The 121,896-nt window shown below is 38.1% G+C and overlaps 1 protein-coding gene across 1 annotated transcript; it reads right to left on the reverse strand.

The window, feature by feature from the left end:
• Positions 1-73,190: 73,190 nt before the first annotated feature.
• On the reverse strand, positions 73,191-120,612 carry ngfra (nerve growth factor receptor a (TNFR superfamily, member 16)). The gene is made up of 6 exons (XM_058412419.1): positions 120,277-120,612; positions 114,670-114,826; positions 103,444-103,812; positions 90,760-90,973; positions 89,914-90,122; positions 73,191-77,484 (listed from the first exon to the last, which is right to left on the reverse strand). Exons 1-6 carry the CDS (start codon positions 120,310-120,312, stop codon positions 77,432-77,434), a joined length of 1,038 nt encoding a protein of 345 aa, XP_058268402.1. The 5' UTR covers positions 120,313-120,612; the 3' UTR covers positions 73,191-77,431.
• Between the last annotated feature and the right edge of the window lie 1,284 nt (positions 120,613-121,896).

The raw sequence follows: 121,896 nt of genomic DNA on the forward strand, positions 1-121,896 counted from the left end.
AAAAGCCATGTCTTTAGTTCACTAATAAGACCAGAGAGAGAAAATCAAATGAAAAATATATACAAGTCTGTAAAATCTCTCCTCGGACTCAGTTTCGGGTCCAGTGAACGGCCTTGGGCTAAATAATTTACATAAATGCATGTGTTGGATAAACTGCAACAAAGGATCTGTTACAGAAGCCAAGATGGTTCATGTTTAGAAAACTAAAGATGCTGAACTATGACCATATTTTGTCAAAAGTTTACTCCTACAGTATTCTTTCATGTCATAGTTCATAGTTCATACAATCCCTTCTTTAGATCTTTTTTTGGTTACTGTAGAACCTTCAGGTCTGCTGTATTTACATTGATTAGACATTGCTTTTCCCCTCCCAGGCTCCTTTGAGTTCTTCAGTTACATTGTTAACTATTCACATATTTATTATTTATTATTTCTTCTAGACTGTCAGAAAAGCCCATGTTTCCGCTTCCCCCTTTAATTCCTTACCGTGTGGCAATCGGTACGAAAAAAAAAAAGTAAATAATGCAAAATTGTATTGAAACTAACCAGACCTTCATGACTGAATAAAAATGAGTGGCATGGGTCAGCTAAAGGAAACCGTATAAAGATTCTGCTGATTGCCCGATTGCAGTGGTGACAGATTTGTGACGGCCGTAAGGGATGTGGAGGCCTGGGCTGCTCAGCTTAATTACAGAAATCTTTATTCATCTTAAACCCATAAACAAGAGTGTCACCTCACTGTTTGGTTTAGTTCTGTTATACAGCCATGCCGCAACATTTATTTCAATTAGTAGTATTTTTGTACTTTTTGGAATTATAAATTACAGCAGGAGGAGCACCAGGGCTTAGAGGTTAGCACAAATGTCTCACACCTCCAAGAGGGTGGTTTGAGTCCTACCTTGGAGGAGATTATGTGTGGAGTTTGCATGTTCTCCCTGCGCTTTAGGGGTTTCCTCTGGGTACTCTGGTTTACTCACCAAGTCCAAGGATTGTACGTTGCTTGGCATATCTACATAGCCTCTAGTGTAGTTTGTGTGTGTGATGGGTTTGCACCCTGTCTCTCACCCGGTCTCTCACCTTGTGCCCCAGGTTCCCCGCAATTCTTTATAGTATAAGCAGTACAAAAATGGATGGATGTATGGATGGTGTTACCACACAGGTGATAAACTAGCCAAGGATGTCAACAATATCTTCATTTATACATGGTGTTTCAAGTAAGCTGACAAGAAACTTTACTGATATGCCAGGGTGCTGAAGGTCTCCTTCCTCACCATGTACAGCAGCTCAGTCTGAGTTTGATGACAATATTAGTCTCTAATCAGTGCAGGTGCTGGAGAACATTCAAACACCAGAACGTTATTTACACAATTTGGGCACCACTTCTCATGTTCCTGATAAAGCGCTGCTGGACAATTCATCTTGCTGAGTGATTCTCATCTTCAGGTTAGACTTTAAGTTCATCCATCTGGACTGTGAACCCAAGCGCTGTCTTTGTGCTTTGACGAGATCCAGCTATTTTCAGCCCATGTCCTGACATTGATGGATGGATGGGGTTGGGTTTATTTTCTTCCCAACTTCCCTATTTAACATTAAATAATGCGGTATATTAACAGAGTCCAAATGTTTCTTGTTGTGGGCCAGATGGAGGAGAAAAATACACAGTCACAGGTCACAGACTTTCTCTAATAATATAATCAACAAATAACAGGCCTAGTGCATTTGTATTCAAGTGACTAGCTTGAATAGGTATGTTTTATGCAATTGCTGTCAAATACTTGGCAGCTTTGTGTAAATAAAGACTTTGCAGATTTCATTCAGCGGTTAATCATTTTAATAGGAACTGTGATGCTGGAGTGAAGAATTGCTATCAAGTGTGATGTGATTCTTGTTGAATACTAACTTTCAGTCAGTTGTTCTGGTGGAGAAAATGGCAGCAGAGCACAAACAGCACTGGCACTAGAAGTAGTTTAGATATCCACTGGCTACTGTTACTGTTTTATGGACCACTATGTAAAAACATTAGCTTCATGTAGGATTTTTTAAGGTCCTTATGTTGTATAACTTCATTGTTGACACAAGCCTATTGTGCAGTTCTAGGCCTTGGACACTTGAGCACCAAATTTGAATAAAATCAAATGATAGGATTGTACTTAAAATGTTGTACTGCGTAAATTTCAATCTCTGCTCTAAGTAAATGATCATTATGGGCCAGAAGATCCATGTGTAATAGCCCTCTTTGATATATGGGTCTGAACAAGTTTTTCCATTATTATGACAAAACTGTAAAGTGGTATAGCACGGATTCAACCACTTTCCATGTAAACAAGTGTTCTGTAAACGTGTATTTTTTGACCATGCTCTTCAAAGGCCCACATATTTCCTTGTCAAAGCTAAAATTACGCAGCTCTTTTCTAGAACGAAACCTAAACCACCCACTGTTTGAGGCAGCAGCTAACTTACACATTTGTTTATTTTCCCGCCTTTTTACAACGCCAACCATCTTGAAGCCTGTTTATTTCTTTAGCACTTGAAATCGAGTGAATAAAAGCCTTCGACTTGAAATGGGTGCCAGCTCACACCAAATGAAACAGGGGTGGAGGGGAAAGTGTTGGTAGAAACGCGGCTGAGGAAGACGGATATGCTGATATTGACGCTGGGTGGCCTATGAGGATTCAGAGGAAGAAGACATCGGTAGGAGTGGTAGGAGTATGTTTAAAAGAAAGAGAGAGAGGTTTGTTTTGCTGGAAAAGTGCTAGCAGCTAATTTGGCTAGTTAATTCCATTATCTGGACTCTGGTGCTGCTGTGTGATCTCACTACCTCTGATGTCCAAGACAAACCACATCTATACATCATCTTATAACCTGTTTACAGAAACCCCAGGAAAGGAAAACAACCTCAAATACTGATGCTAAATTAGGACCAAGCGATAACAAATGTTCAAGCATTTTCCCATTCAGATATATAAACTCTAACACACCACACATGTATTTGTAAACACTTTATGAGATTCACATGTAAAATTCAACTAGATAAAAATTGCAGAATGTACATACAAATATGGACACAGGTTCTAACCCGAGCCAGCTACCTCGGCTCATTCTAGCAAAGTGTTAAAAATCAGCTTGTCAGCACATGATCATGTATCACCGTCTGATTAGGAGTAGGAGGGGAAGAGATTCTCCATGGAGGAGCCAGGCTTAGATGAGTTAATCTCATCCTGGTGTGGGGAAATGTTATTACGGCTCTCTGTTTCAGTTTAAGCCTGGCTCTGGTTAACATCTCCAGGATCATAGTTTGCCAGTCACAACCTCCGTCCGGCAGTCCAGCTAGACACGGCTAATCAAGAACATAAAGAATAACCCTGAACTTGGTCACCCTCGATGAAAAGCCTGAGGTCATACCCTCATGTGTTAAGAGTATAAGGTGATAACGTATTTGTGTTACATACACCGGTTTAATCAGGCTCATGTTCACAGTAAAGATTGCGAGGTCGGTTTGGTTCGTCAAGTTTTCATTTATCTCGGGTGTGCAGTAACGCATGGTTGAAAATGTTTGAGAGAAGGAAGGATTAGTTTTGGATAATGGATTACAGTGAATATGAATTAGGTGTTGTTGTTTTTTTAGGTCTGTCAGGAGTGCTAGATGTACACCTCTAGGGGTATTTTCCTCTAATTCCTGACCTTTATTCCCTGCAAGTGTCCACAAACCAGCTATAGTTACGTTTATCTTACATACTACACTTCTTGCCACTTGAAGCAGGCTTAATAATTAATTAACTAAAAATAACCAACACACACACACCTTGCCTTAATTGTTCAGAAATGGTGAGTTTGCCATATTAAATAAATGAAAGAATAAATAAATAAATGGATTAATGAATGAATGAATGAATGAATGAATGAATAAGTAAGTAAGTAAGTAAATAAATAAATAACCCGTCTTATCAAATGGTAATAAGTTACTTCCCTTGCATTACATTAAATTCGGATCTTCAGACCAGGGAATAACTGATATCTTCTATACCATTTAGTGGCTACAAGCTTCAGAATCTGTAAGGTTGCAATCTGGCTGACATTTCACATTTACATTTAGAGGATGATATAATCACAAGACAGAAAAGTCCCATCCTTAAAAATGTGTTTAAAAATTTAATTTGGGATGTACTTTATCACTGGAAGGTCATGAGTTCAAATCCCCAGCCCACCAAGCCATTAAGCCACTGTTAGGCATCTTAGCAAGGCCCTTAATGGTCAGTTGTATTAAAAAAAATTGATAAACTGCAAGTTGCTTTGGATAAGGGTGACTGCCAAAAGCAATCAATTTCACAGCAGTCAATAAATAAAATAATCTTGCATATTTAATGATGTGGGAAAGGTCTATTAAAGGTGAATGTTCTTCATCAGTGGAACATATTAGACTAGCATTGTTGGGATGTTTAGTAGTTCCAGCTGTCTAAAACCCTTCTCTGAAAGGTAAACACTTTGTTGCAGAGATCCTCATGTTTCCTCCTGAAGGATGTTCTGAAGGAATCTTTAGGATGCGAATCCATTTTAATCAGGAGCAGTTTTTACAGTCATGCTCGCTTGCAATAAAGAGTGCAGGTTGGCAGCAGGTTCATGATAGCAAATAACTAACAAGTCTAATTTTATGCCTGAACTTTTTTAACCTCCGTTCTAAGTTGCTGAACAGTGCCACTATACAGAACTAGAGAACATTTTGTGTGAAAGGGTATCTAATTGTGCTTCGAAAATCTTTAACAAGCTGTTTTTGCACCGCTAATTATATCCAATCTCGATTTTAATTCCAATATGATAACATCCCTTACTGTTTTCTTAATAATATGACTCAGGTATTACAAGTAAACGTAGTAGAATTAAACCTATTACATGAATTCACATTATTATTGTAATGATTTTATGCTTGTTTTCTTGATTGCTGCTTGTTCTCAGATTTCCGGGCTTGACTCCAGCAAATGCTGTGCCAGAATTCAGTCCTGGGTCAACTTCAGAGCAAACTCCTGGGTCGTCTTCAACATTTGACTTGAATAATGAGCTGAATGAAATCGGCCTGACCTGCATGTGGGTGGTGCGGAGGGCAACGGATGATAACTAAGTGTTGGGTTTCACTGAGAGAAACACTGAAGAAACATTGGAATTAGTTTCCATGTGACGTACAGCTGAATTGGAAATGATTTAAATATGTTTGTGACATATCTCCCACTGCTTTCCTTCTTTTCCCTCTTTTCCATCTAGTGTCAAGGAAATGATTTAGTATTTCACACATTCCAGCCTTCCGCTCTTATAGATCTCATATGTACTACCAACTGAGTTATATAATAGCTTTTCCCAGCTGTTCTGAGTTATGCATTCACTTTATCTTTTGCACTAATTTTATAATATCACCTTTTATTTTTTTTCTACCCATCAGTTTATCTACATTTACGTTGTAGTTCTCTGCTCTTGAATTCACTCTACTAGTGATGAGTTCAGTTCAGAAATACTTTCTGGTTCGCTGATCTTTCTATGAAAACTAACCCAAACGCTTTTACCTGTACACAGATAGTGTTGAAAACGCCAATTGGAGAAGCGTGCTCGGGTTTAGGTTTGCGCAACAACTCCAGAAGATTTGATTTCCAGCCAACCTTGACACTTGCAAATGCTGTTCAGCTGTGCTATCAGATTACATCATCATGTGCTTCCAGATGCCAGAACTGTTCTTCTAATCTAATGCATTGCCCTGTATTTATGTCAAGACATTAAATCTGCATTCAGGTTAACAGCTCCAAAGAGCTTTAATCAATTAAACTTAAGGCAATCGCACCAATTTGTTTAAGCGCTTTGTAAACATAGGACTTTGTTAAAAGATGTGTGTGGCATCATGTTGGATGATGTATTACAGATGCACTGAACAATATCTCCCAGAGGTGTGTGTGTGTGTGTGGTATATGTGTACATTGCATAGTGGCAAAAACCGAATATGTAGAACATGTTTCAGATGTAAGCCTTCCGGATATCCCATGGCATTAAGGAAGCTGTTTAAATCCCATAGATCACAGTGAGGACACCAGACATTAAGAAAAGAATAAAACAGAATGAACCGTGCTAAGACAATATGTCACATCTGGATGGTGTGATACGGTGTGAAGCAAAGCGAAGTGAATTATTTTCCTATAACAGCATTGCCTAAGCTGTTTTATTCCTCTTATACATCAGAGATTGGCCAAATTTCTGATTTATTTATAACCTATACAAAACCATAGCCAGTAAAACATGATAGCTCAAATAACTCATGTGCACATTTTTCTTCTCTTTACCTACAGTTGTCATGAATTTTGGTTATGGAACCGAAGTTTGTAATTTTTCTTAAAGTCTTGACTACTTGTGAGTTGAAACAAAGTTCAGGTTAAGCAGAAGGAGAACCTTTGTTTCCACATCTAGCCATCTTGAAATTTCTTGCAGTGTTTACTCTTACATTTAATCTTATGGAACCGGTTAGATCCTGCTAACACTTACGTTCTAGCAGCTATAATGAAACAGCCTTTATTTGTCACATATACATTACAGCACAGTAAAATTCTTTCTTCGCATATCCCATCCTTGGAGGTTGGGGTCAGAGCACAGGGTCAGCCATGATACGGCGCCCCTGGAGCAGAGAGGGTTAAGGGCCTTGCTCAAGGGCCCAACAGTGGCAACTTGGCGGTGCTGGGGCTTGAACCCCTGATCTTCCGGTCAACGACCCAGAGCCTTAACCACTTGAGCCACCACTGCCCACCAAAGGGGAAGAACACGCGTGACGAGGGTGGGACATAAACAGTTGTTCCCTCATCATCATCAGCCTCATCATCCCCCTTACTATTAGCATTAGACTATGTGACACATCATCCAGACAGTTCCAAACAGTTCTGTTATTAGACCTAACGTGTTGACACAGTGTGAACTAATACTATAAATCTATCATTTAATATCATTCATTTGTGTAACTACTGTCAGAGCTGCTATTATACAAAACATATCCTCTTGATTCCGCATTCAACAGCGCTGTGGCCTAATGAGCCTTAGCACACATCTGTCTTAAATAAGAAGATGACACGCGCTTTCAACACTCCACAAAGAGATGTTAATGAAAAGAATTTAACGTGACTATTAGGAAATGTCAGTCAGTCGGTGGACCACAGCTAGCAAACACCCAACAGGAAACCTGCTTAAAGCACATTTTTACCTCGGATGTGGGAACAGAGCTGTTGCAGGAAAGATGTGGTGTTGCTGGTAATGCGCTCTTATAGTATCTAATACAAATAATCCAATAATCATGCTATATTTTGCACACTGGCTTAGAGAATTAATTTGGTACTCTGTGTTAGTCTAGAAACAAAAAATTAAAACTATTGTTTTGCAGGTTAATTGAGGAAAAATGGATTTCTATTAATACAGTAATCTATACACGTTTTTATATCATATATTATTTTTATTTGTCATGTACAGAATCATACACAGTACGACATTTAGTGAACAACTGTTCTATGATGGAAATAAAAATCCTGTCCTGTGATGGAAGTAAAACTAGAATATAAAATATAAGAAATACAATTTAAATAAAAACCTAAAGCTAGAATACAAAAATATAAGATATATTTACTGATACACAATGAAAGTAAAAATCCTGATTGATTTTTTCCCCCAAAATTTATTTTTACAGACTTCAGTTTGGATCCATCCATCCATCCATCCAATCTCTACACCGCTTATCCTACTTGTTCATGGGGAACCTGAATCCTATCCCAAGGGACTTGGGGCACAAGGCAGGGTAAACCCTGGACAGGATGCCAGTCTATCACAAGGCACAATCACACACACTCTTACACACTTCTTTAGAGATGCCAGTGAGCCTAGAATGTCTCAGATTAGGAGAGGAAACCAAAATTCCCAGAGGAAACCCACAAGGCATGGGGAGAACATGAGGTGTGAGGCAAATGTGCTAACCACCAAGCCACCTTACCCCTCTTTCTACATATATTTATTAGATAGATTGTGTCATTTAGTATAGTACAGTACTTAGTCTAAAGGACTAATAGCACTGTTCCATCATGATACAGAAATTAAATACAGCTGAAAACAAACAGTTTGTCCTTCTTACGCATTCCCAGTACAGAACAATGCCATTAAGCCCATGACTAGATCTGTTTATCACTCCAATATTCCCCTGTGTGCTTTCTTCTTTTCTTTCTACAACACTCCCTCATTATCACTCTCTCTAACTCTCTTCATTTACTCTACACCATAGCCGTGTCCTGTATGGATGTGTGCTCTTGCTCTATCTCTCTCTGTCTAATGGCACTCATCAGCTCCCGGTATCAGATTTACACTGCACTCTGTAAGTAATTGAACATTTAACACATTGTTTTGTCTCTACTCCAGCCCTGGATATGAAATCTAACTATGAGGCTAAAGTGCAGGAGGAGGAACTGTTGTTATTCTTAAACTAATATCTCAGGAAAGCAGAAGGGATAGGAAAAAAAAATAAAACAACAAGAAAGATTTTTTTAATAAAACAGTCACAGTTGCACTCCTGTGAAGTATAAATTAAACTCTGATCGCCGTATGTTTGACCTAATACGGCAACAATACCATGAAATTAAATCACCCAAAATTTTAATATGTATTCTTGTAATTAAAGTCTTTCAGGAGAACTAATTAAAGTGGAAAAATTAGTGAAGAAATTCGTAAGTGTTTGATCACATTGGAGTTAGTTCTGACCGAATAACACGTTAATGTTAGTGTTCCAATATGCAAATACAGGGCATGAAAATGTTGCTTGTGTTCTATTATTATTCCTGTTTAAATACAGTGAGAAAACAAAACTGGAAAAAGACATGAAGCTTAAGTTTAGGATTGGAGGCAGGGTATGGACTCCAGTGAAATCTTTATATATATATATATATATATATATATATATATATATATATATATATATATACATATGATATCAGGTTTGGAGTTATGAGAGGAAAATTCAGTTTACATATTCATATAAGAGATTTCTTCAGGGTAAATTTGTGGCTGTGTTTGTGTGTTTTTCGTTTTTGTCGAGCGGCTGTGTCAAGTGATTTATTTATTTATTTATTTTAGGAGGAGAAGAAGAAGAAGACTGGGTTTAGTATTAACTTTTATTAGTAAAAGTAAATACTATTTATTATTTACTATTTACTCTATCTATCTATCTATCTATCTATCTATCTATCTATCTATCTATCTATCTATCTATCTATCTATCTATCTATCTATCTATCTATCTATCTATCTATCTATAATACAGAGAGAGAGAGAGAGAGATTATTTATAATTTTTTAACCTTTCAGGTTCACCAACTTGCACCTGACTTATTTTCCCTCCATTTTTCTCATCTCCCTTTCTTTCTCTCTTTCAGCCTCCCATTTTCTTCATGAGGATTGAAAAATGGCCCCCTTTCACCTGCACTCTGGCTCAGATCATTGTTGTACAAAGCACAAAAATATATTATGATAATCATGATGTTCCCTAATTACCCAGCAATTTGTCTGACCTATTTCTCTCTCTCTCTCTCTCTCTCTCTCTCTCTCTCTCTCTCCCTCCACTCTTATCTGTTTTCTGTCCTTTTTTTTCTCCTTCAGTTATGTTCTATTTACTCTGTCTCCTTAGAATCATTCAAACTTTCATCATGACTTATCCCCTCTCACTTTATCTCACTATCTCTCAGTGCCATCGTTCTTTTTTTCCATTCTTGCTCATTCTTGCAGATTGCTTTCACATGAAGTGACCGTTCTCATTTGTTACTGCTCGCCATGTTTGCTTTGCTGTGAGGAACACTTTGTATATATCTGGTGACAGAAATGGGACTGCTTGTTGATACGAGCCCTCCCGTCAGCACTTATCTGCCCACCAGCCCTGCTGGGGGAGAAGAAATGCCCCAGTGTTTGACCTCTTTAAGGCTTCTTTAGGTAGCTAAAGATATGTGTGGTCCTGTAATGCAAACGATGCTGTTTAATATATATATATATATATATGTGACCTAACATCGATCACTCTTTAAAACCTATTTGGGTTTAAATGTCAGCATGAGACAGTCAGTGTTTTCAGCATATATTTAGTTTTTCTTTACTTGACTGCCCTGTCAAGTGACTCTGTGTCGGTAGCTCAATAAGTTTAGACTGTTTGAAGGACATATTTGTGTGTTTTACAGGGAAAAGTGTGAAGGGTTTCAGCCCTGTTGAAAAAGCTAAAGGCTCAGGAGTTGATCAGGCAGTTAGTTTTAAAAGGTGCTCTTTTTAAAGCTCATTGGAAACTGATTCTGTTGCTTTCTCTCTCCTCTAGCCAACAGCTAATCAAACAAACTTGTCTCAAATGTGTTATTTGACCTTTCATTGGCCTTTACAGTTTGCTGTATTCTGAACAACTCAACACTAACAGTAACACACAAACACACACATGTTTGTCCTGCTATTATAGTGCAGCTCATCTATTGGCATTTTTATTAATAAAGCTAATTCTATCTAGCTAAATCTATCCGTAATCCTAACATTAGCAACCAAAAAATGTGTTGTTTTCTTTTTTTTAAATTTTTTTTATTAAAGCTGCAGGTTTTGCGAAAAAAAAAGCAGGGGAGGGTTGGGGGAAGGAGTTTTCCTCATGGGGACCAGTCAACTTCAAAACTATCAGATATTCCTATCCTTGCAGGTACATTTGATGCTCACACAGATATAAAACCATGACCACCCCCCTTCTCCTTCCTGCACTTCCTAACCATATGGTTTATGCATTTGCACCCTATTGCATCGCTGACATTCACACTCATACACACCGACAGCAATCATCAGGTATTGTGACATATGTGGTGTTGCTGAGGTGGAAGTTGAAGCTCCCACACACTGAGCTTTGATCCTGAGCTTTGAAACTACACCTAGCTCAGGTTTCTGTCATGTGGAGTTTCACATGTACTCCTCGTGTATTTCCTCAGGGTTCTTTGGTGTCCTCCTGCTTCATAGAAACATGCTGCTAGGTGTGTTAGAGTAAGCCAGTCACAATTTATCTGGAGATGCACAGTTAAAGATGACATTCTGCTGTCTCAAATAAACAACAAGAAAAGGAATTTTGGATCTGGAGACTAGCAAAGCTAGCAGTAAATTTACTGTATGTTTGTGTTTCAGATAGGCTGATGTCTCATCTTGGTGTATTGTTGCTTTTGCACCCAGTGTTTCCTGGAATAGTCTCCAGATCCAAACTTCCTTTTCTTGTTGTTTATTCGAGACAGCAGAATGTCATCTTTAACTGTGCATCTCCAGATAAATTATGACTGGCTTTGCGTCTTCCCACACTCTATTCTTTTTTCCAACCATCCCTTTGTTGAAAATAATATGGCTGGAATTGATTTATTTGGAAATGGGTGGAATTTAAAATAAATAAATAAATAAATAAATAAATAAATAAATAAATAAATAAATAAATAAATAAATAAAAAACAAGACCAGAATGTCTTTCTATCTCACAACATCATTTCAGATTTATACAAGTATTGCAATGATAACTATTACTGACACTTTTACTATACTATATGGCCAATTATGTATAGACATCTGACCACTGATCATCACATCCATATGTGGACCTTCCCTAAACTGTTGCCACAAAGTTAACACAATTCTATAATTGTATAGAATGTCTTGGTATGCTGTAGGTTTAAAAATTTCCCTTCACCAGAAGTAAGAGTCTCAGATCTGTTCCAGCATGACAATGCTCCAGTGCACAAAGCGAAGTTCATGAAGGCATGGTTTGCCAAAGTTGCATTGGAATAACTCAAGCGCAAAGACTTGACCTCAATCCCACTGAACTTCTTTGTGTTGGATGAACTGAAACTCAGGCCTCCTTGTCCAACATCGTTGCTTGACTTTACTAATTCTCTTGTGGCTGAACAGGCAAATCCCCACAGCCACAGGAAAGCAGTCTGAAGTGTGAAAGCATGACATGAAAAAGTATTGATATAAGTATTACAGTATATGATTTTCAGGATTTTGTGGTCAACCATATGGTCAGAGTCTAACTCTGTGCAGACGTTTGCTTGAAATTGATGAGGATCCCCATTCCCACAGTGACTCAAGCCTTCATCATCAGGTATCTGGGCAGATGGGAAAGGTCTGTTTGGTCGAAGTGCATTCAGGCGTATCTCTAGAGTAACCCACAGAAAACTTTCTTATATGCACGCACACAGATACAGACACAGACACAAACACACACTTAAACTTCAGTTGCTTCCCATAAACACGGCCATCTGTTACCCTCCAACAGAGTGTTTAGCGTGGGTTCCCAGTAGAACCCCTTTTCAAGGCTATGAACGCTTAAGGGAACCCTTGTTGTGGTGAATTGCAGATTGAAAACATACATTAACTGCATTTTTTCTCATTTAAATTGACCTTTATATTGGTTTTTAAGGTATTATGCTTTAGATTGGGTTTAATCAATTGGACTAAAGACCATAATGACTATATAGTACTAATTAAGGCAACTAAAACAACTTTAGCAGCTGATGGTGATGATGATCATTGTCATTATCACTTACTGGTGTCACCCAGATGAAGATGATTTCTTTTTTAACTCTCATTCCTTCAAGGCTTCTTCCTAATATCGTCTCAGGGAGTTTTTCCTTTTCTCTGTCAGCTCTGACTTGTTCATAAGGGATACATTTATGCAATTAAAATCCTGAATTTGTTTATTTCTGTAAAGTTGTCTTTGGGCCCATTGTTAAAAATGCTGTATATATAAAATTGAATTGAAAATATAAAGTTGAATTGAATTGACGTGATCTTGTCAAAATCCATGGATCCTCTATCCACATAGCTCGGAACCACAGCTCTGTGTGTGAAGTGTGTTAAGGCATGTCATTTATCAGATATTATACATGATCAGGTATTAAAATGTGATCTGCAGAAATTCAGCATCTTTAGGCAATGATAAATTATTGAGTACTTATCAATAATTACTTTTTGTGTCTTTGCCATGAAGTTGATCTCTCTCTAGAGCTAGAGCACATGCAGCATGTCTACCAATGCACCTACTCTACTTTAGTCTACCAGGCTTGCACCTATCCACCACATCATGGCCACAGACTCCTAAACTAATACTGATTACTCCAAAGACAACCAACCCAGACCTAACCAACCCCACTGCGCTTCCAAATGCATGCAGGTTCCAACTATATGCATGGTCAGTGGTGGCTCAAGTGATTAAGGCTCTGGGTCTTTGACCAGAAGATCAGGGGTTCAAGCTCCAGCACTGCCAAGTTGCCACTGATGGGCCCTTGAGCAAGGTCCTTAACCCTCTCTGTTCCAGGGGTGCTGTATCATGGCTGACCCTGTGCTCTGACCCCAACCTCCAAGGATGGGATATGTGGAGAAAGAATTTCACTGTGCTGTAATGTATATGTGACAAATAAAGACCATTTCCAAAATGCTTTACTGATGATGCCTGACCAGATCTTGTACGTGCCTTATCAACAAAGTTGGTGGCAAAGAAGCTTAACAAGGAAGCATCGTAAAACAATGCACTTACTCATACTTGCAGCTCAAATGCAGGCTTGGTGGTTAGCCACAGAAATAAACTATCTAGGAAAATAGCCAGAGCTGGAAAAAAAAAAAAAGCAGTGAAAAACTGCTGGACCGGGAAACACAAACAAACATAAAGCAACATGCCAGTATAACAACTGCTGGCTTGAGCAACCCATAAACCCATTTCACCTATGCTAATAAAACAGAGAAGTGAAATACTAGCTGTGTACGCTCATAAATATGCAAATGTGCGTCTGCTATGCGAAGGCACGGCAATGCTACAATACTTTCATATTAATTTAAATTAAACTACGTACATTCACCTTATAGGCACTGTTAACGCTAATCTAAAGTAACATGACAGGATATTTCAGTGATTTAAGTGTTAATCAAAATCAAAAAAACATTCAGAGACGTTTTGTTAGCTAACATGAACGCAGTAGAACAAAATAAAATGCAACAGAATGCCTGAGAGGATTTTTATGGCATATTCATACATGTTCATAATCTTTATTGCTAACACTTACCAGCTAGCGGAGAGGATTTTTAAGTTCTTAAATATCTATTATGTTTACTGCTTCTGGATACCATAAGTTCCAATAAAAAACAAAACACACACCCACTCTTCTGTGGTATGCAGACGGACACATCTTGTTTGTGTCCATGTGGCTCTGTCATTCAGCGGTTTTGGAGAGCTGTGGCATAATCACAGCTTTAGAACAATAGATGATAATTCATCATTGTGTGTGTTCTGGTGTTCGGAGAATAAAAATGAGTAACTCTAACTCTACAAAAGGGCACCAGAGTTCGATCGTGAAATGTAAAATGAAGAGATTCCTGCACATATTTAATATATTTTAAATGACAACTGAACATTTATACTATATTTCTGATGAGCCTTTGGCGATTACAGTGTCAGACTTGATTCAAGTGTCTAATTCAATTCGTTGTTTTTTATTAAGCTTAACTGAACTGTACTTCAGTTCAATTCAGTAATGGATAAACACCAGAGACTATTTAAACGTTTACAATTATCCTCTTGTTCTTTTATACAAGATGAGGGTGCAGCTTAAAGCAAAACCAACTAAAACACCACAGTGTAATCATTAAAGCCTGTAGCACCCAAGTATTTCCTCTTGTCTCAGACAGCCATGCAGACTGCCTTTAATTGACCTTATTTAGCTTGGTTTATAATTGGAGCATTACACTCACACTGTGCTGTGGTTTGGATAAACTCTGCCAGATTGACAAAGTTTATGTATTCTTGATTCCTGTCATGTCGGATTCCAGTCTGACATCTGGACATGATACAACAGGAGTGGGCAGATAAGTGGAAGAAGTCGGAAGGTTGGTGTTTGTGATAAATACTGGAGAAGGCTTTACTGGTGAAAGTGATTTCTGGTGGCTCACATATTGTGGGTTTTGAATTCATTTCATCAAAGAAAATAAAAGCCTGGTATTTGCGGTGTTTACCATCCAGCTTCAGGAGGTGGCTGCATTGATACCAGCTTTGTACTGCAACAGAATGGCATGTATGACCCGAGCACATAGTGCTGTATTGATCATCGATGGAGCAAAAAATGCACTCAGTGAACAAATCCATTCTGTTTAACTCAATATGTCTGACCACTGAGACTGAAAACTGATCAACTAATTGTGATCAGCAGATATTGAGCTTTTTCAATTGACCCAAATGGCCATCTCCTCATCCTTCCTCCTACCTCCTATGATTATCCCCTTTTAGTTTGTCCATCATGATATGAGAATAAGACTGACTGATTAGGTGCAGAGCTGAAATTCCCTCACAAATGACTCAATTTGGACCTTTATAGGGGGCATGTCAAACCAGGTCCCCTGATTATTAACTTACCCCGACAGGGAGCAGCGAGAGCAGGCTTGCTCTGGAGCAATTCAGACAAGCGGCCATTAGACTCAATTTGTAAGCCAATCTTCATCTATGACATTGGCCTGCCTTTTCTCTCCCCAGAGACCCATGATTCGCTTCCTCTTCGTTTTATCTTAGGGTATTTATTGGACATATTCCTCATGGTGTGCTACAGCACACAGGCTGCCCATTCTGAAACCTTTCTGCAAATGTTGAGCCCCAGGCAGAATCACGAATAGCTGTTACTCTCATTTGTGAGCATGACCTATAAGCAGAACAGATCGGAGATGTAAATGCAGCAAAATGTTACCGCACTCGTTTCGTACCTTGCGCAGGAAGAGCAGACTCAGATAAAGAGATCATGTAACACTGCTTTTTTTTTTCAGCACCATTCTGCAGTATGCTGCAGTAACTATGTCAACACTTACACTGAGAAAGATTTAACTCTAAAATCTAAAAGTATCCTCGCAATTGTGTTGTAGATTATAACACCATATTTTGGTACAAATCAGAGCCTATTTGACATGGATTTATTAGAAAATTCTACAAACTTTTAATAGTTTTCAAGTGAAACTTTAATAATTGTACACCAATGAGCATAACTGCTATACACTTAATTAATAATAATAAAAAACCCTGACAACTAACGAACTAACTAACTGGGAGACTAGTTAGACTAGTGACTAGTTAGACTAGTTGGACTGTGACCATATGGTTGACCACTTGCAATTAAAATCATTTCTTAGTTACCTGTGACACATGTAGACCAGTAAGAGTATCAGTCCATGTAAAAGCAGGGTGCAGTGTTAAGGTGGCTGTACTGGTCTGAAGCTGGAGATCAGTTTGTGGATAAAACTCTCTGTTAAATCATTGTCCCTATCCTCACCTGTGGTCACAAGTTCTGGTGGTGAAAATGAGGTTCAACCTCTGGGTTGCTGAGTTTATTCAACAAGTTCCTTGACCCTCCGAATTGAGAGGAGCCAGTTCAGTTGGCTTGGACACCTTACAAGGCTCCTGGTTGTGCTTTATCAGTCACATTTCCCTGGACAGAGACCAGAGTTCTTAGAGGAAACATCATGGGTGGACATGCAATCTCCACACTTACACAGAATGGAGGAAGGAATCGAACCCCCAACCTCAGAGGTGCTAGCACAAACCCACCATGGATTAGTGCATATATTAATTCATCATTAAGAAAACAGTTAACTACACTTAACCGTTTTAATGTTTCATATGAATTGAGTTGCGTAAATGGTAAAGAACTTGCACGTTAAAGAAAAAGAACGTCCAAGTGTTTATTTTGCCTTATAATTCTATAACTGTGCACATTGTGTTATGCAGTTTGAATCGTAGATGTCTGTAGTTTAATTCATCCCTTTTTCTGATGCACCTGTGCCCACAGCAGACACAGTGGCTATAGTCTGCACCTTATATTCAACATTATCAGCGTGCATTACCGTAACATGCACAGTGAGGAGACTCTGTGTCTGCGGTGTCTCTAGAGTCCTGGGTTCTCTGCTATGGACCATAATGCACCTTGGGGCAGGCAGTGTGCATCTCACTTGTCCATTTAATTTAATCTCCATAAACCCATACATGAGCTGGACTTAAGTGCTGTCCGTCAAACCCTGAACTGTGCCTTCTGAGAGAGAGAGAGCAGAATAGAGCACTGTAAAAGTGAATTATCTGATACGGTATATATGTGGTGTGCAGTTTAAGGAGTTGGTGACTTGGATGCCACGAAGATGTGGAAGCATTAAAGGCATCATCAAGCAAGATTATGACTGACTGTGGACATTTTTATATTCTTGTTTTACTGTATGTGGATATATCAGGAATGGAAAAGAGCAGGGGTTGACTTTAGGATGTCTTAGCCTTCGAGTTTATTCAGTTCAATTCAATATATTTTCAGATTTTATGTAGTGTATCTGTGTTCAATCAATAACTGGCAGAACTGAAAAGCTGGAAAAAAATAAAAGTGATGATCAATGGGGGTCTGGGGACATTTTGACCATTTTTGTATGCTTTTGATGTTGACTACAGAATATAGGTTATCTAAAACCTTTAGAAGATTATCGTGCAAGTGTCTGGTATTTTTTTTCCAGCATAACCAATCCAATAGGATTTGATTGATTTGATTCTTTTTTCACTTAAACCTACTATATACACACACGATCACTCACTCACACAATTAGTGTATTATTGGGTAGCACGTTTGCTTTACATGTCCAGGGTTTGGGAGTTCAATTCCCTTGTCTGTCATGTGTGTGTAGAGTTTGTTCGAATGTTCTGAATTGGCATCCCTAAATTGTCTGTAGTGTGTGAAGTGTAGTGTGTGACCAGCATCCTGTCCAGGATGTACCCTGCCTTGTGCCCAGAGTCTCCTGGGATAGACTCCAGGGTCCAGCGGTGTAGAGAATGGATGTATGGATGTATGGATGTATGGATGGATGGATGGAGGGATGGATGGATGGACGGATGGTTGGATGCTAATAAACAGCTTATATCAACATGCGAAAATAATTGTTGGATCATAATTTAGAGAGTAACAGACAAAAACCTCCCATGGCATTTGCAGGGTGCAAAATATATTGCAATATATTTAAAGAGATAGATTACAGCAATCAAGCTACATATATTACTAAGTAGGAAATATCCATGACCTTGCTGGACCCTAAGAAAAATTGTGATGGTCTGAAGAAAAAAAGCCAGATTCTATAACACAGAAGTATATCTGACCTGGTGAATTGCCCACATGGCAATTTGTGACACCATAACCACATTCATCCCTTCAACTTCAGGAAATACTTCATTCTGGTCAGGGTCTCTGTGGGTCTCCATGGTGGAAATTACTGATTTGTTTATGTTTTGGAAACTAGAACCAATTAATTGCATAATGAAATATCATGGACAGGTACAATGTCACCCTGTCACCCTCCCACCCATATCTTTACTGGAGGTTAAAACGGTTTGAGAGCATCAACGTCAACTCTAATATCAGCATCCATTTTGTTTTTCAAACTGAAGTTATTCAGGTTATAAGAATGCTCTGGAGTGGGAAGGTCATTTTTCATTTCATTTTATTTGCATAAACTCACCTCAACCTTATGCCTTTCCCAAAGGTTTGCCTGAATCCATTGGTGTTAATCATCAACTCGTAAAGAAAATGAATGACTTCTGTCTACTTTCTCAAATTGTGTCAAATGCACACAAATGAGCGATTAAAACAATAACACCGTTTTGAGATTAACAAACACAAGGCCTAGCTGCTGCTTAACGGCCAAGCCTTTACCTTGCATACGCATGTACAAGAGAAATCCACATCATACATAAACACAATAAACCCTCACTCTCAAATTAATCAACCCTATTCAGTGTCATTTAAAAGGCTGTTGGTCTTTAGATGTTCCAGTCTAAGAACCTCACCAGGCAGAGAAGTGATTAAGCTACATAAACACTTTGCAGCCAAAGCACAGAGAAGACTCGTCTGGCTTTCCTCAGCTCCTCGAAGTCGGGTTAAGTGTACAGTGCTGGATTTATTTAAACCAAAGAAATGATACTGGATGAAATGTTTTGGACATTTTTTTCCCTCTTTTTTGACCTCCACACTAATAAAGCTCGTAAAAGTTGTCTTTTATCGGCGTGACCTTGCTTTGAACTGTAGATCGTCTCCATTTTCATTCTTTCATTAAAGGTGCGTTTGAGGCGACTGGCAGCAGGTTGGCCGACTTCAGTCTAATAAAGTGCCTTATGACCAGATGTAGTAAGTTACCTGCATGAACAAGGTGCCGCTTCATTGCCTTCTCTGTCCAAAACTAAAAGCAAGAGGCTTAAGTTTTGAGGCTTAACTTATGATGCTGGGTGAGATTATTATAGTGAGAGAGAGAGAGAGAGAGAGAGAGAGAGAAAATCAGACACAGTTCTCCCATTTGTTTTTTGGAGGGCTTTTTTTTTTTTTAATGCTGATTGGCTCCACATGTTTGGCTCTTGGAACATGAGAGTGAGAAGATTGATCCCAACCTGAATGCTGTTAAATCCTGGCTGCTAAAACTTTTTCGCTGTCCAGACACATACACAGAACAGTCCCTGTTCTTTATTCATACCATACCACCTCTAATGTGTGAAAGATTACTTATCTATAACTTTTTTAAAGCCTTGCAGCTTTGTAGTTCGTCCAGATCCCCCCTGAATTCTGCATCTTGTCTAAGAGACCCCCTGAACGTGGGCTGCTGTGTTATTAATGGAAAAAAGCGCAGTTAGGAATGATGATCTTGTTCTGAGTGCAGAAGTAAAGTTGACCTCTGGCCTGCACAGAACGGCTCATTTATCAGCGTTAGAGCCGGGGCACGCTGGAGACCTGCTCCACTCACTCTTCTGTTATCTAATGGGCTGAGTGCAGGGGCGAGAAGGTGGGCTGCTAATTCCCCATGGCCATGCTAATTCATGCAGAACACTCTCTACCCTAATTCCACTGCTTCCTCTTCTCATTTGGGCTTTCCCTCTCTCTCTCTCTCTCTCTGTTTCTCACAGTCCGTTTCACGTGCTCACTTCTCTTCATCATGCTTATGACTTTGTGAGCTCCAATCTTCTCCAATCATAGATAACAGAACGCTGCCACTGGGCAGTCATCAGACAGACGTTGTTTAAAGTCTCGCCAGCGTCATGGGTAAAAATCTAATGTAAATCATTTCAGATGGCCTTGCATGGCCTCCCTCTGAGTTGAGGTGTGTGTATGTGATAATCAGGAACTTAGAAACTCGAGGCACGTTTACACCAATTTTCCAGAGCCAATTTTAGTTTGTCTGATAATCCGGAAACGTCTGTGGCTGTCCTAAACACTGGTGATTGGTCAAAAACAAGCTGCATAGAATTACATTTTTTATAATTAGGAAATGTTTACTTGGCAAATATTGAATATTAATGGTGCAACAGTGTGTAAGAGTTTAATGGTACAATGGTGATTTAATTCCATTCTCAAAATGTTTTAAATAAAATTTAAATGAAGAGAAAATTATGACAGATTTTTTTATTTCTAAATAATTAAACAGTGCAAATCAGTGTGCATGATTAATATTGCAAACAAAATGTACTACAGGTTCTGATTCATCAAACAAATTCTGTCTGGGAGTGCATATGAGCTATAGATAAATGAGCTCTATAGCATAAACAGAGCTCCTAAGTTGGCTAAAATGCCTGATTTCTGTGGCCTTTGGTGTTGTGTAAAAGCTTATAAAGAGCTCTTTTTAACCATTATAACATGGTTGTGTAACAAGTGTGTGCAGGGAGAGAACAGTGAATGCAAACCAGGATATCCAGAAACTTCTAGTCTAGGAGTTTTTCATTCATATAATAATAACCTCCAATAGATCTGGGCAAAACAAAATCTGGGCAAAACAAATCCTAAAACAAAATAACAAATCAGAAAACACATTGACAATTCAGAAAAATACCCGGACAAGGTAGGTGTAGTTTAGAAAATTGTGTATCTAGTAGAAGTAGAAAATTGAGTATCTCTCTTTACTCACTTCAAACCAATTCAGTTCACTTTTAACCCCCCTTTTTAATAATGCAACTTTAAATCTAAGAAAATAACAAATTAAAATAAACCAAAAATTCCATTGGCAAGCAAGAAGAAAATGGAATTAATTCAACACTACTTTGAGGAAGGACATTCATATGCTGTGAATTTGGATATACTAAAAGCATATGATATCAAAACACACATAAAGAACACTGGTATGTTTCGAAGACAAAACTATTCCATACTCCAGACTATTTATATTATTTTTTATATTGTTTTCGAACTTGTTATTTTGTTTTTGGATTTGTTCTTTTATTTTCTGATTTTTTTTTATATTGTTTTCTAATTTTTGAAATATTGTATTTAGATTTGTTATTTTGTTTTCTGATTTTTTTATATTCTTTTCTGATTTTTTTTATATTGCTTTCTGATTTTTGTATACTGTTTTTGGATTTGTTATTTTGTTTTCTGATTTTTGTATATATATATTTCAGATTTTTTAAATTGTTTTCTGATTTTTTTATATTGTTTTCTGATTTTTTTTATATTGCTTTCTGATTTTTTTATACTGTTTTTGGATTTGTTATTTTGTTTTCTGATTTTTGTATATATATATTTCAGATTTTTTAAATTGTTTTCTGATTTTTTTATATTGTTTTCTGATTTTTTCTATATTGCTTTCTGATTTTTTTATACTGTTTTTGGATTTGTTATTTTGTTTTCTGATTTTTGTATATATATATTTCAGATTTTTTAAATTGTTTTCTGATTTTTGTATATATATATTTCAGATTTTTTAAATTGTTTTCTGATTTTTTTATATTGTTTTCTGATTTTTTTTTATATTGTTTTACACTTTTTGGCAATTCACATAATTCATCAAGAGATTAAGATAAAAAAGATGCATTAAAGGGGAACATTTTTTAATGTAAATTTATTTAGATTAATGCCAGAGAAAAACTTTTTCTGGCCCCTAAAGGTTAACATTATGTCAAGGACTCATGAAGCTTTGTTGTAACACTGAATGATTATTCAGGTCAGTGTGTTAACTTACAACAAGAGATAGTGAAAACTGAGAAGAATCAAATACAAATAATCATGGAGAAGTGTCTGCAGAAAGATAAATGTTTCTACCTTTATTTTGGAGAGTGTCAGAGTTTCAGATTTCAGTGTATATGGAATCAATGATTTCGAGTTTCCAAGATTTTTCCTTCAGGTGAAGGAACTTTGGAAATGTGTTTCATGTTTTATGGGAAATTGCAATGTAACTGATAAAGCAAAGCAGCCCATTCTCTAAAGACACTGCCTCCAAGTTTATGATTTAATCATTCAATCACATCTAAGATACACACACACACACACAACACACAGTTTAGCTAGCATGCTTCATATGAGCCTGATAAGAACTCTAAAGTAAATACAAGATAAAGCAGCTAAGGGAAAAGGGAAGGCTATGCTGTGAAGCTGCTGCACTCTAATTAACACAGTAAATGAGATGAATCCCTAGATACTGTTTGTTTCCACTGGGTGGAACTGAACACACATACACACACAGACACACACACACACACACACACAATATGGGCTGCATTACAAATGTCTTGAACTAGTTAACAGCTGCATCTGTGTGTGTGTGTGTGTGTTGCGATATATGTACTTGTGGTATGGTCAGTTGAGAGAATGTATGTATGTGTGTGGATATTCGGGTGTGTCAGAATCTTTGGACCAAGTTAGTCTTAGCAAACGGATGAGAAGAATTTTGTGAAAGAGCGTGGGTGTTTTGTGCGCTTATCTCTCCTAGGACTCAGTTCTCTGGGAAGCTAAGTGAAAGTACAAAGTGAATAAATGAGAGTAAAACGTGTGTGTGTGTGTGTGTGTGCACATGAAGTCTTACCCCACCTTTAATCATAATTGTGCAAGTATTGCTTGAAGTCACAGGTGGCAGATGTTGTTGAATATGAGACGGCCATTTTTCATCCCACCTTCTTATCACCTTAACACACACACACACACACACACACAAACCATTAAACCTGTCAGTCGCTCAGCACGTTCAAAATGAAAAACACCACACATTCTCGGCATGGAGTATGCACGAGACTGCACGTGTGTTTAAGGGGAAGTGTGGGCACTCTTAATGGAACACTTTCTCCATGGTCCGTGATCAAAGTGTGCAGGTGGAGTCCTTGACCCCTCTGTGTATCTCCACCACAGTGCTATTGTCTTACTCTCTATCATCTTCTAAAGTGCCAAAACATTTGTCTTTTCCCCCTCCTACCTGCCTGTAACAGGAAGTGCTTAATATGATTAGAGCCCAGGTTGGCTGGGGGAAACGCCTGCTAAAAAAAATGACGCAAGACACAAAGAAGGTCCTCATTTCTAAAGAAAGATTAAAACCGCTAAATCAAATCAAGCTCTGGCTCCTGAGGGTGGTTTGGGAGGGCCTGGAGCTTATTAAACTCCTTTCTCTCTCTCTCTCTCTCTCTCTCTCTCTCTCTCTCTCTCTTTCTTTGTCTCTTCCATCTTCCTCTGTCTTTCACCCTCTCTCTGTCGCTCTCTCTGTCTCTCTCTCCTCTCTTTCGTTGTCCACTCCATCTGCTTCTGCTTTTGTCTTTTACCTCTCTCTCTCTCTCTCTCTCTCTCTCTCTCTCTCTCTCTTTCTCTCTCTTCTCTTTCTTTGTCCCTTCCATCTTTCCTCTGTCTTTCACCCTCTCTCTCTCTCTCTCTCTCTCTCTCTCTCCATTCTCCTCCTCTCCATATATTTTTCCTTTATTATGTACCGTTTTCCTCATATCACTGTCCAAGTCACTTTCTTGCTTTTCTCTTCTCCGTTTCCCTTTCAGTCCTTCAGTCTCTCTCCATCACTCATTCCCTCTCACCTGCTCGTTACTTCTCTGTTTTCCACATTTTGTCTGCTGCACCTTTATGACTCATCCCCTCACACTGTGTGTTCCCCCTTGTCTCTCCCCCCATTTGTTCCCCTCCCGGTCCCACTTTCTCCCTTCTCACTTTCTCTGTCTCTCCCCTCCTTCCCTCCCTCTCTCTCTCTCTCTCTCTCTGCCTCTGACTCATCTGTGTAATAAGTGTAAAGAATGCCTGCTGGTAAAGAATTGGCAGTGAGGCAAGGTATTGGCTTGGCGCCGGTCCTGGAGCACAGGTGAATCATGCTTTCATGGCTCCCCACCGTGGGCAGCGCTGGCTCCTGTTCGTCATAACACAGCAGAGACACACAGCTAACCTGTAGCAGTGTCAAGATCACACTCAGTTCCTCATTCATAATTGCTCCATATACCTGCCATACTGCTGTGTGTGTGTGTGTGTTAATGTGGTGGCACACTTTTATTTGATGTTTGAAACAACGTGCCTGTAACAGACTAGAAGAAACAGCTGAAGAGAATTATCCTATCCATACTGATTTTTTTAGTTGTCACTGGATATCGGCATGTTCTACACAGACCATTTCCAGCCTGATTTTTCGGCTCATTAATAAAAATTATAGAGTCACAAGCTGAGATCAGACATCTTAGAACATGTAACGTGACATTCTAAAACATGGAGGATGCCAAAGTGGTACAGTAGTGGCAACTGGCATTAGCGAAATATGCTTAAGGACAGATATTATCATAAATATTCTCATCGCCTCAAGCTGAGGTTAAAGATTGAGGTTTCTGTTCGTGTGAGCTCATCCAGATTAAGCAGAGTGCTGTCATTTTGTTTGATCACAGAATAGAGGATTCCCACTGAATAATCCGACATGGACAACAAATTATCACACTTTCAGGTAATCACAGTGTACAAGTTTTGCTATTTAAGTCTCAAAAACGTAATTTGCGTCTGTTTTGTCACACTGCACAGTTGTGGTTAATGTCTCATATGAAAGTAAAGCCTCAAGGCTTTAAGAATTTGTATTGTTTTATAAGTATTTTTGTTTTTACCTACAGCAATAAGGGCATTATATTCATAGAAAAGTTAAAAAACAGTTTGTTTCTTTCAAAATAATGTTTCTATTTTCAAAGTCAACGAGTCAGTCTCTATGAGATTGGTTATACGCATGTAAAACACGAAGGTGTTTATCTTCAACCACTACAGTTCTGTGTATGATGTAAGAACAGAGGGAAAAACACACATCTCACAGTGAAAGCCAATGAGTCCTGACTCATTTCATATCAGACTTGCGGCGATAAAATAATCCATTTGTTTATACTGATAGAAAATGTCCCATAAGTCGATTTCCATTTCACCGGCAGAGTGGAACACCAGTGTACTGGTAAAATAGGGTTATAATCAGTTTGGACGTGATGTGATTAATTATCTGAGCTGTGATCCGCGGTGATGTGTGTGAGTGTTCATCTATCTGCCTTCCACTGGGATTTGTAAGTCTTTAGACTCACCGCTTAATTCCGTCTCTGTAACAACACCGTTTTCTAATCTTCCAGGTGTATAAATGTCAAAAGGTCACAAAAACAGAGCATCTTAATTAAAACTGAAACGGCTCAAAAACAGCATAAGGTTTTCTTACCATTTCTAATCCCATCTACTGATCCCAGGCTAAATCCGAGGCCGTGAGTCCGTTCATGTTTTCTGTCATTAAAAGTCGGAAATTTGACCTGCAACGTTGCAAAAATCCTCGAAGGCCACTGTTTTTAGAAGTGTCAGATTTTACCCATGTGCAATAGGAAGTGTTTGAAAAAACAAGAGAAAGCAAAGCTGCCAGTCAAAAACAACACCTTACACCGTGAACACACACCATCACACTCACGACACAGGTGCCAAGAAAAATACAAGCTATTTGAGAAAAATAACATTTTTTTTTTTTTTGCCTCACACTCAAATTCTAACACTAATCCAAATATTGTTAATTTGAAGGAAAGGAATATCTGTTGGAAAGCAGAGATGTGAAAACACTCAGATGTTGCTGAAAGCTACCTTAGAACATCAGTCAGCGTTTTTGTTCGTCAGGTTAATTAGTAACACATTATATCAATATCATTTTAAGCCGACTTATTATATACGCATTTTTTAATAAAAATTATTTAATCCTTTTGTCACTCAACAGCAGTAATTTTGTCATCAAAATAACCTTGAATTTTAAATAACTAAAGTATCCCTGAACAAAAATAAATACTTAACAAAAAGTAGAAAATTAATAAAATATTTAATAAATTTTAATACCCAGGAAATTACTAAAATACTCAAATAAAATAAAAAAAAATTCCTGGGAAAATCTTTCCACTTTTATTTTTATTAAAAATGACAGGATATTAATACACATTAAGTCATCTTCAGGATTTTTTCTTCTGCTTTATCCAGAGCTTTTCCAGAGCCTATCAGTGGAGATTAGGCAGAAATACGCCCATGGACAGGATACAAGTCCATTTCACTACACCATTTAAAAAGCCTAGGGAAAGTTTAGCATCTCCATTCCACCTAATGCATGTTTTTAGGAAGCAGGAGGAAACTGGAGAAGCCACTCCAGTGTCATAGGCTTGATCCTGAATCCTGAATCCTGATGTTCTCTAGTTTCATTGTTTAAAACATTTCACTAAAAGGATAGACTACTCTTAATTTGCCTCTAGGTGTGAATAATTGTGCATGTGTGCAGTGTCCCACAACATACTGGGTGTGTCCATGCCTTGTGTCCAGATCCGTACAGACACTGACCAGGATAAAGAAGGGACTGAAAAAGACTGAATGAACAAATAACCTCAGGGGAACTTTAGGGTTAGGGCAAGGGGCAGGTTAATGGACTGCAATTCTATAAAATCCAGTGAATATGCTCTCACTCGTTAGTGTTCCTATGAGAGATCGGATTGCTAATGCCAGCTATCCTTACCTTATGATTGGTAATGTCATTAAATGTCCTCAGCGCAGGTATCAGTGTCTATACCAAACACTATTAGTTAAATGCGTGCTATATTCCACATGTAATCTGAAATAAAATGTGTAGCATAACAACAGGTATTAGTACACAGGCTATCAGGGTAAAGAAAAGAAGCTGTTCATTTTGGTAGTGAGGCCTTCAGTATCAGCGGAGACATGAAGCATCCTCTGAAAGCCCACAAACTGCACCCCGGGTGAGCAGAACAGAGGATCCATTAGCTCTGACTGTGAGTAATGTGGCTAGGTGATGTGATGGAAGCCTTAATGGATCAAACACATATGGGTACACAAGGGAAACAGTGACATGATGATCCATTCAGGTCCCAAACAAAGATGACCCATGAAGACCAGGGTTAATAGAGCTTTCTCCCCACTGCACGCTTTCCTGTGTGCAGCGCGTCCACGTGCCCTGATTCAGCTCACGGCTCTGTAGCTCCTTCACTCATGTTCACCAAGTCCACAAGGTTTAGCCACAATGTTTCACTTTCTGTCTAGATACAATCAGAAGGTTTGTAAACAGTGGGCTAGACTTTATTTTATTATTCTAAATCACTGGTACTCTGACAGAAATTATGAAAAAAAAGTGGTGGGTTGTTGCTTAGTTTTAGGAAGCCGAATATTGTGCATAAGGTTTGGAATAAAACAGGAGGGGCATGCAATTATAAAGAAAAAAGTAATGATTGGTTGTAGCCAGACAGGAAGCCAAATCACTATTACCATCCTGAAGTTGATTCATTTTAGCAGCACGTCCCAAAATGTTTGATTCCTCTTATGCCATATCCATTTTCCAGTGATTTAATGTTTTATATTTTATAACTTTACCAGTAATCTTAACATTTACACTTTTTTTAACATTTACACACAGATTTAACCCTTTTTACAAGTACACTGGTGATTTATCAAACATTTTCAATCAGTCTGTAGACAAAGTCTGATATAAAATGAGTCAGGACTCTGTTGGCTTTCAGTGTGAGATCAGTGTTTTTACCTCTGTTGGATAAAATTACACAGAATTTTATTGGTGGAAGATAAAACCTCAAAATTTAGCGTCATATGAATATGTACTTGGAGCATCTCAGAGAGCAGAAATAAGTTTGATATCACTAATTATTTTAAAGATATAAACTGTTTTTTTTTTTTTACTTTTCAATGAATATTTTGCTCCTAATAGACTAGGAAAAGCTGAAATATTTATAACACGCTTAGTGTCTACTACAGGGATGTCCAATCTTATCCACTATGGCTGGTGTAGATGAAAGTTTTCATTCCAACCGAGCAAAAGCCACATTTGATTCTACTGAAAGCCAAGATCAGTTGATTAAACAGGTGGAATCAGGTGTATCTCCTGCTCGATCGGAATGAAAACCTGCAGCCACACCGGCCCTTTGTGGATAATATTAAACATCCCTGGTCTATTTCATATGAGCTATTAACCACCCCTGTGGAGTCTGACTTGACAATAAAATTCAATGCTGAATATGGAAATGACAAAGCAGGGGGAAATTCCATTTTTTGGCCTCTGGGAAAAAGTTTTAATAGTGTTGTGAGACCCGTTATAGTAGCTATAAACAGTCGGTCTCTCACCAGCATAATGTTTGAAGTCAAAAAAGGCAAAAAAATGCAGGTTGTTGTGTTACAGAGAAATCACGTCATCTTTTGAAGACTTATATACTATATATACTATATATAGGAAATCCTGCTGATTGTTACAGCCTGCCGAAACTGGAGACTCCTTCTATAAATGTTAAATAAATGTCTACTCGGACATTCATTTTATTATACGTTTTTCTCCGTTAAGTACCAAATGTTGTAATAATATGTTTGTTCTGCCTTAGATTATGCGAAGAGTCTGCCATACAATCCCCTGTGACTGTAGAAGCAATGGAATATTACAGTGAAGCACATTTATAGTGTATGAGTCTGTGATTTGATGTATTGACAGAAACACTGTCAGAGCTACTGTTATAGAAAAAAATAGTAGCTGATTTCATAATCTGATCTGGTCCAGACGTGAACTCACTCTTACTCACCTGTCTAGTGAACTCACCCGGTTCCTGTTTACTCTCAGTTACTTTCGTGTATTGACTGTATAACAGTTCATTCATCACCTGACTAGGCAAGGTTGCATAGTCACACTGGAATGTGCATTTCCGCACATTATTATCTTTGTTTTATTGTTTTTTTTTTTACTTTCTTTCACCTTCTAGCCTTCATTTTGATTTTGAAGGCCCTCCCTGCCTACTAATTTAGATAAACATCTGTCTGCCTCTGCCCTATGACACTGTGACAAATAACATAAAAACTGTTCAGTTTAAACTCCTTCAGGATTAAACATCCAACTAAAATTTACATTGTCTGCCATGCATCATAAATACTCCCAGGTCCCAGGTCCCAGGTCCCACCAAGCTGCCACTATTGGGCCCTTTAGCAAGGCCCTTAACCATCTATTGCTCAGCTGCTTAAAATGAGATAAATTGTAAGTCGCTCTGGATAAAGTCATCGGCCATATTGCAGAAATGTAATGTAAATGTAAAAATTTACCAGCAAACTAACCAAGTGTGTTAATTCCTTTTAACCTTTTACATTTCTTATGCGGTATTTCCTTAGTCTTTTTTTTTTTTTCATAAATAAATTGTAAACATGTGCAAAATGTCTTTTAGTGTAATTCTACTGCAACATACAACGGCATCTGAAAATCCGATCACAAACCATTAATATATATATATATATATATATATATATATATATATATATATATATATATATATATATATATATATATATATATATTTTTTTTTTTTATTTAATACCAGCCCTAATGTTAAATATGCACAAATAATCATACATATTTAATACAGGTGAAAAATTCCTTTCATAAGTGTTATCTTTAAATGGCCCTGTTTCTTTTTAAGGGTTGCCATTCCAAATTTCATTGTATTTTATACAATGACAAAAAAAGTATCTCTCATCTCTTATCAAGAGTCAAAAATTAACTTTAATCCATTTATCTTAAAGCAGGCAAATTGTTTAGTTTTTTTTATTCATCAGTAAAAAAATAAACCTCTTGGAAGAAATGTCCCTTGTTTAGTAATGTACACAATGCTATCTGGGTATTTTTTTTTTAGAGCACTGGATCTCATTTGCAGTCAAGTGGACCCTGCACACTTTATTGTATATTACTTACTCTTAAACCACTGCTGCCAATCATCAGGTAATTATTCAGCAATTTTTTGGAGCTGATTAAGATGTCTTGTTGTAGGAAAAATGCTTAAATGTGCAGAGCATGGACTCCCCTGGACGGTGATTGAGACAGAGTATGATGCTGAGCTGTATGTGCCTCCCCATCATCCCAGCCTGGCAGTAATCTAATAAAAGTTGATTTTTCATAAGGGGCTTTTAAGGGAACACCATTCCGTGCCGGTCTATAAGGGCAAGCTTACTGGGAGTGGGGTATCATCTTAAAGAATGATTAATGCTACTGTGGGCAAAAGCAAGGATTTCTCGTAACTCTGCTTCCACATGCTGATGAGCAAAGAGAGAGACGGTGTGTAAGTGAGTGAGTGACCTAGTAAGTGAGTGAGTGTGGGTCTGGTGGTTAAACAAATGATTAATGACATAGAGAGTATATGCTGGTATTTCCTGGAACACCTTCTCCACAAAAAAAAACAAAAAAACATATATGCTAGCATATGCTGATAAACGCTCAGACAGTGTGAATATCTCCATAGTGTTTTAGATGTATCGATCTGTTTCTCTCTATCTGTCTCTATTAGCTAGTGTTGTATTAAGTACCCAACAGTCATACTTGAGTAAAAGGGAAGATACCTTTCTAGGAAATGACTCAAGGAAAAGTTCAACTAACCCTTGAGAAAGCTGATATTTTATATATACTTGGATTAAAAGTACTCAGGTATGAGGCAGACTGTTCTAATAATGTTTTCTTTTTCTTTTTCTTTTTTTAAATCTTCTTTGTAATTGTGCTTGTAATTTTTATTGCATAAAAATATCAATTTAGTTACAGGTCAAGAGCTTTAATTAATTATAAAATCAGTAAAAGAAAATAATGTGATTTCAGCCAGCTCTTTTTGACTATGTCACGGTTGTTGGTGCTAGATTGGCTGGTTTCAGTATTTCAGAACCTCTTGGTCTCTTGGGATTTTGATGAGAAAGGTCAAAGGAGAAATGCAAGACCGGTGACAGGAAGGCTACGGTTACTAAAATAACCGCTTCTTACAGCTGCGGTGAACAGGAAAGCAGCCCAGAATGCACAACCTTGAGGTTGAACCTTAAAGTGGACGGCCTACAACAGCAGAAGACCACATTTGACAGATCACAATTGATCACAGTGTGTACAGAGACACTGAAAAAACAATCCACCTCCCAAAAAACAAAACCAGTAGGTGGATTGGATTTAAGATATATCATCCCTCTAGGTGTGAGCATGTTTTCATGGTGCCCTACAATGGACTGGCATCCCAGCCAGGGTATATCCCCACCTCCCATCCCCAGTGGTTGCCCTGGTTGACTCTAATCAGGATAAAGCAGTTGAAAATGACTTAACTGAAGCCTCTTAACTGAACACATATTTGGAATTAGGCAATCCTAAAAGTGCTGCCTCGTTGTCATGAAGATCCTTTGAATGTACAATAATGTTACCCAAATTAAAAATCCATTAAATTAGATCATTAGAACGTCTGATAATGTCCTGGTGCCATTACCATGGATGTTAGTTAACCAGATTTTTTCAATTTGTAAATTCTCTGATTAAAACCTGTCACTGATTTAACAGCAAATCGTAACCATCTTCAGCACAGATACCGTGTACAACTGAGACTGTTGCCTGATATGCATTAACACATTTTTGTGAGTAGTGGAATAAAGCAATGATGAAAAACAAGTACTAAATGTAATCCCAATCACTGAGTCACTCATGCAATCTGGGTTGAATAGTAAAAGAAATACTTTTTGAGCTTTTCTGTGCTTCCAACAGGATGTTTAGTGTGTGTGTATGTGTGTGTGTGTGTGTGTGTTTTACTTCCGTTCTTAACAAAATTTGCAGTTTATTTTGTTGGCTTTTAAACTCTGCACTGGATTGAATCACTTGGATGGAAGCACACCTTATGCTTTCTCATCACTCTTATTTGCCTGAAATGAAGGATAGCCAGCAACACCATATGCCACTCAAGTCTCTGCCAACTTGTGCCAATCTCCCCGAATCCACTGTTTATCATGCAACGACACAAATAAATATTTTGTCTATTCCAATAGTTCAGCTGTGAGAGAAGAAGCCTGAAGGCATAGACTTGATCTGCGTTCATGTTACTCTGCTTAGGTGTCAGTCTCAGTGCAGGGCTGCTCAGGCTCAAGTTCATGACTTTCTGCTTGGAAACCGGTAAACACAAAGCTTTGGGGTATCAGGCCTCGATTTGATAATAACCAAGAGCAGATGCAAACGGTCACATTCCCTCCCCCTCTACAAAATAATGATGTGTGTGTTTGACAGCTGTTTGGATGCTAAGACTGCGACCACAGGGGTGTTATCTGGGGTTAAGACAAGGGTTTATTTATGGGACTCTCAAATGTAAATGATATAAAAATCACATGAGAAAAATTATTTTTGCAGGAGAAAAAGAAGGCAAATAAACATGCCATGCGCAACCAGATATACAATGCACATTTTTATGAGCTTAAAGTGATGGTGACCAGATGTTGTTGCACTCCCAGTTAGGATAAAATCTTGATGTCAAGGATTTTGAGTCTCAGTCCTGGAGACCCCATGCACCCCAACTTTTCTGCTCTAACACACCTGCCTGAGCGCATCAAGGATTAGTTAAGTATATGACAACTAAGAAAGATACATATGGTTTTCACTTGTGTCCCTGTGTGGTGTGGAGGTTAGATCTGTAAAAATATATAAATGCCATAAATTATAGTGACACAGTGTTTTAGTCTGACATCATCTGACAAAGTCTGCAGGCACCTTATTGCATTGAGGTATATTTTCTGAGAAATGGTATATAAATGTAGTCTCCCTTTTTGGCCTCTCTTTTCCGAGTGTGCTTCATATTGATCATGGTTCTGATCTGTAGTACTAATACAATTTCTACAGATCACATTACACATCAATCCTCCTTCTGGATTAAGGAATAACTGTATAACTGTAAGCTCACAGTAAATGGAAGCAAATGATGTCTCGTGTTAATGATGTTATATGTCATGTAACATTTTAGTTAACCTTACACTCACAAGCCACTTTGTAGGAAACAACTTTACATTCATGCAATTATCCAATCAGCCAATCGTGAGGCAGCAGCGTATTACATACAACCATGCAAATAGCAGTCAATAGCTTCAGTTAATGTTCACATCATATATCAAAATGACGGAAAAGATGTGATCTCAGTCATTTGGTGCTAGACTTTCATAAGCTGCTGAATGAGTTTATACAGAATGGTGAGGAAAAACAAAAAACATCCATTGAGCACCAGTTCTGCAGAAGGAAATGGTTGGTAGATAAAGAAGACCACTTTTCTACAACAGCAGAAGACCCCATCAGATTCCACTCCTTTGAGCCCAGAGCAGGAATCTATCTGAAGATATATTTACATTTCTGGCATCTTAGCAGACACCCTTATCCAGAGCAACTGACATTTTTGTCACACTTTATACAGCCGAGTAATTGAGGGTTAAAGGCTTTGCTCAAGGGCCCAGCAGTGGCAGATTGGTTGACCTGGGATCTGAACTCACAACACATCACCATCACCAGCACAGAATCACAAAAACTGGATAAATAGTTGAAGGTCAGATAAATATCCTCATGCCTTTTTCCAGTCTTGAGACTCCTGAGAAATTTCAGTGAGCATGTGACCATGTAGCCTCAGGTTGGAATACTGTGAAGCTGGAATACTCTGGTGGGGAGGTTTGCCCTGTAAAATATATATAACTGTCATAAAGCATAATCCTGCAGAGTGTTAGTTCGAAATCATAAAAATCTGTAGCCCCTATATTATACTACCTTTCTGTTAAGGGTTGATTTTTAGAGAAATCTATCTATCTATCTATCTATCTATCTATCTATCTATCTATCTATCTATCTATCTATCTATCTATCTATCTATCTATCTAGCTGTCTATTTCTATTTTGTAGAAATTAATTTAAAAATATAAATGGCTGTGCCTGCTCTAGGAAACACTTAGGTACATCTTCCACACAAACACTTGAGCACTGCTCCTATAACCTTACATAACATTACTTTCAGGTCATCCTGCTCATATGGCACTCCCTTAAAGTGCCTTAACCAAATCAAATACACTCCATTTTCTTAATGTGTGGCTAAAAAAATGATCTCACACTTCACACGGTGACACATGAGGTCAAAGCAAGGGTTTTTTTGCAGTGATGCAACAGTCTAACTCATTTAAGTTAATCTAATCAAATTTATGGTCACCGAAGGGGGTGTGAAATTGGTCCGGGGTAGTTTTTTAAAATCAGAAATTTTTGTTTGAAGGATGAGCGTGACAGACTATTTTGCTCAGATGGATGCATATACATTGCAGCCACATCAGTGATATTTCTCCCAAGATTAAAGCCAGTCACATGACATAATGCTGATTTTTAAAAACCACCCCATCATCATTGTTCATTCATTTTGTACAACCGTGTATGAACTCTTGCCAAGAACTCATTCGGTATGCGGAATGCACTCCGCATGCACTCTACTGTACATGTGTAGAACAGCTTGACTATAATGCCATGCATGTGTAGTATGTACCAATGTATAGATCTCTTTTGATGATGATAAACCATTTTCTTCTTCCCTGATCAACATGCGTGCTGTGGAATTATTTATGAGCTATTCAGAGTATGCTGGAATGGAAAAGTGTCTATGCAAATCCATAAAAAAAGAAGCAAACCAATTACAGAGGGTCATTACTCCATGACACTTCCTTTATGGTTGGGTGACCCCTGGCCTGTGACTCGTTGTCTTAATGTGTGTTTAGAAAAAGTCCCCAGTTCTTCAGTTGCACAGATTTCCTGTGTTCTTATGTCATACTTGTTTAAAGGACAGGCATCTCCTCTAAGAGCAAGAACCATCCTAGAGCAGGGCTAGGATGCATAACCATGTGGTCTGTGTTTATTTGTTTTATATATTTTTCATTACAGTGGAGGAACTCAGTGTTTTTATGTTATATTTACACTCACTGATTAATTTATTAGGACGTCATTCATGCAATTATCCAGCTGAAATCAGTCAGATACACATCCAATATATGAATATGTTTGAACTTAGTCTATTTGACCGTGGCATGATTGTTAGTGCCAGATGGACTTGTTTGAGTATTTCAGAAACTGATGATCTCCTGGGACACAACTGTCTTTAGAGTTTGGACAGAATGGTGCAAAGAACAAAAAAATGTCCAGTGAGCATCAGTTCAGCAATGGACAGTTGATGAGATGGGTGAAAGGGTAATGGTGATGACAACTACGGTGAGCAGAAAAACATCTCAGAGCACACACAGCATCAGACCTTGAGGCAGATGGTCTACAACATCAGAGCACCTACCACTCCTGTCAGCAAAGAACTACTGAAGCTACAGTTTTACTGAAACTAAATGATGTTTTTTTCAATCACTTTCCAGTCTTAGTGAACTTGTTCCAGGGCATGGAAATCACAACACTCAGGAAAAAAAAGATGTCTGGCAGCATAAAGGGTTCCCTAGAATCGATAATGTCCCATTCAGTAAATGTTTCACATCTTTATAAAAGCCTTGTGAAAGCCCTTGAGCAACCTTTCTTTTTTTTAAAGCATGAAGAGCAGCAGTAATATGAACAGAGATAAAAACCATCAAATAATGAAATAACTGAAGCTGTCTAACCTAGGTCAAGAATAAAAATACTAATTACTCTTAATGAGCACTTAAAGCTGAACTCAAATGAACTTTACACTATATATATATATATATATATATATTTATATATATATATATATATATATATATATATATATGAAATTGTGGGGAAATTTACACATTTTTAAACACTTCAAATGTATTCCAAATGTATATTTCTCACATGCACTGGACTTTCATGATTCATTTACATTGTTTGTTTCTCGTTCTGCAAATTTCCCACCTATCGTGTTTACCTGAGTTCAATATATTGTATATACATCTGTCACATAATTCCAATAATCACAGGTGAAGGACATACTATCATATGTGAAATGTATGATTTTGTTTATTGATTTTGTTCAAAGAAGGTAAATAACAATAGAGTCTAATGCTGCGTAGTGAGTCATGATGTGCTATATGTATAATTTAAGCTTGAGTAGCTGAAGAGTAGCTCAGATTAGTCTGAAAAGTACAGAAGTACCTATACAATCTTTCTCAAACGAGCCTTTATATTCTTCTCTTTCTATCCTCTCAGCAGATTGCTCGAATCTGGGAGCATGTGAGTGAAAGTGTTAATGTGCACACATGATGGGTCTTATATGCTGCTGAATGAGCAAGTGAATAGCTGTTATGGATGTCCATGTGCCTGTCCCTGTCCAAAAGGGAATAACAATCCAGGGTTAGGCAGAACTACAAGCAGATGGGAGTCGTCTTGTCTACTTTCTTCCACATCCATCACTCTCTTTCCCTCCATCCAGAAAATGAGTGGAAGCGCCTGCAGACACCGGTGTCTGTTTACCTCAAGCTCTCACTCCTATCGCCAAGGTCAGGAGGGTCGATTTCGGCTCATTAGCAAGAAGAGACGTGAAACGCAAAGGCGGAAGAATCAGACCGGAAACGGTAGTAAGAACTTCACCTGTATTTGTTTATGGTCCCTACAGAGGGACGAAAAAAGGGGAAAGTTTGTTTATATTATTTCTCAGAAAACCTGCCCACCTCAATCAGTTAATTGGCTCCTGACTCGCATCAACCCGGTCATCAATCAGCCAACTGGTAAGCTGAGTAACGCTTCATTTAAGCATTCCTTATTTCATGAAGAATGTGACATTTAGACTCAAGACTGATGACATACAAGGAGACATTAAGCTTTTTTGCTAGGTATAAAGGGTGCTGAGTTAAATAAACAAATGATATGCTTCATCACCTGAAGACAGTGAAAACTAGAGATAAGATAAGAATTAGATGTTATGTTGACTTCAATGTAGTGTAGAAGTTGTTCATTCTGAGCATTTAACTTTGCGAGAGCTTGTTAAAAACATCTTTGTGAGCTGTTTTATGGCTGAAAGAAAAAATACAGTGACTGCAGTTAAATAACACCTATCGAGCTCTTTTTAAATGTATTTATTTATCTATTTATCTATAAATCTATCTATTTAAAAACACTTAGTTTACAACATTCTATATAAATATTCTACTACATATATTAAAGAGTTCAAACTACAGGTGAAGAATCTTGCATACTGCATATCCCTGGCTATGTGAGTTTCAGCCAAGTATATAAGGTCCTGTTTTTTAATGCTGTTCTCTCTTATTCTCTCTTTCTCTCTCTCTTTCTCTCTCTCAGAACCTCAGGGGAGTTACGGTATTTTCTTTATCCATAGAAGGAGGAACGATGCCATGCTCCTTGAGTTGCCTGAGGCAGTGTTAGTGCAGTGGTTATGCTTCTGAGCTAGAGATCTGACAGGACCAGCAGAGATCCATGTCATCTTCTTTATGGACGTGATTTGGAGAAAATGGATAGGATTTTTACATTCAAGTCCTGGCGATTTTGCAAAACATTAAAATTTACAAATATTAAAGGAAATGTACTGAGTAAGAGAGAAATAAAATGTTTTTTTTTTTCTTTTTTAAAGCCACGGGAAAAGTAGAGGCTGATATTTGCGGTGAAAAGATTCTTCTGCCATGAAGTGTTTAATATTTATAAGGAGAATGTGATTTTCCTCTTACGTCAGTGAGAAACAGTGTGGTCTCATAGACGGAACAATTTTTTTCATGACTCCAGATTAAAACCAGCCGCATAATGAATTCTTTGCTGCAGAAATGAATGAATTGAATGATATTACAATCCCATGAGTCAGGTTTATTGTGGAGGTCACAGGTTAATCAGTTACTTGAACCCTAGGCCTGGAGCCACTCACTCACACCTACTAATGATTTTTCCATCAGAGACATGCTCACACAGTAAAATACATGCACCCTGTAATGTTTTTATAGATACAGAACTCTATAACTGCTCATTACACACATGCACATGCTGCCAGGAAGTTCACTGGGATTTTTTAAGCCATGCACTATATACTACCTATAACCAGCTTCCCAGCCTAACTAACTTGTGCCTTTATCTAGAGTCCGTTATCAAAAAAAGTAATATTTACTCAAAGATTGTTAACTAAATGTAATAAATATCTGTTCATATAAAATATCCCTATGGTATCAAGGCACTGATTTAGCTAGCAAGGCTCTGTGGTAGCCAGTTCCTCCAGCTAGCTTGATAGAAATTAGCTATCTTGAGTTGTCGATTGTTTGTTACTTAAAGACTGATTGATTTAAGTAGCAAAACAATATTTCATAGCTAAACCTGTGACAGAGAACATATTAGGTATTGATTTTGTTTGTTTTTGTGTCAGAGTTCATACTTCTCACATAAACCAAAGACGCTGGATTTTCTTTTCTTTTCTCCTCAGTTTTCAAAGAATTACCCTCAGCCCAATTAAAATCAAATAATTATACAGTAGCTGTTTGCTAGTTATCTAGAACCAATGTGGCTAGTCTGATTGCTAGCTAGAAACTTAGTACTCGTTTGCTAGCCAATTCTGAAGTATTTTGATTCCATATAAGTATTTTGATTCCATTCATTAAGAGTTGTTAAGATGTTAAGCCGTGGCTGTATAAAGAAAACAGCTGCTAACTATTTGTTAACTCAATAAAAAGAGACTAGCATTTGTGGATCCTTCCCCCAAAACTGATGAGAAAATAATTTGACATCATTTTCATGCAAAACTGACAAGTAGAGGGAACTAAAGATCACATCCCTACTCAACTGTAGTATGTTAAAGACCATAACACAGTAACTGTATATCTAAACGCTTTATTTCAAGCACATTTTTATTTCTAAAGCTTTCATTTAAGATTTCCATTCCACAATATCATCATTAAGGGCTCCAAATAATGCAAAAATTCTATCTTGGCAAGTAAAAAATGAATGGAAATGAATATATCTCTTTTACTATTCGACTAATAAGATCTGAACACATAAGATTTAAAATCATTTTCAATTATTATGCTTAACTGTATGCTTATTAAGTTTGAAGAAGATTTCATTCTTTTAACAGAACATTTTGCTTATTTCTAGCATTTATTTCTTGTAGTAGAATAAAATACTTTTAATTTTGAAATTAGAAAATATATTTAGAAATGGGATAGTGTTATATGTGTTAATCAAATCATAATGAGAAATAATAGATACAATTTTTTTCTAATATTTAATTTTTTTGCTGTGTGTTTCTGTTGCTACACTGTTTGTACAATAAAAAAAGTCACATACACAGTACGACAATGAAATATATTTTACGACCTGTCCTATAAAGGAAACAAAAATGTAAAACTAGAATATAAAATATAAAAAAATACAATTTAAATAAAAAAATTTAAAACTAGAATATAAAATATAAAAATACAATTTACATAAAAATGTAAAACTAGAATATAAAATATAAGAAATCATTTAAATAAAAGTATAAAACTAGAAAATAAAATATAAATAATTTAAATAAAAGTGCAAAACTATAATATAAATACACTTAAATACAATTAGAAACAACAAAAAAAAAGAATCTAAAATAAAAAGAATGCCAAGTATAAAAAGAATATCAGAATACAATACAAAATATAATGTAATATAAAAAAATAATATAAAATATTATTAAACTATTAAACTAATAGTTTAATATTATTATATTATTATAATAATAATAAACTATTAATTATACAATGTATAAAAAATAGAAATGGAATTTAAAAAAAAACAGTAGAATGGAATAGGAATGAAAGATGTTGAATTTGTATATCAGTTTGCTTCAGAATCTGGGTTTTTTTATTGGTCAAAAATTTTCATTATATTGGTCTTAGGGTTTGAGTTGGCTCAATTTATTACAATTAATTAAAAAAAAGGGCACAGTAAAACGGCTTTTATTCTTAAACCGTAATTGAGATTATGAACATCCAAGCTGCAATTCATATACAGTTCTCAGCTTGACTTGCCATGTTATGTTCTGTGCAGTGTAAAGTTTTGCATGCCCTTAGGATAAAAAAATATGACATTTAATTTATGGAAATTGAATTAATAACAGGTCATTTTGACATTTATCTCAGAAATGAAGGCAGTAATCACCTTCATGGTTGTTTCTTTAGCTGTTCTTTGCAAATTAATTCAAACCTTTTACTTACTCTATGTTCCAGATGACCTCCGAACTCTTCAATCTTTATGATTAAAAGGAATTTGTCTGACAATTTTTCCTGTCAGACAGAAAGTAGAAAACACAAGAAACCTCTGCTGAAAGGCTCTACCATTAAAGGCAGAACATGTTCTGACCCTTGAAGCTTTGTGGTCACAAAATGGAGTTATTTAGTTAATAACTTTATAAGTATGATGAGTGGGAAGTATGTACCTTTCTGTAATAGTGGAAAATCTCTCTCTCTCTCTCTCTCTCTCTCTCTCTCTCTCTCTGTCTCTGTCTCTCTCTCTCACTCTCCTGTCACTGGGAACTGAGTGAACTTCTCACCCTGCCAGCAAAAAGGCAAAAGTAAATCTCATTACTAATGATCGACTCCGATCTCTCTCTCTCTCTCTCTCTCTCTCTCTCTCCCTCTCTCTCTCTCTCAATCTTTTCCACACTTCATCTTTCTAACTCTATTCTCCAGTAAAAAAAGAATTATCACAATACTTACAGTGAAAGTTCTATCTTGTTCCTCAGTGTGTAAAAGTTTTCATGCATCACTTTTACACCTTTCAAATGATCAGTAAAGCTACATTTCCTTCACCCCCCCCCACCCGAACCTTCTGCCTAATGCTGCTGCCTTTACCCAATTAGTCATGTTTGCTTTCACAGCAACAAGGGATGAATACTCATGCAATCACCATGTTTTATGTTTATCATCTGTAAATAATTTTGCACAGTACTCTATATTGACTTTTTTTCCCCTTCAATTCAATATTATTGGCTAGATTTTTGTAGATTCAAGATCCCAATTAAGTTCATTTAACATATATATATATATATATATATATATATATATATATATATATATATATATATATATATATATATTTTTTACCAGTACACTGGTGTTCGACTGGTGTTATCAGATGTTTTCATTTTGTAAGTCTGATATAAAATTAAATTGTACAAAGGCATTGTACATTATGACATTTCAGGTGGCTCTCGAATGGCTACCTAATAGCATACGAATAATCGATCTAGTAAAATCTGTAGCAGAAAAGAGTTTAACTTGGCTGTTGCAGATGGTAAGTGAGCACAGCTACATATTCAGTTAATGATGTGACTCTACAAACAAATTATAAACTGAACAAACCTTTACCTATGTAGATAGCAATTTATTTTATGTTAAAATATTTTGATTGAAGAATTCAGATCACAATAGACATGATGCTTTAAACCTCTTATATTTTACAGTGTCTTGATTTCAAACCTGTCTTGCTCCTGCATGGTGCGGTGAACGAGGGACATCTTTCATAACCAAAATGTTTAACATGCCTCTGGGCTTATCTTTCCAACACTTCTCACAGTCTAGTAAATGTAATTTATTGTGAAATCAGCACTTCTGTCTAGGAGTTTAACAGATTTTCAACTTTCACATGACCTAAAATGTAACTTCAAGTAAAAATATTAGTGCTAGGATAAAGAAATGAGTGGATTTATGGGTTTTAAGGGACTTTTTACACAAAGGAAACAAAAATGACCTGACCCATGGTGTTAGGCTTCAGGCTTTTCCAGCTGAGGGTTTTGATGTTTTTTTTTACTCATTTCTTCAAGTAACAGAAGTTTAAAGCAGTAAAAATGAAATAGCATTTTGAAACACTTTTTGATAATAAAAATTATGCCATAAAAATGTGTTTTACCTTTTAAGGTTACAGTCAGTCACTTGGTTGTTATTACAAGCAAGCTAAATGCTTTTATAGTTGAGCCCCTTCTGACAAATCAAATTCAACAGTGCCTTGGTACAAATATTGAGCACATTTCCATGGTGTCACTATTGAGTATCGGAAATAATAGCACACTGTCCGCACTTTTCTTTCGGTAACATTCAAACAGTAAGGTTCCTCCGCTTTCTGAATCCCAGTTTAACTCATGCTTGTTGTGATATTGGACTTTGCAATATGAGTAATGCAGACGGTTGCAATGACCAAATGAACTCTCAAGCAAATCAGTGAATGTTTTATAGTCTGCTGTCAGGATCCTGCCCTTTCCACATGAGTGCTCCTCATTGTGATAAATCACAAAATTCACATCATCCAAAAAGCATAATTCATCCTAGTCAAGATAATACAAGTTATCTCAGACCTCCATGCTCAATACACATGTCCCAATCAGATACATAAATTAACAGTGTGTGCCCTGCGATGGGTTGGCACTCCGTCCAGGGTGTATCCTGTCTTGATGCCCGATGACGCCTGAGATAGGCACAGGCTCCCCGTGACCCGATGATAGATCGGATAAGCGGTACAGACAATGACATGAAATGAAAAATATCTGAAACAAATTTGAATTGGCTCTGTTGTAAAATCAATATCCGTGACAGACCAGTGTTTGGCTATTTTCAAACATGGAATCAAACCAAATTTTTGTTACAAATAACCAACTTTTAGTTTGCCTTTAACTTGCTTAAAGACAAGAATTCTATTTAAATGCTTTTCAGGGAAAGATCACAACCCAGCTGGTTGCTTAATCTGCAAATCTGATTGAGTTAAAAGAAACATGTAGAATCTAATCTGATTTGTGCGCTGCAGCCTGCTGTTTAAATCCAGCCACAGACTGCTGCTCCGATCCATTTTACCATCTCATCAGAAAGAGTACAACGATATGATTGTAATCATCCGAATCTGGAGGGGGCAATCAGGCCTCAGTTTGTAATGTGTGGTATGAATGCGGGGGTCTAGGACAGTTCTATCTGAGTCATGCTCTCCCCAGGCTAAATGCCATTCAGTATTTCATCTGGCCGTGCCCTCTCGCCTTCTAAAGCACATTATCAGACAGTGCAGCACTTGACTGAACTCAAATATAGGGCCTTTTAGTGTAAATATCAAATGGAGGCGGCCGGCGAACGCAGATAGACAAAAGTAAATGATTCATATGATTGGCATTTTGGCCAGAGGGACACTCGTTTAGTAGAGACAGATTAGATTGTGTTGCTTTAATGCTTCTCTTCCGCCTCTCTTGCACTTTCTTTCTGTTCCATTTCTTTTAGGACCTCAGGGCTTGTTGGTCTCAGATCAGAGCCATTACAGAAGTCACTACAATCAATTTCAGAAGTAGATTTTTAAAAAGAATTGACCCCAACCAGTGTCAGAAACGGAAGTGCAGTGATGATACTTGATACTGTGACCTTTCTACAAAAAACTGAGCATAAAAACTTTTGGTTTGACTTGCGGCCAACAGAATGGTTTTGGCTGTTTCAGTGTTTCACAAGATTTGTTGAATGAGATTCTGAATGAGAAACTTCATGTCCTTGCTGAATGGCCTGTTTTGTGCTAATCAGAGGGAATGAGTGATGATCACTATTCTGCACTGCGTGCCCCTTTTTAATGACTTTGTTTTGCTAATTGAGGTCCATCTGCAGCTAGGTTTAAAAAAAAGAAACAAACCCAAAACTATCCACAATGTTTGTTGCTCCCCGAGTGATAGTTAAAGGACATTCCTCATGGAGATAGCTTTATTGAGAAGCATTATAAAATTAAGGGACCAGCAAACTCAATGTGTTCATTTTCTCATTTCCCTTTATCTGCTTATAGATTTTCTCCAAGAACTTTTGTTTTATTCCAGTTCTTTGACAGTGGAAAGTGTGCAGATATTTCTGACTTCTGAAAGCATGCCATACTATTTAATTTGACCTCACATTAGGGCATTTTGCCTTACATTCCTGGACAGATGCTACAGTTGTCCTTCAGGTGTCACAAAATCCTCCTAGGATTTTTTGGTTCTTCTCAGGTACCACTCCTGCTCATGCTTGTCTCTTATTTAGTCTCATCTGTGTTTTTTTAGCCTAATCTATAGATATAAATGTGTAAGTTTGTTTTACTCACTTGTATATACTGCCACCAAGGTGGTGGAATGAACTTCCACAGGCTGTTCGAATGGACAAGAAAGCAACTGAACAACATATAAAAAATAAACAAGTACAGCTAAATGTGTTAAGCCTTGAAGTAAAAGCTGATTCTCAATGGTTTTCAGTGAATATTAACCATGTACTGCAACGCTGAAGAGAGTCATCAAGTTTCTTTAGATGCTCAATGATTGAAGATTTCTAATGATATGAGTTTTCTAATGCTTAGAACTCTATTGTAGGTTTCCACATAAAACTTAAAGTTAATTCAATAGAACAAACCTAAGATTTTTTTCCATATTGTATTTTATTTTATTTTGTTCTAGATCTTTAAATTAGGAATTTCGGCCAAATTGGATCTGCATGAATAAACTGCCTTGCAGACTAGGATGTGTCGATATAATATGCACTTAAGAAAGACCATTAAATGAGTTTTTAATGGTTCATTGAATATCTAATGATCTTTAGCTTTCTAAACATTTCTATGTGGAATCCTTTCTTATAGTAAAAGAGGAAAACTGAGGAAAACTCAGTCATGTCATTCTACATGAAGTAGGCTTATAAATTGGTGTCTATGAAGAGGTCAGAAACCCACCTTTAACAAAATTATTATATTTATTGAATTTTTATGTATTGGACTGCTTGACTGGTCACTTCAATGGAATAGATTTAATTTAAAACCCTAGGACTCACAGATAAACAGGTCTATAAATAGTCAACATAAATCTACTGACAATTAAACAGCACCATGTTTCTAAAAAATATCCAAATATTATTGGGCGCATTTAAATAATGTGCCTAATATATCAATAATTGAATTATGTTCAGAAAATATATACTTTTCTTATACTGTTTTGATTAGAGAGGTCCCTCTCTACGATAAATTTGAGAACCTTTTCTACAGGAGTTTCTCTAGAGAAACAAGCGATGCGCCCTTTAGACTCTTAGATTTAGCTTTGGCTCAGTGAGTGTGACATTATGCCATGAGGCTCTAACCTCATGCTGAGCAAACTACAAAATATCTATCTGTATTCCCTCAGTGTTCCTGACTTCCTGTTTTAACCTGACTGTTTTGTAGATATTGAAAATATATTTGCTTGTTTAGGCTTAACCAGGAGGGCACTTGTCATTTATTTACATTTCTGGCATTTAGCAAATCCCCTTATCCAGAGTAACTTACATCTTATCTCATTTACACTGAGTTTAAGGTTAAGGGCTTTGTTTAGGGGCCTAGCAGGGGCAGTTTGGTGGTGCTGGGATTCAAGCTCACAACCTTCCCATCAGCAGTCCAACACCACAACCACTAAGTTACCACATCCCACTCATCTCTTCCCATCACTTTGCTTCTTGTACAATCCCAAGACTTTGGACGAGTCTTATACCAGGTTCTGTGACTAATGTAGAGGTTGATTATGTTTGTGCAGTACTTTGTCTTTCCCAGCTGTGTCTCGCAGGCTGTGTTTCAAGGGCAGACAGTGCAGTGCTCCTGCTGCTACCGGATTTGCCACACATGGAAACAAAGACATCTGTCAGACTTACTAAACATACAGTATATTTAGTCTTGTTAATGTGCTATGCTCATCACATAAACGCATGCAGTTGTTATTGACCAGCTAGAGACTTGCCTTTGTCTTTTTTTTCCCCTCTCTTGTTCCATTGGCAGCTGGATGTTGTTCAGATTTGCAACCTGATACAGCCTGATATTGAGCTGAAGTGTGCACATCTCATTTCTCTTCTTCTCTCCTCTGCACTGGAGGTTCATCAGCGAGGCAACCTAATCATTTAAGTGTTGCCCTAAATTTACTGAAATGAAAGGGACTCAACTCCAGCCCCCTATCCAGGAAGTAATTTCACAGATGGATGAGGAAATATGCTAACTAAAATCACTTAAATTGGTGCACCATTGTGGGTGGTCGCCTCTAGTGGTGCCGGTATTCAGAATGTTATTTATTTATTAATTAGACCAGCAACCGATCCTGCCATATTAATAGCAATAACAGGCATACAAAATACAACCAGATATATATTAAGTGGGGTTCAAACCCAAATCCCATCTCTTAGCTATAGCTTTACCTCACTACACATCTGAGTTACATGTCCACTCAACAATTTTCCTCTTGACACCCATCCATTATTCCTCTTTTTCCAATTCTTCCCCCTGGTTCCTGGGACCCGCTGCATATGTAGCCAAGAGTGCTTCTGAGTACCTTTAAGAGGTGGATTGAGTTTTCTTTAATGCAGTTATGATCATACCTCCCGCCTGTTCCCCCCCTCTGCCACTGATAATCTTATTAGCAGTGAACTGGGTGCTATTACTCTCTGAGCAATAAAGGAGAGTAGTATGTGTGTGTGTGTGTGTGTGTGTGGCTGTATAGTCAAATGTAGCGAGTCAACAAAGAGGGTCAGATTTGATTATGTTTTGTCTTCTGTTCAAAGAAAATATTTTCCACCTTTTGTGTTGTTTTTGTTTTCCCAGAGCTTTGCTGTGATGCAGACATAATCACTGCCAGCATCTCAAAACACCATCCGTGACTTCCACCGAGTGCTCAGTGGGAAAATTTCTCTATTAGACAAGACAGCAGGTGCTATTCTGTTTGTGTTTGACCTCTAGGATCACAAAGCTGCGGCGTCATCAGAAAAGGAAAAAAGCAGACAAAATATCAATAGACAAAACATCACAATACTTCCCGTGACATTGTTTTGAAATAGAACAGGGCGGAAGAGTGTAAAGACGATCTCATAAAACATTGATGTTGCTTAAATTCACTTACAAAATTGAGTTTTTCCGCCAAAGATTCCACTTTTAGCTTCTCTCTTTTCATCTTTCTCTCTTACTCTGATTGTAAATGGTGTCTTTGTTTTGTCCTTGGCTGATTTGCCCTGGAATTTAATAAAGCATGGCAAAGTTGGACATTTTGGATATTTATGGTTTCAAATCAAGTACGTCTTCTCTGCAGCTTGCCTTCACCACTACAGCCCAGTAGTTACCTGATTAAACACCAAGATATATTTCTTCCCTTTTTCTGGTGGAAAATTGAAAGTGCTCGAGCCGAAACGAACTCCAATATAGAGACCTTGCGGTTTCAGGGGATTATATTTAATTACTCTGCTCTAGATTTATGGCTAAAGCATAATGATAGAAAATTAAAAGACTTGAAGGTGGTGTGCATGGCAGGCTTTGCTGTTAAATGTCACATTGTTTATTTCTAAATGAAGCTACATGTGGAACAGTTTAACTGATGAATAGGTTAATGACCTCACTGGACTAGATTTTTTTGTCGTCTCTGAATTTTAAGAACCCAGATATAAACAAGTAAAATTACGTAAGTCTTGGTTTAACTAGTTTTTTCTAATATATTTGGCTTAACTATATTTCTCATATATTTGTAATATCATAAGGTAGTCTATCTACAGCTATATACTGTGTTGATAAACATATTAAGCATCTGTGACAGCTAGCAATTAGCATCATTAAGCAGCTGTCATTGTTAGCTATTAGCATTAAGCTAGTTTGTATAATCAGAGTTATTATCATGCTAGGTAATGTCTGCCGATTAAGAATAAAGCTAATATACACTACTCACAAAAAGTTAAGGATATTCGGCTTTTGGGTGAAATTTCAGGATGCACCTAAAATGCACTATAACCTTTACAGGTGACCTTCTCTACACTTTTGAATGCACATGTCCAACTGTTCAGTGTTTCAGTACTTTTTTTGCATAACTTGCTGTTCTCTAACAAGGTGCTTAACAGCAAAATTCACAACTGGTGTTTGATCCATGAATCGACCAATAAATTTTCTGGTTCAATTAGAATTGGTATTTAAACAGTCCTCTTCATCATGCTGTTCACATTTTGACATCATGAGACTAAGACCACACCTAACAATTGATCAACAGTACCTCGCCATTGCGAGGCTTCAAACAGGATGTTCTCAGAGGGAAGTGGCCACTGAGCTTAGAGTGTCACAGAGTGTCATTGCGACAGAGATACAGAGAGACTGGAAGAGTCAAAGAAAGGCATAGAAGTGGACGTCCTTTGGCCACATCCCACGTTGATGACCGCTTCATTGTGAACAGTGCCCTGCGGAACCGGATGATGAATGCCACTCAACTCCAGGCATATTTAAGGGAGGTGAGAGGCACCAAAGTCATGTCAGACCATTCGAAAATGTTTACATCAGCGTGGTCTGCGTGCTAGACGACCTGCAAGGGTACCTGACCACACCACCAGGCACAGGCATCGGGCCAGGGAGCATTTACGCTGGACAAGGGACCAGTGGGCCTCAGTGCTGTTCTCTGATGAAAGTTGATTCACGTTGAGCAGAAATGATGGCCGCCAACGATGTTGGAGACGTCTAGGAGACCGCTATGCATCAGCCACTGTTGTGGTGGTGTTACAGTCTGGGCAGGTGTGTCTACTCAATACAGAACTGCCCTACATCTTGTGAATGGTACAGTGACAAGCCAATACTACCTGAATAACATCATTAATCCAGTCATTGTGCCCCTGCATGAACAACACAGGCCTAATTCCATGTTCATGGACGACAATGCTCCAGCTCATCGAGGTCGCATCATTAGGGAACGGCTGCTGGAGGCTGGGGTACCTCAAATGGAGTGGTCTGCACTTTCTCCAGACCTGAATCCTATAGAAAACCTATGGGATCAGCTGAGTTGCCGTGTAGAGGCTCGCAACCCTGCACCCCAGAACCTCAATGACCTGAGGGCCGCCCTTCAAGAAGAGTGGAATGCCATGACTCAGCAGACAATAAGTCGACTCGTGAACAGCATGAGACGTCGTTGTCAAGCTGTAATTGATGGTCAAGGGCACATGACAAATTATTGAGACATTGACATTTTTTGTTGTGGTATACCCCCCACTGTTGTTGGCTTTTGTTTCAATAAATTGTTTGAGATGAGGAAATCACCATTGCATGCTTCTACTTAAATGCCCTACTTTCATGATATAATATCACTGTAGCATGAACTTTTAACAATTTCCATAAATTTCACCCAAAAGCCAAATATCCTTAACTTTTTGTGAGTAGTGTATATTAATATCCATTATTTTTGGTGCCTTGGTTAAAAAATCAGCATGCGATTTGTCTCTTTTTTTGGTACTTTTTTACTGTTACTTGAGAGAAGAATCTGAAACCGTATTTCACCTTTTACCAGAGTATATATTAAGAAGTGTGACTGCCCTTTTACTGAGAAGAATTTGGGCACCACTTCTATCAAAACATCTAGCACCTGAGTCATTTCACCTATCTTTGTCGAATACCTTTAGTTAATTTACTGTTTTATTCCGAATTCACTGCACTAAGCATGTCAGGTGAGTGTGTTGTATTGAGAACATTCACCTGTTGCCTTGTTAGAAATCATTAAAGTGGCACCCACAGACTAAACATGTCTCCTTCACATCTCACAGCATGTGTAACATTCTCATCCCAATGTTCTGGAGTGGGGGTAAATATTTAAACAGCACCCCACGTCTGAGGCATGACAAGAAGACTTGATCTCTATGGTATGGGAACAGCTGCTGTCGTACCCTGAAGTGGTACAAATGACTTTGCTGGATCCTGAAGCATTTCAGCGCTCAGAAATGGATGGATATGTGTGGAGGTGATGCTTAAGCTTGTCAGCGAGCAGCTCTAGATGGAATCTTTCCTCATGAAGAACATTATAGGCTTACAGGTAGTGCAAAATCAGCATAAAGGGGAGGTCTTCTTCTGGCGTCTCATCTTACCACTGTGTGCTGCTGCAGTGGCCGTAATTTTGTTACAGGATTCTTAATAGTGCTGGCCACCTCCTCCATCTGCCCTTTCTCCTCAGCAGCACACTGCTCTGGGCTAGGGGAAATGTCAAAGCTTTTATTCACAAGCTTTTAAGAGCCACTGTGTGTGTGTGTGTGTGTGTGCTCGCTTGTGTGCGCCTGAGGGCATCTTTGTATGTCCATGTGTGTATGTGCGCGTGTGTGTGCATGCGCGTGTGTGTGCATGCTTCCTCCCACTAACAAACTGAGCTGGTCGCTTTTTTTATTTTGGAACAAAACAGCTCAATGTGAGGTTTTTTTTTTTTTTTTTTACCAAATACGGGGGAGTGAAAGAAAAGAGTAGCCATTGTAAATGCTTGGGGATTTTGATGAGCCAGTGTGAAGAATGAGATGAGTGGGGACATGAAATACATACATAGAGAGACACACAGTGCAAGAGAGAGAGAGAGAGAGAGAGAGAGAGATAGCACACACAGTCCTCCCCAGACTCTTGTAAATCTGACTGAAATCTCTACAGCTTCATCTTCTCTGGGTGGCATGGGCCCTTAAAAAGACTTATTAGTCCCTTTAATATCCCTAGAAGGGCAGGCCTATTCAGCGGCAGCATAATAGCTTACATTTCACACCTAATCAATGTGGACAGGACGATATATGGGCTCACCTCTCTCTCTCTCTCTCTCTCTCTCTCTCTCTCTCTGTTGTCATCCTTCAAAGAGAGCCTTTGCTTTCAAACTGATTTAAGTAGCTCCGCTCGGAAGAAAGCAGCGCCTCAGGAGGAAACCAACATCAGCTCTTTCCTGAGCACGTACTTGTGTTCACAATGATATAAATGGCGAGTGGTGATCTCGGACCTTGGTTTATCCTTAGAGAGCTGAACCTTAAACATAAGTACCTGGTTTAACTGACCTTATAAAACTGCACAGGTTTGTTTTTAGGATTTATGTGCTGTGTATTAACTGTCCTTACTTCATACAGACTGTGATTCCTTGCTATGGTACAATGTTTGAATACAGGATTACTGGTTAATAATGATGATTTGTATTCTGTTCATTACGATGTAAACGATTTTGCTGGTTTAACAGGTGATTAGGTCTACACATACTGATTCTAGACAGTTCTGAGGGCTTTCCAGTGAGATCTTGAAGTGTTTAAATGATTAAAGTCATATTCTCATTTGTAATGGACAACAATTTCAGCCTGCATGCAAAAAAAAGGAAAGAATACATATATAAGGGGTAAAATAGTATAACCAGCTTACAGTGGAAACCTGAACATACTCAGTTACCGTGACCTGAGTTCAGGTCTGAACCTGTGAGGACTCACCCCTGTCCCATGCATGCCTATTTATATATTAATACATATTTGATGCTAAAGGTGCAATTAACAACCAAAATTACATATTTTAATGCTTATAAATTCAATTATTTTATTTTTATTTATGAAAAAATATATATTGATAAAGAAAAGTACAAACTTTATGAATAATGCGGAATTCAGATAAGGCTCATTTGTGATATGACATTACTTAACAACAAACTAAACACATCTAAAACACAAACACACTCGTGAGGACCTTCCACTGACCCAAAAAGATGCAGGAAATAGATACCATGAGATACCTCAAATTAATCCCAGCCTTAACCACAGTTACTGAAAGGGAACAATGAAAACTGCAGTTTTTGGTTAAAAGCAAAAGCCAATTGACCAGCTCAAAACGGCCAGACATTTGGTTCCCACCAAGACATAAAACTACACACACACACACACACACACACTCACTTCCTGTCAGCCTTTGTTCATTATCCCTTTGTTTAAAAACGGAAGCTTGAGAACTTAGACCGGCTCGGCTCATGGCAGATGGCAGATGTGTACACCTATACTATCACACCAAATACACCATCACAACACCTGCTACACACAGTGACACACACAAACACACACACACACATACAGTTTGAACTAAAGCTATTTGATCAATGGGCTTAGCTAATCCACAGCAGGTGTGAGTTTTTAACCTCTAACCTTGTCTAACACACACACACACTTTTAGTTTCTAATGAGAGGTCCAGACACATCTATCACACCTCAAAGCAATATAAAATTCTCTGTGATACATCGGCATCGACACAAATTCATTCACTGCTTTGAAATCCTGCTTTGCTTAGAATTCCACTGTGTGTGTGGGGCGTGTGTGTGTGTGAGAAAGAAAATGTTCAAAGGGTATTTCTACAGATCACCAGTGAAATAAATGAAACTTGTAGAATTTTAATAGGTAACATGAGGATGGTTAATATAGGGAAGAGCGACCTACAGTATAACCCTAGCATACACACCATTACCATTCACCTCCCATACTGCGTATAACATATATCACATATAACATGACAAGCTGGCTTGTTGAAGTATCATGTAGATTAAATTACATTTGTTCACTTTTCTGAAGCCTATCCAAATATACAGCTGTTAAAGTATCTTACAGGGACACAAGACTGAGTTGAACAGATTTAAGAGCTAGAGTATAATCACAATTAAATGCTATGGGATTCCATCCATACATCATTGCCTACACAGAGTCACAGGAAGCCTGGAGTCTCTACCAAGGGACTCAAGGCACAAGGCAAGGGACACCCTGGACGGTTCATTGCAGGGCACAAATGCACACACACACTCACAGACCCATTTTCACTATGAACAATTTAGACATGGACATAAACCAACCTCTCATCAGATTGAAGGAAACCTCTGAATCACAGAGAACATGAAATCTCCATTCATGCAGGCTGTAGACTGGAGTCTGTTAGTGCCAAGCAACTAGTGTTACTTGATCATTGGCACTGTGCTGCACTGGTCCTTGTAGTTGCTCAGGCTTGATGTGTAATTATTCATGTTGCCTGTTTAGTTATAATAACGTTTGGTCTCTTATGTTGGAAATAATAGCGGTTGTCAAATAATTTTTTTGCACACAGTATTTTTAATTCTTCAACACTGCATTAGTATAATTTGTCCTTTTGGAGATTGGTTTATTTTTATTTTATTTTTTTTTCAAAGAAAAGCATCTGTGGTTATATATTATCTACACTGTCATCTGATGGCACTTTAGGAAAATGAAAATATTTTACCATTTTTCCCCAAGAAGTAATGGATCAGATAAAACTGCATAAGAACTGCTCTGTGAACATCTCATACCTGTGTCATTCCACGTCCTTTTACTATCAACATGTAATGGCGTGTTTTTTAATTAGCATATTTTGAGTGTTTATTGCCTGCATTTAAGACCTTTCTGAGGTACAGAGGCCAAATCAACTGTAATGTAAAATTGCAAATGGTATTCTTAAATGTTATACTATGCATATTATAATTTTTTTTATTATTATTTATTTTTGTCTATTTATATGCCAGATATGAATAAAATGGTTTATATCTGGTATATTAATATGTTGAGAGTAGAGCATAGGGTGTTTTTTTTGTTTTGATCCATGAATGCAAACAGACACAACATGAGTGCATCAATAAAGCTAAACATTAGCGCCGTCAACGATACAATAATGAAAAACATTTCATTTATCCTCAGGGTAATGCTGTCTCCCTGTTACAGCTATTAATCTACAAGTTTGCCTACCTGTACTTTTCAATAATTTAGTTTAATGTGAGTTTTATGCATGACAGTGCCCTTAGCATGAGGCCTTTGTTAGCAGTAATTGGGTCAGGCACTTAGCTCAATGCCTCTAGCAGCTTTATGGCTGTCTAGTGCATTAGTTTAAGAAAAGAGGCTGAATTTGTTGAGAATAAAAGCCTAAAATGAACAGAAATGTCCCAGTTGAGTACTCAAACCTGCCAAATGCTTAAAGGCTGACAATCCCAAAATGATGCTAAAAGTTATGCTAGTCATTCATCCAAGTGTCCTACATTTGTCTAAGTTTGTCTCACTGCCAGAGAGCGGGTGCACTGGGATCAGATCCGACACTGAAATGTCAATTTGATTATTGTAATACTGAGTATAAATAAACTGACTTTATACATCTTATTTACATCTTAAAGGGTTGTGGATCAGCCCATAAGTCTCAGTTATACTTAACGTTACTTTCTAATGTCTCAACATGAGCTTTGTCCTTGTTACTGTCGCTGTATACAAACATTATGCAAATTACATAATAATTAATTTAATAATTAATTAATTAATTTAACTGAATATTTAGCTGCATCCAACCAGAAAAATCTAAACTGTACAGCCATTAGGTAGCCTAATAATAAATTTGTGAGGCTAATAAATAAGACATAGTATAATTTAATTTAATATTAAGACAACAATTATACAATTTTATACAAAACTTTTTTTTTTAAATTAATTCAGTATGAATTTATCATATTCATTACCACCTCAGTTAATGAGATGTCAATCACTGAGATGTCATTTCTACTCACTAAAATAGGCCCAGCAAAAATGGGAGATGAAAGTTATAGATGTAATACTATCTATAATTTTAATTCTGAAACAGTGTACACTGATTGAAAATCAGTACACCTAATATCTGTAGTTTAATGGGAACTAAAATGCATTAGTCTCAATAAAAGAAGCAACAAATATGAAATGGTTTCTCTTGTGAACTATACCAATGAAAAATGCTAGCTAAGTAGGTAAGGTGTTCTATGAAGACTGGAGAAGTACCATGGGCAGTGAATATCACCTAGATATCTTCTTGTGCATGTGGCAGATTGATGTGTTTATGCATTGTTCTCTCTCACTGTGCCTCAATGAATCTAGCTTAACAGTGATGAATTGTGAGGCTTGCTGTGGTGTTGTGGAGCTCTTTACTGAGTTGGTGATGGTTACTGGAATTTAGACAAAGAAAAAAAAAACAATCATGGTCTCAGTGTTGTGCATTAGTTATGAATTACTTAAATCAAACTAGAGTTCCAAATAGAAGAGGGGGTGAGAAGGAGGATGAGATACCTGTAGGTTCATCACCTGTAGCTACACATCTGGAGCAGTTGTGTAGATTGCATCATATGGTGTACATGAGGTCTGACATAAAATGAAGAATAATAGCTGGGTGACAGCAGTGTTTATTGTGCATACTGCATCATATTTCACCTTGTGACTTTGTTGAAAGGTCTTGGCATGTGTTCTTGATGAGAGTCACCATCGCTGGTGTTTAGAGCCACCATCTCAGCAGCTGTTGGCATATGATCATAACTTGGTTGGTTTAATATGAATAACTGGCTGTCTGCTGTGTAAATAGGAGGGAATGTGTAAAGTGTGTAAAGTGGAGGGAAATTTGACTGTTGTGTCTTCCAGACAAACAGAAAGATGTTAATTTTTCTTAAGCTTTTACCAAGACTGATGCTGAAGTTGAATTCTAAAATGTTCATATGCCAGGGTGATTGTAGCCATCAGGTTTGGGGTACTGGAGACATTACAGTCATGCAATAAATATATCCGCCATCATGCATGCTTATCCAAATTGGCTGGTGGTCTCTACATGCAGATGTAGTCCATTTAGCTTGATTTTAAAAGTTCTCTGCATTGCATACCTTATAAAATTCAATGACCTCGCATAGTTAGTGGAGGCCGCAATGGCACACGCATGCACAATGTAGGTGATGACAGCCTTTAAAATCAATGGCATTTAAAGTAAGTGCAGAACACTACAAAGCGTGTGTGTGTGTGTAAGAGGGAGTAAGAGAGAGGGAAAGAGATGAAAGAGAAAGATCTGGAACAGTAATCTTTGTGTGAGAGGGTTGTGAGCAATGCTGTAAAATTGCAGTATTTGAAACCTGTAGAATCATTATTGAGCTTGGCTGTAGGGCCACTGCTTCTCTCCCCAGGCCATCAACCTCTCTGTAATTTAATAACAGAGCTACGAGCTTACAATGCACCCACACACATATGCACGCACACACACACAAACTTCTCTTAATATCTCTGTGAAATAATGAAATATAATTATATTTATAAATAAACAGTTTGGAGAGTTCTGACCTCATGAGGACATTTAGCTGGTCCCCACATAGTCAGAACTGTCATATTTTCCTGTATATCCATACCATTGTTTCTTTTTAATCTTTGCATATAAACACATGCCCCACTCCACTCCCCACCACCCCAACCCAACCACACACACACACACACATACACACACACACACACACACACACACTTGTCTTAACATCTCTGTGAGGACCTTTCTTTTATGCAGCTAATTGATGTTATGCTCCTCCTATATGTAAGCCAAATCTTAAATTCAGTAACAAAAAGTAACATTTTGAAATAATCGTTGCAAATAATTATATATTTATAATTATATATTTATATTTATAATTATATATATTCCCCTATATCCATACCACTGGTTCTTTTTAATCTTCACCATATAAATACATGCCCCACTCCACTCCCCACCACCCCAACACAACCACACACACACACACACACACAATTTTCCTACCCTTAACCACAGAGCTTACTTAGCTTACTTTACATATAAAATTCTGGCTCATTACAAGTTAACGATAATAAAAGTTTGTCCTGAAGAATGGAATGTTCATATGGCTTTTAAAAAAGGAAAAAAAAAAACACGGCTACAATTTTAGGTCAGCAGAAAATTTCTTGAATTTTGTGGTTCTAAGGAACGCTACGGTTTCTGTCTTAAGGCTTAAGGTTTCTGTCTTAAGGTTTATTTTTCATCTAGTTGTCAAATTTTGTTTTAGTTTTAAACTTTTAAGCTTAACATACTATATAGATACTTCCCTTTATTTAATGCAGTTTGTTGGAACTCAAGAAATATTCCCATGATACTGTCTAACTTTCCAAGAACATTGAAAAATGAACCTGTATTTTATTATTCCTTTCTAGAACCTTAATGGAAAGTTATTTTTGGGTGTATTTGAAAGGAAGTGGTTAGTTTGTTTTCCCAGCACATAACAAGTGGTTAAAGTGAGCATATGGTAGCTAATAACCTATGCTAACAATTTATCCAATGTAAATGTAGATTGACATTTCAGGATATTTCCCAGATGTGTTGATATATTTTTTAAGAAAAGACTCACTATGACTAGTTTACTATGCTTCCACATCAAGCATCAAATGAGCCTACTTTCTGTAGCAGTAAATAAGAGTGAGCTGTTTATGTTAGAACATCTTATAAGCACATGCAGCATTACATGTTTCAAAATAAAAACGAGTCTAAAAACTAAATATATAGTGCTGAATCATCTGATAACTGTGCAAACTAGTGTTCAGGGGGAAGTAGATAAAGATAAAGCACTCTCATAAAGTTGCTAGAATCATCATGATCATGAGATTATTGAAACAGGTTACATGACGGTGAAAGATTTTCTTAAGACACTGGGAAAATAGAATACAACTATATAGGATCGTTTATATTTATTATATAATTAAGTTTTTGGTTATGGCACAAAACATGAACTATTTACAGATGCTTACAAAATGTTGTAGTTTTTATCTAGAATGCAGACAGAAAGAAGCAGTGGCTTGAATAACTCGACATTATTACTTGTAAATCTAACTGATAAGAGAGTTACAATGAAGAAAATAGTGTGCACATTGGAAAGCGATCAGTGATTAATCTTTGGGAATAATTGTGATCAGGAATTGCTTATTAGGAACACTGATGATCAGGGATGGGTCGTTAAGAACACTGATGATTAGTCATTAAGAACAATGATGATCAGGAATTTCTGTTTAGGAACAATGGTGGTCAGGGATTAGTCGTTAAGACCAATGATGGTCAGGGATTAGTCATTAAGAAAAGTGATGATCAGGAATTGCTCATTAGGAACAAGGGTGGTCAGGGATTGGTTGTTAAGAACAATGATGGTCAGGGATTGGTTGTTAAGAACAATGATGGTCAGGGATTGGTTGTTAAGAACAATGATGGTCAGGGATTGGTTGTTAAGAACAATGATGGTCAGGGATTGGTTGTTAAGAACAATGATGGTCAGGGATTAGTCATTAAGAACAATGATGGTCAGGGATTGGTTGTTAAGAACAATGATGGTCAGGGATTTGTTGTTGAAAACAACCATGGTCAGGGATTGGTTGTTAAGAACAATGATGGTCAGGGATTTGTTGTTGAAAACAACCATGGTCAGGGATTGGTTGTTAAGACCAATCATAGTCAGGGATTGCTCATCATTAAGAACAATGATGAGCATGGATTGGTTGTTAAGAACAATGTTGAACATCCCTTTCTTAAGTCATATAATCAGCATTTGTGAAATGTGCTTGAGCGCTGTATCCAGGGCAGGACAGTCACTGAGAAAGTCATTACTAGGCACTTTTTAAAATAAAAAGTCTAAAACACCACCAAATATAGCGAAAAAAGCCTGCAAGTCTGTAACACTGATGTAATTACAACAGGCTAGTTTGGATAATAGTAAAATATCACCCCGAAGGTCTCCGGATGTTAATATTGGATGGTAATATACCTACATTTAAAGGATTTGGGTTGTGTTGCAGTAACTGGAAGCCAGTAAATGAAAGACTACATATGTTAATTGTGTTATTAAAGCACTGGTATGTACTGTATGTAAGTGTGAGCTTCACCATGGGTAATGGCCCGTATTTTACCAGTAATGTTATACTGCATTTTCATAAAATCTGACACGTTTTCTATCACTATGGGGTACTGAGGAAATCCCTCCTTTAAGGCTGCCAGTCATGTCTTGTTAAGCCATTAACAGCTCGTTAGCTCCTACAACTTGTTAGACCTGGCTCTGAAAGTGATCAGTGCCGCTATTGGGTTAACACCTCAGAAGCTGAGGCTGATGTAACATCCACAAAGAAGTCTTCGGTTTCACAGGGCAAAGGGGATTTTTTTCATGATGGCCGTGTAGGAGCATCTGAGAGGGCCCAGAGGCTAGGCTGCTAAGATCCTGTAACATGTTAGCAAAACACCAGCTGGAAATATATGGGAAAAATAACACCCCCAGACAGCTGTGAAGAGGGAAAGAGAGAGAGAGAGAGAGAGAGAGAGAGAGAGAGCTGACAGAATGACAGAAACTAGGCAAAGAAAATCAGAGAGGAGTGAATACCATGAGAGGCATCTTTATCACAATTACTCTTACACACACACACACACACCTTCCATTAACATAATTATTGATGCAGCTACACATGTATCTAACCTTAACATCAGTAACCAAAAGGAAACATTTTGACTCTTAGCCAGCCACACACACACACACACACACACTTTGAACTCAAAAATGATCAAGTACTTGACATCTGTTACTCTGATATTCTGGTATTTGGGTCAAATTTGTTATCACAGTGCTAAATTCACATTTTTGTCATTTAAAAAAGCAAAGTAGTGTCCAGGGTCAGTCATGGGTACAGAACCCCTGGAGCACAAAGGGCAAAGGGTGGCAGCATGGTGGTGTTGGGATTTGAACTCTCCTCCTTCCAATTAGTACCCCAGAGTCCTCCTGACCACTGAGTCATCGTACTACAAGCTAGTTAAGGTTGTTGCTGAACTAAACCAGGGATTGGGATTGTTCTGTAAAGAGATTTGGCTAGTGTTAAATACATGACTCAGAATATAAACTCATAACAATATAATAATATTATATAAATTTTATTAATTGACCCATTGTTTATTATTCTTTTTAAATTTCCATGTGCTTTTTCATGACATCTGGGGGGGTCGGTGGATTCAATGGACCAACATACTCCTAAAGCTCCTTCTGGCATTTCAAGGATAAATCTGATTTGTTAGGTCCTGATTTTTTATTTATTTGTTTATTTATTTATTTATTTATTTGTGCAAATAAAATAGGTCAGTATCCAGGATCGGGTCTTTCACAAGAGCAAAATAGTGGGGTATTTTGCACCGCCCTTAATAAATACACAATTTGTGGCATTTCTACCTTAATGTGCAAAATATAGAACATTGTCAGAGAAAATTGAGTCATTTTTCACATGCAGTGCGATTTATTAAGCCTGAATATAACTGGGGGTGATTGCGATCCCAAATAAGTAAGTGAAAGGCGTGTATTACAATTTTGGAAAATAACGGATACCATTTACTCGGTGCCTCGAAACAATTTAGAAAGCCAAACAGTTTTCTCAGAATTATTTATTATTGCCACAGTTTCATATTAGATATTCACATTTAACTTGAACAAAATGTATGTATTCTTATTTTAATCTATATATGATATTTTTTTAATCGTTAAATTTCATTTTGAGTCTTCCAGGGGTTTCTTTGAGACCTGAGCTTTGCTTGATTTTTCATATCATAAATTAATCATAAAACCCCCCAATTTACATAATTTTCCCCCAACTTGATGTCATTCACATTATTTTTTTATTTATTTAACCTGTAATACACCTAGTAACTACATATAAATTATAACTATATATAAAATGTATCCAATTGAATGCAAAAAATCTGCAGTGATTATTTAGGATCCTTAATAAATCAGATTGCATTTTTTGTTCTCCCCAGGCATGTGCTCCTGTTTCTCTATCCCTATACTAGGTACTGTAGCGTAGAATGGGATTAAGTTAACTAGCTTTCTTCCAACATGTGGTGTGTTTTTTTTCCACATGAAGACAATGTCCAGTCATGGTTTTCAATTGATTCACTCCAGAGAAAATGTTTGAAACCCTAAAAGACTTGTGTGCGTATTTGTTGATGTTATTCTTATGCAATTTTTTAGCTGAAGAAATGCCACACAGTGAGCATGAGAACACATGAAATCTGATTTTGCTGGTCAAACCGAGCTGCATGTCAGTGAGCTTTGACTGTAATCAGATTTGGAATCCTATATGCAGTGGACCTTACTGAAAAACTTTAAATTGCCAAAAATCTTTGTTGCTTAAATTGGATATGGCAACAAATCAGATTTGCGCTGCCTGTTTGAACAAAGTTGTCATCCCTCTCTCTCTCTCTCTCTCTCTCTCTCTCTCTCTCTTTCTCTCTGTCACACACACACACACACTCACACATAAACCCTTATAATAAGTCTTTCTTGTAGCTGTCAGACTCCTTCCCCATGTGGCGCTGATTGATAACTTCATAGGGGAATTAACATGACACCCTGTGTGGACTTTATCCAACTGCTACTTGACTGAAACTCTGTCCTCCCTACAAACCTCCCAGTACCAATATCCGTCTCTCACCTTCCCTCCATTCCTTGCTTCTCTTTTACTTTCCTCTCATCCTTCACACTCCTGCACTGTTTCCATTTAACTTCTCCCATTTTTCCTGTCATGTCTTCTTCACTACTGATTAAGAACTAGTTTAACCTTGTCTTTATCCAGTATACTTGTTCTGGTTGTCTGAAAATCTGCACTTTATCATTCTTTTTTTTTTAGGCCACATTCCATGTATTTCTCTATTTCCAGCTCCATGTGTCTGTAGTTTTCCTATCACACACACAGACACACACACATGGTGAGCAGATTGTGCGTGCAGTGCTCTCTCACAGGAAGTCAGAACAACAGTGCTATAGTCCAGCTTGGAGAGAAGAATAAGTATTGGCACTCAGAGGGTTCTCAGACTTTCACTATCACAGTCAAGATTTCAATTGGTTATTGACTCTAAGCTTTCTGTTTACCTTGGAACCTTTGGGGCTCGGATCTTTTGATGTAGACCACATTTTCAATGGTCACAAACAAAACCAACCCTACCCCACCCCCATCCCTCATCTCCCCATCTCCCCAGTGTTACACTGCCTATCTATGCTTAGACTGTTCACATCAAGGCAAATTATTTCTGAGAAACATCTCAGTGCTCCTTTCAATGATCATACAGTTCAAATGCCTGGAGGAGATGTGGTCTGCTCTGGTCTGCAAATCTGATTTGAAGGTTATTTACTACCAGACTAAATGATCCTAAAGAGCTTTGGGTCGGAGTGCTGGTACATAAACCCAAAGCCTAAAGATATTACTCAACTCTTAGCCCTGTTACTATTAGACTAAATCAAAGGCTAATCTTATGAAATGGCATTTCTTATTTTTGCCACTGTTATTTTTTCTCTCTTTCCCAGATTTCTGTTTGTCAGTAGAGCTGTACAATACTGTTCCAGTTTGCATTTTGAGTTGGCCGCATATCTCTGGTGTGTTCATTAGAAACAGGCCATCTCGTCCAGTCGCTTTGATGTTTTACTCACTGTGTTTGTAGTGTTTAGGTTCACAGATGCACAATCAGCAGAATATTGCCTGTTGGATTTTTTTGATAGCGTGGCAGTACACATCAGGATCGTTTAAGATCGTCGTTGGAGGCCATGTTTCCAAAACATTCGCAGAAGTCAGAGGTTCATAGACACAGAGAGCAGCTGAACATAAAGAGCGCCTTCACTCGCTTTGTGTTCCTGTCCTGACTTAAAGGCATTTCCTTGATTATGTTGGGAACTGGTTTTCCGACACACTTAGAATTGTTCACAATCAGGTCCAGAAATATTAACTTATTGTGGAAAATTACTATTAATTACAGTCAGGTGGGAAGAATTGAAGAAATGTGCTTTCTGACCCTTCTGTACAGTAGTGAGGTGAAGACAGAGCCAATGAAAATCACAGAAACGACCTTTTTAACCCACACCAATTGTTTGATGTGCTACTGATGTAATAAAGAGCATTTCTATTATGAAAATCTCACGGCCATTCGGATAGCTGTGTCGATCAAACTTACAACCTACAAGCCGGCAGACCAGCAGTTACAGGACAACACAGCTATCTTTATCTTGTGGCATGAGACCATGGAACAAAGAAAAAACCGAGTGCTTCTTTCTCACCACCTGTAATTATTATACCATAAAACACCATCAGTGTAGATTCTGATATTAAATAAAGTTCACAGAATTTAAAAGAAATTCACTAGGCTAGTAAAAATAGAGATGGCACCTAAACAGGACGCGTGGGCTCGCATGAGTTGGCTGCAACTTTGGTTCAAGAAAAGGATCTGTTGCGTATGAGAGAAAACACGCTTCAGAACCATGTCCAGACTAAACTGACCTTTAGATGCCATCTCAAAACAAGGCCTGTTTGGGAAGTCTTTCCTGGGAGCAACCCACAAAATCCAGCTTCTGAACTTCGCTAAGCGTTGCTGGAATGATTGAAATTGGGCTTTGTAGTCAGACGAGCCCTGGCAGTGCACACAATCAGCCTGCTTGCAATCACTTGGAGACTGCACATAAGGAAAAGCCCCTAAAATGCTCTGCATGGGGAAGTGGCCATTTACATGTGTTTTTGAGCTTGGAGCTTGAATAATCCAGGAGAAGATTCGAGATGCTGTCTTTCTCATATCAAACCCTTGTCAAAATAAATGCTATCCTAAGGGGGATTTATTTTGAGGGATTCATTTAGGAGATACCATTATAAACCCTGTAGTAGAATACAGCCAATAGTTATTACATCATAAACTGGAAAAGCCAATCATGTTTCAAAATGCAAATGAGTTTTAGATTTGCATATTTCAACATCCCAGCTTTGCTGATAAGGATAATAGTGTGAGATTTTGGCCTTTTTATGTTCATTCCTTCATTTTCAGTAAATGATTTATTCTGGATCCGGTTATTTCAGGAGCACTGTGCAAAAGGCACATCCTGAATGTGAGAATATTCTGCACACTCGTTCACACCTAGCTAATATAATCTACTAGCTCGTTTTTGTGAGGTACAATGAAACCATAGAACCCTGACAAACCAACAAGGAGAAAATGTGCATTACTCAGTACAGACAGAAACCCAAGCTAAGGATTGAAGCGGGGACTTCAGAGCTGTGAGGTGCCACGGCTTACGAAATTGTTTAGAGCAACTGTTGTCTTATTTAAAAATGGGTTCAGGGCAAAGTGGGAGACTTTAGTGACTACCTCATTCCACACTCAATTGATATTCAGTGACTGTTCTCACAGCTAATGTACTTAGGTCTAAATGTAGCCCATTTTGTCCCAGTACATGCTTGTGGATTTTTAATTTGTTTAATGACACTTGTAAATGTCGCTGCCGCTTTTACCCTTGAGGCACACACACACACACACACAGAAAGAAGGAAAGAAAGACAGACAGCAGAGAGAGAGAGAAAAGGAGATGGGGGATGTTTTGTCTGAGAAGGAAGAATATTTCCCGTTTAAATATTTATAAAACAATAAGCACAGAGGCCAGGGCAATTAGAAAACACTTAATAGACTTCAGAGGTACTTAGAGGGTCATGCTCTCCTCTCTCTAAGGACACAAGCAGAGACATGACTTCTCTGTGATTATTGTTTAGGTTTGTTTATTAAAGCCTAAATGCTTTCAGCTTTAAATGTAATTCGCATTTGCCTGACTGTGCTTTGTACCACAAGAGGCACCATTATGGCTTTGATTTGAGGTTTTATAACATTATCTTTTTCACTTATGCGATTGCGCATTAGCACGTGGTGGGATTTAAGCATTCGGTTCCGGTCAGGCTCGACCTCTCGGCAGGAGAGAAACAGGTGCTCGAAGTTCTAAAGTGACATATGGATCAAGAGTTTTAAACAAATAACTGGCACGTGTTTCCTCTCACTCTGCTTTGTTAAATACAGCTTGTGAGCAGATTGGAGATGTTCTAATCTGTTATTTCTTCTGAAGTAACAATTTACACAGGAAGCTGTATGGCAAACATTCCACATAAAAATGGATTTAAAAAGGGTGTAATTGTTGCTGTTGTGAAGCTTTATGTGAGGAGACATTAAGGCTGCCCTTAAATTTCTTCCTAATTTGCTAAATGGCTCACCAGCCAGTTCTCCCTGATGAAGAAGCCTTTCTTATCACATTACGGCACAATGGAATTCTTTTCTTTGCATATCCTAGCTGAGGAAGTTGGGGTCAGAGGGGCAGCTATGATATAGCGACCCTAGAGCAGAGAGGGTTACGGGCCTTGCTCAGCGGGCCCAACAGTAGCAGCTTGAACCCCGATCTTCTGACTCTAAACCACTTGAGCCACCACTGCTCCATGATCATACCACAGCTTCCAACAAAGAAGACTATGGTCAATGAGGATTCTAGCTGCTGTAATGTTATTTGTGACAATATAAACAGTATAAACAGATCATATGTATGATGTGTAACATAAAGCTTTAAACGTTGACAAATTACTATGGTATAAGAAGAATAAAATGCTGCAGGCTTTTGCTAAATAAATTATAAATAAATCAATTTTGTGGTGATAACTGATAACTGATTATTATTTTATAACAGCGTGCCCCGTCGTGTTTCATTCCTCAGATATAATCAATATAAATGTGTGGAAATATAGAATTAAATGTGGAATTATAAATAAATAAATAAATAAATAAATAAATAAATTACTAAACCAAGTGTGGAGATATGTGTCAATAGTCAAAAGTAGAACATGTAAATATTTAAATGATAGGTTGTAAATATTCAAAATATGAATACTTTTGCCGTCAAATGCAATAATGTTACGGGAACTTCAATAATCTTCAAATAGTAATATTTGTCCTAGTGTGCATCAAATAAATTCAGGTTTATGAATGAGACTCCAGCTCGATCAGTTATTCCATTACTCCTGCCACATCTGCCCTTCCAGCACTATTTATCATAATAGGACTGAAGAAAATGCATAAAGAGGTAAACAAACAGAGAACAAATGGATTGAAGGACTTGTTTGAAAGCCTCTCATTTTAATGGGCCTCAGCTCGGAACGCACGCACGGCGATGGGGTGAAATAATGAATGAATGCTTATTATAAATTGTCGCATCTTATTATGCACGAGCGAGGATGCACAGATGAATTGCCGCAGGTCTGTTTATACACGGCGGCTCTGAGCAGCGTGCTCCATGTGGTGCGGAAATACACACCGAGAAAAACACACACATGTACATCTGACACTAGACACTTTTAAATGCAAATACCTACAGCGACCTTCATGCACGATATTGTTATATACAGACCTTTAACGATTTCAAATTTATATGTCAACACTCAAAGTTCCCTTTGTCCTCTAAACCACACACACACACACACACACAAACAGGAAAGAAGTAAGACTCAGACTCTAGCTGATGGTGTTTGGTATTCGTGTGGCACTGAGCCACAGAGAAGCACTGCAGCAAAGCTAACTGACAAACCACACACACACACAATTATAAATACAGTGTGAACAGAATTAATGAAAGAGACTCTACAGCTCAGCAGATCTGATAGAATTACACTTTAAGGCTGCAATGTGAGTCGCTAAAGCATATGGCAGTAAGTGTGTGTGTGTGTGTGTGTGTGAGTGGTGTTTGGATGATGATAGTTACAGATGAACAGATGGCCAGACAGTGTCATGGCAGTCTCTGTTTAACACACCGCCGATGAAATACTGTAACTGAGACAGTGACAGAGTTTAGTGTGTGTGTGTGTGTGTGCGCGAGTGTGTGTGTGTGTGTTCTTTCCCGCTCTCACTCTTTCTTTCTTTGCCTATTCTCTTTCATCATTTGGGTGGTCCTCAGAATTTTGGGGCAGCAGCAGGTGTGTGTGTGTATCCATGTGTTCATGTGTGTGTGTGTGTTCTATGTATGTTGATTTCCACTGTTTCACTTTGCAAAGAGAGTAACTGAGTGTAATTGTTTAGCCCATACACCCACATTATCAGTACCTCTGTGTACACGTGCTGGGTTCAAATGAAGCAAATACTCCACCATTTCTCACACTCATCTCCATCTGCTGCACCTGTAGCATATGTGCAATTACCACTCACAAGAAACAGTTCTTCCTCCACTGAGTTAAAAAGAAAAAAGTAAACTCAAAAGTTATATAACATAAGGCAAGTTGCAGTTGTTCAATAATAATAAAAGAAAAGATTGTTCTATAAAACACATTTTATATTCGTAAATGAAGTTCTAAAGCTATGACTTTCATACTTTTAGAGCATTTCAGAGGTAAGAATTTGTGGTTAATTTGTGGGTTACCAATGTAGTGAACATAGCTACAGATAAATAAAAACATAGCACTTGCTCTAGAATTTTTTTTTTACAGTATCATCTCTTGGAAATACATACAAACAGCTCTGCTCATAATTTCTCTCTTGTCTATCTTCTCTCTTTATCCAACTAATATAATGGTTGTATCTTTTAAATTAATCTAATCTTGACAATGTCACAGCTAAACCTGGCTTGGAGTCGAGAGAGTAAATCTCAGCATGGGAGGGAAGGAATTCTCTCTCCGACCTGTCAATCACAGCAACACAAGCCAATCATTAGCTTCTCTGAGCTCATGTACATGCAGTAGATTAGATAGCAGTGATGCAGCATTAGCAGCAAGAATACCAAACGATGCACTTGGTTGGCTTTACCTGACTCAGAGGAAGTACACATCTGCTTCACACTGTACACTCCACAAATAGTAGCTATCATGTGCAGGGAAGAGTTAACTAGTGAGTAGGGATTAGTAGGGGAAAAAAATAAGGGGAAATATATATAGTATATATGTGAAATTCAACTGTGATTTTGAGTTTATTTACAGATGATGCGAATTTCAATTTGCTAAATGCTAAATATAGAGAGGATTACATAAAGCATGAGAAATTTATGAAGGAATTAAATAATAAGCAGAAATTCACAGTTTTGCCACGGCCTTCTCAATCTCCAGGTCTGATCCGAAGGAGGCAGTGAATGACATCTGGGAGATCCAATAGTTCTGTAATGGACTGGTTTCCCATCCAGGATGTACTCCTGCCTCATACCTAGTGCTCCCAGCATCAGCTCCAGATCCACAGTGACCTTGAGCTGGGATAAAGAGGCTGCCATCTATCTATCTATCTATCTATCTATCTATCTATCTATCTATCTATCTATCTATCTATCTATCTATCTATCTATCTATCTACAACAGATACAGATATATCAGGAAGACGGACGGTGTGTGTGCATGTGTGTGTGTGTGTGTGTGTGATAAGTGCAAAATGTGGACATATAATTATAAGAAATATTTTTAATATCTAGAAAGTTGTTGCGAATACTTAAACTGACACTGTTTAAATTTTCTACTAAAAATATCTTACAAACATTTATATACACAATTGTTCTGTTTTTTGTTATGTGTGATAATGAAGCAATATCTGTGCAGCTTGACACATTAAATCTCATTCCTACGAATTACATTTCATTAATTTTACATTACATGTATTTGTATTTGTTTTGTGTATGCAAGCTTTCGTATTGAAGTTTAAGTGTGTATCAGACTTTCAGCTTTTAAAATGCAGGAGTCCATGTGAGCAATAATCCAGCACAGTTATATTTAAGAGCTTTTGTTCCTCATGAATTTGTGAAGTAAAATGCAGTTCCAGCACTTCATAGTGAAACAATAGCAGTGACGCTGTAGTCATTAATCTGCTAACCTTAATAAAGAATCCTGCACATCCTGCACTACACACTACTCACAAATCTTGCATTTTTTTTCTATCTTAATGAGATTAATATCCTATCATGACGTAATCCATGGTCATAAGGATTTTTCACTTCATTTTGAAAGCACTTTGCATATTTTTTCTTGAGATAAATAATATAGTAGTCGGTGCTTTAATTGCATTGGTACTTCATGCTCTGTCTCTGTATAGTCAGTGAACATTAATAATCAAGAGGTTATAATCCCAGTTCTGAATACAAAGTATATCACACATTTAATGTGTATTCTTCCCAAAAAAATCTTTTGCTAGGTCTTCATTATTCTTCATGTGTGGATTGTCCAGGTTCATGTGTGGATGGTCCAGGTTAATAAACATGGTGGTAAAGTCAAGTCTGCTTAAAGATGTCTAAAATCTTACATTTATGGCAAATGCACTAATCCAGATCAACTTACAATTTATCTTATTATTTATACATCTGAGCAATTGAGGGTTAAGGACCTTGCTCAGGGTCCTAACAGTGGCAGCTTGGTGGACGTGGGATTTGAGCTCACAACCGTTCGATCAGTATCCCAACACCTTAAACACTAAGCTAACTCATCCCCCAAAATCTTGTTAACTAAGTGCGATTTTATCACAGTGAATGTCATCATTGGTGCAACGCTAGAGGCCGTAATGAACCTGACAAAAGGCTAATTAACTCAGTAGTGCAGATTGTAATGCTCCTGCACCATCGCTGCTAAAACATGTTGAAATGACCTAATGGATATATGTAACATTTAGCCAACAGAACAGAAGTCAATAAATGAATCAGTGATAAATTTCCTATCAGTGACTTTTAGAATTGAATTAGAATGAATTTTAGCTTTAGTTTTACTACACTATAGTAGAAATTGTAAGCATATGAATTTTTGTTTCTGGCACTGAGCAAGGAGTTCATCAATGTAAAGCCAAAAACATTTCACTACCTCTCTTAAGGGAATGCGTCAGTATTTTCCAACCTAATCGCTATCTGCTGCATTTGCAGCGTAGATGTGATTACCATAGGAAAAAAAAATAACGCGTTCTCAACACATTTTCCCATACTGAGAAAAGAATGGAAAATCCATTCTCTACCACCTGCAACTTATAATGGAAGTCTAAGTGCAGTTGCTGAACTTTGTCAATTAATGTTACACTCTAACAATAAAGTTCTAGCAGAAAGACTTACCAAAGGTTGTACTGTATTGTTTTAAGATATTTATTTGCATAATTAAACATAGTTGAATCTGAAGCAGTTACTTTGGAATTTGCGTACTATGTTAAAGGGGTCCAATTGCTTAAAAATATGGCCAATCCAGATTCATTCATTCATCAGCACTTGATCCTGGTTGGAGCCAGAATGCATCTGGAGCCAATCCCAGGAACACCAGACATTATACATCCTGGATCCCAGGGCACCTTGCACACACATATTCACACATTCATTAACACGTAGTGGCAATTAGTATAGCCAATGCATCTATTGGCATGAGGAAGCCAGACGTCCCATAGGAAACCCACACAGCCAGCGAGAGCCGAGCTCAGGATTAAACTGGAGATATTAGAGCTGTAAGGCACCAGCACTACCCACTGCTGCAGATTTTAGAGCTTAATTTATTCCTCAATTTATTTATTCCTTGTGAGACTGGAATTACCAGGTTCTTGTATGTGGTAATTACACATACTTTTTCCATGTGGTAGATAAAGTATAGCTCGAAAAACACATGGGTTTCTCCGCTTGTTTGGGGGGTGTTTGTGTGTTTTTCGGTAATCATATGCATGTGCACAGCTTTAGCCGCACCATCATTTAGCCATTAAGGTTTAGTTTCAACACCAGAAATGACCCCTTTGATGACTTCTTGATATCCTTCCCATCTCCCCCACCACCCACTGTTGCACTGTTTCGGCTGATTAAATTGGTGAAGGGCTTATTATTTGATTAGCAACTCCATTTTACCGTGGCGTTTAGTTTGACTGGTTAATTTAATTGAAGGCACAGGCTGTGACAGCTTATCTTTTGTGTGCCACCCGAATGATCCACATCTGGATCTGAGTGTATTTTTCCTAAACTTTCAGGACAGCACTTGCCTTAAGAGAGAGAGAGAGAGAGAGAGAGAGAGAGAGAGAGAGACTGTGTGTGTGTCTAAGCTAGGTCTAAATGAAACACTTATACTTGGGAGATCAGGAGACGGTAATAGTTGCACTGGGCGTGTAGAGGATTCTTTACCTTCTCACAGCCAAGGCACTTATGATTCTCCTTTTTCTTTTTAGAGCTCTTGGTGAAATAGGTGCCTTTCTTTTTAAATGCATATGTAATAAAAGTGCATTTTATTGGGCAGATCTATGAGAAGCTAAGTGGTGCATGGATTGCAGTGGGTCAGGGGCCAAGCTTTAATGAAGCATATGGATGTGTTTTGCTGTGTGGTTTGGCAAATACTTTACCCAGTACTACTATGTGGTCTTCCTCTCTCTACCTACACTGATGTTCCTGAACGAATTGAAAACAGTTCTTATATTCCCTAAGGAGAACCTGAGGTTTGGCAATTAACGGGCTATAAACTTGTTGGCTAGTCATTTTCATAGTGATTTTCACTCAGTCATGACACATCAGTTCAAGACCACCATTCTGTTCTCGTTTTTCTTCTTCTTTAATTGGATTGACACAGGCCGAAATAAATATTAGGTTCCCACTGATCAATTGATGTGCTTTCAAGTCGTTAAAACCATTTCAAACTTGTAAAATCTTTCAGAGGCTTTTCTAAACTTTTCTATGCTTGGTGCTTTTCAGAACGCCCTGGATTTTAAAGTGAGGAATTTGAACCACAGCCCATATTCTTTTAAGCGGGAAAAACTTACACCATATTTGCATTAGCGTACAGTGGCTGAGAATTGAATTTGGAAGGTGATATTACAAGAATATTTTCATGGTAGTGCTCCTTTCTGTTGAAAAGCCCTTAGTCTCAGAGTGGGATGTTGGTCCTCATCCAGTCCCTGTTTCCCACGCTTCTCACACACTACAGCAATACCAAGTAGGAACTGAATTGCCAATAGCTTTCCCTCATGGACAATGTTTATTTACTATAAAAGTTAACGGTTTGTGGATAGTTGGTGTCAGCAATACTGGTTTTCCACATATTGTGTGGGGTTTTATGCTCTGATGATGTCTGAAGAATTTTTACTTCGTGCCTTATCCAGTGTTTAGAGAAAAAAAATCTATCTACTTGTTTAAGCAGCATTTCTACACAGTACTGCATGGTTCCTCAAGGGTTTTGGGGTAGTTAAGGGTTTGTTTGGAATCATAAAGTAAATATCTTCTGTTGAGATTTTTTATTTTATTTTATTTTTTATTTTTTTTAATTCTCATGTTTTACTTGGAACCTTGAATAGCTAAAGATTCTTAGCTGTTGCTCAGAATAGGGATAGTTTCTTTTCAGAGGTTTAAATAGTGAAGAGATCTTAATTAAAATATATTTATTGGGCTAGTTAAGAGTTGTTAACTTCCACCTGGATTAATAAATAGTTAAGAGAAAAAAAAACCCACTGTGCTTAGATTTTAGTTGAAACTTTACATGTGTTAAGTGTAATTAATGTCTACTACTAAGGATTCTTAGCCTCTGCTTGAAACTTTGGACATTTAATGGTTCTAATCTTCTACTTAGTTGAATAAAAATGGTTTTTAATTTCTACTTTTAATTTTGGAAATTTGGATCCTTATATTGTGCTTGCAACATTGAATGCCTAGTTTCTACCTGAATCTTTGGTTAGTTAAGTGTTCATAGCTTCTGCTTGCAACTTTGGTTGGTTAAGGGTTCTTATAATTAGCCTGAAACATTGGATAGATTAGTTTTATTAGTTTTGTATGGAAATGAGGATAGATTAGAGTCCTTAGTTTCTTTTAGAAACTTTGGATAGATAAGAGATCCTGGATTCTACTTGAAAATTTGGATAGATGCAGGTTCCTACTTGTATCATCAGGAAAGTTCTTGGTTTCTACCAGAAGCTTTGGTTAGTTAAGGATTCTTAGCTTCTACTTGAATCATCATATAGCTAAGGGTTCTTAGTTTAGCATACAAACAAGGTATGTTAGATAAGCATGCTTAGGTCTAAGCTTCTAATTGAAATGTTGTATATATTAGTTCGTTTCCCCTGGGACCTTTGGAGTTGCTAAGTTTCATGTAATGTTTCTGCTTTTCATGTTGGACAGGGGTTTTGGCTTATTGAAACTTTTATGGTATTGATTATATTCGAAAGTTCTTTGATAGGGAATCCTCTGTTGCCGGGTTCTGTGTTGAATCTCTTGGGGACATATCATATTGTGCTAATATGCACATTCAAAGGGGCGGTTCACTTGTAGGATGTAAAAAGCTTGACATTAAAAAGACTATATAGTATATATCAGTACTTTTAGAACAAAAATGAATAAATTGTGATAATATTCATGGCTTGGACTGTGTATGTGTGCATAGGAACATAGGAATGTGATGAATGTTTTCTGTATAAACAGTGACTTGTTTTAAATTTAGGGCATTTGTCTCAAAGCAGCTTTAGAGATAGATGAAAGTTTATTATATAAAAATTAATATAAACATTTTGTATAAAACCTCCCTGATACAATATGAGGAAGAAATCTTGAGAGGAACCAGACTCAAAAAGGAACCAATCCTCATCTGGGTGGCACCGGTGTATGATTATAAATAATGTGCTTTCTACAACTGCATTTAGTCAATCAGAACTTTTGAACTACTTATAAATCTGCGTAGTTCCAAAGTTATCATTAAACATTACAGTCTAATGTTGATTGAACATGTAGCAAAATGTTTTTATTCAGCCTAAATGCATGACCAAACATTGTTATAGTTTTACTGAGTAAAAGAAGTAGAAGAAGAAGAAGACTCAGACGAGACAGGAGCAATCATATTTGGTTTTATTCTATTACATAACTAATTTGTTTCATTTGTCATTTACATAAGTGTACTGTCATAACAACTATATGAAATTTGTCACATTTACACAATGCATTGGAGAATATGGGCTAAGTACAATTAACATTCATCCCCACTAGGGAAGCAGGGACTGATAGAGTGAATTCCTGCTTGAGAATCACTCTTGACATCTTCATCTAAGCATATGGCCTCTTATGAGTGTCTCTGTGTCCATCTAAAAGTAAGGGTTTTAAAGGATGTGTCCACAGTTTTGGCTTGCCAAACACAAACTCACACATATGCAGTACCTATGGTCAAGATTTCTTTGTTAAGTTGATGTTGTATTATCCTGTAAATGCATAGAATGGTAACAATAATTATAACAACACATGATGACAGAACATGACAGTAGATGATAGATTCTGCGTTTTACTTTATGATCCGAAGCATATATAGCATGTGTAGCTTGTGAATGTTCAAGCCCACTTCTGTTAAACCATAACCTGGAGGTCATTTGGATAATGATGTAATGTCCTGTAGCCTTCATGACCATCTTTCTCTTGACTAAAGACCCAATAAAATATAGAAAGCATACATAAAACTTACATTTCATACAGACATAAAGAAAAAAAACAGAGCAAAGCGATGCAAAATTGAATTTTATGAATGTAGCTCAAAGACACCTGACGAAGTCCACAGGCACTTTGTGGTGCTGGATACTCTTTGAGTGTACTAATTCAATCAGTTTAAGTGCTACAAAAGTAAACTGTCTTTATAAAATTCTGCTCTGAAAAGGTAATTCTATCAAGAAAAACAAAACCATGTTTTCTATAAAAAAAACAGCACTGGATAAAAATAGAACTGAACACAAGATAAGACAAAGTTAGCTAGCGCAACACATTTTGCATATGAATATTAATCACTAGGCTTTTGTACATTCTCTACTCATCCTTGGGGTGATAAATGGAAGTAAAAGCTGGTTACTGAGTGAAGAAGGTACGCTGAGATGTTGAATATAGAAGTGCTTCGTTGTGCCGTCAAAGCAGCTCACAGAGGAAAATCCACGTTAACGTCTCTTTACTATACTATAATACGAGGAACACTTTCTAATCCACTCGATCACTTTTTAAATGGTATGAAAATATCAGTACTCTGAAAACTAAACCGACAGAACATCATGTCCTGTAAAACTGAGAGCTTCTCTTTCATTTCTCTGGTCACACAAAAGATGACAGCTGTCCTCGGCTGCTGTATGTGTTCACAGAGAAGGCAATGAAGAGAGGAAAAAAAACAAAAAACAATAAAGCAACTTGTCTTCCCTTTTCACCTGTAAGTGCTTTCAGCAAAACGGTGGAGTAGAGCTCCACGAGTGAGGCGATGGAGCCATAAAACGCATTAAACTCCAACACAGCGGCTAGCTGCAGAGGCCAATGATACGCTCCATAGAATGATTTAATGGAAAGCACCCAGCTGAGTGAGGAGGACGGCTCTGAACTATAATGCGCAAGTACAGACTCTCTATTGCTCTGCCAGACAGGAGGTGAATACCGACTTCAGCTTATCACGCTAAGCCGAAGCTAGTATTATTAGCCAAGTGAAGCGAAACAAAGGAGCAAAGCAATAAGGCAATGGTACACACCAGGTTCTGTCAAACTAACATCCGCCTATGAGGGCTTCTTTCGGCTGTTCCAAGCCCAATGCTACAGAAATAAGTAAATGTACAGTTGTTTCAGTATGCAGTACTTTTATTGTCAGCTATTTACATTAGATAAGCCTGAGTAAAATAGAAAAAAGTGTCAATACTGTGCTCGTTAAACAAAGTTTGATCAATACTATAGTGGTTATTTATTGCAGTTTGAATCCCGCCACCATTCCTCAGTTTGTGCCCAGTGACCTGAGAGTGATGCGCTAGATTACAAGCTCCCATTCTGGATTGTGGAGTAAACTACAAAGCCATGCAGCAAACACAGTAAAACTAGATGTGTGTGTGTGTACTCAATGCATTTCTATGCCACTACCGCTCATTAGATTAATGAAGGAAGGATGTAAACCTTGGGAAAAAGAAGCAGATGAAATTGGTTGGTTTTGGTTGCTGTGTTGTGGTGCATGGATGGTATGTGAGTGTTTGCCCACATTCACACTACGCATTCTAGATTGCTGAACTCTTCCTATCTTGTAACTTCTTGGTGCACCACCAGGTCACCTTGAAGTGATTTGATAGTAGACATTTTTAAACGCTCACTCACCCATAGACCGCTAAGCTATCGTTGAAATACACATGAAATTCAGTTAGCTAGTTTGGGACATCCACACATAGGTGGCACTATACTCAAATCCAAAACATGAAGCAACGAGTTGTCAGTACACCTAAAGAAGACAGGGAACTTTGTTGCCATGTTAGTTTTTTTCCCCAGAGGTACTATAACGAATTCCTCGTTTGCACTGTTCTCACTTTCTTTGCTGTGATTAGCTAGTAGATTTTTGCCTAAAACCAATCCGCCAATAAGACAGTTAGTCTGATAGGATAACACTACGGTTTTCTCGAGAGAAACCTTCTGTTATTCAATTTAGAAAATGTTAGTGGCCCCAAAAGGGACAAACTCAAGAACCTTTAAGGATGCTGGTTAGACCCACTGTTTTAACGGCATTACCACTAGCCCAGTGATACAGCACTTACAGCCAGTCATAACCACTCATAGTCCAAAGATGCTGAGTTGGCTCTGAGCGCAACCACATTAGAGCATCTAATGGACCCCAGTTTACCACATGTGGCCCACTCACCAACCACGGCATGAATCATTTACCCATGGTTCTCAAAGCTGGGTTAGTCAGCCTTGGGGTGAAACTGAGAGAGGTAAATGGTGAAAAGTCTGAAGATGAATCATTGAATATTGAGTCTGGGAATTACACTGGTGATCTGTATGTGTATGAAAGGAGAAGGTAATGTATTAAGCTGACTCCCTCTGCTGTGGAGAATTGCAGAATTGCATCCCACTGACCTGCTATAGTTTGCTCTCTGTGAAACGAGAACCATACAACTCAGCACTGTAACATAAATCTGGGTGGAAGTGAGGTAATAGCAGAGGGAATACAATGCACTTAAAGTATGGATGTGTGGAGGAAACGGAGATTGTATGTGGGTATATCAGAAAAACATAGTTGCTTTATAAAGTGTGAGAGAGAGAGAGAGAGAGAGAGAGAGAGGGCGTGCTAAGTATAGATGTGAGTCATTACAAACGTAAAGGTCAGTAAATGTCACCTTTTCAAGATGTCGCCTACACTCGCTGATACAGAATTAGCTTCACTTCACAAACCACCATTAGGGGTGAAAACAGCACCACTAACAGGCCTGGACTTAAAGGGCAACCTTTCAAATCTCTGTACACTACTTTGAAGGAAGGAATCTGACCAACATCTCAAAGACTAATGCTTTAATCCTATTTTTAGGCAGGGGTAGGAATAAAGAATATTAAGAACAAAAACAAAGCGTAGGAGGTTAGTGCGATTGAGGCATTCTTGTGGAGTCCATATACGGCCTATAGGTCCAGAGCTGGATCTCTTATTCATCTGAGAGTTTGGTGGGATCAGATCATCAGGAGCAGGAGGCAACAGGTCAGTCTGAAAAACAGACCGCATTTCTTAGCTCTAAGAGTGTCTTTAAAACATGAAGTGGCTTTGCTTGGGTTGGTGATCTTCATTTGGTGCAAGTGGACTACCTTATGGATTAGTTTGTTAGGGGAACAAATGCATGGTTTACACACATATATTTTGGAGAATACATCAGTTATAATACATTGGAAAATGCTATAAGGCCATTTAGATTTGGTTGGTGATGTTAAATGAGATGTTGTGTTAGATGCCAGTGCTATATGAAGCCCAATTTAGATCAAAGTGTCATTACAGATGACTGCTGCTGGTATGTTCTGAACTGGGTTTCAGCCTGGGTTTTGACCATGGAGCATGTGGATAATATGAGAAAGTTTCTGTAGAAGTGAAGATTATGGCCCAAAACATCTGATTGCTGAAGTTCTTCAAGCCCACAGGACCCAGTGCATCAGGGAAATGTCCAAACTGGGTTTAATAGGAGTTGGTGGCCACAGTTAGCTCATGACCACCAGAACAACCACCATGCCACTTTTCTCCTCGCTCCTCCCACCACTTTTGCTCTCACTGGAACTTCTTCTCCTTCATCTGCTTGATGGTGTCACCTCCTTCAGCTGCTGCCTTCATGCCTGTGATGGCTGAGAATCCGACTGAGCTCCCACATCCATCCTCACCACTGGGAAAAGAGTGAGAAAGAAAGAGTTTGTTTTTGTTTTTGACAAAGATGAAAGGTTCTGTAATCTTGTTATACTTTGTTGTGTTATACAAACATCACTTTTATACCATTATCATAATTCAGAGATTCATGGTTTTGAAGCCTAGCTTCCACATCATACCACATGAAATTACACATCAGACCGTTTTTGTATACATCCATTTTTTTCTTCATAATGTGAAAATAAGTGTTGGTTTATTCACTGGGGTTTGTGTTAAAAAGATGGATTTCCACAAAACATACAGTTAGACTGAATACTACTCTCTAAGGAAAACATAATTATTCTTTACAGAGTTTGTATAATTAATGGTTTCTAACATTCTGTAGAAGTTCTCCTCTGAACTCTCTGATAGGAGATCCCTCTGATCTACAGAGACATTTTAAGGGACCTTTATTAAACTTTCAATATAGCTTACAGCAGAAATGGGTTTAGGGAAGGACTAGGTAACATGAATAGATTTCATTCACATTTTGAATTAAAGCAAAGCAAATGAATTTATTCATATTTTATTTGATTTTAAACAACATTTTGGTGACACAACCAACTTATAATCCAGTCAAAAAAATTGCCACCCACAGCCTTGCTTTTTCCACCCACAAAAAAGTAAAACCCACAATCCTGGCAACCCTGTGTGAAGGACTGGCCTTACAGGTTGATATTGTTTCTTCCACACTCACAAGTACATGGTGATGGTCAAAACTCCGAAGCTGTTTATAGGTGGATATTGTATTTACAGTTCTGTGATCAATCCTGGCAAATACCGATGACATACAATAACAAGTATGATTTCAAGTTGTGTTTAAATGAGAGAGCCTTAGAAGAATACCACATGATTTTAATCTTAACAGTCTATTCAGCTTTCACCTAATGGGGGCTCTGTTGAGCTGGATGCTCACCCTGGCCCCTCCACCCTCCCCCATACTATTTAACTGCAATCATTACTACATTCAGTGCAACACACAAATGCCCCATTTTCCCACTAAACCCTTCAATCTGCTGTCGATTGTGGGGCGCCATGGAAACGATTTCAGAATGCAGAGAGCGCTCTTTGAATTCCTTGGTTCCATTTTTGTGTCTGAATCGCGGACGCGCCATGCCGATGCAATGGTACAACAGCGTTTAGCCCTACAACTCCTGTTTATTTATCCCTTTTCTTTTTTTTTTGGCCTGTCGGTGGGTGACATCATAAGTATCTCTCCACTGCATCTTTTTCCCTAATGTGAGAAGCAAGTGCTCTTTCTCAGTTTGCCTGTGCAGCTCAGAATGTGCATCAACCGCAGTCTGTCCAGCTAGTTTGTTCAATGCAAATGTAGCATATCCTGTTTTGAGGTTTTTCTTGCTTTGTGGCTTCAAATGGCTGATGCATTACAACTGGGAAGGTTGAAATGTCTGGTGCATTAAGACTTGTGTAACTTGTTTGAGTCTCTGGGAAGTTCATAAAGGCATTTTCTCTCTTAGTGTCCTTTTTAGAAAAATCACTAGCCCGGCTAGTATCACTTTTTCATTCACAGTTGCCTGGCAGACAAGCACATTGTGAAGCTATTGGTGTAACTTTTTACTCTTTACTTCACTGATCAAGCTGAAAGAAAAGGGGAAAGAAACTCTACTGCTTATTGGCTTCTGAATTTCTTTTTCATTTGATGCTTGTTTAAACAAAGTACACTTCAATCGGTTCATATTTCTTTCTGTAACACAAAGCACCTCATGATGATGCTGGGTTGTGTACAAATCTTTTCCAAATCGTGCCACTATGCACATAAAGGAAGGATGCAGTCTGTTGTTTGAAGAAGCTTTAGTTTACTAGAAAAGTTAATTAGCTCCAATGAAAGCTAAAATTTCCAGAATCAAAATATAATGCAGTACAAAAGTCCGTCACCTCACATTTATCTATATTTTCACTCTATTACTTGATAGACTGAAAATATAGACACTAGCCAGACTCAAAAACATCGTTCCATGAGAGAAGAGAACACCATGGATCATAGCTTTCAACTTGCCTTTTGTTACGGATGCAAATACTATGCCTCATCACCAAAAGCATTGCCCCCATTACGATCAAGTAGAAACTGAGGATGATGTAAATGCATCACATATTGCCACATGTTCACATTCCATGCAACTTTTATGTGGTAGCCGGCAGGATCCAAGCTCTAATGCATATCTCTAGTCTTAACATGATGTCCTGTGAAGCATTCAGGCAATCTTTCAGGGGTTGGGTGTCTGTGTGTGTGTGGGGGGGGGATTGAGGGAAATATCCCTCAATTTATTTCTGTATTTATATACATGCTAAACACATTATCTATATATTCATTGTGAATAATTAGGATCACTGGATACATATCCAAATACAAAACCAAAATCATCCACAACTCAGGATTTTAATTTTCTAGAATGATAAATGTTGTTGGAACAACAGATAGCAGGCATCTCTGATCTTCTGCTATGTCTTTTGACCAGTTTGTGCAAGACCCCATTAGGAACTAATGCAGTTTATGGGTCTCTTTATGGTAGATTTATCACCCATTGAAGAGAACACAAAACGCTTACATTGTATTACAGCTAAGAGAGCATTTGTCTAATGTCTGTCTATGAAACTTAGTGCTCTATTGTACATCTTTAGTGGTCTGGGGCTGTTTTTATCCCTGTTTACACATTAATGTCCGACTAGAAAGAACAACAAAGCTGTAAATGATTTGGAAAGAGAGCAGAAGAGTAATGGCCACATTAAAGAGGTTGGGGGACTTATTGATGCTGAAAATGGTGCTGCAATTGTCAATAAGAAAAGAAAGGGGGAAAAATGGACATAAAGAGAGATGGAGACAGAAATAAAATGGTTTGTGGGGCATATAAGAGACACAAAGAAGGAGAGCACTAGATGGAACGGTTAAAAATTTAAACAACCCATTCCTCTGTCTGTCATCCATTCATCCATCGCCCCTATTCCCCATGGGTCAGATAGAGCTGCAGAGGATGGAGGGAAGTAGGAGAGAGAGAGAGAGAGAGAGAGAGAGAGAGAGAGAGAGAGAGGGAGAGAGAGAGGGAGGCAGGAAGAGTGATTACTGTTGATCTTGTTGAGCAAGGCTGAAGTGGGATGGTAAAGTTTTCCTGAGGGAAATCTCTCCCAGTCTGAGTCTACATCAGACAGCATGGAGTCTTTCTGCATCTTGATTCTGTCATGGTAGTGCTTCGTGTATATGTGGACAGCCAGAAGGTGTTTAGCAAAATACTATTTGAAACTGATATTGATTTGGAATCCAATGCCCAGTGTTACCTATAATCACTGTTGTCATTATCTGGGCTGAACCATAGATCAGTGGTTCTAACCTCTGACCTGTGACTCATGAAAATTGCAGCCCAAAACGTGCAATCTTTCATTCAGCTGTTGTATTTGTTTTAAAATAGATACAACCTGCACTGCCAGAGTTAAAGGACTACGAATGGGAAAGGACATTTCTGTGTATTTGCTCACAATTTCAGCTATGGTATCCTAGGCAACAGATGTACCGGTTAAAAGGGTATAAAATGAACCATTTTCCCAATTAATTCTAAGGTATGGTAAATAATAATAATAATAATAATAATAATAATAAAGTAGATGCATTGCTCAATACAAGACCTTGCCATGATAATAGCATCATTTTTCTACCTATAGCAATTAGTACTACAGTAACACATTATCTACCATGACACAACACATTAATTATTCTAGTAACGTTTTCATTAAAACAGTAAGTTTCTCATTATTGATTTATTGCTTGTATTAATATAATTTAAAGTTAAGTTTAAGTTTCTAATTACTAGTTTGAATCATGTAGAATAAGTTTGATCAATTTGCATAGTATTAACATGATCCAGTAAATGACTACGGCATTTAACAATCATGATTAAAGCAAATGTGATAGAGTAGTGCAGTGATAAATGTTGCTACCCCAGTGACCCGGCTTAGTATGAAAACAATATTAATCCTAATGTAACACAATTCATTCATATGGAACTGATGTACACCATTGAATTAAGTAAATTCAGCAAGCTCTTTCACCAGACTGCCAAGTGGACCATACTACATGTGGGCATTTTCTCTTGCTGACTGACTGACTGATTGCGTCCCATCATTAAAATGTGTATATGTGAGGTGTCTAGCTGGCCGAATATCAATCTTGCTAGCTTTAACTACCAAGCAGTGGGTGATACCAGGGGTATTTTTCTGTTACACTGAAATATATGAAACAGCCATTTATTCTATATTAATAAAAATTAATATAGCACTGGAGTCTTACTAGATGGATTTGATTTTCTTGGAAAAGCTTTAAGTGTCCCATTAATGTGAATATTGTAATATAATATACCGTATTAGTACTATACGTTTATATCTATATCTATACAGTTAAGACTTGCTTTTGGCTACAGTAGCTACCGGGTTTGTTAAAAATGTAAGAAAGCACTGCATAGCTGATGAGAGAGACTAAAATGGTCTTCAGACTGCCAGGTCTGAGTAACAAATGCAGCCTAATAGCTGTGACTAATCAGAGCCTAAACCAGACTAATAGTCAATAAAACAAAACTAATAAAAAGCCAAAAATTAAAAACATGCAACAATCTGAAGTAGTTCTTTTGCCAAGGTCATAAAATTGCATTGTTTTATTAAAGTAGAAGTGGTCGTATATTAAAAAAATTGCTATGGGAAACAAACAAAAAAAAAAAAATAGACCAATTCTCTGACTCACAGTATAATACATTTATAATTATATAATAATTCATTTATGAAATAATGAACAAAGCTTGCATGTGTGTCCACTATAATTAATAATTAATACATATAAAACAACATTATAAGATTTTTTAGGACATTTGTGGACATGGCAACTTACTTCAGAGTGAGGGATACAAACCAAGCCTTTTTTTTTAATTAGATACAGATACACTTTAGTACTTCAGCTTCCTAAAACCTAATTCATCTAGATCCACGCTGACACCACAGAGTGATGCTGAAATAAAGGAGAGTTAAAAAAAAAAAAAAGATCATGACCTCATTCAAGGGTTAGAAGGAAATGTTATTTTTGCTAATTTATTGGATTTTTTTGACGTCCGTTAATGAGTTGCCCATACACAACATACAATAACAGAACGTGCATTAGAGGCTTCTGATATAGCAGCACAAGCCTTTTTTGGTCATTCTAATTAGCAGCCATTAAACACTGGTGTTGCAGCAAATTTGAAGTCGCCCCCAGGAGAGCGGGCAGGCTGTAGTTAGTACTGCAATCCATCACCACACACCTGCTAATGAGCCAATAAGGCAAACAAACCGCTGGGTAAAAATACTGGCTGAGACAACTGAGGAAATGTCAGGGCAACTTGGGTATACTTACTGACTTCCCCAAGATAAGTAATGATTAGCTCAGAACATGTTTAGACCTGAGAAAATAAGGAAATTGCAGTGGAAGCCAAAAATTATTACTTTTCAGAGGCAATAAAATCTACCATAAATAGAGACATTAATCTCACAATCTCATGTCTCATATCAACTTCAAAGCTGTTATAATGAAATTCTTTATGACGGTTTTATTACTGGAGTGGTTACTTTACATACCACAGTGCTACTTTAGGCTAGTTAAATATTTGATTGGAGTGGAGGCGGTGCTGTGGGCATCTGTGATCAGACTCCATGAACACAAAAGTTCTTTTTGATTTTTTTTTTTTTTTTTTAATTGTCTGAATATTCAGCACATCTGTTCTGCTCTCTTTTAATCATCATGTTTTTTTCTTCTCTCAAGCAAGACATACCAATCAATCAATGATAATTCAATTTCACCATAGATTTAATTTCCATCTCATCTGAAGAGAGTAGATTAGGTACAGAATCGGAGAATCAAAGTTGGAGACTGCCAGGGCTTTTCTTAGCGAACTAGTAGAGTTTTCCCATGAGCTCATATCCTAGCTGTGTAATAATAGCCCTCACCTTGTGTAAATTTCTCTGACTTGTTAGCTTTGAAATGGCTTTATCAGTCAATCCAAGTAGTTTATTGTTATTGTCAACTGTTTATCTTTTTGCATGTACAAGTCCAATTTTGTCCAATCACACACATAGCTTTGTCCTATCACACACCTAGTTTTGTCCTGTCTAGCAGCTAGCTTTGTCCTATCACACACCTAGCTTTGTCCTAGCCAGCACCTAGCTTTGTCCTATCACACACCTAGCTTTGTCCTATCTAGCAGCTAGCCTTGTCCTATCACATGCCTAGCTTTGTCCTATCACACACCTAGTTTTGTCCTATCTAGCAGCTAGCTTTGTCCTATCACACGCCTAACTTTGTCCTAGCCAGCACCTAGCTTTGTCCTATCACACACCTAGCTTTGTCCTATCACACACCTAGCTTTGTCCTATCTAGCAGCTAGCCTTGTCCTATCACACACCTAGTTTTGTCCTATCTAGCAGCTAGCTTTGTCCTATCACACGCCTAACTTTGTCCTAGCCAGCACCTAGCTTTGTCCTATCACACACCTAGCTTTGTCCTATCTAGCAACTAGCTTTGTCCAATCACACACCTAACTTTATCCTATCACACACCTAGCTTTGTCCTATCTAGCAACTAGCTTTGTCCAATCACACACCTAACTTTGTCCTATCACACACCTAGCTTTGTCCTATCTAGCAACTAGCTTTGTCCAATCACACACCTAACTTTGTCCTATCACACACCTAGCTTTTTCCTATCTAGAAGCTAGCTTTGTCCTATCTAGCAGCTAGCTTTTTCCAATCACACACCTAGCTTACACGAACCTTTGTCCAATCACACATCTAGCTTTGTCCTATCCAGCAGCTAGCATTGTCCTACCCAACTAGGAAAGGTCAAGCCTTGCATGTGCTTCCTCCAAGACACATGAATCTTGTCTAACTGTGGCTCATATTACATTACAGGACAGCTACTCACTCAAAGGAAAGCATTATCTGCCCTCTTCTGCATATACAAGCTAACAGAATTGATTGACAGGAGTGAGAGTGTGAGGTTATGCTATCCCAGGCCAATTTTGTTCAACTCTCAAAAACTGGATGCCTGGGGCAGGGTCTAGATTCAAACTTCTGCTGATATCCTAAAGATATTGTCAGTAGAGTTTCTGTTTGTAAACAAAAACAGGTAAGGCAGCAATTATTAAGCAATTTTTCCTTAGCTTATTCTCAAGAAAAACTCCAACAAGCCAAGACATACACTAAGGCAGAATTCTGCTTTTTCTGCCTGACCACCAAACTGTGAATGTTGCAGAGCCTGATTGGCTTGTCCAGGCAGGTCAGAACCATCAAATCTGAGGATTTGAATATACTCCAGTTTAACGTTACTGTCATGATACCTTACAGCACAACAAAAATCTTTTGCTCTTTCCAGTGCAACCAAACATTAAAAACACAACAGGACTGTGTAGGCATAACACTAAAGGTGGCGCAAGACAATTGAACAGTCTACTACAAAACACGTTGCACAAACTATAGAAGACATTATAGCAAGCTTTAACTGTTGCATAATAATAAATATAAATCTACTGCACAATCCATATTGATTGGTAATAAGATTAGAGAATTCTAGTACTTTCCTGACTACAACACAACTGGCGCTGCAATGTACATCTGCGCTTAACCAAAAGGCCATGTGAAGTTTTTGTAGTGTGTGTGTGTGTGCATTTTTAGAGAAAGCTTCTGTTGCAGAGATTCTGTGCTAAAACCTTTACTGCAAAGACGACAGCAAGATATAAAGGAAGATTTAAAAAAAGAACACAAAGGGATGCAGAATTCAAGAAACAACTGTGGACATAAAGATGGACACTGTCTAGACAGCTATTTAAATACTGATATAAAAAGTAGTCCCAGATCCTGAACATTTAAAATTAAACTATGGTTCTTCTCTCTCTCTCTCTCTCTCTCTCTCTCTCTCTCTCTCACTACCCCCATCCCCTTTCTCTGTCTCTTTCTGTCTCTCTCTCCCTAAATTTTTAATAATAAATGTATAGAGCGTTATATATTATATTTACTGTTTGTAATCTCTCTCTCTCTCTCTCTGTCTCTCTCTCTTTCTTTTATGAGCCACTTGAGCCTACTCTCATGGGTCAGAATCCTCCAGCACACTCTCCCATCATGCACTGGACTGCACTGATGTGCCCTCTTGGGAATGGGAAATCTCGATCCCGAAAACTTTCCGTCTTCCCATTCGTTTCCCTCCATAATCACTTGACAGACTGAAAGAACATATTTACATCAGGTTCTTCTTGTTATTCTAAATATTACACTATGGAAAGAACGAACATGATAATAAAGCCACCCACTCTGTCTTACTTTATCAGAGCTTTGTCAGTGCTGTCAGCACCACTCGTCTCTGTCACTGTTAGCCAGAGTAGGCCATTGTGTAGATAAGGGCAAGGGGTAAGGCTGAAAGATGGAAAGCCTGCCAACCAGTCCTCTTGCACATGTGTATTGCGTATATATCCGTGCTGACACGTTGTATACTTTAATGATTTTCTGCCTTTCAAACTCCCAGTGGCCTGGGTAAGCATTTACTTTAAGTAACCGCGTATCAGTGCTTTTTATTTATTCATTAATCAGGTGCTTTTATCCACAGCGACTGGCACACACACACACACACACAATGCCAGGAGAGCAGGAAGGTCAGATCAGGCTCTTTCTTTAAAGAAATATTTCAGCATTTTTGTAACTATATTTATTCACCACATCTGTAGGCTACGTGTGATTAGCACAGAGTAAGATTTCAACACATTTCCCTGTACTGAGAAAAGAACAAAAAGTTATATGGAAGTTGCTAGACTTCCATTATAAGGCACATTTTGCTTTAGCGGGTTTATTAATGGTTAATTCCTGTCCGTGCTTTTCACACCAACAGTACAAGAGTTTCAGCATGTATTCCTCTGCATTAATGTGCATTATAGCTCAGTGCTGCTGAGTTCTCAAATGTGGTCAGAAGCTGTGAATTCATCTTTTATAACAGCACAACTCGGACATTATTTCCCGCAGTAACATAAATGATAGCTTTATGGTGATGCGCTCATTCTAATACATCATTGTTTCTACAGTAACAGCTCGTCTGGGAAATCATTTATGTGGTGAGGCTTTCTGTTTCAGAGACGTTCCTGTGACATTTACGGAAAGAGTTTCGGGTGTCGGATAGTTTCCCGACACGGGAGAATCTTCATGGCAGAGGTGTTGGCGTCTTCCTTATTGTCATTCCCCAGGATTAACATTTAACTAGAAACGTTTAAAAAGTGTAATATCTGTTTGTTAATAAAGACTGAAAACTCTTTATTAACAAACAGAATATTTGAATAGTTGTATTTGGAATAACATATACTTCAACCCATGATGTTATAGGAAAATAATCTTTGCATCTGACCACATCACAGCACCGCGAGAGTGGATTAGTTTTCATTTTCACATTTTTCCGTCCTCTCTGTAAATCAGGGGCAGTGGTGGCTCAGCGGTTAAAGCTCTGGGTTACTGATCGGACAGTTGGGCCTCAAGCCCCAGCGTCTCCAATCTGCCACTGACCCTTGAGCTTGGCCCTTATGCCTTATACCCTATATCTTAGCCAACCCTGTGCTCCGACCCCAACTTCTTAAGAATCCGAGATATGCGTAGAAAAGATGTGTATGTGACAAATAAAGGCTTCTCATCCTCTAGCCCTAAAGTGAACATAACATATCAGTTTTACATAATCTAAATATGTTTATTTGACAATGGTGTAATTAATTGCCAATTATTGATTCACACAAATTTTCAGCAGATCCAGCAAATTAGTTAGTGGATTATAAATAGAAAACGCACTGTTTTACTTGCACATAGGTTTGTTAGCATATCATGATACTGGAAACCAGGTTAAACAAGTATACAAGTATCGTGATAGAACATTTTTGTCATTTCGCCCACTCCTACTCAGGGACTGTGTGACGTTTGTGTCCATGTAATTAACACGCTTGTGGCTGTAGAGACAGGGTTTACACATTATTGCACAGCCTAGAAGGGTGATGCTTGAAATGTTCCTCTCTACTCTGATAGATAGTATCAACATGCTCACTCTGTTTGCATGGCTTTGTCTGTTGCCCATGACCGTGTGTGTGCTGCGTGGGTGCACCTCAAGGCCGCATCATGTCACTGCTGCATTTACTAGTTAAATGTTATTACAGTTCTGCCTGGATTCTTCCGTTCTTCCGAAGTCAGGTGGCTCGTGCCGAGACATATGGGCGTGTGTGTGTGTTCTTGTGACTGTTTCCTAACCTTCCTGTGGTCTCCTTAACCTCCCGTAGACTGACCAAGTACACATGCAGCCTCTCAGGGCCGTGTAATGAAGAGGGAGAGAAACGATTGGGTGATGAAAGACAGAGAGAGGGCTTGGCATACAGAAGTGTTAAATGAGAGGTTAAGAGCAGGATAAAAGATGGCCTAAGAAGGCATTGAAAGATGAAGAAACTGAATAATGAAGGAGTGAAAGAGAGGAGACACAGGAAAGAGTATTGCTGTTTGAAAACATTTTGAAGACGATTCTGCTTCAGTATTTCCACGCAATATCACTTTAGTTCAGCTTCCTCTCTACACAAAGCCAGGAAAAAGGCGTCTGTGCCAGACGTTAATGAGGTGTTTAGATATTGGCATGAAATGTTTTTCTTTTTAACCAGCCGTCACTCTCGTCAGTTTGATTAAACTCTTTTTGTCCTTCAATGTTGCTTAATCCTTTTTTTTCCCCAAATTTGGCCACATGCCTTTTCCCACTCGCTAGCTGTCTTTCCATCACATGACACATCGAGAAAGAGAGACTACACCATCCCTCCCAGCCAGCATGACCACATGTACCCCTGGACACAGCTGATAGAGCAAATGCACAACTTGGGAGCCCAGTGTTGGTAATTCTTAAACTTTTGAGTAAGAGAGATGAAGTTATCAAGCTACTTATAGATATCAGGTAGCTATTCTCAAATTTGTCTGTCAATATTTCTCATATATTTCCTGCTCTGTTTCTATGGTCATGGATTACAGTGCCTTATACATAATACATTTAATATGGACCAAAAAAGAGTATGCACTATATAGCCAAAAGTTTGGACACATGACCATTACACATCTATGTAGTTGGATAGAACACCTTTTTATGTTCTGAGGCAGCTTGCTGGTTAAGGTGTTAGACTTCTGGTTGGAAAGTTGTGAGTTTGAATCACGAATCCACCAAGCTGCCACTGCTGGGCCCTTGAGTAAGGCCCTTAACCCTCAGTTGTATAAAATCTGATAGATTGTAAATTGCTTTAGATAAGGGTGCCTGTCAAATGCTATAAATGTCTTTGTAGGCTGTAGCATTATAAGTTCACTTCCCAGGAACTACGGGGTCCAGTGTAAACATGTTCCAGCATGATAGTGTTCCTGTGCACAAAGCAGGATCTATGAAGGCGTGATTTGTAGAAGTTGTCTACGTAGCCATGACTTATAGAGCCTTGATAAGGCAAAATCAGTGCCTGAGTTTACTAATGCTTACTCCAATAGCTGAATAATCACAAATCCACACAGCTCCAAAATCTAGTGAAAAAGCTTTTCTAGAGGAATGACGGTTTTTAAAACAGCAAAGAGGAATGGGAAGTTCAACAAGCACATCTGATATGTAGGTGGCAATATAGTGTATATTTACAGATGAAGGCAGATTAGGATTGCTTTATATCTGATTAATAACCATGTCTAGTTGCAGGCTGATTGCACTCCAGCTGTGTCGGTCCAATAACAAATGTCAGTTAATGTCTTTGTGGAGCTAATGCACGTAAGTTCATTGGACGGAGTATTCAGATGTTTACTGCAAGTGTTTAAGCAGCCACTTATCTCACCTCCTTTATCAATTCCTCCGTCTTCTTGTCTCCAACCAATTTCCTAACCTAATTTCTCTGAATTTCACTTCACCATATTGTTTAAGATCAAGACAAGTCAGATTATGCAACCAGCATCTGCTGACGGCCTGGCTACGGAAACCACAACTGTTATATCATCCTGTGCTATGCTAATAATAAGATTTAGGGATGGAACAGTATGAAAAATTCATAGATTGATAACCATATAGCCTCATATCATTGTTTCAGTATATCACTGTATCGTCTTTCATTGTCAGGAGAATGACAATAAATGCACTGCAGTGAGTATTGAATTTTTCGGTTATAGACACTACTAGATTTTTATGTTTGGATTGTTAAGACAATCCCTTGTAGTTTTTTTTTGTTTTGTTTTTATTTCGCACTCTCCTGGTTTATTGTAAGGCCCTTATTAGATGCTGGTAAGAACAGAAGTTATGAAACCTGTTTACAAGCTCAGAGTAAAACATCTGTGAGCGTGTTGAGGTGAAATAGCAGCTCTTGGCAGATCTTACCAGTCTGTTCAGGCATGTGGAGCTGAGTTTGGGTCTGTGTGTGAGCCTCGGCCTGTGTCTGCAGCTGCTGCTGCTCCTGAAGGCTCTGGCTGTCCACAGAGATGCCACTGTCGCTGTGGAGCTTCTCTCCTTCCGGAGACGGAGATGTCTGATTGGCCGTGGCCGCTCGGTTGTTGGCCGCTTGTTTGTTCTGCTTGCAGCTGTTCCATCTGGGATACACACACAGTCAGAGGGAGAAAGAAAGGCTTCATGCTCTCAGTTCAGTCTTCAAATGGAATAAGAAAAATTAAAATAAGTAGAATTTATTTAGTAGTGTCACTTCAGCTCCTTATTTAGTTTTCTTACCAGCATTTGGAAACATTTCATTTTCTGTATTTTATATATGCTTTTCATATACCTATTTTTATTATGTGCTTATTTTATTTTACAATTTTTATTTTCGATTTTAACGAATCACTCTTATACATACAGTATTCCACAGAAATTAAATTTATACTTCTTTTGTGACTCTTAATTGTTTGCTCGTTTCATTTGTGATATGGGAATTATATCTTTTTCCTTTATATGTAAATATTCCTGAAGTTTATTTTTTGTGAGGTTATTTATTTGCATTTATCTGTATGTATTTTTTGTGAAACTTTTTTATCTTATTTCTTTATTATTCTTATACTTATGTCACAAAAAAATTAATTTACACATGCATCATAACATCTACAATATATAACATCTATACATTTAAAATTATTTTAAATACATTTTAAATTATTATTATTATTATTATTATTATTATTATTATTATTATTATCCCCCTCTTTTCTCCCATTCAATTCCTTTTCTGTCCCTCACCTCTTGAAGACGATGTATGCGAGCAGGCCGATGAGCACGGCTGCCAGTGTGGAGCAGTAGATGGGGATGAGGTTCTCATTGAGACCACCGCCGATGAAGCGAGGTGAACTTGGCTTAGTTGTGGTGCTCTCCTCATCCGGGCTAAAGCTTCTCAAATCTTCCGATGGCAAATCAGGAGAAGAGCTGGGAAATGTTATAGTGGGAGCCAGAGGATCTGTTGGAGGAAAATCGAGAGAGAGTCAGATTCAAATACAAACTCAGATCTGTATCTAGCTGCAGGCTTGAACTTTATGTGTGTGAATTAATTATACAGCAGTCAGGGTTGGGTTTTTGGAGCTCTACAGTAAGTCCAAAGTCTAAAGCCATTCTTGTCACTGCCATTTTCTGACTTTCTATCATTATTGATTTGATGCATAATTAATACAAGGGCAGACATCATACATCCTGTCTTCTCTCTTATCTTATCTTATCTTATCTTATCTTATCTTATCTTATCTTATCTTATCTTATCTTATCTTATCTTATCTTATCTTATCTTATCTTACACCAACACATGCACTTGTTTTCTGCTGTTTCCCAGGTAAAAGAATTTTCTGGAACATTGCCTTGCAAAGATTGCACAGGATTTGCTCTGCTGTGCCTTCAGTGAGAAGGACATGATGAACATGGTGTAATCGCATACAAGCAGAGATGATTTTACACAGCACAGCGGTTTGGAAAGTTTCATGGCGTACAGTACAATTTGTCACAGATGAGAAAAAGTCTTCCATAGGCAGTAGCTGGAATCTATTTTTGGTCTTTGCTGCTTTATACGCATTTACGTGCACAGACACACACACACACACACACACACACACACACACACCCTTATCTCCCTTTAACTGCTCAACATGCCAACCATCTTAAGTCAAAGTGTATCGACCGCATGCCACCAAAAGCCACCGGTTTGTCAGCAGCACACTGTCTGTCTCTGCTTATCGCTCTTTCTCACTCTGCTTCTTCCTGTTACCTGCCATCAGTCTCTCTTTTTTCTCTTTCTTACCCCTCCTTCTCTGTTCCTCTCTCTCTCTCTCTCTCTCTCTCTCTCTCTTTCTTTTTGCCCCTTTACTAACCTCATTAAACATTTTGCTTTATTTCATCTATAAACTCCACACTGTCCAAATTCTGCTCATAATATGAGGGTAAGGGAGGGTTTTTTTTTTTGTGTGTGTGTTCTTTTTAAGCAGAGCAGTGATAGAATTTGAACTCAACCCAATTACTGTGCTGTATTCCATTATACTGCACTATAATTGCATTTGAATTACATTTCTGAGCAGTATAAATGTTCAAGGAGGTACCTTATTATAGAGCAGAGGGCTTCAAAGGGTTCTTCAACTGAGCTGTTTTATAATAAGCCTTTATAATCCTTTTATAGTAATTTTAAAAGAAAAAAGGAAAAAGGTTTTAAAAGCCCTTTGGAACGGTGGCTTCTGGTTATACAGATTTTTTTTTCATCACTTGTGTAAAAAAAAAAAATGTATTTAAGACACAGCTATTGAAATCCTACTTGTGTAATCCAGGCAGGGTCAAATACTTATCAGCTAAAACCATTTCGTTGCTCTCTTGCTCTCTTTTATTTCCAGGAATTCAGCTGACTAGCGGATCCAGATTCAGATTCAGGTACTTTATTAATCCCATAGAGCAATTCCTTCCTATCCATAGAGTAGAATAAGTAAAGATGAAAATAAATACATGAACAAACAGCAGCAATCAGGCATCAATACATCAACATCGACATGCCAGAGACCAGTGCACAGATCGATGGGCTGACTAAAAAATAATTTTCTGTTATCTTGGTATATTACTGTCAGTATTTAGTAGCTAGATTGCAGAAGGAATAAAGGAATTAGCATATCTTTTCTATCTAGCTATTTTAAAAATGTTAGATGTTTTAAAGTAAGACATTTATCTTGGGTTTCTTGGGTTAGTAAACTGGCTACTCTGATGTCCTGTAATAATTGTGAGCTGGTTTATTTGCACTTAAAGCACTAAAGATAAAGCAGGAAAATATAGCAAAAGCTTTCATGGCTGGAAACACGCCGACTCACTTTAAAAAGTCGCACGTTCCATGAATAATCCATAAATATAATGTAATACACAAATACCATCCAAGCTGCTTGGAAAGCTGCTTTACTATATGATTGAAAATGTGTAGCAAAATCGTGTATGTGGTCGTTGCTGTTTGAGTTTCTCAAATTTATTCATGAGCAAGTTCAAATATATATGCGAATGACTGAGACTTCAGGATTCTATGAGATTCAAGAAACGTAGGCTGTCAGATATGAAGCTGGCAGAACAAAAGGCCACATTGAATGAAATTTCGAGCATAACTGGACACTGTGAGAGTTTATTATATTCATTCATTTATAACATTGTCCTAATTGTGTGTGGGTTGTTGTTTTTTTGTGGTTTCAAAAATTGTAGCAAATACAGACGAATTAAGAAGCTGTTAAGAAATATCACAGATGACTAAAAATGATTACGGCTGCAGGAAATACAGGAATATACAAATATACAGAGGTTTGCAGTGAAGGGAAATTGTAATGCTACAGCATAGAATGATATCCAGTACAATTGTACAATTGTGTAATTCCAACTTTGTGGTAACTGAGAGGCGGGGGAAGGACAATATATGGGTGTGATGGTCATGTGACCAATAATCTTTGGCCATATACACACAAGTGAGCTCGCTTACTGGTAGTTTACTAGGCAGCTCCCAATTTTTTGGTTGCACAAGTGAGCTTTTATAATGCACTTATTTATTAATCCCGGACTGTTTTCGGGCCATTTTTAATTTCTTGGCATTACAAAACAAGCCAATAAACAATTCCACAATCATTTTTTAACTAGTTTATTATTACACATTCATTAAAGATCGTTATACACAAAATGAAACAGTTCATCTATTTTTAAAAGGCCAGGTCGGAGTGCTTTTGGGTGAAAAGCTATTAATTTATTTATTTTTTCCTTTTTTCCTCTTTCATCCTCAACTCGACATTTTCATAGTTCACTGCCAACTTTTTAAGCGCTTGTTAACCGTGAGTCCCTTTTAAATGAGCAGGCTTTATATTCACATCTTTACAGCTCTGCTTACCAGGAGGGGTCTTTGGACCACAACCCTTATAATGCTCTCTTTATCTGCCAGAAAGGATGGTCTGTATGTCTGCATGTCTCTCTCTCTCTCTCTCTCTCTCTCTCTCTCTCACACACACACTCAAATTCACTCACACAGACTCACTGTCCCTCTCACCCTGTGTGTGTGTGTGTGTGTGAATGCGATAAGAGTGTAATGAAGGGGATAGAGCGAGAGGAGAGAGGAAGGGGGAGCGGGTGAAGGAGTAAATGAACAGAGGCGCTGCTGTTAAGTGTTCTGATTAGCTGCAGTAATTACGCTGCAGCAGGCATTTAACTCACACACACACACACACACGTAGACTCTCTCACAAACTCAGTGATTCATGCATCAGCCCCACTGTCTGCTTGGGCTGAAAGAAAGAGTGAAGTGAGGACAGAAAAGACAAAATGAACGAAGCACTCAATGGAAAAGGGGATAGACAGGAAGTGAGAGTGCCTCACCGAATGTTTGAGACAACAGAGCCAGAAAAAAATACGAAATGTCAGTGGACAAATGTAGAATGAAATCAGAGAGAAAACAATGAGGGGTTCAGCCATGAGCACAGCTGAAAGGTACAACACCATGGCTAAAATAACACACAACTCACTACACACTGCACTACAGTGACTGATTTCACACAAACACACACTAATAATAGCATGAGCTCACAAGGCATCTTTTTTTTCTGCGTTAGATCCAGAGGCTCTAGTGAAAGTTTATACGTAAGACGTGTTTGTGTGTGTGTGTGTGTGCAGGCACGTGTGTATGCAGCAGTAATGGCCGCTGATAGAGGTCACAGATTGAAACCTGATGCTAAGAGAGGAACTCCAGCAGCTCTATCGACCCTGCCGAATGAACAACTCAGCACATCTCTCTCTATTTCTATCTATCTATCTATCTATCTATCTATCTATCTATCTATCTATCTATCTATCTATCTATCTATCTATCTATCTATCTATCTATCTATCTATCTATCTATCTATCTATCTTCTTTTAAATCCCTCTTCTGGTTTCCTCTCAGCCACCCTCTCATTCTTTGTCACACCTCGCCAGATTCATAAATCTAATAGTCGATTTAGATCATTTAAATTTCATTTCTGTTGTCATGTTTACTTCATTACTAGAGTGAATAAATCACATGGTAATCGGTCCTGCTGGGAATCTGACAGGAAATATATATGAAAGGAAGTGTCCGTGTGATTTGACAAGAGAATCTGAATGTAAAATGGTTATTTTCCTATTGCTTCAGCACATATGCTTAGCTGTAGGGTTCAAATAAACAGAGGAAATAGAGGTTTGGGTGTGTGAGAAGTCAATAACCGTGTTCAGGAAAGTGGAATTAAACTTTTAAATTAAATAAGAGAATGTAGGAGGAGATAGATGAGAGACTGCCAGTGGGACTAAAGGCAGAGAGCTAATGTATACACGCACACACACACACACACACACACACACACACACACTTACAAGCATGTGAATCCTAGCAGCTGAAAATAAGACCACCTTTGTGGGAAGGGCAATGATTATTCATTGAGGTCCATCACGTGTGTGTGTGTGTGTGTCCATCATCACTAACATGCTTCTAAATAAAGAGCATACAGATGAGATAGGGGAACCCAGACGACAAGACAGAAAGCAAGTTTCCAGAAGACAGTCATGTTAATAGAAAAAAGAAGAGAACAGAGAGAAGTACGAATGAAAGCGACTGTAAATGTCACTTATGAGGTCATCACTGATGTTTCTCACTGTATGGATCATCCAGGGTGGTCTTTTGTCCAAAATCATCAGGGACTCTCCGCATGTGTGTGTACATACGGGTTATACAGCAGGATCACAATACTTCATTGTACTGGTTTATAAAAGTACACACAGATTGTAAATTAGTCAGAGCGGACTAACAGCACACAAATAGTGGTTTTTAGCTGATTCATGCTGGTCTTGTGATCTCTCCTGAATCATAATATCATACTGCCCTATTTGTGTGGTTTTCCTGATTCAGTAGTAATTAAGAAGTTTGAAACTTTTGGGATGTTTATGTTTAAATTTCAGAACCACTGATTCATGCTAATTCTACAGGATTCACTGAACAATGAACTCTTCTCTTCTCTTCTCTTCTCTTCTCTTCTCTTCTCTTCTCTTCTCTTCTCTTCTCTTTTCTTCCTATCTCTTCTCATCTCTTCTCTTTTCTTCCTATCTCATCTCTTCTCTCTCTTCTTTTCTCTTTTCTTCTCATCTCTTTTCTTTCTATCTCTTCTCTTCTCCATACTTCTCCTCTCTTCTCATCTCTTCTCTCTTCTTCCTATCTCTTCCCATCTCTTCTCTTCTCATCTCTTCTCTTTTCTTTCTATCTATTCTCTTCTCCACACTTCTCCTCTCTTCTCTTCTCTTCTCTTCTCTTCTCTTCTCTTCTCTTCTCTTCTCCGCTCTCTTCTCTTCTCCGCTCTCCTCTCCTCTCCTCTCCTCTCCCCTCTTCTCTTCTCTTCTCTTCTCTTCTCTTCTCTTCTCTTCTCTTCTCTTCTCTTCTCTATTTCTCAATGTCTCCTGTTGCAATAATTGTCTCATCTCTCTCAGGACAGAGACATATGGACTAATGTGATCAAAGGCAACCTTTTGCAAATGAACAGCTGCCAATGTGTGTGTGTGTGTGTGTGTGTGTGCGTGTGTGTGTGTGTGTGTGCGTGTGTGTGTGTGTGTGTGTGTGTGTGTGTGTGTGCGCGTGTATGCATGAGCCTGTTTACTGAGCTTCAATAAATTGACTTGCACTTATAGAGCCTCCCTGATTTATGCCCTCCATCTGTACACAGATCACCCTTAACATCTCAACTACAAGCAGGTGGCCAAATGCTCACACACACATGAGCCACGCGGCACAGCTAGCAAATGCAAATCCAATTCAAGTCTTTGCTGGAATGTACCGGAATAGTAGTACTAAACCCAGGAAGTCTCTCCATCCAACACTGAAATTCACAGCCAAGTCTACTATTGAAACCAAACGCTGCCTCTGCTGTCAAAAATGCTGAAACGTCACACAGCAGTGTCGAAGACCACAGCGTAAGCACTCTTTATGGGGAATACGCTGTAAGTTAAATTTAGAAGAGGATGAACAAAATCAGCAAGTTTTTCTACAATTGTTGGCCAGTTCCCAGTGAGAGAACATCCAGGCTCACTGTCACTATCCATACTGTCCAAATTAAAATCGGCTGTTGATTGTAACCCAGTCCAAGCTCTACATCCCAAAACACATATCATGGGCTGCCTAAAAATGGAAGCTCTATGTCTGTCTCCATAAACTTTAAAACAAACATGGTACACAACGTTCAAACACAAAATGCAGTTCTGTCACTTTCCATAAAGCCAACAGACATAAAACCCAAACCAAAATGCTGCTCTATGTCCATTTCATCAGCCCCAAACCAAAAAGCAGCTCTATGTCCCTGTCCATAAACCCCAAACCAAAAGACTACTGTATGTCCCTGTCCATAAACCCCAATCCAAAAGGCTGCTGTATGTCCCTGTCCATAAACCCCAATCCAAAAGACTGCTGTATGTCCCTGTCCATAAACCCCAAACCAAAAGACTACTGTATGTCCCTGTCCATAAACCTCAACCCAAAAGGCTGCTGTATGTCCCTGTCCATTAACCCCAAACCAAAAGACTGCTGTATGTCCCTGTCCATAAACCCCAATCCAAAAAGTAGCTGTATGTCCCTGTCCATAAACCTCAAACTAAAAGGCTGCTGTATGTCCCTGTCCATAAACCCCAAACCAAAAGGCTGCTGTATGTCCCTGTCCATAAACCCCAAACCAAAAGACTACTGTATGTCCCTGTCCATAAACCTCAACCCAAAAGGCTGCTGTATGTCCCTGTCCATTAACCCCAAACCAAAAGACTACTGTATGTCCCTGTCCATAAACCTCAAACTAAAAGGCTGCTGTATGTCCCTGTCCATAAACCCCAAACCAAAAGGCTGCTGTATGTCCCTGTCCATAAACCCCAAACCAAAAGACTGCTGTATGTCCCTGTCCATAAACCCCAAACCAAAAGACTACTGTATGTCCCTGTCCATAAACCCCAAACCAAAAGACTACTGTATGTCCCTGTCCATAAACCCCAAACCAAAAGACTGCTGTATGTCCCTGTCCATTAACCCCAAACCAAAAGACTACTGTATGTCCCTGTCCATAAACCCCAAGCCAAAAAACTACTGTATGTCCCTGTCCATAAACCCCAAACCAAAAGACTACTGTATGTCCCTGTCCATAAACCCCAAACCAAAAGACTACTGTATGTCCCTGTCCATAAACCTCAAACCAAAAGACTGCTGTATGTCCCTGTCCATAAACCCCAAACCAAAAGACTGCTGTATGTCCCTGTCCATTAACCCCAAACCAAAAGACTACTGTATGTCCCTGTCCATAAACCCCAAACCAAAAAACTACTGTATGTCCCTGTCCATAAACCCCAAACCAAAAGACTACTGTATGTCCCTGTCCATAAACCTCAAACCAAAAGACTGCTGTATGTCCCTGTCCATAAACCCCAAACCAAAAGACTGCTGTATGTCCCTGTCCATAAACCCCAAACCAAAAGATTACTGTATGTGGACATAAAACCCAAACCAAAATGCTGCTCTATGTCCATTTTATCAGCCCATAACAAAAGACTGCCATATGTCTCTTTAGAAAACCCATAGCAAAAGTTTGATTTATGTCAAATCTATTAACCCAAAACAAAAGGCTGCACTATGTCCAATTTATTAATCCAAACCAAAAGACTGCTATATGTCCCTGTCCATAAACCTCAAACTAAAAGGCTTCTGTATGTCCCTGTCCATAAACCTCAATCCAAAAGGCTGCTGTATGTCCCTGTCCATAAACCCCAAACCAAAAGACTACTGTATGTCCTTGTCCATAAACCTCAAACCAAAAGACTACTGTATGTCCCTGTCCATAAACCTCAATCCAAAAGGCTGCTGTATGTCCCTGTCCATAAACCCCAAACCAAAAGACTACTGTATGTCCCTGTCCATAAACCTCAATCCAAAAGGCTGCTGTATGTCCCTGTCCATAAACCCCAAACCAAAAGACTACTGTATGTCCCTGTCCATAAACCTCAAACCAAAAGACTACTGTATGTCCCTGTCCATAAACTCCAAACCAAAAGACTACTGTATGTCCCTGTCCATAAACCTCAAACCAAAAGACTACTGTATGTCCCTGTCCATAAACCCCAAACCAAAAGACTACTGTATGTCCCTGTCCATTAACCCCAAAGCAAAAGACTACTGTATGTCCCTGTCCATAAACCCCAAACCAAAAGACTACTGTATGTCCCTGTCCATTAACCCCAAAGCAAAAGACTACTGTATGTCCCTGTCCATAAACCCCAAACCAAAAGACTACTGTATGTCCCTGTCCATTAACACCAAAGCAAAAGACTACTGTATGTCCCTGTCCATAAACCTCAAAGCAAAAGACTACTGTATGTCCCTGTCCATAAACCTCAAACCAAAACACTTCTGTATGTCCCTGTCCATAAACCTCAAACCAAAAAGCAGCTCTATGACCTGTTCTATAAAACCCAAAGAAAAAGCCAGCTTTATCACTCTCCCCATAAAGCCTAAAGGTAAACTGACAGCTCTATATCTCGCCATAAAACCAGTACCAAAGTCAGCTCTACGTCCTGTTTTATAAAACCCAAAGCAAACGTCAGCTCTATGTCTCTCACCACAGAGATTCGAAGAAAAACAGCAACTGAGTCTCCCTTCATATAAAACAAATATATTAAACCAAAACCACAGCTCTATGCTCCTCTTCACATGGTAGAAAGTGAAAACAGAAGCTCTATATCCATCTATAAAAACCTAAGCCAGCCATAAGGCAGTTAGTTGTCCCTTATTATGGAGCTGAATGCGAAAAAAGCAGCTCTTTGTTCATTGTTATGGAGCCCAAACCAAAAATGACAGCTATTTATCCTTCATTATAGAGTCTAAAGCAAAAAAACTGCAACTCGCCTTCCCTTATTATGGAGCCCAGAGCATATAAAGGCAGCTTTTTTATCCCTCCTCTTAGAGGCTAAGGATAAATCAGCAGCTTTCTGTCCATTTTTATCAAAGCCAAAGACAAGACAGCATCTTTGTTTTCCTCTCAATATCAAACAAAAACAAAGACAATGACACCTGCACTGAGAAGGAGACAGTGAGCAGTAATATTAATCCAATTTTGGACCAAAGTGCCCCCCCCCCAAAAAAAAAGGCATGACATCAGCAGATTATGAATGTCACTACCATGTCAGCTCAGCACCGCTCATTTCTGTTGCTGAAAATAGCAGCTAGATGAACGATGAAAAAAATCTGGCTTTTGCCCAAAACAATTAGAAGTATGAACAGAATAAACAATGAATAACTGTACTTGCACCTGCGCGAGAATAAAGCCCCAGTGCAAAAACAGCAGCTCTGATTTACTCTTCATAGAGCTTCGAGGACAGTCAGCTGCAACGACAGCTGAAACATCAGCTGATGCAAACTGGATCCCTGAGCTCAAAGTAGAAATTCAGCCTGGAAGTTAGCAAGAATAATCATCCCACCCACCCAGCCACATACACACACACATACACACCCACACACACTCCTTCCTCACATGCCAGAGTTGCTCAGACATCAGAACGTATCTCCTAAAGAGCAATGTACTAATCCGATAACATGGCCTATTACACACTCTGTCCACCCAAAGAACCTGCTTCCACTGGGTGGCCTTGGATTTATTTCCCAGTGAACACAGGGCAATTTGGAGCACTTCATTTGACTGTTGGTTAAATCCCATAAAGTTTACAATACATATGTGTGTTTAGATTGATCTTGTGTAGATATTTAGGTACGGAAATTGGTGTGTGTGTGTGTGTGTGTGGGTGTGTGAGATGGGTAAGCACATGTGTGCTAAGCCATCACTTCATGGACACAGCATTCTTTACATTCATCCTTTCAGTGTGTGTGTGTGTGTGTGTGTCTGTGTGTGTGTGTGTGTGTGTGTGTGTATGACCGAGCAGAAGAGAGAGCATAAAAAACCAAGCTCAGATGTTTGCCATCCTCTGCATTATTTTATGAAAGAGTAGTAACAGCACTTGGACTTGACCTCTTCAAACCCTCTTGCTTCCCTGACTGCATTTGCATTAACTGCATATCTGAACTTTGACCCTTCACCTGTCACGCCGGAACAGACACATGAGGAAGCAATCCTATTTAACCCCCAAACTTACTGAGTCAAGTAAACAGGAGAGTTTGTCAGGAGGATTTATGGTGGCTGTTTTTTTGTGACTGAGAGGAAGAAGGGGGTGATGTAGAGGAGGAAATCTAATTGGAGCGTCCAAAGAATGCATTAGCTTAATTACGTCTGGAATTAATTATGCTATTTTATTTTGCATCACTAAACATGTTGGTACTGGCACTAACTTTGTACACAGAGTGTTCTTCCATGTTGTTGTTTTTTAATGTTCTAAGTCACATATCTGGAAGATTTGTTAGTTTATTCATTAATGTTTATAAAAAGTTGCCTTTTGAATGAAATGTATGAGTTGTAGCAATGGAATAGAGTTGAATTCAATACAAATTCTTTTATATGAATGATTTATTACGTTTATTTGTAGTCTAGCCTCCCTTCACCCTGATTTCAATGCTCTAATGTCACAATAACGTAGGCAGCTGCTGAGATGAATCAATTTATGGAGGAAAACCGTGGCTCAGTGACTGAAAAAGCTACTAAATCGACCAGGATCAATACAAAAAAATAAGGAATATATAAAAGTTCAGTCAAAAAAATCACTAGCAAAATGGAGATTATGTACAAGTTCATTTGGCTCACCCTTGAGTATCTAAAATCGAAATCTGGATATCATTCTGTCTTTACAGAGCGTAACCTACATTAAAATAATACATATAATGCACATTAATAATTCATCAAGTGGGTAATTTTGTGTTAGTTATTTTACATCGAAGCATTTTGTGTAGTGGTTGCAAAGACAGTGTTTTATAGCATATTTCGTTTTAGGATTTTGACTGCTCTCTACACTGCTGTGTGACGGTGCATGGTTACCACGACAGCGCTGTTTAATTCTGAAATCTGATTGGTCAGAAGGTATCGATTAATTATTCCATAACAGCAGTTCTGTCAATAGCGCTAGCTGCAAGGCACTCCTTCTAATACCTTAGTGTTTCCATAGCAACAGCTAATTCACAGGGACTTGTGCAATCTATAACTAATAAACAGATTAAAAAGGTGTATGGTCATTAAGACAGTGAAGCGTTTATGGAAGGAGTCCCCAGTGTCTGTGGTTTGTTTTTCTATACTTTTTCGAATAAGTCCACAGGATGTATGCACTTAGTGGTTTCAAGCAAAAGTAAGGGAACAACTGTTTATAACTGCTGTAATGTAAGTTTGATGTATCATAGTTTTTTGATCCCATGTTCTGTCTGAATACTCGATTCTGATTGGCTGAAAGGTGTGTGTTCAGCCCGCTGAATGGACTGATGGTTCCAGTTTAATCAGCAGTCTAAATGAATGTGCTGCCAATAGATAATTGTAACCATAGTAACATACAGGTCCAGCTAAGAGAGCTATTGTAATTAATTGTATTTGTATTGTATTTTATTTATTTTAATTAATTTCAATAAATATAATCATGTAATGTCAGGACTTTATCTCTGTGAGGAGAATTGTGATTAGTAGAGACATATTAGAGGCAGAGACACTTACACAGTAGCAATCTCTCTCTCTCTCTCTCTCTCTCTCTGTATGCAAAATCCAACATTTCTTGTGAAATCACTTAAACCTCTAAACCATGGACCCACTATGGTAAACATATTTGTATTTTCTCTGCTCTAACATCCGACTCATCAGGTAATTATCAATCCATTCTTCACCACTCACTGTGTGTGGTCTGCAGAGCTGCAGCTGAGAATCTCAGCTCTACAGCAGATATCGTCACATGAGATGTTCACTGATATTAGATTTAGCCTTTTGGACTGCAGTTGCTATCAACAGGTTTGCAGTCAAGACTCCATCACTGAACAGCTGATTAATAATTCAGAATTGACCCTGATGAAGTTCCTGCTTACCCAACTGCACTGGTATACAGTTTGAAGAAGAGAAATTATTTGGAATCACACTTTCCACTGTTACTTGATGCGGATGAGTTTCCTTTTGAGACTCTCAAGGTTTCTTCCTCATGTCATCTCAGGGAGTTTTTTAGTCGCTATCATCAACTCTGGCTTTCCTAATTAGGAATACATTTATACATTTAAATTTAATCTCCAGGATTTCTATATTTCTGCAAAGCTGTTCAATTTCTATTTTCAAAAGTGCTATACAAACTAAACTGAGTTTAATTTTTGTATGCGTTTCCAAATGCTCTTGAAACTGAAATACTCAGAGGTTGTTGTAGCCCAAACAAACTACATAAAAACCCCAGGTTTTGATTCAAAAACACTGCATAAGAGATATTAGAGTCTGGAAAACACAGCATATGTCTCTCACCATAACACACTGCATCTGTTGTAGGTGTGCATTCCCTCTGTGTTTCTAACTCGTCTGAACCGTCGTCGCAGATGGTGCAAGGCATACACGGATCCAGCGAGCTCTCCTGGTCTGAGAAGGTGTCCTCCTCACATGGCTCACATGTCGTGTCTTCGTTGGGTTTGCAGCTCATGTAAACCCCATGGCCGCGTGGACACACTGTGCACGGCTCACATTCACCCGTCATGTCGCTCATGTAGAAGCCATAATTACACACGCACACGGCATCATTGGAGTCGGTGCATGGCGTTTCCATGCGCATGAGTCCAGTGCACTCCGTACAGGGAAGACACATGTCCGTGCTACTGTACGTGTCTGAGTAAGTCTCACCTACACAGAGACACAGAATTTGATTTATGCATTAATAATAATAATAATAATAATAATAATAATAATAATAATAATAATAATAATAATAATAATACAGTCATTTACTTGGGTGTTCACTGGTTTCCTCCAAGCAGGCTAAATCACTAATAAGTGTAAGTAATAATAAGTGTGTGTGTGTGTGTGTGTGTGTGTGTGTGTGTGTGTGTGAGTGTGTGCATACTGTATATTGACTGCAGATCCACTGCGACCTTGACCGGGATAAAGCAGTTACTGAAGATGGATGGATGAATGAATAGCAATAATGAAGTGCATTTCATGTTGGAAATACAGTGCTTCTAGACGATAAAGCGTTTTTTAAAATGATGTAAAGGTTACAGGACACAATATCTGACAGGTTAAAATGACAGGTTAAGATGAAGAATGATTTACAAAGGAAAATGACAAATTTATAATATATGAGTACAAATTCAGTTTGGAGTGAGATGAGAAAGAAAGAAAGAAAGATGGTTCAAACACTCTGCATGACTATCATTAAGCTTGTCTTGCTGTAGTCCAAACAAACTTAGTAAACACATTCTACATACTGCACTGTGAAAGCGGTGAAATGTGAAGAAGGAAGGAAGGAAGACAGACAGAAAGACAGACAGAAAGAAAAGATGTGGTAGAAAAGGTGGATAAATGATTGAAAAACTATAATAAAGTGCAATTCTAGTGAAAATGCTGCACTTAAAATGACCAGGTCAGAAAAGGCACAAATTACGCATTAAACTGAGAGAAAAAGAGAGAGAGAGAGAGAGAGAGAGAGAGAGAGAGAGACAGAGATAGAGACAGAGGGAGAGAGAGAGTGTGTGTTCTGAAGGATGGCTAGAAGTGGATATGATGGTGTTCTGTTCCATCTGTAAGCAATACTGAAGACTGGGACATATAAACCGTCCTGGTGGGATCACGACTTCCTCAAAAACAACAAATCAAGTGAATGAATAACAATTAATAGCTCTTAAAGACTTCCTGGCAAGAGGTCAGGAAGGAAGGAAGGAAATGGAAAGAGAGACAGATGATGGTGATGGAAAGAAGAGAATATGCTGAAACTGGAGAGGAAAAACAAGAAGATAAATGAACAGCAAAGGGGGGAAAAAACAGAGCAGAAAATGCCCGGAAAAGATAGAAGAGGAGTAATGTGGATAATAGTGTTTACTGGGCGTCGCTGGAAAGGTCGCCCACATTGATCTGATTTTGTGTGTGTGTTTGTGCGGACAGTGCTTTTGTTTATCTCGTTAAAGGATCGATCTTTATGTAGAGACACAAGGACTTGGAGTGAAGTACAGTTGCACTGCATTAAGCAACAGTGCAATCATGAATACAGTGAAACACACTTAATGATAATCAGCAAGTTCCAACACACTTCAGTTACAAATACATGTATAAGTGTTGTGTGGTGTTCCTTTAAATACCCTGATTCTGAGGATTCATTATCGTCTAGGTCAATGTAAAAAGAAGAACCATGTTGCTCTCATTTTTGAGACAAAAATATTACTGTTAAAAAAAACCCAGACTTTTACAAAGTGCAGACCATCTAGAAATCTGTACGAACTTCACCACAACGATGATTAAACAAATTTCTTTCTTACATAAGAACTTTATTTGTTTATTATTAGGCCTAGATTACTATAGAGGGTCCAACATACAATTCCCTCTGAAGTAGCTGTACAATTGTAAATAATAATGTATTAAAGTTGCTAGTGTAAACCTGTAATCTGCCAGGGCTGCTGTCACAGAAAATTATTCAACACCTTTTGAACAACCAGATTCAAGAAATATAAGTGCAGTTAAGTCTATTAAACTAAAAATCAGTGAAACCGCGTGTTACTTCCCTTATCTTTCAGTTCAAATGTGTGTATAAAACATAAAAGTATTAATAAAAAAAAAAAATAATATTAATAATATGAGAATTTTATTCAGTAATATTAATTATTTGAGAATTCATAATTACATAATTTTATTTATTAATATTAATTATTTGAGAATGATCAATTTGGGAATTTCATTTAAGAATAGAAATTATTTGAGAATTAATCATTCGAGAATTTTATTTATTATAAGAAAATTATTCATATCCTGTAATCACAGATCACACCTACAGCTAGCAAACTTGTTTTTTTTGATTAGCTAGCCCATGACAAGTAATTTAGCTATCTGTTAGCTAGCAAAGGATAAATAAATTAGCTAGATAGCTTTCCAGCATGAAACACCTCAGCAACTTATTACCAGCATCAACTTACTCACCAGCTATAACTAACGTCACCAAAAACACTAGCTAAACGGATGGTGAAGTAGCTAACACTAATGTTTTTCAAATGATTGCTAACTTGTAAATTATGCTTCTGTTCAGTCAATCGTGTAATTTCAAAAGTGTAATTTACTTTCCCTACTTTGCAGCTGGATATGACAAAAATATACTACAAGTAAAACACCCCTAAAATGAGGCTAATAATTGTGCAAAGTGGCCACGCAGTAAGTTTATTTTTCACCAACCGGAGGTTTGGGTTGGTCTTCCAAAAATACAGCATTAATATTGCACAATCTTCCAGCATTATTTTCAGATATAATTAGAAAGTCAATAAATTATTCACAAGGGCTATGTCAGTAGCTGGGTCAGTGGGAAAAGAGGATTTTGTAAGGGGGTAACTGTTAAGTTTAAGGGACAAATAGTTTTAAGTATCTCAGATCATTAGAAACTCAGCAGGGTTGCCAGATCCATAGATCACATGTAATTAGGCTTCTTATGACTTGCTCTTTCTATTTTCTTTAGGATTTGCATACCATTAAAATGTTTGTTATCCAAATAAAAGCAAGCTCTGAGTAAAATAGATTTAAATCAAACGGTGAATGAATAGTTTATTATATTTGTGGCTTGTGGTTATGAATTAATTGGTGAAATTGGTGAATAAGTAAAGATAAGCTATTGTAAATACAGTACAGTAAATACAGTTTGTCTCACCTTTGAATTCGGGGATAATCTCATGTGGATTCCTAAGAACTGCTTCAAATACTCTTCAACTAAATCAGTACTGTTTAATGTTCGAGTGTAATGATTTCTAATCCTATTATCCACTATCATCCAGAAGAGGATGAGTTCCTTTTTTTTGTGTCTGGTTCCTCTCAATGTTTCTTCCTCAGGGAGCTTTTCCTTGCCTTGGTCATCTCTGGCTCACTCATTAGGAGTCTAAATCTTCTCAATCGAATTTCTGTAAAGCTGCTTTGGAACAGTGTCTATTGTTGACCCAGCTACACAGAGACAATTGAATTAAATTGAAATTTGGGAGGGTCAGATTGACAATGAGGCTTGTTTGTGGAGTTTTAAAGGGTCACTGGAACCTACACCTGGTACCCGTGGAATTCAGAATCTTCCACAAAAACCCATGTGTGTTTCCAAGTCCTGATGCACTGCAAATGTTTTCCCCACTCTAACACACCCACTCCCTTGTTCATGAGTCAGGTATGTTAGAAAGGAAAAAATGTGCAGTGCAGGTGGACGACGGTGCAGGACTGGTAAACACACACTCATTTTTTTGTTTGCCTGTTTTTTGTCGGTGAGGTTACAAAAGAGGAAGTGTTTATGATTAATGATTATAGCTAAACAGAGTAGTTGTTCATTCCAGGATGGTAGTCACTCTGGCAATTAGCTGGTGAATGTTTCTGATGTGAAAAAGCCTAGAGCAAAATCCCAGAACCACCAAACTTCTCCACCCAAAACACACACATGCCGTACAGCCTTACACGTAATTCATAGATACATTTTTTTCTGCATATCGCTTTGGCTTTGACGTTGAACCTTTCCTCGGTTTTGTTACTCCTGAAAAGCATTTAATCATTGTGACATGAAATGAAACTGTTTTTTTCTGCTCTAAAACTGGCACCCTCAGGACATTTGTATTTCAGCCAAGTAAAAACAGATTTCGTAACTGACTTTGAGGATAAAAGGTCATGACTTCTACAGAACTGAACAATATAATGTAGTGCTATGTTAAACAGACACTTCAGCCAAAATAAATACTTTAACTCTCAGTACATTTGGTGTGAGTAATGCGTGTCTACTCACATCTTGCAGTAAGCATTAGTAGTTTAAATACTGGAAAACAAACCTCATTAGGATAAAGAAGGAGGGTGGAAGTCCATTTTGATGGACTACAATCAAACTGGGAAGGTCAGCCTGGCTCATTATCTAAATGCCATTGAAGTAGAAGATGGACAGCTAGTTCATTTTTGCATCACCTTTACCTGAATTCCTTTAGAAGTTTATAAGACAATCGCTATATCCTCAATGCATCTAAAATGCATCTTCACTCAAAATTGCAATAAACACAACACTACTAGTTAACTGGACTGGACTGGATTGCTCAAGGGATTTCCACACACATTTATGTAATACATGCTGGTTAGTTCAGGTTGGAAGACTGGCACTGTGGTAATCCTGAATTTGAGCTACTGACTGTGTGGAGTTTTGTTAATTTACCCCTAGATGCCCTTCATCAGACTGGCCGTTTAGGGTGTATTCCTGCCTCTGTTACTGATTCCTGATCTACCATGACCCTGACTAGGAGAAAATGCTTCCTGAAGATATAATTATCCTAAGTTATTTTTTTCAGGTGTATTTGAGCTCCCTGTAATGTAATGTTCTGCTATCAGTTTCCTACTTAGTGTTCAGAAACTTTCTGATTTTGAAAGATTTCGAAAGCTTTCTAAAGAACATTTACTTTGAACATTTATTTAATGAATAAATGGATGGACGAATGAATGAATGAATGAATGAATGAATGAATGAATGAATGAATGAATGAATGAATGAAGGATGGATGGATAGTGTTGGCCTTTTTGATACACTAAGCATAAGCACAATTTCAGCCACCAAAACAAATAAATACTCCCCACATCAGACTTTTTATTCATCAGACTCAAAATAAAACTTACTAAAGTAGAAAGTAGAAAATTATCTACTTTTAGTCTGTACTATTTTTGGCTATATAATGAACCACTAGACTTATTATTGCACTTTTAGGCTTGTTCTTGTTTGATGGGTTTCCCCTTGTGGGTTGCTGACTGCATAAACACACTGAATTATAACAGAAATTGAAGGGTAAATGTAGGCATTGTGTAGGCATTCTCAATGCTAATTTAACTAACCAAATGTTTGGGTTTTTTTGTACATATCCTCTACTGTTGCCTCAGTCTGTGGTTATTATACTACCAAGGCAGTGATAAACAACAACACAACAATGATACAAAATTTGAGAGATATGATGCTGTGCAGCAGAATATAACATAACAGCAACTGTTCTAACGTTAATTAACCCATTAGTCAACAGAAATCGCTATGTTTTAATATGCATATCAGGTCCAGGATTGGGACTGATATAAATTCACAGAACTGAATCAATCTTACTGCACCCTGCAAAGCAATAAGCCCTTCCACTGTTGTTGTTTGATTAGCTAGGGGAAAAGAAGCCTGATTCTTATTTGAAACAGTCTGTCCTCAGTTTTCACTTTAATAATGCAAGGTGTCTGAATGACTCCATGGCTTGTGAATGGAGGCTATTATGAAACAACATCACACATGCAAAAAAGTACAAACACATCCGGGCAGTTTGTTAGCAAAACTCTATTTTTACCCCGAGGTTTCAAATGCGTCACATCGACGTGAGAGATCCGGAAGGACCTATTTACACTGAATAACGAGGGCACCACACTGATGGTAGCCATTACATCCAAACATCTGTACATGCCATGAACCAGAAGGCTACAGGCTGCCATACAAGAAGGAGGGGGTGTGTGTGGAATGATACGCACAACAAATACACCCTTTCATCATGTGCCACACATAGCTACAATACCCAAAGTCCTGCTTGTTATGCACATACTGTACAATGCCATCTGCCCTCAAACCATGCTAGCAGCAAAGACATTGCCCACACCCATATAAACAAATTCAGAGTCAGTGCTGTCCAATTAAAGCTGAGACCGAACTGGTATGTCTGCTCACTTGGCATATGGACAAGGAAAACTAGGCTCTAGTGTTCTACAAAATTGTCTAGTCAGCTAACAACACACCCAACCCATCTCTCTCTCACTCCATGTATCGCTCTCTCGTTCATTAATTATGAATGGGTCGCTACAACGTCTTACAGCTTTGGGGTTCTGATAGATCAGCACTCTCAGCTTTACAAACTAGTGTTCACTTTATCACTCTGACCTACATACTGTATGGCATGTACCATGTTTTTATAGTGCAAGTACTCTATGTGTATTCTACTGGTACTCACACTTGTTTTCAAAAGTTCACAAGCTCGAATAGAAATAATAATCAGCTTGCCTTTAAAAATCATTGTTCCACTTCCTATCCAACTGACTATAATGCAAGAATAATATATCCTTAGTTCCTGGCTTGTTTCCCACCACACTGCCAGATCAGTGACAGTAACAGCACATTTATACAAGCCCTGATAATGAGTGTACATTGTAAAATGGTGCGTTAATTGCCTTGATTATTCTGATTGCACTAGATTGCTCTCATGAGTAGAGTTAATGGACTGACTTATGGCCTATGACCCAGCGCAACATGAACCAGAAGGATCTAGATGACCAAAGGCAATTTTAACCAAAAACATTTAATCGCTTGCATTTGCAATTGCAATTACGTGCACTTGGGCAAGTTTACTTGCAATCACAAGCATCACTGCTAAATAAAAAATGAGTAAAGGCTGAAAGTCCAATTAGTACAAAAAGAATGCTCCCCAAAAATAGAATTAGAGGTAGGATGTAAAAGTGGTAGAAAAAATATATTTCAACAAATAGTCTGCTAACCCCTTAAAGGTTCTATCTAGAACCCTACAACAGAATGTTTCCCTATCAGAGAGGAAAATAATGAATAATTTTGGTAGCTAAGAATCCTTACCAACTGACATTTAGGGGAAATTACTGGGTGATGTGGTAGCTTAGTGCTTAAGCTGTTGGACTACTGATCGGAAGGTTGTCAGTTTGAATCCCAGGACCACCAAAAGCTGCTACAGCTGGGCCCCTGGGCAAGGCCCTTAACCCTCAGTTGCATAAAATGAGATAAAAATGTATAGTAAGTCACTCTGGTATCTGCTAAATGGCAGAAATGTAAATGAAATTAGAGAAAGCTGGGATTTTGAAAATGGTTAAAGTTGTCCGGGCTAGGTCTGATGTTTTGACATCATGGGGAGGTAAAAAAAAGAAAGAAAGAAAGAAAGAAAGATAGGACCTTTTGAGTTAAAACTGCTTTCTTGTAATTTTGGACTGAATATGTGTTTGTACTGACGTCCCATCCAGAATGAATTCCCACATCAAGCTCAGTGAATACACAAAGGATTCATTGTGAACCTGACCAGGAATTAAGCATGTACTGAAAATAAACAACTGAATGAATAAAAACCTCAGTTTTTCTCTTACATGGATAAAAAATACATATCCGGCAAACATCCCAGGTCGTAGTTTTATCTCTCACCTGTCTGTAAATGCCTCATTAAACAAAGGTGCTTTTGCCAAATTCTCACCATTACCAATCAGCTGGGGTTCCAGACTGTAAGACTGTGTTGGTGTGAAAGAGCTATGCTACAGAACACCTTCATTTCCACTTCATTAGCTGAGTACAAAGTGTGACTGTAAATACAGACTCAAGCACAATTGGGAGGAGGTTTTGTTCAGTCTTTAGATAAGTGAAATGTGCTAATAATGATTTCTGCTTAGGGAACATTGAGTGTCTGCTTAGGGAACAGAGAGAAAGAGGCAAGAGGCAGAGAGAGAGAGAGAGAGAGAGAGAGAGAATGAACAGAAGATAAATTTTTCAGTATCTGCTGATAGCTGTGAGAGGACAGGACATGTGTGAATGTTTCTATTCATTTGAAAGAAAGCCTGTATACCAAGATTACCATTTATATTGCTTTCTATATCCGGCTCATATAGACATATCCATATATGTATGTCTGTATAGTATATAATAGTCATATCAGTTGTATACGTACATACAGGAAGATGACAAGATAAAGGAAACTGATATCTCTGTTATGCTATGTGAAGAATTTTGCTCTCATGCTTCGGGTTCACTTGTCCTCTAAAAGAGAAGTCTTTAAATGAGAGTAGTCAGTCATCCAACTGATGAAACTAGATTTATGTCCTTCACAGTCACCAGATTTCAGTAATGTGTTAAGCATGATCTTCATCACTTTTAGAATGATCTCTATTGCACCAATACAGTTCCAGAGACTTGTAGAATTTATGTCAGGACACATTGAAGCTGGTCTAGCAGCTCATAGTGCTCCAACATGTTACTGTTCAATTCAATTTTAGCTGTAAAGCATTATTAACAATAGACATTGTCACAAAGCAGCTACACAGAAATCGTGATATACCGTAGATCTAGATCTCTAATGAGTAAGGCAGAGGTGAGCAAGGAAGAAATCCCCGAGAAGTCATGAGGAACCAGACACAAAGGAAAGTAAACAATTAATCTTATATAATAAAATAAAACAGTTAAAATGTGATGGACAGATGTTTACTATGAGCAACTAGTTTTATCATTTATATGGAACTACAATCTCTATCTTATGCACAGAAGGAATACAAGCTAAATATTTAGCCTGGATATAACTAAAAAGACTATGGCTGCAGATAAAATGTTACGTGCCCTACGTAGTTTATCCCAATTCTTCTGTTTTTATTACTGCTATTATAGAAGGCTATTGTATAGAGCATCTTGCCTGGATCGCTTTTGGGCTGCTATACAAAAGTGACTCACACATACTGTAACCATAACAACACAATTTCCATGAGTCCTATGATAAGTATAGCGCATTCACGTCTTGCCAGGATTACGGTAATTACAAGCTTCCGACTTGCAAAGCGCTCACATGTTCGTGTCAAAACTCATAATTAGCAGTCGGGCAGCTGGAATTTTCTGACAGTGTTCGGACTTGACACTGCATGACATCTCGATACAAACATGACGGGAATAAGGCCAATGACACACTTCAACACACTTATGAACAATGGAAAGTGTCTCATACAATATCTAATGCACGTTTATCATTTTGATGATTGCAATTGAAAAGATTTACTTCTGAGAAGATGAGCACAAAGTTAAAAAATATAAGCTGTCAAACTTAATATGGACCAATATATACTGTGTATTTGGGGGAAGATCCATGTCTGACCAGCTCTAGACCACTAAGATCTTGTTGTTATAACCCACTGTAAAGCTGTCTGGCTCTGTGTTGGATCTCCATCAGCATCTGTGTTCAGTGAGCGCTCACTGGGTGACCTGAGTCTCCAAAAGTGTTGTCTGGTAATCATTAAAATCCCAAGATAACATGCTAACACTGTTATGAACTCAGAAGCTACACTGACCTCAGGAGTTCTTGGTTGCACAATTTCCTCGTGACTATAAACTGTTGAAGAAAGGGCATTTACATTATTTACTGTCCAGTGTCACCCAAATGAAGATGGGTTCCCGTCTGAGCCTGGTTCCTCTCAAGGTTTCTTCCTCATATCATCACAGTGATTTTCTTTGCCACCATCACCTCAGGCTTGCTCATTAGGGATAAATAACAACTTAACTTTTAACTTTAGTATGTTTCTTCTGTAAAGCAGCTTTGAGACAATGTCCATTGTTAAAAGCTCTACACAAACAAATTGAATTGACTCAATGGTTAGTTGGTCTAACAAGCAGAAGTTGTGAACAAGCTACGCACTGATTACGATGAACAAGTGTGACGCTGAAATTGTACCTGACATACTGTATATGTTACATTACAGCTAAGAAAAAGGAGTTCACATTTCATGTAGCTATGTCTCTCAGAGAAATATTTAAATGCTTTTTTACTAAAAGTACAAAAAAACAAGTCTGCTGGAAATCGCACTAATGATCCTTTTTCTGAGATTCTGATGTTAGCCTGTACAATAATAACTCTGACAAACAAAATTATATCAACCGCCTTGATAAAAAATAAAAAGCATGTGCAGCAGCAGGCAGTTTACGCAACATCTGTTAAACTTTATATTTGTTAGGAATTTAGATCAACCCCATACAGATGTCTGATCCTAAACTCACCTTATGACTTTACAAACACAGTAGGTCCTGAGAAAAAGAAATTATTATTAATGTTTAGGAAAAAAACCTTTAATGATAGTATGGATTGGGTGTTATGAGAAGTGTCTCCACCCCAAAGCTGAAAGCTCTGCTGCTTGAGATGGTCATATTTCTTTCTTCACATGAATCACTCCACACCCATTGTGCTGCTGCAAAAAAAACCCAAGTGAGCCGTCTTGGGACTGCTATTCAAAGCCTTTGTGCTGTTTTTATCTTATTCATCGATCCAATTGTTTCAGGTGCACAGAGAGACCTATTTAGTCCCTGCCTCTTTTCTTTGCATTACAACAAGATATTTTTACAGAAGATGACTGATGTCTGTTTTTTTTCTTATTATTTTTTTGAATAAATATAAAGGAACATGCCCTAACTACTTGACATTGACTTCACAGTAAATGTGTCAGCACTTTCTATAGAAAGCCTCCCAACTCAACCACTACGTATTATCTTTCCAAGCATCGTATCAGCTAAACAACACACACACAAAAAAACGGATTTAAAGGCATCAGGGATCAGGTAGGAGATCCGCCAGGACACGGTGCACTGGCCAGAAAAATGCTCCTAATGAAAGTAATCAGACACCACGTATGCTGTTAACTGCAGCCTCACACACACATCAAAGAAGCTGCATGAAGCCACATAATGACTGCCTGTGTGTGTGTGTGTGTGTGTGTGTGAGTGCAGTATGTACTTACTGTCAAGGCACTGGGCACACTCAGTTTGAGTATCTCCACACGGGGTGATTACCCCCTCCCCTGGTGGACACTCTATGCAGCACTCACCACTTTTGGTGTAGTGACCAGAATCACACCCATCGTCCACGGGCAGTGTAGAGCCACACACTACTGCCACCTATGGAGACACACACATACACAGAGAGAGTGTTTGTCATTTCATCACATCACACAAGCTTTACCCATTTCGCTTAACGTCCATGCCATTGATAGAAATGACTGTCGTTCGTCTTTAAAGGAACATTCCACTATAAAATCTCTCTCCACTGTGCATATCTGAAGCATATATCTGATTACAACAAACAAGATTTTGACCCATTTCCATCACAGTGAACAGAACACTAAAGTTTAAACAATGGACGTGTAAGGAAAGCTGTTGAATTCGGTCAATAAGCATTTAAAATGTGAAGCCGGACTGTATAATGCAGATTTAAAAGCAAAGTTGTTTCACTGATATGAGCAAGCAACAAGTCACAGATGTTTTTTTGGAGTTTGTATCTAGTGGGTGTTTAATAAGCTCTAATGTCACTTTGTCCACTGTCCAGCATTTTTTTTCTTTTTTGATTGCTTGTTGGTTTGTTTGTTTAGTTCTGATTAATAACTCTAGTTGCTACTTACAGTATATATACCGTAAATTCTATTAAAACAAATTTAATAATGCAGTAATCAGTATTAAAATTGCTGGCTTTGTGCTAGCTTCATCGATAGATTAGCAAAGCAAGCAAACTGTACTAACTCTCAATCTCAGTCTCTTTTGTTGCTTCCTACTTCCTTCTAAGGTTTGTTTTTCTTTATAATGTATCTATTTGAATTGAAGTTTTTCTTCCGTTTTTGCATATCGGACATTAAAATGCATGTAAGAACTTTAGTTGTGCGTGGGATGCTGAAGAAACATTGGGCCGTATGTACTGGTCAAAAGATTGATCGAATGAAAATTGCAATTCATTTTTTCCCCCCAAAATTTATTCAAATGCCAATTGCCACTTATTCAACCTACCAACCAGGGAGGAAGAAGACAAACCTGAGCTTCCTCTAAGACATGTGGAAGGAGCCATCCATATCTTTTCCAACTGATGCTCATGTTGTATCACAGGGCAGTGTAACCCACTCAGAGAAAAGTGCTGTCTGCCCTCTTCCACATACACAAGCTTAGACAGCCATAATTGCCTAGTCTGACTGTGATTGACAGAAGACAGAGCATATGCCATGCCTTCCATCCAGGGACCATTGCCGATTTTCGGTCATATCTCATGCAATCTCAGCTGATAAAGTGAACACTTTTCTGCTGCACCACTCAGGTCCTGTCGCTCTGCCACAGCTCTATGTCTCACATGTACATATGAAATGACAGGTCATGGGCCACTTGTCATGTGTTGCTTGCTTCCTTAGGGTTAAGGTTTATGGGTTAAGAGATGATTTTTAAGAGACTAAAATGTTTACTAAAGTTTACTGCTTTTTTTTATGTAGTTTTATCTAATTTTCCAACTTAAACCTAAAAACTCAAAAAGTTCTTCCAGGTAAATACTCTACATGTTCTCTCTCTGAGGTGTCTGTGTGATTAGGTTGGAAACACTACTGGCTTCATTATGAGCCACAATGAATTTTTCCTCTGAAAAAGTATATTATATTATAATAATTATATATTATATTTAATTTTTTTTAATGAATACCTAAATCTTTGAGTAAAGATTTCAAGAAACCATTCTACCAAAAACAAATAAATTCTTGTTCAAGTTCAACAACTGCCCATAGACTTCCATTATAAGCAAATTATTCCTAAACATGTTTCCTTTGCTTCCCCAGTACAGTACAGGAAAGCATAGAAATTACCCTCTATGGTGACTGCACATACGTTGCAGATGTGGCGGATGAAGCCGTGGAGTATTCGTTTAACTTGTACGTATTGATTTTATTATCTCAAGGCCTTTATTACACATCCGAGATAATGAGAGGACAGCATTAAAAAGACATCACACTTTCACACAGAAAATCCTAAAAGTAAGCACCCACGGCCTCTCATTTTGCGGCTACACCCTAACTCCTCCACAGAATAAGTGGACTGGAAGTCCTTTCGCTCCTTTGAGGGAAAAGAGGCTTTAAAGAGCCAAACTGAAGCCCATGGAGTGGACTTTACGGCACCGTTCAGTCCATAAATCAGGGTGTGTGCAGGAGGGATGGTACACAGTTTTGCCTGCAGCTGTTTCCGCTCCACTGGTCAGAGAATGCAGCCTTAATAGGCCACACACTGATACTTTCTACACGTATATGCTTATAGTCCCCAAGACAGTTTTTAGCCCTGCAGTTAGCACGTACATGTGAAAATTATCAACCAGTGACTTTTGTGCTTTAGGAAATACAACATAATCACTTGGACACACTCTCCTCAATTAGAACAATTACTGAGAACCTGCTGCGAATGAGTGTGTGTGTGTGTTAAAGCTTTTAGTTAAAGACTAAAGATTTGCTCTTGACAACTGTGCACCGTGTGTGTTTGTGATTGACAGTTAAGATTATGTCCACCAACCAGGTGCCGGATGATTGAAGGCGCTCCACACACACACACACACACATGCTTTCATTTACACACAGAATCCTAAGTTTAAAAAAATAAAAAATAAAAAGTACAAACACATGCATGTATATATTGCCTAAACTTTTCCTTTAGCTTTGCTTGTTGTTCTAATTGATTCATTTTACTCCCTCAGTCGTATTCTTTGAAGACACACACATCTACACTATGTGTGCATTTACATACATATGGAAAATATATAAAATGATAGACATGTAAACACAAACTGCTTTTGATACATACAAAATAGCTCCCTGGCATGAGAACCAAGGCTGACTGCATCAGAACCAGAATAAGGAAGCAATTATCAAGACCGTATGAGTGAGAAAATCTTCTATAATTTGTGTTTCTCTACCATCAAATTTTATTATTATATGTTACATTCTCTCTCTCTCTTGTCTTTTTTTTATGTATGCTCCTCACTACTCACAGTCTCCCGATTCTCCCCCTCCGTTCTCCTCTACCCCCACACCCCTCTTCCCGCCCCCACTTTCTTTCAGAAGCAGATGCCCAGGCACAGGGACCAATTTAGCACCCTGGTTTACTCTCTTCTTTGCTCCACCCCCCTCCCTCTTTTCCTGCTTCGCTCTTCTTAATTTAATTCAGTTCAGTTCACTTCAGTTGCTGACAAGCCCTTGTTTTCTTACATATCTTCCAAAGCTTTGTCTAATTTATGTATGACTAATCAAGCAGATATTCTTTTGTATCTTTCCATTGTCTTTCTCTCTGTGTGTCAAAACACACACATTGCTTTTGTGGTCCTAAGAGTCTTTCACTGACTTGTGTGTTACAGAATCTCAGTGATGCTCTGCTCTGCTAACACCTATCCCTAACCCCTAACTCTAACGTCAGCACCCAAAAGACGTCACTGGGCTGGTTTAGGTTTTCAAATAACTGCTGTGTTTAAATAAATGCACACAGCAAATAGAATTCAGCACCTTTCTTATGGGATGCAGCCAAATGCCTTCATAGATATATTTCCATGCATTAATGCATTTGGTCCTGACTCAGGGTGAAAACCTGCACACACACACGAGGTGTGAGTACTGCACTAAACAATGAAATTGTATCAATACTCTTTCCTGATTAACTCTATTCTGCCAGGCTGTTCATTTTGCAGTAAAGCCCACCATGCACACACACACACACACACTCCTACCCATGGGGAGTTCTTCAGTTACACCATGTAAGATCAGGTTTAGCTGATCCAGAGCTGAGCACACTACAGCTTTTTAAACAGTGAATGACTGAATAAAAACGACTCCAACACTGCACAAGAGTTTCAGAGCAGAGTTACGCCACTTGTATCCTTATCTGAGTACACATGATAGGCTATACAGAGAATGCCATACACAGCTGAAGCAGCACATCTAACAAAAAGTGGAAGGGAAACGAGGTGCCAGTGGACGACTTAAGATCACTACATTAGATGGCTTGAGCTGATGAAAATATATATATATATATATTCTCAGTAGATGGTTATATGTCAGAGGAAGAGCTGGTCATGTGTAGCGCGCGCGCCACGCGGGGACTTAGCGCTTGCGCCGCGCGGTTCAAACCCGTGCACCGGTTTTCTGTTATCAGTGATAACAGACCACTCCACAGCATCCTGCTCATCTTAATATCAGCACGTGTCTTGATTTTGTGCCTCAACGAACAGTTTTGGCAGTGAACACAGCGACGTGTAAAACATCTTTACGCAGGAAAAAACGACTTGTGTGCCATAGGAGTGTCTACACCTTGTATGGACTAAAAAAGCATGTTGAGGCACCTGAATCAATTCAATATAAAGCTATAACAATGTATTTCGTTCGGTCTTACGTTAATCACCTGTAAGCATTAATTAATTCTTTAGGGGTTTTTTTGGTTTTGTTTTTTGCAACCTGCTATAAAGATTAAGGAACCTTTCTCCAGAGCCATAGTCCCACATAAGATGCTTGTTTACCTAGATAAACATGATTTTTTTTTTTTTTGTCATCCAGATGAATGTAAGTTTTAACAGCTTAAATGTAAATAAATTATTGCTATATGGGGAAAAAAGCGACTTCTGGGGTCGAATAGTCTACAAGATGTCCAGTGACATGAAGCAAAAAACAAAAATTGCATGCTTACACACCAGGACCAACTCGAAGTTATGTAAACCTGTTTAAAAAATAAAATAAATAAAAACAAGATTTTTTGTAACCATAACGATTAATACTTTTTTTACCATAAAATGGGATTAAAGCACCTGACCCCAGAGCCATGATCCCATACAGAAGTGCACGTGCACTTTCCCTGGATGAACATGATTTCGTTTTATCTTATCATCCAGACAAAAAAAATATTAGCACTAAAAAAAGCAATGTGAGTGATTATTTCCCTTGGAAGAAGAAGAAGAAGAAGAAGAAGAAGAAGAAGAAGAAGAAGAAGAAGAAGAAGAAGAAAAGAAATGCGGTTTAAAAAGAAAAAAAAGGACCTGTTCTTGGAATTACGCAATGATCTATCCACAAACTAGAACGTGTGAAGAAATCGTGGGAACATATGATATGGAAAAACAAGTTCTACAACAGCACGAGCGTGTTTATTAACGCAGCAGATCTGCAAAACCTGAAATGTGCAACTCCCCAAGGGCTGAACTCAGTCTTCCAAAATTCATCTTACTGTATGCACACTGCTGCTGGTGCATCACTGGAAATAAAACCAGGTCTTAATTCGTAAAAGTTAAAGCAATAATCTCTCTCTCTCTCTCTCTCTCTCTCTCTCTCTCTTTCTCTGTGTGTGTGTGTGTGTGTGTGTGTCTTAATCCATTCATTCAAAGGATTCCACTCCTCGCCTATAAAATGTTACCTTTATAATTTTACAGCATGGGTGTTTGTATTCTAGCTTAAAGCCAGAAAGACAGACCTGTCCAATAAGCAATGTCAAGTGCTGCACAAGCTGTCATGTGGTGCAAGCTGGAAAAACACTTTAATTGCATCCCGTCGTGCGCATCGTGCTGCAAGTGTCCCGGTACTTACCACCGCGCAAAACACCATCCACGTTAAAGTGTCCATGACTGAAAGGCTCTTCCTCCTCGTCCCTCTCTGAATGCGCAGCAGCTAACGGTCACCGAGGCGTGAGTAGCTCATAGTAAGTCCCGTGTGGAAGACGAGTCGAGCTCAGTGCCGTGCGTGGGACTTCAGCACCGTAGTGCTCTCCTCCTTCTGCGCGCGCCCGTGCGCGCTCCCGTCCCGTGTATGTGTGTGTGTGTCGATCTCGTCTACTGTCCCGCGCACCGCTGTCTGTGTGTGTGTGTGTCTCCTGTCCCACAAGCGCTGTGTTGTGCTGTCTGCCAGTGCACTGCGGAGCTGAGAGATGGGCACAAGGAGCTGATAGAAGAGGAGGAGGAGGAGGAGGAAGAGGAGGAGGCACGACATCACCTTCATCCCCCCTCCTCTCACTCACTCATCCCAAATCTAAGATTCTTTCTTCTGCTTTGGGGTGCATATTATTATTATTATTATTATTATTATTATTATTATTATTATTATTATTATTATTATAGTTGTTGTTGTTGTCTCACGTTCTCATTTTACACCACCTTTCTTCTCTTTTTCCTGTGTGTATGTAAGGCTTTAATATTTACTTATTATCTAGTTTTAATTTTACGTCTTAGTAATGTTTTAACGCAAGCTTATTTCATTTTATCTGCATCTGTTAATGCCCTTAGCCTACTTTGTCTTGAGGTATTATGTATTCTTGATATCACTTTCATAGGCTTGATGCAATGCCTCTGTTCTGTGTTTCCACTACACTGTTTTTGTGTAGTGGAAACAGGTTTCAGGTTTGTGCTTCTTTGCTCATTTTATTTGCTTCAGCGTTTTTATTCCGTCATGAGTCTTTCACGGTGCTATTTATTGAAGAAGAAAAAATCTAAATATGTTTGCAAGCCTTACTACCTGTAAGCTAATACCTGGGGGCGAATTAGGGAAAAAGTAAAAAAAAAATGAATGAGTGTAACCAGTATGACGTCACGAGACTCCTAGAAAGCGCGTGCTCTCCCTGTACTAATATAAGGTACCACTAGGGGACGCGCAGAGGCGCGCGCGCGTGTGTGTGTGTGTGTGTGTCAGTGCTTACATGCTACGACATGTAAATTCTGTAAATACTGTCATTATAATACGGCCTACTGCAGTTTATTCACCCTCTCAGACCTTGTGTGCACAATATGAGATCATGTCATTGCTTTTTATTTTACCCAGTGCATTTGAAAAAAAAAAAGAAAAAAGGAATAATGTAGTGCACTTAACTGAGGCATGGCAGCTCTCTAATCAAAGATAAAGAGGAAGAGGGTTTTTTAAACTCTTCTAACATTATTTACAGAAATAATATCCATTACTCTGAATTGTGAATGAATGTGTAAGTGCAGTGTTTTGGGTTCCATGTTGCCCAGCGTTCCTGGAAGATGCTCTGCATTCTTAGCCACGATTCACAGTTTTATTTTATTTTATTTTTTTTAACAATTGTTGGACAGTATGTCTTTACATATATATTTTTCAACACGTGTTCACTGTGATCACATTGTGTGGTGGAGATTAGAATGAAAATGTAAGCAAATATAAAAATTAAATGTGTTTTTGTAAACTTTTCCTAATGAA

The sequence above is a fragment of the Hemibagrus wyckioides genome, linkage group LG02, assembly GCF_019097595.1.
Source record: "Hemibagrus wyckioides isolate EC202008001 linkage group LG02, SWU_Hwy_1.0, whole genome shotgun sequence".
Classification (NCBI taxonomy): Eukaryota; Metazoa; Chordata; class Actinopteri; order Siluriformes; family Bagridae; genus Hemibagrus; species Hemibagrus wyckioides.

What these genes read in the sequence shown, in the direction of transcription:
- ngfra (XM_058412419.1), bottom strand. Translation starts at nt 120,312, where the DNA reads ATGGACACTTTAACGTGGATGGTGTTTTGCGCGGTG. An exon ending in GTGTGCCCAGTGCCTTGACA is followed by an intron (nt 103,813 to 114,669) that starts GTAAGTACATAC and finishes GTCTCTGTGTAG; the next exon opens with GTGAGACTTACTCAGACACG. An exon ending in CCACATGCCTGAACAGACTG is followed by an intron (nt 77,485 to 89,913) that starts GTAAGATCTGCC and finishes CTCTTTTCCCAG; the next exon opens with TGGTGAGGATGGATGTGGGA.